General features: G+C 49.3%; 2 protein-coding genes across 2 annotated transcripts; both read left to right on the top strand.

Annotated features, from left to right (window-relative positions):
- The first annotated feature begins 51,170 nt into the window (after positions 1 to 51,170).
- Positions 51,171 to 124,998, top strand: LOC147737993 (uncharacterized). Its single transcript, XM_086935646.1, has 4 exons — positions 51,171 to 51,354; positions 85,861 to 85,925; positions 122,181 to 123,260; positions 124,014 to 124,998. Exons 3-4 carry the CDS (start codon positions 122,899 to 122,901, stop codon positions 124,996 to 124,998), a joined length of 1,347 nt encoding a protein of 448 aa, XP_086791772.1. The 5' UTR covers positions 51,171 to 51,354; positions 85,861 to 85,925; positions 122,181 to 122,898.
- A 333-nt stretch (positions 124,999 to 125,331) lies between these two features.
- Positions 125,332 to 127,091, top strand: LOC147737992 (uncharacterized). The gene has a single exon (XM_086935655.1). The coding sequence runs from the start codon at positions 126,508 to 126,510 to the stop codon at positions 126,886 to 126,888; it is 381 nt and encodes a 126-aa protein (XP_086791781.1). The 5' UTR covers positions 125,332 to 126,507; the 3' UTR covers positions 126,889 to 127,091.
- Positions 127,092 to 144,179: the final 17,088 nt, after the last annotated feature.

Genomic DNA, 144,179 nt, shown 5'->3' with positions numbered 1-144,179 from the left:
TCCTCCATTTCTACTTTTAGTGTAGGGGTTTAGTTCTTCTTTATTTCTCTTTGTTCTTCCTATATTTCGGGTTTCAGTTATTTGGGGCGACAGGCATGCTGCTAGGGGGGTAGGCCGTAGTCATCTGCAGAGGTGCAGAGTGGGGGGTTGGGGGAGGGGAATTTTTGTTTTGCCTTTATTGTTTCTATGGCCTTTTTTCTCTTTCGTATCCTTCCTTTTGCCTTTTCTTTTGCTTCTTCCTTTTTCGGGTCAGTGTAGTGGGTTCACTCTTCTGTCAATTATCGATTTTTCTTATCTGTGTCTATACTTTTCACGGTATTTCAGTATCATTGGGCGGGCGCTTAACTGGTGCGAACTGTGATTGTATGCTTGTTTATCCTGAATTGTATGCCTTAGCGCCACTGTCTTAAATGTGATCGATCTGCTGTGGAAATCCTACTATTTTGCCCGCCCCTTATGCGACTCTATGATATTGTATGGCACCTGATCCTTCTATTTTTATATTTTAAAATGGAGCCTTTAGAATCCTGTCATTCGCATGGTATGATTATTAGCCAGTTTTAATTGAATTTGTGGTGCATTCGCTTCCCGGGCTGCCGAGTCGTGTCCTAACTGACTTGCTGTGATGAAACTGATTAGCGGCCGGCCCTGGTGGTTGTAGGCCCATATTTGTAAATGGTTGAAGTACCAATAAAGGTTTTCCAAAAAAAAAAAAATAAATAAATAAAAGGGGCATGCATGGCCTATGTGATTAATCGTATGGCTTAAACACAAACTACATTTCTCCACTAGCAGCACTTTGCTGGAAGAATTACTTCTAAAACAATTTTATTGCCAGCTTATAACACACTCCACACCTGGGGCTGAAATATGCATGGTGCAATCACAACAGAAAGCCCCTCTTCAAGCAATGCTTACAAATTCCTGTAGTGTTACCATTGAATTCAGCTGGGAGACGTACGGATGCCACCAACTGGAAACGATAGCGCTCTAGCAAATCCCCTTGACATAAAAGAACAATTTACTGCTAAAACTGAAAACCGTGGGGAGGGTAATCAAAAGGGGGAAATAGACTTTTTTAACGTATTTGTGAAAGGCAATAGGGCTACTAACTAACAAAAAGTTACCAATCATTGGAGTCAAGTGGCATTTATCTCACTTGCTCGAGGTGTTTAAAATATGTGCTAATGTAGAGGTGCTGAATTGAAACAATAAAACCGTGTGCTTTAGAAAAACATGAACTATCCAGGGTTTAGCCTGGAAAAGCAACGGATTGTCTTTTAGGTCTCATTTTATGCACTTGACTATTGCGGTAATATTGGCCTCATTCATAACCACCAAGAAGAGTAATTTTAATAAAAGATTGTCAAACCTCGGTCCGAGAGTGCGGCAAGTTCGTATCAGAAAGGCTTGAATGCTGTTGTCACTCAGTCTAGGGACTTAAACGGCTGGTAATATGCAGCATGGAACAGCATCACCTCAAGAAAACCAGGAGGGGGCAGCAGAAGCGAGTGCGTGTCTGTGATGCTGGCGAAAGACAAGCGGAGTGTGAAAGCAGTTCTGGCTAAAAAATGCTTTCATTTGTCCATCCGCTCATTAAGTAGCAGATTATAAGGCTTTTTATTTTCTAAATGCCAGTCTTTTCCGAAAACGGAGAGGACCACTGGGGGGGGGGGGTGCTGATATGCTGCAAAGGTAATGCAGCTTTTCAAGAGTTATTGCTAAAAATGAACTATGGGAAGTATTTCCAGGACTGACTCACAGCCGAAAATTCGAAAAGTCATTTTAGGATGCACAGTGTTTGTCACGCAATAACAATCTGTACGATAATGCCCCCCACAAGGTAATAACTTAAAATGAACCCGCAGAGCCCTCGCTGGGGATGGTACCAGTGATGTTTCCGACTGAAACACAGGAGCATTACTTCAGGGCCACTCTCCCACGCCATGGCCGCTGCAACAGGGACAATACATTACGTCTCTCTCAGCAATAATTTAAATGGGCACGGCCCGGGGGTCAGAAACTTTTAACATCACTGCTGACAGCACACGGAGGCCTGGGCTGGTGTGAGCAGTGGGCAGCGCTGAAGCTCTCCTTTGCGGGCCGAACACCATGTTTGCAGCGCCACCGCAAACCATAGCCAGCCGCCTTAATCCTCCCACAACAACTTCAGCAGAACGTGACATCCCCCGCGGCGCCGATGTGTCTCACAAAACTGGACTGGTCCGTTCCGGATGTCTAGGTAGTAAAGCCATGATTGACAATCACTCAGTGTAATGTCAGGCTGCCTGATAAGACACACAGCGCCGTAGGAACCAACAAATGAAACATTGTGGCAGCGATCCTGCTCCCATCAGCATTAGCGCAGCCACGAGCCCCAAGCCTGCCGGAGCAGCGTGAGCATGCCACCAGCGCGGCGCTGCCAGCTACCACACTAGCCCATATCAGTTTTAGGCAGCAACAGCTGAGCCACTATACAGGTTATGCATGACAATGCATTTCAGTGCGGTGATGCGGAGCACCACACGGAAATGTGTTAGTATCACGCCTAATACGTGATACTTGGCAGGACTGCACATCGGAAGGCCAACAAATCTATCATGCATTTAATGCGAAAATAGCAAAGGCCAAGCAAACTAGCAAGTGACGATTGTTTTTGCAATGGACGAGAGCATCCACCCTAAAGCAAGTTGGAGTATATAATGCTAATGCTACACAATGTATTTTTATACACTTTTCTCCTAATACAAGTCAATGAAACATGAACACGTGATAGAAACAACACTAATCAGTAGGAGGCAGGATGTTCTCTCGAGAGGAATGTGAGGAGTCCGTGAGGTGCAGATAAAAGATACACAGACAAGCTGTAGAATCCAATATTCAGTTTCCTACAAGACGCAGGAAAGTGTGCAGATGGACATCACTAAATAAAATGTTTCTATGCCCTAACAGAATCATGTAACCTTGCAGCCATATTAAGGCGAACAAACACATCAAATTGATATAAGATCATTGTAATTTGGTTATGCAATATATCAGTGCATGTTATGGCATTCATTTGAAAAACAATTATCGGTATTAAGGCCGATGGTATATCCAGTTACGCAGTCTCAATTCCTTCTTCCTAGGTGCCACCACTGGGTAAGATTCATCTAATTCGAGGTTACTCATAGTTGTGCGCAATTGTTGAGCTCACTACATATGCTATGAAATTTAATGTAGCAATCTAAAAGATATCAATAATAACAATTCATGAATTTTGTTTTTCTACTAGTGCTTGAAATAGTTTTATTCACTCAGGTATCGCAATTCTCTAAAGATGTGAATTCTGATAAAAAAACTTTGTGATTTCATAAACTACAAAATTATGTGTTTTTTTTGTCTATCATAGATTGGCCGCCTTTTTTGTCTGCCTTCCCATTTCCCATCGTGTATGTGCCCTGATGAAGGTGCGGCCGTAGATTGGGCCCGGCACCGAAACGCGCGTTGGCGCGTTTACTCTGCGTCCTGATATTATTATCTTGGGTCTCCGGCGCACTGCTGAGAAGACACTACAGGACATCTTCATTGTATAACTTTGGGATTTTATTGATGATGTTGTACTATTTGTTATGAGCTGAATGTGTTGAATGGTTTGTAAGAGGATATGTTAGAGGAGTGACTCTGTTGTGCTTGAATGAAAGATTTTAGGGTGATGTGGGGCTGTTTTTTACGATTGAACTTTGGTCATGTGAAGTGTTATTTTATGATGCAACTGTGAAAAAGCAAAAAAGAATATTCTGAAAAAGAAAATAAACATGTGTATCTTCTTATCTCTTGTTTTGTTAATGTTGTGGTGCGGCATTGAAATGTAGTGAGTTCAAAACTGCGTAACTGAAATCCCAGGACTCCTTATGAGCCATTAACTGAAGTATATAGGGCGACCATTCGTTTGATTGCAATTGCCACCACTGCTGCTAGCCAGCTGCATTCAGCAGTGCCTCCCCTGACCTGGAATCCTGCATTTAATCAGTACCAAAGGTCGTCAATGCTTCTAGCCAGCTCTGGTCACTGGTGCCACTCACACCTCGACCCTCCTGGACCTGTTATTCTTTGAACCTGCTCCAGTCAGTAGTGGCCCCTACAACCTGTTATCATTCTAGCCAACTCTAGTCATTAGGGGTCCCTTGTGACTTGTTATCACGCTATCCAGCTTCAGTCAGTATTGGCCTCCGGGACCTATTATCCTGCTAGCCAACTCCAGACAATAGTGGCCCCTGTAACTTAAATCCTACTAAGATTAAAAACCAGAGGTCATCTCTGCTGCTTACTAACGATTTACAAAAAAGAAGCTGAGGCACAAAGACACCACACGTAGCACATGCAGATATAGTGCTGCTTGACTCGGGGAGACCAGCCGTCTTGATCTTTAACACCAGGAGAAACACTCCATCAACTTGAAAAAAATATGACTCCGCTCCCACGTGAGATCCATGTCCTTGTGAATACACGTGACACATACATAAAAACATATGGGAGGTGGTTTCATACACTGTGGTCAAAAGAGGGAAAACATTCGCCCAACTAGGGTGATGTCATCACCTTCTCGAGAGAAACACTGAGATCAACGCTAACATTTTTAGCGTGGTGTTTGGAGGTAAACTTAAAATATTGTAAGTGAGCCCAGGGGGAGGAATAATATCCTCCGTTCACATGGTGGAAAGCCAAAGACCCGGTACCCACATCATCTATTGGAGAACTTCACCAATGACCTACCCCTTCTCATGTGGCTCGGGAGTGAGGACTTGGAGGTGCTTTTTCGGTTTATAAATCCTCTATCCGGCCATAATTGGTGACAGGTGGTTCGTATGAAGTAGTGAATTGCTGATCACAGATCGGCAGTGATGGTGTGGGGATCGTGGGCGCCATCTTGTAGTGGGTTAGGAGCCCATGTATCACATGGATTGTTCATAGCAATTAAGGTGACTGGGTTGAAAATCGTTGGAGCGCTCCCATTGAATGTGGCTCTGATTGCTCCTATGAGTAATCCCATTGTGGAAAGGCAGGCGGCACGGCATGGTGAGTTGCTGATCAAAGGTCAGCAGTGATGGGATGGGTCTGAGAGGGTCACTGGGTCCTGGTGATTTACCCGATGCTATTTCTGAGGCGGCTGAGGTTAATTACTCTAGTGATATAGGAGTTTCTAGGGAGTGTCGCGCAACGGCGATTAGTGCCTTGGGTGATACATCTCGAAAGAAGTCCTCTATCTGAGATTCCGGTAGGACTTTATGTTTAGTGTAGAGTGCTTGATAGAATTCAGCAAAGGGTCTGGCAGCAAGCGTGGGATTGGTGATCAGCGCGCCCGTGTGTGATTTAATAATAGGTACTTGAACCGGTTTTAGAGAGTATTGGCACACTCTGTGTAAGAGTTTCCCTTGTTTATACCCCATTGATAAATCTTGCTTTTTGTAGCCTGCGATGTATGTTTGGCCTCATCTAACTGGATGCTTTGATGTCTTCTCTGTAGTGTTGCTAATTGTCGATGGGCATTACTAACATTTTGCTCCTGTGCTAACATCTCAGTTTTCGTGATCTGTATTAAGGTCTGCGTTTTCTGGTGTTTGGCCGCAGTGCGGTGACTAATGAAAAATCCCCGTATGGAAGGTTTGATGGCTTCCCACAAAGTAGTGGCGGAACCTGCCGTCTCCTCATTTAATGAAAAGTATTCTAGCAGGGCTTTATGTAGGTTAATTGTATAGCTCGGGTTGTGTAGGTGCCAGGGCGACAATCGCCAATGAAACAGTACCCGTCTGGGGCCTATCCCTAACTGCAGCTGTACGGGGGAGGGATCTGATAGGCCTCTGGGTGGCATATCCGACATGACCAACCGATGAGTGTGTTTCCTAGTGATAAAAATTTGATCCAGTCTAGAAAACGGCCCATGGATGGTAGAGAAATACATATAACCTCTAATTGTAACTCCTAACTGGTGAATGAAGAGTCCTACACATGTCGGACCATGCCAGAGCCTCCACCATTGGCCCCAAACGAGACTCTGTGTATGTTCTGTAGCATCTATCCTGATCAGGGTGAATGACATAATTCCAGTCTCCCCCTATCAATGCAAGGGCATCCGGTAATGATCCCCAGGTATCAATAATGCATTCAGTGAATTTGTGACTGAGAGAGGGGAGCTTACACCCTACCCTGCACTATAGACTCTCCACTGATCAAGCCCATGCACGAGTATGTGTAAATGATAGTCTGCGGTGGATCAAGATAGCCAAACCTCTGAAGCCCTTCATGAAGCCAGAGTGAAAGACGTGTATGAAGTCAAAGCCGACCAGGCATGGGCCTTGGTCCCCATCAAGTGTGTTTCCTGTAATAGCAAGACGTCCACCCCTAAGCTTTGCGCATGCCTAAGCACTGGTCGACAAGCAATATCCCAAAAGCAGCTCCCCTTTGCCCTTGCCAAGAAGGCCTTTAACATTCCAAGTGACCACCTTAATTTCCCCCATTGGATTTGAATTGTTTAGATGTATTGTTATGGTGTGCAGCAAGAAATATTACGAGGTGTGTGACAGGTACACCAAGAGAAGATAATACATTGCGGGCTCTTTCGAATCATCAAGTCCAAGTCCTACCCCAATACCTCAAAGAGCAATGAAGTATCTGTTCGCGGAGTGTAAACAGTTCCCACCCCAACCGGGGTAAAAGCTCAAACAGTCCAATGGTTACCTGAGGTGACCAGTTCAGGTGGGGTAGCCCATATTGGCGCCAGTGAGAGGACATATTGATTGAGATTACTCACCGGTGATGACCATGTGATCTGTGTTGCTGAAATGTTGAGGTTCATGAGTCAGTTGTCTAGTATCTCAGCTTGTTTGTTGCCTCGGGAGCGGGACGCAGGATGGTCTCGCCCAATGCCTTTGTTTATCTTTTTTATTATTATTCTGATGGAGGCGTGGGTAACCAGAGGAATAATCTGAGCCCCCAAATGGACAATAGGTATAGCCCAGCTATATCAAGAAAGAAAAAGACAAATTGTAACCAATACTCTTAGCAAAACAGTAACACATAAAATTATATAGTGGCAGAGTAGCACTAGCAGTACATAACATGTGTGGTATCCTCGATTCCTCGGCCCCCAAGATGTGGATGTGATTAGAGTTTCAGGCATCAGGGCCCAATATCAGCGGCTGGTGGCCCAGGAAGAAGAAGAGGGGGCGGCAGCCGCTGCAGCCTCTAATGCCCCAGGCCCCCGCCAGGCCCCAGTAGTGCCTTCGGTGGTCCGGAAGCCACCCGCTGCCATTCTTCAACCATTGCTGCTCACCCTGTACCTCGAGCCTTTCAGCGCTGCATGCTCCTGAGGTTTGCACGCCTGGAAAGCCAGATAGCGGAGTGTTTTGACCAGCTGGAGAGTAAGATCCGACTCCTAGCCCGCCGCTGGGCCTCAGTCTCTTGCCCCTTTTTTAAATTGTTTGTTTGGTGGATGGGACCTGTTGGGGAGAGGGTGGGAATGTAGGAGTTGGGGAAATTGGATTGGCGTTTTTGGAATCATTTTTTATGGACATTTGTTTGGATAATTTGGATTTTGGAGTTTCGTTGGACATTGGTTGGGGTTAGGGAGAGGGGTGAGTCAGGTATTGTAGGGTTTTCTTCTAGTTTATATTTGTTAGGGGAATGCATTTTTAGTTTTACATATGATGTCTATCTTTTTTGGGGGGTTACTCTTTTATTTTGCACTGTTTCCTTTGACGCAGGGCCACAGCCAGCTTTTTAAATCTGCCGATAGTGTAACACAGCAACAGATAGATGCGGCACCCTCACTTGTCCTCCTACTCTCTCCTCCTAGTCTATGCAGTCTGCAACTATATAAACCCCTTTGGACTCGGAAGGGGTGTGGGTGTGTGAATTTATTTCCATAGTTGATACTGATTATTGCATCTTCAATGAATCCCCCACAGTTCTTCTCTTACCTGTGATTAGACAAAGCGATGGCTGCATGGTAATGGTTTGGTTTCCAAAGGGGCCAGGGTGGTGATAGTAGACTGTAGAAGCAGCATGCTAGCGGACAGGTCGAATACTAGGTCGGATAGTCCGGGTCTGACGGAGAGGGGTAGGCTACACATAGAGGGCACGGGAGTACCAACCTTAGCTACAGAGGCTTGACTCACCGATGTCTATCCCGTCAGACACTGCTGCTACATTTAACCTGTGACCCTTAGGCATGGAACAATGTACATGCAGGTACTCTATTTTGTAAACATAAACATAAGCACTGATACATAGACAGATCAGCATAATTGTAGACAATGAGTACTTTTTATAGGTCCTGAAGAATCGCTGGCAAATAAGCACTTGCGAGAAACATGTCGACCATAACCCTCACCTATTAGCTTAGTCGGGAGTGAGGAATACATTACTTTCCATACCTCCCAGGCTAATTGTTTTTACTTAGCACATGGGACCACCTGAATAAAGTTCCTTCTGGTACCCCTGTGCTATTTTAACTTCACATACTGTCTACATCCCTTTCAGGACCCTCACCGCACTTCACCCAAAGGCAGTTGGATTAAAAGATCTCCGCCAAAGATCCCCTCTTTGAGGTGTTGCCCGTTGGGTATTGCACCGCCCACCCAACGAGGAGCATTGCCCATGATGAAGCATGACACCTGCAAGGGTGTGTGAGGCCATTATATCCAACAAAATGGATACCCAGAGGTTGGTTAACTATTAGCCATCCCACATATCCACTCCCCTTTGACCTGTATTTTATAACCAGGAACAGCCCAGTCCCCTCCTTGTTACCAGTTAACTAAGGGCCCACACTGCGGTCTGGACCTTCACTCTTATTTTTGAGTGGTAATTTGGCCCTCTGGCTCCACAAAGATCCCCCTTCCCCTTTTATTGTATACATTGATTTCCAAAGGTGCCAGGGTGGTGATAGTAGACAGTAGCAGCAGCATGCTAGCGGACAGGTCGAATACTAGTGAAGCAGTAAGCACCAGATCCTGCACCGATACTTCACTCCCTCCTAGCCGAACTCAAACTGTAGGATGAGGAATGAATATTCATTGCAGGGACTGATTAAATTGACATATTTAAAAATGACTTAATGCCGTTTTATATGCAAGTTTTGCACAAAAATAATGAGACAGCCACCTGCGGGAGACTAGAGTGCGACTAGTAGTACAGTACACGAGAAGAAGACTGCCAAACCAGAAACCACCATAAGCAATGCTAAAGTAACATAAATCAGAATGGTGGGCTAGTATAAGTTACAAACTGAAGTCGACTTGAGCTATGAAGTGGACAAGCGTAACCTTTAGTGCTGGAAGGAGGATGATGCTTTCAATTATTATGGATTAGGTTCCTCTGGAAAATCTTGAATATCGAATACTGGTGGGTGGGCAATCTAATATATATAATATTGCCAGTGTGGACTATATACTTAGAGCAGAAGTTCGTCCTCGTTCCGCCTTGAGTTGGTGTTGCTTTCACCACATCCGCCCCAGCAAGTGTGTGATTAATTAATGATGTAAATTTGATTTAGTCATACCTCAATAAATCACACAGCCGGGAGGAAGAGGGTTAGGTGTTCAATGAATGGATAGAAAGTGGGATTTGACAAAGACTAACATTACACATGGACAACCCATTCATCTTGCCAGCCGAGCATCATAAATCTGTTATGGGAGGAAAAGGAAATGCATGCATGATGATGAGTACTCGACTAGTACAGATATATCAAATTGTCTATCTTTTATGCAGTAAATAATGCAGTTAAGCTTACACAAAAGATCGCTTCCTAACAGGCAGATTGGGCTTGAGTCGCATACCACAAACTGATGTCTATCTCGGAAAGTCCCTTTTCTCACAGGGATCGGCTCAGTCAAAGGGTTTGTCATTTTCTTGTTTGCTACTCCTACAACTTGGATTGATTGTTCCAGGAGGGGTAGGTTGGGAACTACTGCAGATCTAATAGTAGAACGGGTAGCACCAGTGTCAACCAAAAAGGTGGTAGGATGCCCATCAATGTCAGCTTCTACAAACGGTCACCTCTGGTCTACCTCCAAGACCGCCCCAAGAGTGCAGTCTTCCTCCCCCCTCAGGCACCGTCATACCAACGAGTCAGGACTGTACTCGTCAAGCCCATCAAAGACATCTGCTGGTATGTCCGAGTCCCTTGCGGGATTCTCGGTGGCTGGGGAATCTGCGCTTGTGGAACCAATGTCCCCCCTTTCATCGATCTTGGATTAGTCACAGTATTAATCATTTCAGGCGCCTGCACTGTCTCTCCCTCCTGCTGCAACTGATTTGCTGGGTTCAATGGACACTCGCATTTCATTTTTAAAAAAAATATCTTTATTAGGTTTTTTCCCAAATTTACAATACAGGCATCTCTGAATATTTCGGAGAGGGCCGGATTGTTGCTTAGAGGAGAGTAAAGCGAGAGTCGTCCTATACCCAGTAATTTCCTCACAGCTTTCCATGCTTTAAATCCTCCCAATAAAGTTTTTAGGCGGACCTTTTTGTGGTAGCTATCGTAGAGAAATCGCCACATATAGCCTTTGCTCTTATTACCTAATACCAGCTGGTGAATCGATGGTTGGTCTTCCCCTGAGGCTATCTCATTATCATTTAATAGAAAGAAGAGTTCATGATTATATGAAAGCATACAAGCCCAATAACATAGCTTAAGGTTAGGAAGGGCTAAGCCTCCTTTTTCTTTAGGGAGAGTCAAGAGCTTGTAGGCTCTTCGAGGTTGTGAATAAGACCAAATAAAACTGGAGAAAGTACGCTCCATTAGTTTAAACCAATATTCAGAAATTTCCAGATTAATTGCTCTGAACATATAGAGCAATTTAGGGAAGTAAACCATTTTTAGTGCATTTACACGGCCAATCAGAGATAGATGCAGGTTATTCAAACAGTGAAGATCTTTCTGCATTTTATCTAGCAGGGGGCTGAAGTTTAATTTGACCACTGTATCGAGTTTAGAGGAGATACATACCCCTAAGTAGGTCGCTTTTGTTGTCACACGAGGATCCACCATAGTGCATTTGTCGTTTAGGATTACTTGGGTTTTGTTCTGGTTGAGGGCATAGCCGGCCATTTTGCCAAAGTTTTTTGCCTCAGTTTCAATTATAGGTAAGGCTAATGCCGGATCTGATGTCACTATGGCGATGTCATCGGCATAGGCAAGAGTTTTAGTCATATATCCTTGGGTCAGAATAGGGATAATCCCAGCATTAGATTCTAGACTGCGAATAAAGGGATCAATGTAGATAGCCTACGAGGTTACTTACCGTACCTCTTATATCGCAACTAGGAAAAACTACCTCTCAGAAATCAAACTGGCAAAGAAAAACTACTACATCAACGCCATAAAAAGCGCAGGCCAAAAACAAAAGGCGCTGTTTGCGATAGTCAAATCATTTACACAACCCAAGGCTCTTTTGCCTGAAATCCCACCCTCTCAGAAACTCTGTGATCAAATTTCTGACTTCTTCGAGGAAAAAATTGCCTCGATCCAAATCAACTTTCCCCCCCCCGCCACTCTCCCTGTGCCCCCCCCACTGGCCTCCCAAAGCTGTACGCTAGGTCGCTTCTCCCCTATCACTCTTGAGCAGTCGAAAAAAGCCATCCTGGCCTGTAAATCGGGCTCCCCGTCTGATCCTTGTCCTCCCAAGATACTTCACCAACTAATCGACGAGGTTAACCCGACCATCAACAACCTAATCAACTCCTCGCTTAGCTCAGGCACAGTTCCTAGCCGCTGGAAAAAAGGAATCGTCAAACCCCTTATGAAGAAGGCGAATAAACCCCCGACGGATCTTACCAACCTCCGCCCAATCTCGTTACTCCCGGCCTTGGGAAAGATCACGGAACATCTAGTCCACAATGAACTGAAACGCTATCTAGATGAAAACAACCTTCTCCATCCTCAACAATCCGGATTCCGCCCCATGCACTCGACAGAAACCGCCCTCATTGAATTGTCTGACACTCTAAAAACTCTGCAAGATCAGAGAAAAAACTCCATCCTCATCCTTCTCGACCTAACGGCGGCGTTTGACACTGTCTGCCACACTATCCTTATCAGCAGACTCAGGAACATCGGCCTCTCTGACTCTGCCCTTTCCTGGATCTCGTCTTTTCTCTCCGACCGTTCCCAAACCGTCTCTTTGGGCCCATTTCATTCCAAAGACAAACTTGTCCCCTCAGGTGTCCCGCAAGGCTCCATCCTGAGCCCTCTCCTCTTTAACGTTTACCTCATTCCCCTCCTTAATCTAATAGAATCTTTCGGCATACCTGTTACCTCCTATGCCGATGACACACAGCTCATTGTGCCATTAGACAAATTATCTACCAAAGCTGAACTCAACCTAAAACACTGCCTGACTGAAGTATTTCGATGGATGGACAATAACCACCTGAAATGCAATTCGAGCAAAACGGAGATCCTTCCGATCGGTACAAATATCTCCTTTTGTCCAGCACTTTGGTGGCCGGACAATTCTGTTGCCCCCCCCCAGACAGTTTCGTCGGCCAGGAACCTCGGCGTTACCTTTGACTCCGACCTCTCCTTTGATCAGCATGCCAGAACCGTCGCAGGCAAATGCTTTGGAATGATCAGATCCATGAGAAAGTTCTTTGACTTTCTTCCCATCGATGCCAGAAAGACGGTGACAGTAGCACTCATTATCTCGCGACTGGACTACTGCAACGGCTTGCTCGCAGGAGCCAAAAAGAACACCATCCAAAAACTGCATAGCGTATTACACACAGCCGCCCGTCTTGTCCTGGGCCTTCCCCGCAGATCCTCTATTTCTGCAGCACTTCGCTCACTTCACTGGCTCCCCCTTCACAAAAGGATTCTCTTCAAGATCCTGATTATAGCCTTTCGTGCCTACAACAAAACTGGCCCTAAATACCTCACCAAACGCTTCCCCCACTACCTGCCCAGCCGTCACCTTCGCTCAACCAACGACAACCTCATTCTTCTCCCCAAATACAATCTGAAAACGAAGGGTGAGAAGACCCTCAGCTTCCTTGCAACTAAAGCCTGGAACAAACTACCCAAATCCCTCAGACAACAAACCCAGGAAAAACCCTTTCGAAAACTGCTAAAGACCTGGATCTTTAATCTCCCGGACGATCACTCCAGAGCTTCCATCTAACCCCCTTGCACTGGCTCACTTAGGTTCCCTAGCGCCAAGATGCTCCCTCCGGAGCGAACGTCGCGCTCTATAAATACCCCACAAATATACAAATATACAAATAGCAAATAGCAATGGGGCGCATGGGCATCCCTGGCGAGTTCCCCTTGATATTTTAAATTCTTTAGAGAGATTGCCATTTACCATCACTACAGCTTTAGGGTCAGTATATAGTTTTTGTACAGCCTGAATGAATCGGTGTTTAAAGCCCAGATGACCCATTGCCAGCCACAGAAATGACCAGGAGACCCGATCAAATGCTTTTTCAGCGTCTAAAAGGATAAGCGCCATTGGGTCTCCCGTCACTTCTGTACTGTCAAACAGGGTAATCACTCTATGAATGTGGTCTGTAGTTCCTCTTCCTGGTACAAACCCGTGCTGGGAATTTGAGATAAGTTTATGTATTAATGGTGCTATTCGATTCGCTATTAATTTGGAATATATTTTTGAGTCCACGTTGATTAAAGTGATAGGGCGGTAGGAGCCCATCTGATCTGGTGGTTTATCTTTCTTCAAGAATATGACTATTTTGGCTTTTGACCAGGACTTTGGTGGTTGTCCCTTGTTAAATATATGAACACATAGATTTAAAAAAATCTCTTTGATTTGATCTAGGAAAGTAATATAAAACTCTAGAGGGATAGAGTCCAGGCCAGTTGCCTTTCCTCTAGGCAAAGCCTTCACTGCCTCTAAAATTTCTTCCATATCTGGTATCTCTTCTAGATCATCCTGATCTTCTTCGGTAAGTCTACTAGATGGTCCCTGATTTAGGTATTCTCTCATACTGTCTGTATCGGCCCCTGTTTCCTCTGAGTATAAAATACTATAAAAGTGCCAGAAAGCCTCTCTAATTTTATCACTTTCTGTGATTAAGCCTTCCACTGGGTCTGATATTTCCCGTATGAGATTCTGAGAGGTTTGTTGCCTCATACGTACGGCTAATTGATGGCCAACTGATTCACTTACTTCATAAGTTTTTTCACTATGAGCTGTGGCTTTTTTCACCGCTTTGGTGATAAATGTGTTCATGATAGCAGCCTTATCTATTGTCACTTGATATTGAATTTTGGTGAGTTCTTCTACCGTTAAAGAATCGCGTGTTGCCCTAATGAGTTCTTCTTCTGAGTCCTGTAATTTCCCTAATAGCGCTTTATATTGGTCCCTTGCAAATTTATTGACCCTTATTGAATATTGTGTAGTTTCTCCTCGGATTCCGGCTTTTAGTGCGTCCCATACTATCTCTATAGAGGTACTCCCTACATTATTTTCCAGAAAATTGGGAATCCATTCTCGCATGTGATTGCAATAGTCTTCTTCAAGGAGCAGGGATTTCTCGAAGGTCCAATTTCTTGGCTTCTGGCCCCATTGTCTCTGCTCTAGGGTGCATATTAGAGGATTGTGGTCAGAGAGTACTCGGGGCAGCTTTTCTATTTGTATAATATGGCTTAATGTTTGTGATAAAAGAAAATAGTCAAGCCTTGCATGAACCCGGTGTGGATTTGAAAAAAAGGTGTAGCCAGGATCCTCAGAGTTAGAGATCTGCCACCCATCCAGAAGTCCATGCATATGACATAAATGTTTTAGGGCCTTAAACACTTTAGGTTTCCTCCCATGATATACCCAATTATCATTCATTGACCAGTCGGAGGGTAAAGAAACCGCTGGGTGAACGTGCGCTTTACAAATACACATGTTATGTTAAATTAATATTGAGATCCCCACAGATGAGTACTGGTAGTGGCCAATGTGCAAGTTCAGTAGAAATCTCATTTATCAGGGTGGGATCATCACAATTGCTCCCATAGATTGAACATATAGTAATTAATTGTGATTGTTCAAGTTGACATTCCGTGATTGCCCACCTGCCGAATTTATCTGTTTTGCATCGGTTGAAACTTAGGCCCCCGCCTCTAGCTAAGATTGCCACCCCCCTAACACGAGCTCCCTGAGTAGTAGCGCAGATTAATTTGTATCCCAATGTTTTTAAAAGATGTAGCTGTGAACCTTCGATATGCGTCTCCTGAATACATACTATATTGGGACCCGAGGTTTGTAGGCCTACCGCTACAGCCTGTCTCTTCTTAATATCATTTAGGCCGCAGATATTAAGTGACATAATCTTTACTGCCCCCATTTATTTGTACTAAGTATTTTATAAAGATGTTTACCCATAAGTAATGTATTAACTATAATTATATACTTATCTTTTTCTCTGTGGTTTGTACAATTTCTGTCTGACCTTCCCCCTAGACCCCCCACCCTCATTCCCTCCCCCCACCCTCCACCACCTTTGAAGGTTACCTGACCCTTGCTGGACCAGGGGTGTGACATCCGTGAAAGCGGGCCCCGCGGGCTGGGCTAGTTTAATAATATGTATTATATACTCATCTAATCCCCACTTAACAGAAACCTAAATAATATGATAACATTTCACACTTAACTTTATAAACTAAATATATTTTCCAGCCTGCTTATTCATTCTATTTAATTCTTAACGCTTCAGTAGGGGATGGTTCCTAATTAATACATATTGGAATAGTTAATTCAGCTTATCTATTCCTTGTATAAGTCCCTTTATGTGGTTTTGCGTTATTTCCCTGAGTTTAGTGATCCAGTCCCTGAGATTTCTCGTAAATAGTCTTCTGCCTGTACTTCGCTATTAAAGTATCTTGTTGTGCCATTGAATATGATTTTCAGGCATGCCGGGTTTTGCAAAAATAATTTTGCTCCAATTTTTTCAAAAGGTCCAAATAGCTGGCGCATTTTCCATCTTCGCTCGACAGTAGAGTGGGCGAAGTCCGGTCTAACAAAAAATTTGAATCCCCTATGTTCTCTTTGAGTGGTAGGTCTGGATAGGTCATAGATTGCTTCTCGGAGAAGAAAGTTGCCAAAGTAGACCAGCATTGCCCTGGGATATTGATGATGTTTATTAGAATGTTTTGATGGCCTTAGAGGAAACCGATGAGCCCGCTGTATCTCCCTTTCCATATCCCAGGCTTCCAGCTCCGGAAATGAAGTTTTAAGAATGTTAATCATTGCTCCTCTGGCGTCGTCCCCTTCAAAGTTTTCTGGAATTCCAAGGAACCTTAAATTGTTCCTTCTAGATCTATTTTCATGATTTTCCACTTTCGCCATGAGATCCTTTATTATTCCATCTTGTTCTTTTTCGTTTTTTTGGAGCTTCACAATATCTGTCTCGAGATTCTCGGTGCGAGTTTCCACCATGACCATTCGCTCAGACATCTCAGAGCAAATGTTACCCACTTTTTTTACTGCGCCTTGTAATTTTTCAATAGCCATGCGATTCCTTTGGCTATCTTTCTTCACATCCTCATGAAATTTTTTTATTGAGCTTAGTACCTCGCTCAATGAAGGCTCAGTTGTTTTTTGAGGTGATATTTCTCCTGGTGTTTTTCGGGTAGAGTTAGGTCTGCTTATGGCATAGTCTGTGTTGTTACCGGGGTCTGTGGTCTCTTCGTTCATCATAATTTTTCCTCTTTTATGTTTTATCCTTTTTTTACCCCCGCTCTTTTTCTTTCTAGTGTTAGTTTCGCTGAGTAATCTTGAATCGTTGGAGCCAGAGATCTCCAAAGGTACAGAGTCAATTTTCGCACTGGGACCTGACTCACTTGTGTCACTTAGTTCACCTAATTCACTTGAGTCACTTGAAATAGACATCCCTGTTTCATATAATTCTGATTCGGAGTCTTCGTCTGAAGGTGAGTGATTAACTGAGTGCATTTCATTCCCAGCTAGATGCATTTGCATTTGCATGTTGAGAGAGTGATGTAGATACTCAGTTTCCTGATTCGTCTTTTTTTTATCAGATTGCTCTCTCTGATTAATTATCATTTCAGCAGCCTCTGTATCAGCTTCTACGGATGCTCTTATCTCATTGTCCCTCATATTGGGGTCAGCTTTCAGGGTTCCTTTGCCTATTCCTGTGGTATGATTCCCCTCAGGGTTGGCATCGGGGTTGGCATCAGTTAGGACCACACTCTGAGCATCTTTACAGTTTTCATTCAGCTCATTCAGCTCTCTAAAGTTCTTGCTTTGCAGTTGGCTCTGTACTTTTTCTTTTGTTGACGTGTCGCTCGGGCACTCCTTGGGTCGGGGGCTGAATATATTAGATATTCTTGGCTGGGATGTTGTCTGTAGTCCAGTATTCTTGGCAGCGGCTTTTAAATTTTTTATAGTCTGTAATCTCTGTGCTTTTTTGGCCATTAGCTCCAGCTTCATGTTTTCCTCTATTTCCTCTGTTTCTCCCCCTTTCTCTTTTTTCTTGTTAGCCTCTTTCTCCTTCTCTTTCTCTTTTTCTTTCTCTCTCTCCTTGCGTCTTGCCTTTTCTCTTTCTCTTTCTCTTTCCTTTTCCAGCTTTTCTGCATTTTTATCTTTAGTTTTCCTTTTCTCTTGGGATTCATTTCTTGTCAGGTCTTTTTCCTTTGCTCTAGCTCCCCTGGTTTCAGGGCCTTTATGTCGGTTAATTAGATGTGAGGTGTGTGCCTCTTCAAGTATTTCTTCAGTTTCGGCACCCTCATCATTTTGATTTCCTAGGCTTATCACGCCCTTTGAGTGTGCCGGGTTTTCTTGGATCAGTGTATCTCCTTGTAGGAGTGCGCCTTCATCCCTCTTCTCTCTGTCACGTCCCGTATTGCTTAATGTTAGCGTTGCTGTTTGTATTTTCTGGCTTTTTTGACTCTTTGCGATTTTTTGGTCGTTTTGCGCTGTGAGCTCCTCTTCTCCATCCTCTCTGCCCTCTCCAGTGACCCTCTCCATATCTGTATCCTGATATAGTGCTGCGATCAATCTCTGATTCTTCCCTGGTGTCTGTAGGTCCGTCTGTGAATCCTGCTGCGGTAGTCTTCCTTTGACTTCTTGGACTCCTTTCTTCCAATAAGAGCGTTTTTTTAGGAAGATTTCACTGCTTTTCTGGCCTTTTTTGTACTTAGTTTTCTTCAAGAGATTTACCACACTCCGTGAGGTATCGGTGACAGAGGGGCAAGTTTTACACAGTCTAAGCAGTTGAGATTTGGTTGCCCTAGTTATAGATAAAAAAACGATATTTATCGGTATATTTATCACTGTATCAGGTAGGGCAAATGAAGTGGTCACGGTTCCAAACCCAGTACTGCCTCCAAGACAGAGTCTCCCTCTCAGTAAATGTGTTCTGCCTATGAGCAGCATTCGCATTCACCCCCTCTGCTCCCCCTGCTCTTTCCTTCTCTCTCCTTCTTAAGCCAGCTCCCTGCGTTACCCTGGCAACGAGAAACGTGGAGTACGGTGCCTGCGTGAGATTTAAAACCCCTGCTCTTGTGTTAGCAGATGAAGTTTTGGAACCATGAAGACAAGACGAGGCAAGGTGAGGGAACGATTTTCGGTGTTTGTATGAATTGAGGAGGAGAGGGCATCAGAGAGGGCGTCAGCTGAGCAAGCAGGCGTTGTTGTTGGCGATATTTTGAAGTAAATCACTTGTAGATGACGAGGGGGAGTCAGAGGTGAGAGCGCAGGACGAAAGAATTGTGAAAGGCAAGAGAGGTAGTGAGAGAGAGTCCTTAGCAGTCCTTAGCCGGTTATAGTCATGTGAGCACAGGGAGCACAAGGGCTGGAGCCAAACAGTGATAGTATAAGTGATAGGATAACGGTAACGGTAACGGTGGTGACAGCATTTAGCATTTGGCTTTTTAACAATTTAGCTGATAGTTTTCGAGTATTTGAGTATTGAGAACAAAGTCAGAAGGTTTAGTTCACAATCAATCCTTACCGGTGCGCTGCTTCCATATTACAATATAAAAATGTGGCTCGATCTTTTCAGGCGGAGTTTCTCGGATCTAGTGTTGCGGTAATGCTGCAGACTGGAAAAAAAAGTGATGCAGCTCAGAATGGTTGATCAGATTGATGCAGGAAATCATAGTGATTGTGAGCACCCGAAATGTAAAGGCGTAGGGATGTAGAGAAAGTATTTTCTGTGATGTATGCTGCCCAGCGCTGCGGAGCACTGCTGCTGCGGCCGCTCACACAGACGCCATCTTCCTTCCCTTGGCTCTCATTTGGCCGGACACTCGCATTTCCAATGCCCGATTTGGTGACAAAGATGACATGCAGTGGTCTTCTTCAGTGTCGCCACATTCATTCCCGTTTTGGAGTGTACTTGTTTTTCCTTTCTCTGATCCTGACCATTCTGTGCTCCTCCCTGATTACTTCCCTGTTTTCTCCCTAATGTTACTCCACTTGGCTGCATCTGGAGTCCCTTATCAGCAGCTTGCATCTGGACTAACATCAACTTATCTTTAAGCTTCCTATGTTTCGAGTCCACCTCATCACTGCAATACCTGGCATATCGCAGTATCTCATCCACTGGCTTGTTCTGCAAACAGATCAAATGCTGCTGAATCATAAGTCTAATCTCTTGTCTCAGACCCAAACCAAACTTTGAAATGAACTGTCCCATGTCTTTAGGGTCTAACGTATCTAACCCACTGTACTGTTTGAAGACTTGCAAAAGTCTTTCATACTACTCATGTACCGTCTCCTTCGGTTCCTGAACCGTTCGATCTATCTTGATCCAATCAATGTCCTGTGGCGCTACCTTCGACTTCAGCCATGTGATCATCTGTTCAAACTTCTTCATGACAATAGGCAAAGGACCATTTGTAACAGAATCCCTAACAGGTTTATAAGTAGGCCAATCAATAGCAACTTTACAAGCTGCCCACAAATCGCTCGTAACTTCAATGTCATACAGCGTATTCATATCAAACCACAACACCTTTGAGATCTTAACAAAGCGATCAACCTGTTTGTACCATTCAACTGGTTTCTCCCTCAGCTTAGGGAAGTCATTTGCAAACGCTGCTAAGTCACCTCTACTCCAAGGCACATACCTTCTACTAGCTACCTCCCGCAAAGGGTAATTCTGTACCCCCAACACTCCCCCTCCCGGAGGTGGTGTCTCTCCTACGCTCTTTTTAGCACTCTTCTTTTTGGACCATCTTTCTTCCCATTTTTTGAGCATTTTCCATGCGCGTATCCCTATAATCAGTTCCCGAATGCCCTTAATCCAATGACCCTCTTCTTTTCCAGTTTCTGCTCACTGTATTGCAACATGTTACCCACTTGTAACATCTTTGATTTGGATAAATCCACCTTGTACCTCTTCACTAAGGCAGACATTGTATCATGTGCCCACCTTGCCTTTCGAGTCTCATTCTTTGCTACAAACAATAACTCATGTTATGTTATGTTATGTTATGTTAAAAATACTTTTATAGCGCACTTACACCCAACGGTTTCATGGCGCTGTGAGCACAGGGTAAACAAACATTCAGCAGTGTAGGTAATTAAGAAAGAAAGTGATTATCCCTGGGCTTGGCGGAACAATAAAGTTTTCAGGAGGGATCTAAAGCAAGGGTAAGAAGGAGTAAGTCTCAGCTCCAAGGGTAGTGCATTCCAACTGGAAGGGGAAAGAAAAGAAAATCTAAGACCACCATGTCTTTTGCGGTTGAAAGTAGGAATTGTAAGTAGGGCCAAGTAAGAAGAGCGAAGGTTGCGTGAAGGAAAATATCGGTGAAGAAGAGAAAAAAGGAAAACGGGGCCAAGGCCAACCAGGGCTTTAAAGATGATGCAGCCAAGTTTAAATTCGCTGCGTTTAGCCACTGGAAGCCAATGAAGGGCTTTAAGCAAGGGGCGAGCATGAAGGTGTCTGGGCTGATGGAAGATTAGTCTTGCGGCCTGATTCTGTACCAGCTGTAGGCGATTTAGCTGATACGCAGGGATGCCAACATAAAGTGAGTTGGCATAATCAATCCTAGAGACTACAAGGGCCAACAGAGCCAGGGTCAGGGCCTCCGTGGTTAGAAATCGGGAGATCTTTCGGATTTTCTGAAGATGGAAAAAGCAAGAGGAAACCACAGCGCTAATCTGGGGCTTCATGGAAAGGTCCTTGCTAATAAGGACTCCTAAGCTTTTTGCTGAGTTGACAGGGCGGGGAGGGGAGCCAAAGCCGGAAGGCCAGAAATTAGAATTCCAAGGGTTGGAGGCACCTCCGACCAAGACCAGCTCGGTCTTGTCGGGGTTAAGCTTTAAGTGATTGTCCTCCATCCAGTTACTAATAAGACACAGGGTAGACTGAAAATTATAAATTGATTGTTCGGAGGAGTCAATGTTGTAGGAAGGTGGATATCTGACTATGGTTACCCCCAACTTTTTGCCTAGTGTTTAGCTGGTTTGCGACCTAGTTGGCCTGGGGCCCTGCTATCCAGGACCCCAGACTAATTGCTCTCTCTGTAAAATGGACTCCATGTACCTTAGGTACATACCTAATTGGATGCTGGGTCACCTTATCAGCCCCTGTACAGTGTACCTTAGGTACCCAGGGCATAGGTGTACCCAGGGCCTACCAGGGGCTGCAGCATGTATTATGCCACCCCATGCTGGCCATCCAAAACTGACACAACTGGCTGCTAAGACAGCTGGGGCAAGGTGGTGTAATCACCCTTTGCTATAGATATAGTATACCTATATCTAACCCTAAAATGGACACATATATTCCTATCAGTCACTCCTATGGCAGGCCTTATCAATCCTGAAGGCAGAGTGCTTGGAATTATGTGATATGGTGCTGGCATGAGCTGAGCCCATCTGCAGCTTGCGGAACCAAGTCTTAATAGCTGTTCCATAATAACGCTATACCATATACTCTTAAGTGCATTATAATCCTTGCGGTTGAATGCTAACTTTGGTATAGCATTATCAAAACATTTCGAGTAAGGTGTCATACGAATTGGAATACTACCCCCTCGCCAATTCTGGCAACGGGGGTAGCATTCCACCCTTTTAGAGGGACATGACATGTATGTAACAGTGAACCCCGGTTAAAGTTAAACGAAGCCTCAGCATCACAAAATGGATGCTGCCACCACAGACACAAGTCTGACCTCCTGCTGCTGGGAGTCCTTCCAGCGAGGGAGGCCTGGACAAAGGGTTTCCTGCCTTGGGAGGTGCTAGCACCACCCCAGACAGGATTTTGTGTATTAGGTAGGACAGGCCTGAAAGGAATGAGACATGCCTGGAGCACACAAGGTGCCACGTGCATACACCGGTTCAAACCAGTTCCTGGGGCTCCCCAGCCCCAGCTCTGGCGCGAAACCGGACAAAGGATAGGGGGTGTAACCACCCCCCTTCCTGGTCCCACCCATTGGAGGGACATAGTCACAGTACAGCCCCCTTTAGGAGAATAAAGGTAGGAGCTGGTCCCATTCCAAATTAGATTATCCTGAACAACTCTACAAAGAAGAAACTCTGGACTTTGACGTTCTGCTCCCCAGAAGACTGAAGAATCTCCCTTGTGGGCAAGGAGTGTCCACCCTGCAACTGCAGGCACCATCAAGCGTCCTGGCGGTTAATTTTGTCGTCCTTCCTGCCGGAATCAGACTTCAGAGCCCGACGAGATCCGGACTTCCAGACTTCTCCGACCTCAACCTACATCTGCAGCACAGCTGAGATCCGTGGGTGCGACGAGACACGTGGGACCGGCCATCTTGAAGAAACTTCACTTTGCTTCCAGCACGACTTCAGAGGCATCCTAGAGAAAGTGCTTTGGGGATTGAGAAGCCCCAGTCCCGAGCAGCTCCTGCACCGAAGACCAGCCCTCCAGCATCCACAAGATCTGCGTGGGGCCCTTTTGCTTGGTTGCTGCTCGACGCGTTATCTGGTCACTTGCCGGCTGGCTAGTGGCCTCCTAGACGACGATCCTTGAAATCTACACTGCTGGTCTGGCTGCTCCAGACTGGCCCTTGCTTCTTTCCAAAAGAGAAGTACCCCGGACCCTCCTGGTCAGCAACAGACGGCGTTTCCACTCACCGCGTGGGTTGCCTTTGCCTAGGCCTGTTGACTCCAAATCCGGATCCGACACCGCCGACAGCGAGAGCCTGTGTGGGACAGCTCGTGCCTCCATCCTGGTCTTCGAAGACACCTCCTGGTCTACGTGGCTGCAGAGACAAGCGTCCACTCTTCACCTGATCGCGATGACAGCACCTCGTTCCTTCCTGGTTCCACACCGGTCACTGGCTAGTGACTTTGAACACTGTCCCCTCTTCTTCCTCGATCCACCCGTGGATCGCACTGGACATCTTCCACCTGGTCGCCTTCAGCAGCTTTCTTCAAGGCTCCATAGACTTCGATGCGGAAACCCGACACACTTTGACACCTATGCACCCGCAGCCAGTGGGTGAGGTAACAAGAGCATTTCGGTGCTCAAGGGTAGATTAACTCTCGTAGTGTCCAGATTTCCACTCGTTTTAGTCCTAGATAGTAAAGACTGTCCATACTCACCTTTTTCGTTAACTGTACTGTCCTTTGACTTTGTTTTGCATCTCGCGTGTGAGTTCACACTCTGCACACGCGTCCCCTGGGCCTCCTATTACTTACCTGAGGTAAGGATAGTGTAGCCCCAGCGATACTACAGACTCTGGACAGCTCCATTCCTTCTATCGATTTCCTTATACCATTTACTTAGTATATGGTTTGTCATGCCCCTAGGGCACCATTGTAATTTTGTGCAACTTATCATATTTTTCTTAGGAGATTGTCATGTGCTTACCCCTCTGATCTCATAAAGAGTTCAGAGGTGTTTGTTATTAATAAATATATTGTTTATTTTCATAACAACCTGTGTGGTGTCCTTTCATCTGGTATTCAAGGGGTTATATGTGGTAAAACAGCTGGTTTCACATGCCAAAAGAGTTTAGCCTAAGACTGCTTTGTCCATGCTACCATTAGGATAGCCGGTCTATAAGGTTGACTTACAACCGATCACCATAAGGGTTGTTTGGACTGATACAAGGTGATCACTAGAACTAGTGAACATCATATATCAGGCCAACTTCTCACATTGGTGTGCAGTGGTTGGGATTTGAGCTTGCTGTTGTTTTTACCAAATATAATCTTGAAATATTATTTAAAAGATCACATAAGGTACCATAGGTACATATAACAAGCTTAGAAATACTCTGAGTTCTACTGAACCAGCTGTTGTAGTAGAAAGGGCCCAGCACACCCTGACTACAACTCTTAGCACGGGATCAGTAGGAAAACCCATAGTGTAGGTAAGTGCATCACTTACACCTCACTAGAAGCATGTCTACCCATGGAGAGTCTTCTGAGACTCCCCTTGTGGTTGTTGACTGTTGGACAGGCCTCGTGAAGGAGCCGCTCCCTCCCCCGCATAATAAGGCCCGAGCACCGGCTCTCCCGGTGTCACCAGAAGAACCACCCCGGCAACCCACAGAAGCAACCCGCAACCCGTTCCCAACGGGACGCCTGCTCCCGAACACCCCGACATCGGCTGGCCCGGGCCGCCATCAGCAGCATTGCCCCGGCCCAGCCGCCATCTTGGACACTGCACCACGAGGCCGCGTGGCCGCAGCTCGACCCCAACCCTGGGCCTGGCCAGGCCCCGACATCGAGGCACCACCATCCACCCAGGAGGTGAAGAGACCACTTGGCAGGTCAATGGGAGAAAGGAGTGTCGATGGCTCTCCCCCGCCAGGTGCCGATCGCCCCCGGCCTCCCCGGGCGCTGGCTCCACCCCCCTGCTGGGTGTCTGGACTCCCTCATCCCGGACCTCCCGACCTCCAAGAGCGAGGGTCCGGACATCAAAGGAGGCCAGACCTATAACTGGGGCAGCTCCAGAGCAGGAAGGCAGTTGTATCCTGGAGTCGAGAGACACCTTGAAGAACTCATCCTTGACGGACTGCTGGCGCTGCCGCGGCCCTCTGCAACTTACACCTTCATCGGGACCTGCTGGCGCTGCCGCGGCCCATCCTTGTGAAACATCGTTCCTGCCTGCTGGCGCTGCCGCGGCCCTCTGCAACCTACATCTTCGTCGGGACCTGCTGGCGCTGCTGCGGCCCATCCTTGTGTGAACCATAGCCTTTGCCTGCTGGCGCTGCCGCAGCCCTTCTCAAGTGAGACTTATCATCCTAGCCTGCTGGCGCTGCCGCGGCCCGACCTTCCAGAACTCCGAGCTCGAGGATTGTGAGCTACCCATCTTGCCACCCGGTACCAGACCGGTACCAAGACTGTCCCGCTACCCTTTCCCCTTCAGAGACTAGAATTAAGAGGACCCTCGAGTCCTGACCTCACTGTATCGCTGATAACCTTGCTTCAAGAATCATATATAAAGAGTGTTGACCTCATCCTTGTGTGGTGTCCATCTGTGGGGGGGAAGTTACTCGTCTGTACGATCGCAGGAGACGGCCCTCACCGGAGGCCTCTCTCCCTGTCCTCGGCCGACCCTCCGGGTCTCTGTCTAACATTGGTGGCCAGCGGCGCGATCCGAACCAACGCGTAATCGTACAGAGAGTAACTCACCCCACGACTCAACCACAATGACAACAAAAGAGAGCGGAACCACAGAAAAATTCCAGATGGAGAAACTAGAAGAGTACAACCACAGAGAGCTAAAACAATTTTGCATAGAACTAGGCATTGCTACCACAGGACTGAGCACGAAAGAAGACTTCAAAAAGGCCCTAGAATCTTGGGCGGAGACGGGTACAACCGTACCCCAAAACCAAAATCTCGAGGCGCCAGAAACAAGCACCACTACGACAGAAGGAAGGAGATCGGGTCCCTCCCCGGAGGAGATCCGAGAACGAGAAAAAACCAGACTCCATGAATTAGAGCTGGCGCGACTTCGGTTGGACGGAGAACTGAAATTGGCGGAACAAAAGATAACATTGGAACACTTGCGGCTCCGAGAGGAGCGGGAAGAGAAGCAAAAACAGAGGGAGTTAGAAGAGAAAAAACTAGCCTACGAACATGAGCGCAATCTAGCAGAAATAGAGCTTCGGAAACAGAATAAAGATCTCGGAGTGCCCGAGCGCCCGAACACTCCTGGCACTACAGACCCTAAAGTCCACATCCCCAAGGATGTCGTCAGAGAATATTATCGGAACGACGATATCCAGCAGTGGTTCAAAGCCTACGAGATAGCCATGACCTCCCACCGGATTTCTCGAAGTGACTGGGGAGCCGGGTTATGGGGGAGGTTCGTCAACGAAGGGCGCGACGCCCTGCTGCAACTCCCGGACCATCAGATGACGTCCTATGACCACATGAAGGCCATCCTCCTCACTCTATACGGGCTCACGCCCGAGATGTACCGCCAGCGGTTCCGCGACTGCAAGTACGTGAACTTTTTCAGCAGAGCATTCGAGGGGTGGATCAAGGGCAGCCAGGTAACCACCTACGAACAACTCTTTAACCTCATTGTGTGGGAGCACCTCTCCAACAATTGCTTCGTCGAGCTCAGGCAGCACCTCCTCGACAGTAAACTGACTGAACCTCGGCAACTCGCCGCCGAAGCTGACCGATGGGAAAGCACTCGAGTTGCCCGAAACGGGCCCAGCGAGCCAAACAGAACCAACCAAGGTCCCCATCGCCCCCGAGGAGGAGGAGGCCAGGGTCAGGGCAGAGACGCCGTCCCGGCGGCTCCCGCCAGCAACACCCCGCCCCCGGCTGGCAGGGGAAACCCCCCGATGCGTCCGGGGTTCCGAGCCAACGTTACTTGCCACCGGTGCCAGCGGACCGGCCACTATGCCAACGACCCTAATTGCCCGAAGAACCAGAATCCTATACCCCGCCAGGTTGCTGCCGCCGCCCTGGGAGAAGAGCAAGCCCAAGAGGAGTATGAAGAATACGAACAGGAACAGCCCGAGTGGGAACCAGCCGCCATGTCCCTGGTCTGCCTAGGGGAGAGAGACATGGTTCCGCGGGCTCCCCTACCCGCCAATACGAGAAAATACAGCCAGTGGGTAAACATAAATGGGCGCCGGGCTGAAGCCCTACGCGACACCGGGGCCAGTGTGACGGCAGTCCGCTGTCACCTGGTAACCCCGGAGCAGATCTTGCCGAACGTACTTTGCCCCGTCAGGTCAGCCGACAACTCAGAAAGCCTGTGTCGGATGGCCTGCGTCCCCTTCGAGTGGGGAGGAGTGTCTGGAATGCTGAAGGTGACTGTCCGCGATGATGCCCCAGTGGACTGCCTCCTGGGAAACGACCTCGAAAGTTCCCCCTGGGCAGCCGTTGAGAGAAGAGAGCACCTGGGGATGTTGGGACTCCCTGAATGGGCCTGCATAACGACCCGGTCCATGCCGCCCGCGCTATCCCCAGTCCCGAAGAACCCGAATGGCCAGAACCTCCTCCCCCGATTGTCCCGGAGGGAGACGCCCTAAGTACAAATCCCCCAGAACAAAACGAAGAAGGGCCCGTTCAACTCCAGGACCTTCCCGAACTGGCCCAGTGGCGTCAAGAGGGTGGTCCCACCCAGGAACAATTTCGACAAGAACAGAAGACCTGTCCCTCCCTCGAGGGACTCCGGCAGCAAGCACTCGCCCAGAGCGCAGGGGACACCGCAGGGGCCCACTGGATTTATTGGTACAATGACCTGCTCTACAGCGAGCAAAGAATTGCTGAGCTGGGGGCCAGTCGGGTGCTGGTGGTGCCCCTCCGCTTCAGAGACTTCCTTTTGAACTTAGCGCACGATGTCCCCCTTGCTGGACACTTGGGACAAGACAAAACATACAACCGCCTGGTAACCCACTTTTACTGGCCCAAAATGCGAAATGATGTCTCCAACCACTGCCGGGCCTGCCCCACCTGCCAGGCCAGCGGGAAGAGCGGCCGAAAAATCAAAGCACCCTTGCAACCATTTCCCGTCATCACCACCCCGTTCGAACGGGTGGGAATAGACATTGTGGGGCCCCTAGACCCCCGAACGGCCCAGGGGCACCGGTTCATCCTAGTCCTGGTGGACCACGCCACCCGCTATCCCGAGGCCATTCCTCTTCAGACAGTGACAGCACCCGTGGTAGGCCGAGCCCTAATGGGGATCTTCTCTCGAGTGGGCTTCCCCCGGGAGGTCGTCAGCGACAGGGGCACGAACTTTATCTCAAAGTACCTGAGGTCTCTCTGGCAGCAGTGCGGGGTCACCTACCGGTTCACGACCCCCTATCACCCTCAAGGAAACAGACTGGTCGAACGGTTTAACCGCACCCTCAAGGGAATGATCATGGGCCTGGAAGAACCCCTACGTCGCCAATGGGACGTGCTGCTCCCGTGCCTCCTCTTCGCCTATCGAGAAGTGCCCCAGAAATCCCTCGGCTTCAGCCCCTTCGAGCTCCTGTACGGACACCCTGTCCAGGGCCCCCTCAGCCTGGTCAAGGAAGGATGGGAGATGGCCCCCCAGAAGACCCCTCCGGACGTATATAAGTATCTCCTGACCCTCTGCAACCAGACCCGGCGATTCAGGGAACTCGCCAAAGCCAACCTTGAGGCCAGTCAGGAGGACATGAAGAAATGGTACGATCAACATGCCTCCTCCATCGAGTTCGAACCAGGCCAGCAAGTATGGGTGATGTCTCCAGTCGAACCTTGTGCCCTGCAGGACAAATGGACAGGACCCTTCAAGGTGATAGAGCGCAAGGGCCCTGTCACCTACCTAATAGACATGGAGTCCCCCCGGAACCCCCTCCGTGTCCTCCACGCCAACAGACTCAAACCCCACTTCGTACGCTCGGAGCTCAGCCTACTAATGGCAACAGATAGTGGGACGGAAGAAGACTCCGAGCCCCTCCCTGACCTACTGAGGACCCGTGAAAAAGATGGCTCAGTGGAAGGGGTCAGACTCTCCGAGGCCTTGTCCCCAGAACAACGCCAAGACTGTCGGACTCTCCTGCTACAATTTGCGAACCTGTTCTCCCTCACCCCAGGGGTCACCCCCTGGTGCCTTCACGACGTGGACACTGGGGATAGTCCACCTATTCGACACAGGGCGTACCGAGTGCCAGATCGGGTGCGCACCTGCATCCAGGACGAAGTCTCTAAAATGCTGGCCCTAGGAGTGATCGAGCCATCCGACAGCCCCTGGGCCAGCCCAGTCGTACTGGTCCCCAAGGCTGCCGCCCCGGGTGTCGCCCCCGAGCTCCGGTTCTGTGTAGACTATCGGGGCCTGAACGCTGTTACCCGAACCGACGCTCACCCCATCCCCCGGGCGGATGAACTGGTTGACCGCATGGGGGCTGCCCGATATCTGACATCTTCGATCTAACAGCAGGCTACTGGCAGATCGGCGTTACCCCCAGGGCCCAAGAACGATCCGCCTTCTCTACCCCGAATGGCCACTACCACTTCAAAGTGATGCCATTCGGCCTGAAAAACGCTCCAGCTACCTTCCAACGACTCGTGAACCAGGTATTGGCGGGCCTCGAAGAATTCAGCGCCGCCTACCTGGACGATATCGCTGTGTACAGTCGTCACTGGGGGGACCACCTGCACCACCTCCGAGAAGTCCTGCACGCCCTCCAGCAGGCCAGTCTCACAATCAAGGCCAGCAAATGTCAGATTGGCCAGGGGTCCGTGACCTATCTCGGACACCAAGTGGGGAGCGGTCTGGTGGCCCCCCTTCAGCTCAAGATCGCTGCCATCCAGTCCTGGCAACCTCCTGTCACCCAAACCGAGGTCCGAGCCTTCCTAGGGCTCACTGGATACTACCGGCGGTTTGTAGAGGACTATGGCAGCATTGTGGGGCCCCTCACAGAACTCACATCCAAGAAAAACCCCAAAACCGTCAACTGGACTCCGGACTGTCAAGCGGCCTTCGAGAAGTTGAAGGCCGCCATGTGCACCGCCCCCGTGCTCCAGGCCCCCGACTACAGCCGGGAGTTCATCGTCCAGACGGACGCCTCAGATCATGGCATTGGGGCAGTACTCTCTCAACTCAACGCCGAGGGAGTCGATCTGCCAGTGGCCTTCATCAGCCGACGCCTGCTGGCTCGAGAGCAGCGCTGGAGCACCATCGAGCAGTAGGCCTTCGCAGTGGTATGGGCCCTCAAGAAACTCCGGCCCTACCTCTTCGGTACCCACTTCAGGGTACAGACAGACCACCGACCCCTGCAATGGCTGATGCAAATGCGGGGGGAGAACCCAAAACTGTTGCCATGGTCCATCTCCTTGCAGGGGATGGACTTCTCTGTGGAGCATCGCCCTGGCCAGGACCACGCCAACGCGGACGGCCTGTCATGCTTTTTCCGCCTCGACGAGGAGAGTACCCAAGAAGATGGGTGACTCTCCCTGCCTTCAGCTGGGGGGGACGCATGTTGGACAGGCCTCGTGAAGGAGCCGCTCCCTCCCCCGCATAATAAGGCCCGAGCACCGGCTCTCCCGGTGTCACCAGAAGAACCACCCCGGCAACCCACAGAAGCAACCCGCAACCCGTTCCCAACGGGACGCCTGCTCCCGAACACCCCGACATCGGCTGGCCCGGGCCGCCATCAGCAGCATTGCCCCGGCCCAGCCGCCATCTTGGACACTGCACCACGAGGCCGCGTGGCCGCAGCTCGACCCCAACCCTGGGCCGGGCCAGGCCCCGACATCGAGGCACCACCATCCACCCAGGAGGTGAAGAGACCACTTGGCAGGTCAATGGGAGAAAGGAGTGTCGATGGCTCTCCCTCGCCAGGTGCCGATCGCCCCCGGCCTCCCCGGGCGCTGGCTCCACCCCCCTGTTGGGTGTCTGGACTCCCTCATCCCGGACCTCCCGACCTCCAAGAGCGAGGGTCCGGACATCAAAGGAGGCCAGACCTATAACTGGGGCATCTCCAGAGCAGGAAGGCAGTTGTATCCTGGAGTCGAGAGACACCTTCAAGAACTCATCCTTGATGGACTGCTGGCGCTGCCGCAGCCCTGCCTTGTGAATCATCGTCCCTGCCTGCTGGCGCTGCCGCGGCCCTCTGCAACCTACACCTTTGTCGGGACCTGCTGGCGCTGCCGCGGCCCATCCTTGTGAACCATCGTTCCTGCCTGCTGGCGCTGCCGCGGCCCTCTGCAACCTACATCTTCGTCGGGACCTGCTGGCGCTGCCGCGGCCCATCCTTGTGTGAACCCTCGCCTTTGCCTGCTGGCGCTGCCGCGGCCCTTCTCAAGTGAGACTTATCATCCTAGCCTGCTGGCGCTGCCGCGGCCCGACCTTCCAGAACTCCGAGCTCGAGGATTGTGAGCTACCCATCTTGCCACCCCGTACCAGACCGGTACCAAGACTGTCCCGCTACCCTTTCCCCTTCAGAGACTAGAATTAAGAGGACCCTCTGTAAAACAAGAGCCCAGATTGCTATCGATGCCCAGGCCGCTGGCGCAAACCGCCTCTTAGTTCCCATGTTGAATAGTTACCAAATAAAGAGACGGGCGCTGGAAGCAGGAATCAAGAACAGAGTTTATTTCTCATGAGGAGAGCCTGTCATTTCGGACACGAAACACGGTGTCTTTCAGGAGGTGCTCTAACAAGTGAGCTGAGACTCAGCCTTTTATACCTTACAAAACACTTGGCATTACAGTCACAGCATTGTGAAACAAAGGAAAGATAACCCCATAATCCTCGTGTCAATCCTTCCCCACATGTGTTCACAATAGGGACCCTTGACCTGCTGATAAGAGAGGGGGCAATGACGCAGCTGAATGTTCCGCTGATTATTAGGATGTGTGCGCCTGATCGTAGCCCAGGGGGTGGGGGGACCAGGATCAATAGTGGGTCCTTTGAAGAGGAGTGACTTCATACAATAAAGTGCAGTAAATGGTATCCTCTGGCTTAGGCGATGGCCTCGGACATGTGTGGTCAGTCGGACTCGGGGGAAGGGGTCATCAAAGGAGTGGCATTCATGCCGCGTGGACAATTCGAGCGTGGAGGGAGTGCTTGTCAACAGAGGCGCATTCATGGAGGGAAAGGAGGTGTTGGTCAGGCGCGGCCGTGACTCCCAAGGACAGGGTCTTGCAGGAGAAGGTTTATGACTTGCCCGTGTGTGGGAGAAAGGGAAGGGGGAGCCAGGGCGTGCACAGGGACAGAGTCGCACAAAGAGAGAGAGATCCTATGACCCGTACATAAGAGAACAGGGGCAGTCAGATACAGCTGGGGGGCTATGTCAGCTGAGGCGAGGGATGCTTCTTTCAAGAAGGAAATGGGGGGGTTTGCGCGGGTCAAGCAGGAGGGTTGCCTTTCAGGGCAGGGTCGCGCAAAGGGAGAGGGTTTCATGGTTTATGCACGAGAGAGATTTCGAATACACGCAGAAGGGAAGCCGGTGATTCTAATGAGCAGGAAAAAGGCCAGGGTGCCTAAAATGGCTGTCATGTACATATGGGTACAGGCCTTTGCTGGCAGTGGGATGTAGTTAATGCTTTACGGTATTCAGGGTACGCGCAGGGAGAGGAGTGGGAAAAGGGAAATGAACGTTGCTTATGTACATCAATATTTCTACTTTTCTACAGTCGCCCCTTATTACATAGCAAAAGTTCATTTTCGTAATCGATGATGGTACATGTAAACAGGCGTAGTCATAGAATTAGCATTGTCAATATTGGCATATGGCAAATAATCATGGACAGTTGATGTGTTAGGCAGAATGCAGTACATAGGTGCAAACGCACTACATATCATAAATGCTCCTGACTTTCAAAAACGAATGCGACCAATTAACATTTTGACCAAGTAGTTGAGGGAGGAATTCAGTTCAATACGCAAGATCTCTTCGTCACAGTGTCTTTTTATCAGTGAGCCATCACTGGTAGGCTCTAGTCCGTGTCCTTTCGTTGGCGCTGTTGAGCACCGGCGGTGGAGCTATAGGTCCAGCTCGGTTCTATCCTTACGCGTTGCAGGGTGCGGTCAGTCCTCTGCTGTTAGACCACAGTCCTGTTCCCTAACCAGTCCTTTTAGTGGTGCCTTATGCTCGGCACCTATATTTCCGTGGCAACACCCTATTCCCATCTGAATGCAGTTTTTTCTTTTGGCAATAAGACACGTGGAAAAGAGGGTGTGCGGTTCAAAATAGTCGATAGGGGAGAGAGAGAGCGGAGTTGGGTAGTTCCTGGGACACACAAAAGGGACCAAGGGAGCAAAGGATAACAAGCAGGCAGGCCCATCAATCGGGCCCAAAGAAGGGGGACGGAGACTCCAGGCACACGTGGGTTAGCAGACGGAGGGCTTCAGGGCGGCCCGTCATTTCTCATTTTTCCACGTTGAAATTGCTGTCTCGTCCCGTATCTTGTTGCTCTGCAGCTCCACCTTAGGTCGAGGTCACACGTGTCCCAAGATCTGTAGCCAGGCTGTACGTCACATCCGACCCCTCTCCTTCCGGTGATCGTGAATCTTTGAATAGGTACAAAACAAGTTTTTAGAGAACTGGCAGAAGAAGGCATCTACGCATGTGAATTCCTCCCTCAATCCTACATACTTGGGAGGTACGCTCATCGGTCACAGTCAGAGGTCCATTACCAGGCAGTGCATATGCCGGCATTCCTACTGAATTCATGCCAAGTTTATTCATCGTCCCATTTATAACTCAAGTGATGATAAATAAGATTCCCATCAACCGTACATTTCATCATATTCAATATTTCGGAACATTTCCCTTTTAAGGCTGGCTAACCTTTTCAAAACAGGGCGGGGGCGCTATCATTGACAGTCAGGGTAAAAACAGGTTTTTCTCGAGGGACGACAGTTACTCATGGTCATCATGTTTATCCGGGACAGCAGCTGGGGCCTATCAAATGGGGCGGGGATGCTTCGGGCGCTCGCGCTTGGGTGCAAAGGGGTGGGGCAATCTGGGCATTGGGGGTCAATCTAGACGTTGGCGTTCGTCTCTGATGAACTGAAAAATAAGGTGCCATTGACATACAGTTCCCCTATAAAAGACCAAATTGGGGGACCTTAGTCGTCTTACCTGTCCTTTCCTTCTCAGCCAATTCGAGTTCATTCATTTTGCAGAAAGGAGAGGTAGTAATATGGCGAGATACGATCATTTTAGTTTCGGTCAATTTCGCTGAACACCTTCGCGTCCAGCAAGTATCCAATCAGACTGGTGCCAGTGAGGCACGGTTTTACCATAAAAGGAAGAGGAAAATAGGGAGACTCTCAGAAAGTGAGAGTCGTCCGCAATCTAAACGATCCATTTGGTACACGTATGACATGTAGAGAGATAGAGAGAGAGAGAGAGAGAGAGAGACGTGTACGAAAATAGGTCATTTAGTGCGCTCACAACACAGAACAGCAGGGGGTTAGGTAATGGAGAGACGCAAACAAAAGGGAGAACATAAACCCCTACAGTACACACACACGAACTCAGACAGAAGAAGACAGCACATGTATTACATATATAAGACATTCACGACAAAACAGAAAACAATAGTTGGCCAACAAAATCCATATTATATCCTACGTATCTTTACTATCCTATTTATTTACGTGCTTAGCTCTTTCTACCCTTCCCTCTTTTTCCCTTTTCGCTTGTTATCTCTGCAAGAGTTCCCAATTGCCAATACTTACGCCTCCGTTAGTCGATCAGAAATTAACCTGGTCGCGCTATTTACCCATGGTTGGATCTTAAACCATTTTTCAGTTTCTTCCTTTGGTGGGAAGTTCTCCAGGCTGGGGCAACGGTAAGTATTGATCGGGAGAACAGTCGGACAGCTTGGCTATATCTATAAGAGTATGAAAAAGGGGGCAGTGCATTTTGAACATCAGCAACATTTCTAACTCCCCAGACGGGTGGTGTCGTGGTAACCCTTACCTACACACTTTTCTCTGTCCTTTCCCTACCTAGTCAAACGTCTAGTTACGTTATCTAACGTGTCATTTCGAGTCAATTTTCGTCACACAGTACCCGTTAAATTTCTATGTCAGTCCATCCTCCCAGTCTCTATGTTCTAAGGAGGAACAGTCATGTTTTACGTCTACGTCTTTAGAAAAACTTATCGTCACAAGGACTATGCGCATATTCCTTCCTTCCTTTTTCGTCGGTGGTTCGATCATCGCTCTCCCATACTTCAGCCGACGTTCTGACGTGACCTGCAGAAGGGAGGAGAAAGAAGGGGTGGGGGAGGGTGCGGCATTCAAAACACATCAGCGCGCATAAATCCGAAAATGTTTTTACCTACCGCATACTCGACCTGTGTCCACGTACTGTATTTCTTCACCATCTCGGCGTTTAAGCCCAGAGGTGCCGGTAATGTCAGATATATAACCATTAATGATCTGCGTACTTACGTTAGTTACTTGGTCACAACCCCTCTAGTTGGGTGCAAGGGTAGCGGTCAGGTGGCATTTCTGTGGTGTCGATTTTAAGTGCGTCTAAAGCATTTTTCCAGCTGCCTGTGACACATAATACAGTTTGCTAAATATCTGGTCCTTTTTAACCTTCGACTTTCATCATACTTATTCTTCGCTCATCGTAGTAAAACATCCAAAACTCATTAATGCAACTGCTACAACCATGCTTTCTTTTTCAAAATACTTTTAATAAAGGGTGTTGATGTATAAATACAGGCCTACAACCCAGTGGACTGGCCGCGGAGCAGATTGGAACTGTACATAAGTAGAACGAAGTTGGTGGCAGTTCATTGCATAAAGTGCAGCAGTGCAAATAAAAATCGTATCAAACTTCCCTACAGAGCAAGCATGATGCATGTCAAGAATTCAGTTTTAATTAATCCATAAATTCATTATCCAATACTCATTCTTTATCTAAATTACACCAATTCATTTTCCAAATCATAATCAGTACCCACCCTAAGTCAGTTCATTGTCCAAACACATACTCAATATCCTTCATATCTACTTTCATTATCCAAAAACTGCATACATATCTCGGGACAAAAAGCTGCGCAATCAGGGTGCAACAAGGTTTATCTAAAAAAGTCTCATTTTGTGATGGCGCCATTTTGGGTGGGGTCAGGCTGGTTCCAGTACAATCAGAATGTTCTCCAAAGACTCGTGGTTGGACCAGAACCTTCCGTCGGCAGTTCAAAAAGTTTTGCACAATGTGGTAACAGTCCAACAACAGTCAAAGAGTGGGGAGGGCGGCAACAATTTTCCTACCGGGTCATTCTGGTGTTCCTCCGGAACTGAACAAGTCTGTGCCGTGGCTGCATTTTAGCCATTTCCACACTGAGGCTGGCGCCGGCAGGAGTGCGCCGATGTCGTGGTTCCTAGTGAGGGGGCGGGGGCGCCCATGCGGAGGGATCGGGGTGCCCCCCGGCTCTCATAGAATCTTCAAGGTTGAGGAGAGAAGGCATGGGGTGCGCGGCCGACCTGGGCAAAAGACCGCTTTTCGATGTGGACCCTCTTTAAGCAAAGAGCGTTGGGGTGTCGCTGGAAGCCTCCACCTGGAGGGAGGTGGGGGAGGCTCGTTCGCGTCACCTCCCCCTTCCAGCGACCCCGCGCCGTTCCTCGGCTCCGTCGCTTCGATATTGGCCGTGCTGGCTATGGAAGATGGGGGGGGTGGTCGGTGGCTGAGGCAAGACAGCCCCCCCCTCCTTGTTGACATGTGGCGGGACTACTTGCGCTTGTCCAGACGTCGGCATGTGGCGGGACTACCTGTAACTATCCAGGAATTTGACATGTGGCGGGACTACCTGTAAGCGCCGCCGTTCTCGCTTCGGCTTCGGCCTTCGTTGCGGGCCGGATCAGGCGAGAGAAAGAGGGGGGGGGTGGTCGGAGGCTGAGGCAAGACAGCCCCCCCCGTGGCCTGCAGGGCAGCAGAAGAGGAGAGAAGGAGAGGTCCTTATGATTCTTTGGGCCCTCTGCCCAACAGCATCTCCTACTGACCGCGGCCAGGCGAGCCCCGCATGCCTCGAGGCCTCGCCTTCCGGATGGGCGTAACCGCGGACCTGTTGCACTTCGGGAGCTTCCGGAATGGGGGTAGGTACCTATTGATTTGTAACAATTTCATGTGACTGTTATTTGGGCGTGGTGGGCGATGAGGCAGACATGTTGGGAGCAGGAATAGGCAGTGAAGCCTAGCTACCTCGTGGTTGTCTTTGCTGTCAAACTTTTCGCCATTTTATATTTCTTATTACGAACTATTTCTAATGTTTCTTATTTTTAGTGAAGTCAAAAGCTCATCAGGGGGTTACTGACTTAGCCTGATTTCTTTTTATTTTTCCTTCTCTTCCTTAGCGTGTTTCGAGCTAAAGCTTTCTGTTAGTAGGGAACGGTGATCACTTCATATTTTTATGTGTCCTTTTCACTAGGGGGTACTTCTGGACGGACCAGACGAGTTCCCTCCAATAAATGGTCCGGGGTGGAACGAGATTATCGATCAAAAGGGGAACATATATTCCTTCATTAGGGTATCATCCTGGACAGACCAAGCGATGTACTTCCACTTACTAGGGTAGCCTCCTGGACGGACCAGATGGTCTACTTCCACTAAATGGCCCATGAGCGGGGAGCATATGTCCTCCATAAGGGTAGTCTCCTGGGCGGACCATGCGAGCTACCCCCCAAATAACCAATCAGTGGGGAGTGGGTAGGACTGACAAATTCACAAAGGGGCATAACCTACCCTTTACTACTTGCAAAGACTAGACAGAATATTTCTATTCCACGTTGTTTGCAAACAGAAAATACCTCAAACGAAACAATTCCTGGGGCAACAATGTCCAGGCAACCAACCAATCAGTGGGGAGAAAAACAGGCATGACGGATTACAACGGGGACAAATGTCTGCATTATCTGCCCTTCGCTATCCAAAAAGGAAGACAGAATATTTCTACTCGTCTCAGTTTGTAGACAGGGAAGATCTCAAAGAGCAACAATCGATTATTAATCGACTTCAAAACAATCAGTGGGGAGAAAAGTAGGCATGACGGATTACAACGGGGACAAAAGTCTGCATTACCTACCCTTCTCTATCTGCAAAGAGGGACGACGTTCCTATTCGTCGCTGTTTGTAAACAGAGAATGTCTCGTTCTCAATAAGAGAACCAATATTTCAAGTAGCATCCAAAGCTAAATGAACCAATACCAACAATATCAGTATACAAATACCGATTCCAATACAATCAATCAATCAATCAGATGGATAAAACCATCCTACCAATCAGGCGTAAAAACACCCTACTTAATCTTACCCGGACCGGACCATACGGACAGTTCTTCGTCTTCCTCATCCAGCGCCCGATTGTTCTCTTACTCCATGCAGCATTCCTGTGGGATTCCAGTCAGGACAATAGGTCACTCGAGAGAGGTCCGTTCAGAATTGGTGAAGTTCTTTCGATCGGCAGCCGGGCGAGGGCCCTCTCAAGGCAGGTATACTCCGATCATTTAGATGTTCACTTCTTCGTCTGGATCTCTCTTACCGGACCTTATGTCACTGATGGGCCCCATGTTGGGCGCCAATTGTAAAACAAGAGCCCAGATTGCTATCGATGCCCAGGCCGCTGGCGCAAACCGCCTCTTAGTTCCCATGTTGAATAGTTACCAAATAAAGAGACGGGCGCTGGAAGCAGGAATCAAGAACAGAGTTTATTTCTCATGAGGAGAGCCTGTCATTTCGGACACGAAACACGGTGTCTTTCAGGAGGTGCTCTAACAAGTGAGCTGAGACTCAGCCTTTTATACCTTACAAAACACTTGGCATTACAGTCACAGCATTGTGAAACAAAGGAAAGATAACCCCATAATCCTCGTGTCAATCCTTCCCCACATGTGTTCACAATAGGGACCCGTGACCTGCTGATAAGAGAGGGGGCAATGACGCAGCTGAATGTTCCGCTGATTATTAGGATGTGTGCGCCTGATCGTAGCCCAGGGGGTGGGGAGACCAGGATCAATAGTGGGTCCTTTGAAGAGGAGTGACTTCATACAATAAAGTGCAGTAAATGGTATCCTCTGGCTTAGGCGATGGCCTCGGACATGTGTGGTCAGTCGGACTCGGGGGAAGGGGTCATCAAAGGAGTGGCATTCATGCCGCGTGGACAACGTGGAGGGAGTGCTTGTCAACAGAGGCGCATTCATGGAGGGAAAGGAGGTGTTGGTCAGGCGCGGCCGTGCCTCCCAAGGACAGGGTCTTGCAGGAGAAGGTTTATGACTTGCCCGTGTGTGGGAGAAAGGGAAGGGGGAGCCAGGGCGTGCACAGGGACAGAGTCGCACAGAGAGAGAGAGATCCTATGACCCGTACATAAGAGAACAGGGGCAGTCAGATACAGCTGGGGGGCTATGTCAGCTGAGGCGAGGGATGCTTCTTTCAAGAAGGAAATGGGGGGGTTTGCGCGGGTCAAGCAGGAGGGTTGCCTTTCAGGGCAGGGTCGCGCAAAGGGAGAGGGTTTCATGGTTTATGCACGAGAGAGATTTCGAATACACGCAGAAGGGAAGCCGGTGATTCTAATGAGCAGGAAAAAGGCCAGGGTGCCTAAAATGGCTGTCATGTACATATGGGTACAGGCCTTTGCTGGCAGTGGGATGTAGTTAATGCTTTACGGTATTCAGGGTACGCGCAGGGAGAGGAGTGGGAAAAGGGAAATGAACGTTGCTTATGTACATCAATATTTCTACTTTTCTACACCTCGAGTCCTGACCTCACTGTATCGCTGATAACCTTGCTTCAAGAATCATATATAAAGAGTGTTGACCTCATCCTTGTGTGGTGTCCATCTGTGGGGGGGAAGTTACTCGTCTGTACGATCGCAGGAGACAGCCCTCACCGGAGGCCTCTCTCCCTGTCCTCGGCCGACCCTCCGGGTCTCCGTCTAACATTGACCCTCCACAGGTCCTTTCCAGATATGCAGCACTCAGCTTCCAGGAGATAAGACAATTGTGTACCTCCAGGAAACTGAAACAGGGTTCTAACCCTACCACTCCTTTTCTGTTAGGTCTCTTAGAGACATATGATACTAGAAAGGCTTCTAACACAGGCCCCTCTAATCCAAATGGGAGCATGACCCCCTTAGAAGGTGATCCAGGGGATCCAGACTCTAACCTACCTGAAACAGAGAATGTAGATAGTAGGGAAGAAGGGGATGTATCTGAGGATGAGGCAGACAATGGCCAACCTTTAGTCAGCAGACTTACAAGGGCCAACTTAGACCTACATAGGGATGGAACTGGGGGACCCCCAGTGCCATCCACAAGCAGGCCTAACTTTGGGGTCAGAAGAGATAGATCTCATTCTAGGGACTCCAACAGATGTGTTCACTCCCATGCATCTGCTCAGAGGAGGATGACCTCCCCTCAGAGGAGAGAGCATGAGGCAAAGATGAAGGAAGCTAATCTAAGGATTCAAAGGGAAGAACCTGCCCTTGCCAAAGAGAAACTTGCCTTTGCCAGAGAGCAACAGTTGAGTGGGGTTGTACCCACTGGTGGCAGCAATATCCCTAGGGATAAAGACAGGGGGTTTGATACTAGAAACCTGAGTAAAATAGTGCCCTCCTATAAGTCAGGAGATGACATCCACACATGGATAACTGCTCTGGAGAGGGCCTGCAAAGTACAGCAGGTACCCCAGGGTCAGTGGGCAGCTATATTGTGATTCCTCTTTGAAGGTAAAGGCAGAGATAAGCTCCTTACTGTTAGAGATAAGGATGCTAATGACTAACAAGCCCTGAAAATGCACTGATTGATGGGGTTGACCTAACAACTGAACAGTACAGGTTGATGTTCAGAGACACCCAGAAAACTCAAGCTCAGGATTGGACTGACTTTGTAGATTGTGCTACTAAGGCTCTGGAGGGCTGGTTATTGGGTAGTAAAGTTACAGACTACACAGGATTGTATAATCTCATAATGAGAGAGCAAGTCTAAAATAACTGTCAAAACCAGCTTTTGCACCAGCACCTGGTAGACTCTGATCTGACCTCTCCACAAGAATTGGGTAAGAGGGCAGACAAATGGGTCAGAACCAGGATTAAGCCTAAGAATCAGGGTAGTGACCAAAAGAAAGAGACTACCAAGCCTCAAGAGAAAGGTGGGGATAAATCTACAGAGAAGACTTCCACAGGGCCCCAAAACTCTAAGAATGGGGGTGGGTCCCAAGACACTTCCTCTACCCAGAAGAAACCTTATTGCCATGCCTGCAAACAGGTAGGCCATTGGAAAACTGACAGCAGTTGCCCAAAGGCCAACAATAAGGAGAAGATACCCCCAAGTAATACTCCCAAGCCTCCTGTTACTACTAGTAGTAATCCCCCAGGTGGTGGGAGTGCCCCCAAGAATTTGGGTGGTTTTACTTTGGGAGTTCCTGGGGACTCTGGCCTAACCAGGTCCCCTGACTTAGATACTCTTGTCTGTGAAAACGGCATGGGGTTTGCCAACTTCACTGCTTGTCCCAACACTTTGGACAAGTACAGACAGGAGTCCCTCATCAATGGTCTAAAAGTTGAAGCCTATAGAGACACAGGGGCTAGCATCACTATGGTGACTGAGAGTCTAGTCCCCTCAAGGCAACTTATACCTGGTGCCACATACCAGGTGACAAACATTGATGGAGTGCAGAAAAATCATCTCATGGCAGTAGTAAATCTCAGCTGGGGAGGTGTCACTGGCCCAAAGAGAGTGGCAGTGTCAGCAAACTTGCCTGTGGATTGTCTACTGGGGAATGATTTGGAAATCTCAGCCTGGGCTGAGGTGGAACAAGAAACCCATTCTAAAATGGTAAATCTTCCTGAACAGGTTAGGAGGGCTGTGCCAGTCTCAGCCCAATCTCAAACAGATTCCTTCCCTGAAAAGGTTAGCAGGGCTGTGATGGTAACAGCCTATACCCAAACTGAGTCCCTTCCTGAAAAGGTTGGGGGGCTGTGATGGGCACAGCCCGAACTCAAAGTGATTCCTGTGTTGTGAAGCCTGAAACTATGGATCACTCCACACAATCAGAGAGCATTGAGGAGTAAGATAAATCTCCCTCCCACCAGACATTAGGAAAGGATCAGCCTCCTCAGGGAACTGATCTTACCCCTTGTGAAGAAACTGCCCCAGAGGTAGTCAGGCCTGGCCTGGCAGAACCCCTGATGTCAGTGGACCCTTCTCAGGTGGGACCCAGTCTGGAGCAGGTAACCTACCCCTCTCTACCCTGCCTCAGTCAGCCCAGGGCTGCAGAGGACAAGGAGGCTAGTGAGCCCCAAAGGGCCCCCTGTCCAATTAAACATCCCCATCAGCAGATTAGGGACACCAAAGCTAGCAGCCCTAGCAAGGTGAAAAAGTTAGAAACTCCTGAGGGATCCCCCTTAAACTTAGTTAGGGACCTCCCCCAGATGGACTCTGTTGGGCACAGCCAAACTTGGGACCTAAGGGCTCCAAACCTGACCTGTCCCTCCAGTAAGCCAAACAGAGGGACCCAGCCTCCAGCTTTAGGTAGCCAGAGGTTGACCCTGAGAGCCCAACACAACTCAGTCATGGAAAGAAAGGCACACATGGTGGATAGTGATTGGAGGAAGTTGAGCCCTGCATTAGTGGAGCCTCACTTCAGTACTCCATACCCACACCAGCCTTTTACTTTGCCAAAACACACCACAGGTAGAGATTCCCTAAGGTGGAGACCCTCAGATACCCTTAGGGTGAGGGATTGCTTAGTGGACCATGAGATAGGGGGTAACCATGCCAGTGCTGGTACTTCTTTATATGGCCACTTAGGCAATAGAGGCTTACCTGGACAAGGATAGCCTTATCTCCTTTTGTTTGTGGGGGGGGGGGGGGTTATGTAGGAAGGTGGATATCTGACTATGGTTACCCCCAACTTTTTGCCTAGTGTTTAGCTGGTTTTCGACCTAGTTGGCCGGGGGCCCTGCTATCCAGGACCCCAGACTGATTGCTCTCTCTGTAAAATGGACTCCATGTACCTTAGGTACATATCTAATTGGATGCTGGGTCACCTTATCAGCCCCTGTACAGTGTACCTTAGGTACCCAGGGCATAGGTGTATTCAGGGCCTACCAGGGGCTGCAGCATGTATTATGCCACCCCTGGCTGGCCATCCAAAACTGACACAACTGGCTGCTGAGACAGCTGGGGCAAGGTGGTGTAATCACCCTTTGCTATAGATATAGTATACCTGTATCTAACCCTAAAATGGACACATATATTCCTATCAGTCACTCCTATGGCAGGCCTTATCAATCCTGAAGGCAGAGTGCTTGGAAATATGTGAGATGGTGCTGGCATGAGCTGAGCCCATCTGCAGCTTGCGGAACAGAGTCCTAATAGCTGTTCCATGATAACGCTATACCATATACTCTTAAGTGCATTATAATCCTTGCGGTTGAATGCTAACTTTGGTATAGCATCATACGAATTGGAATACTACCCCCTGCCTGATTCTGGCGACGGGGGTAGCATTCCACCCTTTAATAGGGACACGACATGTATGTAACTGTGAACCCCCGGTTAAAGTTAAACGAAGCTTCAGCATCACAAAATGGATGCTGCCACCACAGACACAAGTCTAACCACCTGCTGCTGGGAGTCCTTCCAGCGAGGGAGGCCTGGAAAAAGGGTTTCCTGACTTGGGATGTGCTATCACCACCCCAGACAGGATTTTGTGTATTAGGTAGGACAGGCCTGAAAGGAATGAGACATGCCTGGGGCACACAAGGTGCCCTGTGCATACACCGGTTCAAACCAGTTGCTGGGGCACTCCAGCCCCAGCTCTGGCACGAAACCGGACAAAGGATAGGGGGTGTAACCACCCCCCTTCCTGGTCCCACCCATGGGAGGGACCTAAGGGAAACATCCTTTACAACACAACTTTTCCCACGCAGTGCCTTTACGATGCAACTTTTACAACGCAAACCATTACAACGCATTGCGCTGGGGGGCGCTCTAGGATAGGGAATAGGTTTAATTTACTGTCCAACACCTTCCCTACTATCCACGGGGACTGGAGTTGGAATAGTAAATTAAATTATTCACTATCCAGCGCCTCAGAGCACTATGCGTTGTAATGGTATGTGTTGTAAAAACCGCATTGTAAAAGCATGCGATGTAAAAGCATGCGTTGTAATGTCATACATCCGGACCTAGTCACAGTACAGCCCCCTTTAGGAGAATAAAGGTAGGAGCTGGTCCCATTCCAAATAAGATTACCCTGATCAACTCTACAAAGAAGAAACTCTGGACTTCGACGTTCTGCTCCCCAGAAGATTGAAGAATCTCCCTTGTGGGCAAGGAATGTCCATCCTGCAACTGCAGGCACCATCAAGCGTCCTAGCGGTTCACTTTGTCGTCCTTCCTGCTGGAATCAGACTTCAGAGCCCGACGAGATCTAGACTTCCAGTCCTCTCTGACCTCAACCTACATCTGCAGCACAGCTGAGATCCGTGGGTGCGACGAGACACGTGGGACCGGCCATTTTGAAGAAACTGCACTTTGCTTCCAGCACGACTTCAGAGGCATCCTCGAGAAAGTGCTTTGGGGATTGAGAAGCTCCAGTCCCGAGCAGCTCCTGCACCGAAGACCAGCCCTCCAGCATCCACAAGATCTGCATGGGGCCCTTTAGCTTGGTTGCTGCTCGACGCGTTGCATGGTCACTTGCCGGCTGGCTAGTGGCCTCCTAGACGACGATCCTTGAAATCTACACTGCTGGTCTGGCTGCTCCGGACTGGCCCTTGCTTCTTTCCCAAAAAAAAGTACCCCGGACCACTCACTGCGTGGGTTGCCTTTGCCAAGGCCTGTTGGCTCCAAAGTCGGATCCGACACCGCCGATAGTGAGAGCGTGCGTGGGACAGCTCGTGCCTCCATCCTGGTTGTTGAAGACACCTCCTGGTCCACATGGCTGCAGAGACAAGCGTCCACTCTTCACCTGATCGCGACGACAACATCTGATTCCACTCCTGGTTCCACTCCAGTCACTGGCTAGTGACTTTGAACACTGCCCCCTCTGCTTTCAGGTCCTCTTCTTCCTCGATCCACCCGTGGATCACACCGGACATCTTGCTCCTGGTCGCCTGCAGCAGCTTTCTTCAAGGCTCCATAGACTTCGACGCGGAAACACGACACACTTTGACACCTATGCACCCGCAGCCCGTGGGTGAGGTAACAAGACCATTTTGGTGCTCAAGGGTAGATTAACTCTCCTAGTGTACAGATTTCCAGTCGTTTTAGTCCTAGATAGTAAAGACTGTCCATACTCACCTTTTTCGTAAACTGCACTGTCCATTGACTTTGTTCCACATCTCGCGTGTGAGTTCACACTCTGCACACGCGTCCCGTGGGCCTCCTATTACTTACCTGAAGTTAGGATAGTGTAGTCCCAGTGAACCTACAGCCTCTGGACAGCTTCATTCCTTCTATTGATTTCCTTATACCATTTACTTAGTATATGGTTTGTCGTGCCCCTAGGGCACCATTGTATATTTGTGCAACTTATCGTATTTTTCTTAAGAGATTGTCATGTGCTTACCCCTCTGATCTCATAAAGAGTTCAGAGGTGTTTGTTATTAATAAATATATTGTTTATTTTCATAACAACCTGTGTGGTGTCCTTTCATCTGATATTCAAGGGGTTATATGTGGTAAAACAGCTGGCTTCACATGCCAAAAGAGTTTAGCCTAAGACTGCTTTGTCCATGCTACCATTAGGATAGCTTGTCTATAAGGTTGACTTACAACCAATCACCATAAAGGTTGTTTGGACTGATACAAGGTGATCACTAGAACTAGTGAACATCATATATCAGGCCAACTTCTCACAAATGTCAAAGACTAGCTGGATGTCATCAGCGTAGTTAAATGCAATGACATTGCTACTCCGTAAAGACCGGATGAGGGGAGTCAGATATAGGTTAAAAAGAAGGGGCGAGAGGGAAGAACCCTGGGGGACACCACATGTCAACGTAACTTTTTCCGCTGAGAAGTTAGAAAGGCGAACAGCCTGATGACGGTTGCTCAGGAAGGAGCAGATCCACCCAAAATATCATGGTCGACCGTGTCGAAGGCAGCCGACAAATCCAGGAGCACCAAGGCCTGGCTGATCCCAAGGTCCGCTCCTCTTCTCAGCTCCTCCATTACTGAAAGGATGACTGACTTGGTCGAATGGGCCGACCTAAAGCCATCCTGTTGCGGTCGAAGAACTGGGTGTGTTCGAAAACGAACTCAAAAAGTTAGTGACATGGGCCTCCAGCACTTTGCTAAGGTAGGGGAGCAGGGAAATAGGGCGAAAGTTGCTCATTAAGGAGGGGTCCGCATTAGGCTTTTTCAAGATGGGTATCACTTCGGCTGTCTTGAAGGAGTCAGGGACCAGGCAAAGCCAGAGGAAATTATGAAGGAGTGCCTGGGAGGGTTTGGGACAGGCAGTAAAAGCCTCCTGTAAAATATGGGGGGGGGGGGGCAGCAGTCTGTGGGAGAGCCAGAACCCACCTTTTTTAACAGGGAAGAGAATTCCTCCTCGGATATCGGGGGTATCTGGTCCACTGTGTGAGGGTTTCTGGTGGCAGATGTAGTGGCAGATGTGAGTGTGGCGAATGGTGTAAGAAGAGGAATACTATTTTTATTTTAGCAATTTTTTCCACAAAAAAGGAATTAAGAGAACTGCAAAGGGCTTGAGAGGTGGGGAGTTTAATAGTCACTCTATCGGGTGTGAAAGCTCTTCCACTATAGAAAAAATATATTTTGCCCTAGTGGCAGAGTCAGTAATCCTCTTAGAGAAGTACAAGGTTTTTCCCTTGAGAATGGATTGCTTATAATCTTTAAGCTGGGCCATGAACAACAATTTTTTCTCTGGGGCATAATTGCGCCTCCAGCTACGTTTGGCCTGCCTGAGGGTAAGTTTTTTAATTTTTAACTCATCTGAAAACCATCTCTGGGCATCGTGGGGGCGCTTTAATTTGAGACGTTTAAATGGCGCAACAATGTTGCTGGCTGATTCAAGCCAGTGCCTCATGCTAGTAGCCTGAGTGTTTAGGGAGTCATGTTCGGCGGGGGAGGAGGCGCTGAGTAAGGAACAAAATTAATTGAGATCAGCCCTGTTCCAATTCCTGGCCAGGAGGTTCCCCGTAAGTGTTTGGCTAGTGTGGGGGATAGAGGCCAGGGAAAACATAATGATAAAGTGGTCAGACCACGCACAAGGAGAAATAAGGGGTTGGGAAATATCCAGATTGGACGTACAGACCTGGTCTAGGACATGGCCTTTAATATGCGTTGCCGACTGGATATGTTGAATACAATTCATGCCCGCTAGGAGATCCGTAAAGGCAGAGGAGCAAGTGCTCTCCCTAGCATCTGAGGGCCAGTAATTAAAATCACCGATGATCAGTACTTACTGATCACCAGTTGGGAGAGCATATCGCGATGAGAAGCCAGGCATGTGTTGGGGGGGGACGATAAACAAGAACACAGATAAGAGGGGACAGGGAAGATTCAAGTCTTAGGATGAGGCAGTCGACTGATGGGATGCTAGCCACCTCTAGGGATGAGAACCTGATTGAGTGTCTAACAATGGCTGCGACCCCACCACCAGGCTTACCAGAAGATCTATTAGTCTGGAGGATATAGTAGCCCGGGGGCACCGCCGCCAGAATGTCAGGGGTTGACTCCTCCTTGAGCCAGGTTTCCGTCACTAGGAGTATGTCAGGTTTCTCTGAATCCACTAGTTGGAAGATCTCTAACTGGTGTTTAACCAGCGAGCGGGTGTTTAAATAGCTGTCTGTCAAGATAGAGCTGGTTACTTTTTTGGCTGGGGGTAGAGAATCACGAGGGCAAAACGGGGCAGGAGGGGACAGGGCAGCTGGTAAGGGAGATGTGAATTCCTGAAAATCGGACCTGGGGCTAAAGATACCCAGTGAGCCGGTTCATCTGGTTCATAATGCTCCACTCTCTCCAGAGGTAAGTTTCCTTCGATTATCTCATCTACCTCTGCTTTCAGTCTCACTACATCCAGCATCTTTGCCCTTATGTCCGCTTTCAGAGTCCCTCGACTAGATGCACCATTCAATTTTTTGCTTCCACTGCTCTGTTCTCTACACCTATTCCCTTTGGCTGCATCCATAAGGACTGGCTTGTTCCCTTCGCTTCCATGATCCCAACTTACTGTCATCCTGTCATTCCGATTTCTCACGGTGGCTCCCACATTCTTAGGTCTGATCTCGATTTGGCAAGGGATCTCGGCCTCGCCGTCCTTATCTCCATCTGTCCCCTTGATGAGTCTTCAGTGACTGGCAATGGTGTACTCAATTCCCTGGGTCTCGGCAATTGAGCTATCACGCTCACTGTGCCATTCCCTTTAGAGCTAGTTCTCTCTCCTATTACTGACTGTGATGAATTTCCATTTCTCGCCTGATCTGGATCATACACTGACACTATGGGACCAATGGTGGCATTTTGGAGTCCTAAAGTTAGGAGTCCTAACTTTAGGACTCTTAAATGCCTTCTGTTAATACTGAAAGTTTTAAAGTTAGGATTTTTCTCAGTTTAGGAGTCCTAAAGTTAGGACTCCTAACTTTAGGACTCCTAAATGACTTCTGTGTATACAAAATGAGTAAGTGCCTACTGTGAATACCAAAATGGTCGTAAGTTTAGGATTTTGTCTTAAGTTAGTTCTGTGAATCGGGCCCACTGTTCTTGGAAATGGGCCGCTAAACCTGCTCTAGTAAAAGTACTGGGCTGGTCCGTTAACTCTGGTATTTCAGGGTGATATACACACACACCGACAGACACACACACGCACACACAGACAGACACACACACGCACACAGAGACAGACACACACACGCATACAGACACACACACACGCACACACAGACAGACACACACAGACGCGCACACACAGACAGACACACATACGCACACAGACACACACACAGACATGCACACACACACACATGCACCCACAGACACACGCACACAGACACGCACACACAGACAGACACACACACAGACAGACAGACACACACACACACGCACACACAGACACACACACAGACACGCACACACACACACACACGCACACACAGACACGCACACACACACGCACACACAGACACGCACACACAGACACACACAGACACAGACAGACAGACACACACACACAGACAGACACACGCACACACAGACAGACACACGCACACACAGACAGACACACACAGACAGACAGACACACGCACACAGACACGCACACACACACGCGCACACACGCACACACACACAGACACGCACACACAGACACACACAGACAGACAGACACACACACAGACAGACAGACACACACACGCACACACAGACACACACACACACAGACAGACACACACATGCACACAGACACACACGCACACACAGATACGCACACACAGACACAAACAGACATGCACACACAGACAGACACACACGCACACACACACACACACACACAGACACGCACACACAGACAGACACACACACGCATACAGACACACACACGCACACACAGACATACACAGACACACACAGACATGCACACACAGACAGACATACACGCACACACACACACAGACACACACACACAGAAACACACACAGACACGCACACACAGCAGACACACACAGACACACACACAGGTGTGCAGCTCTGGTCCCTGCTTTGGCTCAGAGAAGCCAGTCTCATGCACAGACCTCGATGCACAAGAAACAAAACAGAAACAAAAACCAAGATTTGAAAGAGCTAAGGATGCGTGAGATTACACTGAATTAAATCCCCTCGAGTGACATTTCTCAAAAGTAGTCGAAGATGGAACCTGTTTGGTGTTTGCTTAAGATACCATTAAGTAGTAGTGTTCCGACTGTGAGTGTCTTAACACCCACGTCTGTGTCTTTGCAGGCGCCAATGCTTGTTTCTCATACTAGACCCTGTCATGGACTCAAACACCCATGTCTGTGTCTTTGCAGGCGCCAATGCTTGTTTCTTATAACACCCACGTCTGTGTGTTTACAGGCGCCAATGCTTGTTTCCCATAATACCCATGTCTGTGTGTTTACAGGAGCCAATGCTTGTTTCCCATAACACCCATGCTTGTGTCTTTGCAGGCGCCAATGCTTATTTCCCATAACACCCACGTCTGTGTGTTTACAGGAGCCAATGCTTGTTTCCGATAACACCCATGTCTGTGTCTTTACTGGCACCAATGCTTGTTTCCCATAACATCCATGTCTGTGTGTTTACGGGAGCCAATGCTTGTTTCCCATAACATCCATGTCTTTGTCTTTATAGGAGCCAATGCTTGTTTCCCATAACACCCATGTCTGGGTCTTTACAGGTGCCAATGCTTGTTTCCCATAACATCCATGTCTGTGTGTTTACAGGAGCCAATGCTTGTTTCCCATAACACCCATGTCTAGGTCTTTACAGGTGCCAATGCTTGTTTCCCGTAACATCCATGTTTGTGTCTTTACAGGAGCCAATGCTTGTTTCCCATAACACCCATGTCTGTGTGTTTACAGGAGCCAATGCTTGTTTCCCGTAACACCCATGTCTGTGTGTTTACAGGCGCCAATGCTTGTTTCCCATAACAACCCTGTGTGTGTCTTTACAGGAGCCAATGCTTGTTTCCCATAACACCCATGTCTGTGTATTTACAGTAGCCAATGCTTGTTTCCTATAACACCCATGTCTGTGTCTTTGCAGGAGCCAATGCTTGTTTCCCATAACACCCATGTCTGTGTGTTTACAGGCGGCAATGCTTGTTTCCCATAACACCCATGTCTATGTCTTTGCAGATGCCAATGCTTGTTTCCCATAACATCCATGTCTGTGTCTTTACAGGAGCCAATGCTTGTTTCCCATAACACCCATGTCTGTGTCTTTACAGGAGCCAATGCTTGTTTCCCATAACACCCATGTCTGTCTTTACAGGCGCCAATGCTTGTTTCCCGTAACACCCATGTCTGGGTCTTTACAGGAGCCAATGCTTGTTTCCCATAACACCCATCTCTGTGTCTTTGCAGGCGCCACTGCTTGTTTTCCATAACACCCATGTCTGGGTCTTTACAGGAGCCAATGCTTGTTTCCCATAACACTCATCTCTGTGTCTTTGCAGGCGCCAATGCTTGTTTCTCTGCTGGAGCCTGGCCTGCTGATGAATCTATTGAGCTGCACATCAGATGGAAGGGAGAAGGGTTTCCTCTTCCGGGTCAGCGGCGGCAGAGACAGCATCAGCAGCGGCGGTGACATCACTTCCGGGTTTTCCTTGTGTGTGCAGCCTGCTGCAGAGGAGGAAGGAGCCCTGTCTGTCTGTGCAGTCACCTTCATCTTCAGACCCTCAGAGATCCCCCCCCTCAGACCCCAGATCTGCCCCCTCATACCCCAGAACCCTTCCTCCCCCCAGCCCCTGGAGGAGGAGAGAGCCTGGACAGGTCTACAAAGGTCTCTGCTCAGGTAGGAGATTGTCCGCACCTTCTGCTGTGCTTGTAGAAATAGACTGAATAAACCTGGAGGGAATCTCTGCAGGAGCTGGGCTGTGCTGGGCTCTTCTATCCGGGGGCCCCTGGAGCTGAGCTAGGCTCTTCTATCCAGGGCTCCTGGGTCTGAGCTGGGCTCTCCTATCCGGAGCCCCTGGGGCTGAGCTGGGCTCTTCTATCCAGGGCCCCTGGGGTTGAGCTGGGCTCTTCTATCCAGGGCCCCAGGGGTTGAGCTGGGCTTTTCTATGCGGGGCCCCTGGGGCTGAGCTGGGCTCTTCTTTCCAGGGGCCCCTGGGGCTGAGCTGGGCTCCTCTATCCCGGGGCCCCTGGGGCTGAGATGGGCTCTTCTATCCGGGGGCCTTGGGGCTGAGCTGGGCTCTTCTATCCCGGGCCCCTGGGGCTGAGCGGGCTCTTTTATCCGGGGCCTCTGGGGATGAGCTGGGCTCTCTTATCCGGGGGCCCCTGGGGCTGATCTGGGCCCTTCCATCCAGAGGCCCCTGGGGCTGAGCTGGACTCTTCTATATGGGGGCCCTGGGGCTGAGCTGGGCTCTTCTATCCGGGGGGCCCCTGGGGCAGAGCTGGGCTCTTCTATCTGGGGGCCCTGGGGCTGAGCTCGGCTCTTCTATCTGGGGACCCCGGGGCTGAGCTGGGCTCTTCTATCGGGGGCCCCTGGGGCTGAGCTGGGCTTTTCTATCTGGGGGCCCTGGGGCTGAGCTGGGCTCTTCTATCCGGGGTCCCGGGGGTTGAGCTGTGCTTATCTATGTGGGGGGCTGTGCTGGGCTCCTCTATCCGGGGGCCCTGGAGGGCTGAGCTGGGCTCTTTTATCTGGGTGCCCTGGGGCTGAGCTGGGCTCTTCTATCCGGGGGTCCTGGGTCTGAGCTGGGCTGTTCAATCCGGGGGCCCCTGGGGCTGAGCTGGGCTCGTCTATCCGGAGACCTCTGGGGCTGAGCTGGGCTCTTCTATCCGGGGCCCTGGGGATGAGCTGGGCTCTTCTATCCGGGGGCCCCTGGGGCTGAGCTGGGCTCTTCTATCCAGGTCCCTGAGGTTGAGCTGGGCTCTTCTATCCGGGGCCCCTGGGATTGAACTGGGCTCTTCTATCCAGGGGCCCCTGGGGCTGAGCTTGGCTCTTCTATCCTGGGGCCCCTGGGGCTGAGCTGGGCTCTTCTATCCGGTGGCCTTGGGGCTGAACTGGGCTCTTCTATCCTGGGGCCCCTGGGGCTGAGCTGGGCTCTTCTATCCGGTGGCCTTGGGACTGAGTTGGGCTCTTCTATCCGGGGGCCCCTGAGGCTGAGCTGGGCTCTTTTATCTGGGGGCCCTGGGGCTCAGCTGGGCTCTTTTATCCGGGGCCCCTGGGGCTGAGCTGGGCCCTTCTATCCGGGGGCCCCTGAGGCTGAGCTGGGCTCTTTTATCTGGGGGCCCTGGGGCTGAGCTGGGCCCTTCTATCCGGGGGCCCCTGGGGCTGATCTGGACCCTTCTATCCGGAGGCCCCTGGGGCTGAGCTGGACTCTTCTATCTGGGGGCCCTGGGGCTGAGCTGAGCTGGGCTTTTCTATCCGGGGGCCCCTGGGGCTGATCTGGGCCCTTCTATTCGGAGGCCCCTGGGGCTGAGCTGGACTCTACTATCTGGGGGCCCTGGGGATGAGCTGGACTCTTCTATCCGGGGAGCCCCTGGGGCTGAGCTGAGCTTTTCTATCCGGAGGCCCCTCAGGCTGAGCTGGGCTCTTCTATCCGGAGGTCCTGGGGCTGAGCTGGGCTCTTCTATCCGGGGCCCCTGGGGCTGAGCTGGGCTCTACTATCCGGGGGCCCCTGGGGCTGAGCTGGGCTCTTCTATCCGGGGGCCTCTGGGGCTGAGCTGGGCTCTTCTATCCGGGGGTCCTGGTGCTGAGCTAGGCTCTTCTATCCGGGGGCCCCTGGAGCTGAGCTGGGCTCTTCTATCGGGCCCCTGTGACTGAGCTGGGCTCTTCTATCCGGAGGCCCCTCAGGCTGAGCTGGGCTCTTCTATCCGGGGGCCTCTGGGGCTGAGCTGGGCTCTTCTATCCGGGGGCCCCTGGAGCTGAGCTGGGCTCTTCTATCGGGCCCCTGTGACTGAGCTGGGCTCTTCTATCCGGAGGCCCCTCAGGCTGAGCTGGGCTCTTCTATCCGGGGCCCCTGGGGCTGAGCAGGGCTCTTCTATCCGGGGGCCCCTGGTGCTGAGCTAGGCTCTTCTATCCGGGGGCCCCTGGAGCTGAGCTGGGCTCTTCTATCGGGCCCCTGTGACTGAGCTGGGCTCTTCTATCCGGAGGCCCCTCAGGCTGAGCTGGGCTCTTCTATCCGGGGCCCCTGGGGCTGAGCAGGGCTCTTCTATCCGGGGGCCCCTGGTGCTGAGCTAGGCTCTTCTATCCGGGGGCCCCTGGAGCTGAGCTGGGCTCTTCTATCGGGCCCCTGTGACTGAGCTGGGCTCTTCTATCTGGGGACTTTGGGGCTGAGCTGGGCTCTTCTATCCGGGACCCCTGGGGCTGAGCTGGGCTCTTCTATCCGGGCTGTTCTTGCCTTAGTACATCGGGAAGTACTGCCCATGACGGCGTGCCATGGGTAGTAGGGTTGATACTTCATCTCATTCCTAGATCTAGGGCTGGTCCTTCCTTGTGCTCATTTGTACTTTCCTTAGTTCATCGGGTAGTACCGCCCATGACGGCGTGCCATGGGTAGTACGGTTGATACTTCATCTCATTCCTAGATCTCGGGAGGGTGCAGCCTTGTACTCATTTGTACTTTCCTTAGTACATCAGGTAGTACCACTAATGAGGGTGTGCCTTGCGTAGCAGTGTAGATACTTTCCCAGGTGTTGCACGCCTCTGAAGGTGGCTCCATTCCAAGGGGACGTCTCTTCTCCACAATGCTGCTCCTCTGGTTGGTGTTGCAGGCGATCCAGAAGGCAGTTTTGTTGTTTTTTACAGGCACTTTGCCCGTAGTGGCGCTTATATTCTTATTTTAATGTGTATCCCTTTAAGTAGTATGGTTATGGTCGCATGCCATTGCATGCAACATGTTTTTATTTAATGGTGTTCTATATTCCACATGTTGGTGGAACTGTGATGTTTGCTTTCTGAGAGTCAGTTACAGCTGGACTCTGATGCATGAAGATGGATTGCCGTGCTGCCAATAAAGAAACATCATATTTCTACTACATTTTCCTGATTATTTAACAGTGGCGCTTATAGTCTGTGGACAAATGTCTTGTATGGAACCCTGTGTCAGTGGTACAGGTCCGACTTGACCCGCTCTGCCTGCTTTGTTCTGCAATACATACTGTCCGAGCCACCTATACAGGATACTGTGTGTACCGAGCCAGGACAGTATCAGGTGACCCCACTTTAGGGAACCCTGTCTGTCATTCTGAGGTATGTGGGGGTTAAGGGACCAACAAACCAATCTTATGAACTGGACGGGTGAAAGGGCCCACCGGGTCGTGATATGCGTGGGGCTGAGTCGGAGCGGCTGCATCTTGGTAGGAGTGGAAAGCGTAGTACCGGCATCTATAGGACCAAAGGTCACCCATGAATAAAATATTTCAAAGGTATACACTGCATGCGCTTGTACAACAAATGTTACTGCCCCCCTGTGCTCAATGTTGCCTCTGTCTTCACAATGTTGTGTAACTTCTGCCCTGCAATTAACTCCGATCAAACCAGGAGCTTCATGTTTAAAGAACCATTTCAACTAACGAAAGATCCAATGTGCAAATACCACAGATTTGTTTGGATTAGTAGTTTTGTGCTGAAAAATTCCCCTAATTGTTTGCTCTGGAAAAAAAATCTACCTGAAATGTTTGTTGAGGAGTGGAGCGGAGGGGCCCAGTCCGCGGGCCGCACCAGAAAGACACAACACCGGAACGGCGCCGCAGGTAGGAGATGGCCCTGCCAGGTGCCCCCGGGCTGGACTTCACTGGGGGACAATATCCTACTAAGAGAGCAGCGGGCTGGGAGCCCTGCCGGTCCTTTGGTACACGGGACAGTCGAGTGAGGCCTACACAGGCGGCTGAGCCGGGGACCTCGATTTTCGCGTACCCCGCCCGACGCCCGAGCAGAAGCAGGGGGATCTGGCCTTCGGGAACATGGGCTGTGGTTAGTGCGGCTGACTCTCCTGCACCTGGGGGCCCCTTTGGAGTGTGTGGCGAGTGATGAGAGGGACGTCTCCTACGTACGGGTGCCCAGGGGGAGACACGTGGGCGAAACAGTGGTCAGCTTGCCCGGCTGGGGCTTGAGGCGCCATTGCGACTGGAGGCAGTGGTGTAGAGCCCTAAACAGGGGAGCAGCCACGGCAGGGTCAGCGGAGTCTGCGGGGGCGCCGCACTCATCATTCCGGCAGTCGGATCGGGCTGCAGTGGGCCCCCAGACTGGGAGTGCATACAACGCCCGGAGGATCTGCGTAGTGGGCTGGCCATCGACGCAGTTAGGCAGCCATGACACGCGGAGCAGGTGGTGGTGGGGGAGGCCCCAAGCAAGGCCCGATGGACAAGTTTGTCGTGCCGGGGGGCAACGCTGGAGCCTCCGGTGGATCCCAGGCGGAAGGACCAGACAACGCTGCGCTGATGGCGGCCATCACTCAGTCCCGGGATGTGCTTGATGCGAAGATCGGGGCGGTGGGGTCGGATGTTACGCTATTGCGCCAGGACCTGCGCAACGCGGTATCCCGTATCACGGAGGTCGAGACACGCATCTCGGGGGCAGAGGATGATATAGTGGCTAATCTCGAATCCATCCAGAAAGGATTGGCGCACCGGGTGGAGGATGCTGAAGGGCGCGTCCGGCGCAACAACCTCCGCTTTGTTGGACTGCCCGAGGGCTGTGAGAAGGGAGATATGGAGGGCTTCCTGACGCGGTGGCTGGAGAGTTGAATGTCGCCGGACACTCTTTCTCGCTGCTTCATAATTGAACGAGCGCACAGGGCCCTGATTCAAAGACCGCCGGAGGGAGCACGACCGCGGCCCGTAATAGCTAAGCTCCTAAATTATCACGACATTGACGTGATCCTAAAGCAGGCCAGAGCGAAAGAACCACTGCGGTACGAGAATCAGGGCACAAGTCCTAAAAAAAGAAGTGGGGGGACTCTCCAAGGTAGGCGTGGTCACAGGAAGTGACATCACGACAAGAAGTGACATCACGACAGGAAGTGACATCACGACAGGAAGTGACATCACGACAGGAAGTGACATCACACCAGGAAGTGACATCACAACAGGAAGTGCATCACATATAAGGCAGATCTATCATTTGCATTTAATGCAAGATTTAACAATTAAAGCTGCTTGGTACTTAAGCCTGTGACTCAAGGTCCCTGCCTGGAGGAATTAGCAGCCCAAATGTGGATGAAGTTTGACGAAGGTGACATGAACACATTTTCAAAATGCTACAGGAAAGTTTGACTGCAAGATTTTGTATACATTACAGGTTCCCAGAGAGGCTGCTTCCCACACTCGACAATGACTATTACATACATTAGGGCTCCATATTCACGTTATTCTATCGATGAGTGTTATATGTTATCTCCCCACCTATTGTAAACTAGCGACTCTGTATTAAATAGTTTTGTCTCAGCTGCCTCTCTCTAGCTGTGGCTAGATTTATTTATTTTATTAGAATTAGGGTGACCAACTGGCATTGGAGCAAATTCAGGATGGTGAATGTAAAAATTCAGGACAAAGGGTCAAAATTCAGGACACAAATTCTGGACAGGAGGTCAAAATTCAGGACAAAACTTCAGGACAATAGGTACGTTTTACAGACACATCAGAGGTCGCGCAATAGTATATAAGTAAGCCCAGACATTTCCAAAAGTATTCAACCATTTGCAAACCTATCCATCATGTATCCTTCCATCTATCATTTCACTCATCCATCCCCTCATCCATCCTTTCACTCATCCTCCATTATCCATCCATCCATCCACCCTATCCATCTGTACACTTATCCATCCACTCTTCATTCCCTCCATCCATTCACTCATCCATGCAGCTATTTACCCTTTCACCAATCCAGCCATCCTTTCACTTACTAATCCTTCCACCCATCCACTCTTTTAGTCATCCATCCATCCTCCCTTTCTCTCTCCATCGACACTTTCACTTAGCCTTCCTTCCATCCATCCATCCATCCATCCACCCACCCATCCATCTGCTCATCCACTCATGAATCCATCCATTGCCCCTATAACTCATCCATCTATCATTTCACTCTTTCACACATCTATTCATCCTTTTGTCCATCTACCCTCCCTTTCACTCACTCATCCATACTTGCACCAACCCTTTCACTCATATGTCCATTCATTCACCCTTGCACTTATCAATCCATCCATCATTTCACTCATCCACCTACCCCCCATCATCCACCCACCATCCACACACCCACTCATCCATCCTTTCACCCACCCACCATCCAATCCACTGATCCATCCTTTCACCCATCCACCATCCACCCACCCACTCATCCATCCATCCTTTCACCCACCCACTCATTATCCATCCTTTCACCCACCCACTCATCATCCATCCATCCATTCACCCACCCACTTATCCATCCATCCATCCATCCATCCCTTCACCCACTCTCCATCCATCCATCCTTTCACCCACCCATCCATCCATCCCTTCACCCACTCTCCATCCATCCATCCTTTCACCCACCCATCATCCATCCATCCATCTGTCCTTCCCCTCATCATCCATCCATCCATCCCCTCATCATCCATTTATCCTTCCACTCATCATCCATCCATCCTTTTCCCTCATCATCCATCCATCCTTTTCCCTCATCATCCATCATTCCCCTCATCATCCATCCATCCTTTCCCCTCATCATCCATCCATCCATCCTTTCCCCTCATCATCCATCCATCCATCCTTCCCCTCATCATCCATCCATCCTTCCCCTCATCATCCATCCATCCATCCTTTCACCCACCCCTCATCATCCATCCATTCCCTCATCATCCATCCATCCATCCCCTCATCATCCATCCATCCACCCTTCCCCTCATCATCCATCCTTTCACCCACCCCCTCATCATCCATCCATCCATCCATCCATCCTTCCCCTCATCATCCATCCTTCCTTTCATCCATCCTTCCCCTCACCCATCCATCCATCCCATCCATTTATCCTGCCCCTCATCCATCCATCCTTCCCCTCCATCCATCCTTCTTCTCATCTATCATCCTTCCCCTCACCCTTCTATCCATCCCATCCATTTATCCTGCCCCTCATCCATCCATCCTTCATCCTTCCCCTCATCCATCCTTCCTTTCATCTATCCTTCCCCTCACCCATCCCATCCATTTATCCTGCCCTTCATCCATCCATCCTTCCCCTCCATCCATCCATCCTTCCCCTCATCCATTTATCCTTCCCCTCATCCATCCTTCCCCTCCATCCCTCATCCTTCCCCTCATCCATCTTTCCCCTCATCAATCATCCAGCTACCCTTCCACCCATATATCCAGCTATTTACATTTTCTCTCCATCCTTCCCCTCACTCATCAATCCATCTATCCTCTCTCATTATCCATTTATTCAATCTTTCATTCATCCATTCACCCTTTCACTAATTCATCCAGCCATTCACACATCCCTTCACTTACTTACACGCCCACCTTTCCATATTCATTTTGAGCTGAGCCCTTTTAAGAAGAGGCCCATCAAGAACTTCACCCTCGCTGCAGGGGCCGTTCCAGGAATGGGACAGAAGCCACCCAAAGCGGAGACAGGATCCACCGCAGGGGGGGACAAGAGCCATCACAGGCGGGGGTGGACTGGAGCCACAACATGGGGGGACAGGAGCATCACTGTGGGGGGTGGACTGGAGCCACAACATGGGGGGACAGGAGCAGGAGTCATCACAGGAGAGGGAACGTGATCCACCAGGGTGGGCACAGGGGTGGGCATGCAGTATTCTAGTATCATGTTGGGCTTCTCGCCCCCTCCTGCAAAAGATAACGAGAAGACAGGCTCTCTGTCCAAAATGCCATCCTCCATTGTGATGTACAGTACTTACAGGAGATACTCCGAGAGAACTGATGGAACTGATTGTCCTCCATACTTTGTTAATCAGTGTGGGTGCGATTGTGCCATTTCTTTATTGTATTACATTATGCATGTTGGAAGAACCGAGGTTTGCTTACAAATTAGTGACAGTAATTAAGCTCGGTGAAGAGAAGCAGGTGCTGCCTCGGTGTAATCTGGGGTGTAATCTGGCCGAGTCTAGGATGTTTGGGGCCCTGGGTAGAAATGGAATGTGTGAGCCCCCCTCTAAATAGCAGATACAAGACGCATTCAGGGTTGTTTGCGTGTGAATGGATGCCTCCTGCTCCGAAGCTGCCGCCCCCCCTCTGTCACCTTGAAGCACCTCTTAACAGCTCATCAAGGGCTGGAGGTGTGAGGGTTGCCATCCCGCTGTGCCTCTACAGTGCTGCTGGGGGTCAGCTTTCATACAGCATCGGAGTCAAGTAGGGAGGTGGGGGCAAGCTGTGCCCGGTTAAAATTACGGACAAATGGCAGGGGCGTGGTGACCACCGGCGTGCTTGGTAACTTCAGGATTCAGCCAGCCACTCGCCCAACCGGAAATACTTTATTTACTTTGTGCGCGCCGCGCTCCCGTTTTTTAATGGTGGACGCGGTTTTGATTTAGCAGGGTGGACGGCGTCCACCCTGAAAAACCCTAGAAAATAAGTGGGGGGATGCCGTCCACCCGCGTGGTACCCCGACTCGTGCCCTGACGAGAATCACACTGTCATGGTCTTCCCGGACTACACTCGCATGGTACAACAGCAGCGCCAGTCATTTGCAGCAGCCAAGGCCCGGTTGCGGGACCTGAAACTACAGTATGCCCTGCTATATCCGACCCGGTTGAGAGTGGTGTTTCAATCCCGCACGCATTTCTTCGACTCTCCTGAAGAGGTGTTTCAGTGGACAGATGAAATCAGAACGGTGAAGGCTAACACCTCACAGCGGCGAGACACCGACTCCCAACGGGACGAGGCACAGACGGGACCCCCACGGGAGGGGCGGCGCAAGGGCAATTGGAGATCCAGATCAAGGCAGCGGTCGGCGTCAGATGTGGCCTCCGAGACTGTGTTGGGGGAGACCGAGAGGCAGAAGAAGGGCACGTGACTTGAGCTGAGAGACACTTCGTGGACTTACTCTTCCAGCCCTCTGCTTTATTGAGACCCCGTCGAGGGGTATACTGGGGGGCCTCATCAATCTGGGGACGAGTGGATAACTTTGATGCATTAATGAAGGTTCCGGGGTACGCCTGGGGGGTTACTGGGAATGGGGGGATTCTAGCGGTGGGGAGGGGTCCTTCTTGGTAGATGGGTGGGTGTAGGTTCTAGATTAGTTGTATAAGGGGATGGAGATCCATTGGTGGAGAGGGTCGTTGACTCCGCGTTTGGGGTGGAGGCCCTGCGTCACCGTGACAGGTACTTCATTGTTTCTTGAGGTATGGGGTTGGGGGGAGGGTTCCGGGGAAAAGTTTGTTGTTGTTTCAGGGGGGGTTGACACGATCTGGACAATGTTCTGGTGGGGGTTGAGAACACGCACTGCGGGCGGGAGCAGGACTCAATGGCTGCGAAGGGTACTGGATGTTGAGCCCGGATGAGGGGGCTGTAGAGCCCAGGGACACACTTCGTGTCCTTAGTCAGAATGTGAGGGGCGTGCTGGACAAGATCAAGCGGGGGGCGGTTTTGAAACAGGCCAAGAGAGTGGGGGCGGATATTGTACTGCTACAAGAAACACACCTCTTGGGGTCTAAAACACTGTGCCTTCAGAGGTTTGGCTATACACAGGTCTTCCACGCTGGATTTTCCAGAGGTTCCCGAGGGGTAGCCCTTCTGATACATCGAAGGGTCCCCTATGTCCACTCCACACACTGGCTTGACACACAGGGACGCTACATCTTTGTTCGGGGCGCACTAGGGGGGGAACAGGTGGTACTTGGTAGTGTATACGCTCTGTCTCCTCTGCAGTGGTCCCTAGTGGAAAAAATGTTGGCGGTTTGGGCAGAAATCCCGAATGGACTGGCGGTCATTGGTGGAGATTGGAACGATGTGTTAGAGGCGTCAGGACACACCAAATTGCATGATATGATTAGAAACCTTGGATGGTTGGATATGTGGAGACTGATGCATGGGGCGCGGCGGGAGTACACATTCCTCTCAGCGGTCCACAAATCGTTTTCCAGGCTAGACTATATATTTGTTCCCCAGGCAGCCCAGAATAGGGTGGAGGCAGCGGATATTTTGCCGTGTGGGCTGTCGGATCACTCCCCTACGTCTGTCACTATAGGCCTGAATCAACGGCGGCAGCCGTTTCGCTGGCATCTCTCGGTCTGGCATTTGCAGTTAGGGGACTATCAAGCACATATGAGAAGGGCAATCGTTCACTATCTAGCAGACAATGTAGGGACAGTGGCGACCAAGGGGACACTTTGGGAGGCTATGAAGCCCACGCTACTGGGCGTGGACATTGCCTGGTGCACGGCGGCTAAGAGAAGGCGTAGGGAGACACTGACTCAGGCTGAGTTAGATATCAGGGAACTGGAGCGACGTAGTGGACTTGGGGAGGATCGACAGGTGGAGCAGTTACTACTTGCGCAGCAGTCCTATGCCTCAATAGTAATGGATGAGGCACGACAGATGTGGCTAGCTACCCGCAGCAGAGTGTATCAAAGGGGAGATAAATAAGGGATGATGCTTCATCGACTATGTCAGGGACAGTTCCATGCTCAGACTCCCCCGAGGATTCTGGATGACACAGGCTCCTTGATGACAGATCCCAAGCTGATTGCGGAGGGATTTGCGGCATACTATGCAGATCTATACTCTCCACATGAAAGCATAGACGCGGACCTGGTCGCCAAATTTGTAGACGACTTGCCGCCAAAAGCGATCACCGATGAAACCCGCGAACGCCTAGACAGGCCAACTGATGAGTTGGGGACGGCTCTTGGGGAACTGAATACTGGGAAGGCTCCCGGCCCCAATGGCTTCCCCAGCGAATTCTTTAGGAAATTTCCTCTGCAACTGGGAGTGGTGGAGGAGGCTAGGGAACAGGGCAGTCTACCCCCGGACTGGAGACATGCCGAGGTGGTGGTGTTTCACAAACCGGGTCGACCCCCTGAGCAGTACACATCATACCGCCCGATTTCTCTACTGAATGTGGAGGCCAAGGTTTTGGCCAAAGCGCTGGCCAATAGATTGCTACCATATATTTCCGATCTTGCCCACCCTGATCAGGCGGGGTTCATGCCCCGGCGGGCGACTCGGCACAACATCAGGAGAGCCCATGTCGCGATTGCGGCGGTTCGGTCCTCTAGGACACAGGCGGCGTTATTCTTGGCTGATATGGACAGGGCGTTCGATTCCCTCAGTTGGACGTATCTGTTCTGGCTCTTGCCGCGCCTAAACCTAGGGCCGGTGTTTGTGTCTTATGTGAAGTTACTGTATACCGAACTAACGGCTTCAGTTAGAGTGGCGGGCCGTTGTCATCAAATTTTGCCATTCAGAGGGGTACCAGACAGGGCTGTCCCCTCTCTCCATACTTATTTGCCCTAGCCATGGAGCCCCTTGCGGCCTGGGTCCGGATCGATGCACAGTTGCGGGGGCTTGAGTGGTCGCGGGAAGTGTCGGACCGCATCGCATTGTACGCGGATGACGTCCTGTTTTTCTTGACGGATCTTAACAGATCAGGGCCCCGCATGTTGCGTATATTGCAAATCTTTGGCGAAACCTCGGGCCTCTACATGAATCCCCGCAAATCTACACTCTGGGTACTGGGGGGTGGCCCGACACTGGGAGGCTGGGTATCAGAATTGCAGAAAGCAACAGGAGGCCTTAAGTACCTGGGAGTGTTTTTGACAGAACTGCCGGCAGTCGCGTGGGAGCACAATGTAGCGCCGGTCTGGGAACGGACCCAAGCGGACATTAAAGTATGGTCCCGGATGCCGCTGAACATCTATGGCAGATCGGCCATTTTTAAAATGGTGGCCCTACCCAGACTGCTATATCAGCTACAAAATCACCAGTACCCGATCCAGCCATCTTGGTTTAAACAGGTGGACTCCGCCCCTGGGCAATTCCTCTGGGTGGGAGGATCGATTAGGGTGGCGTTGCGTAAGTGTTTTCGTTCAACATATTGTGGAGGGCTGGCGACCTCAGATGTGCTTTCCTACTACCAGGCGTCCCATTTATTAGTGTTGAATGATTGGTAGTATGGGGAGAGGAGGGACCCGGCATATACGCACTAGAGAGGCTACTGATGGCACCACGTACGCTCCACACATGGCTGTATGAGATGAGGGGGCGCAAGACCCTGCCGCCAGCGACACAAGTGGTCTTTGATGTCTGGAAACGGGCATTGCGGAGGATGGGGTGGTGGCAGACCCTAACTGAGGAAACCCCCCTATGGGGCAACGACCGCTTACCAGGTTTGGCGGCCCTCTCCGGCTTTTCAGGCTGGGACGCAAAAGGTATCTCCCGGTTGGGGGATGTTATGTCAGGAACAACGCTTAAGTCATTCCAGGAGCTCAGCACAGCATTTCACATGCCCCGCACGCAGTTCTTCAGATATTTACAGTTGCGCCATGCCCTAGCCCCAGATCTGGAGGGCTTGATGTCCCTTCCCGAGTTTAGCCCACTAGAGGCCCGAGTCTTTATGGGAAACATAGACACAAAGAGAATTTCACGCATTTACCAGTCGCTGATCATACACTGTTCCTCAGATCTGTAGAAGCTTAAGGAAACCTGGGAGGCTGAGGTGGGGCTGCTGGAGGAGGAGGACTGGAATGAGGCGATGGGGGGTCCCAGAGGGGTGGCCATATCGGTCCGTCTTCGTTTGATACAATTCAAATACTTTCACAGGGTGTACTATACCAGACAGAGGCTTTGGAGGGCGGGCCTGATTGGTTCCCCAGACTGTACTAGGTGTGGACACGAGGAGGGTAACTTCTTTCATACAACGTGGAGTTGCGAACGGTTGAGTAGATTCTGGAATGGCGTCTGGAATGGGTTGGACGAGGCGCTGGGTTGGGTGCTCCCGCATGTGCTAGAGGGGGTGGGAGGCAACATATACAAGAGACACCTGCTCTTGCTAGGCCTCACTGTGGCCAAGAGAGACATTGCAAGGGCCTGGAAAAACCCGCAGGCCCCATCGCTCGTAGCATGGAAGAGGGGCCTAGATTTCTGTATGGGGATGGAGAAACCCATATTCCTGGCTCGGGGCTGCCCTAGCAAGCATTTCAAGATTTGGAAAAGATGGGCAGACTATAGGGGTATTTGGTTGGAGCCACCAGCGGAACCAGACCCTGATCTTGAGGCTTGAGTCCACTCTGGTCTGGACTGTGTGTGTATATAGGACAGGACAGGTTGAGTACCGTGCAGGGGGGGGAGGGATCCTGGTGGGATGGAGTCTGGGATGGTGGGGGGGGGATGGGAGTTGGGAAGGGGAAAGTTGAGTTGTGTACATTGATCCCGATGCTTTGACTATGAACAAAATGATGGATTACGTTATGGTTTATGTATACTGGTGTCCTGCAGATACCTCTGGGGTACAGGGGTCTGCGACCTTTTTATGTGATCTATCAATAAAAATTTGTTTTAAAAAAAAACTTGAGGGTGCCCATACTAGAATATGATTCAGAGGACGAGTCTGGCTGAGGTGTTCTGGTTGATCTGGAGTTTGTGTAGCAGGGTTTTGTTGATTCCGGCATCGAGGGCGTTGCCGTAGTCCAGTCTGCTCATTATGAGTGCACGGGTGACTGTCTTTCTGCATTCTGTGAGGATCCACTTTAAGGTCTTGCAGAGGATGTGGAGGGAGTTGAAGCAGGTGGAGGCGACGGCGTTGATCTGGCGGCTCAAGGTTTACTGTCTATGACGATCCTGAGATTCTTGGCATGTGTGGTGAGGGTAGATGTTCGTCCTATCTTTAGTAGCCACCAGGTGGAGTCCCACCTGACGTGCTTTTCCCGAAGATCACGGTTTAAGTCCGTCAGTGTTTTAGACAGTTGATCTTCACCCAGTGAGCAATTCCAGTCACACAGGAATAAAACTTCATCCGGGCACTGGGCGTCTTGGCCATGAGAGACAGTTGTGTGTCAGTATAGGAGAAGACGTTGGTGTTATGAGAGTGGATGATACTAGCTAAAGGGATCATGTATGCGTTGACGAGGGTCGGGCTCCGGGAAGATCTGCGTGGAACTCAGCAGACAAGGTCACCGGCATGCAACGTGTACGGTGACAGGATGACTGACTTGGTTCTTCCAGCCAGGAAGAAGCAGATCCATCGGAGTACGTCTCATTGGATTCTGATCTGGAGGCGTTGGATAAGGATGGGTATACACCTGTTACAACGCAACTTTTACAACTACCTACTGTTACAACGCAACTTTTACAACGCATACCATTACAACGCATTGCGCTGGGGGGCGCTCTAGGATAGGGAATAAGTATAATTCACTATCCAACACCTTCCCTAGGGTCCACGGGGACTGGAGTTAGAATAGTAAATTATACTTACCATTATCCAGCACCTCAAAGCGCTATGCGTTGTAATGGTATGCGTTGTAATGGTCGCGTTGTAACAGTAGGTAGTTGTAATGGTATGCGTTGTAACATGGTACATCCATAAGGATGGGGTGGGAGACCGTCTCAAACTCTACAGAAAGGACCAGGAGAATGAGATCACCATGTCTCTTCTGTCCAGAGTCATGCAAATGTCATCCATGGCGGGGATGTGGACAGTTTCCAAGCTGTGATTGGGGCTCAACCAGACTGAGTGGTTTTGAGGAACTGGTGGTCCTTGAGGTATTCAACAAAGTGTCTGTTGACCATTTTCTCCAGGACGTAAACCGAGAATGGTAGCAGGGGGATCGGCCTGTGGTTGGTGAGCGTTTAAGGGTTTGAGGGGGTTTCTTCAGCAGTGGGAGGACAGTGGTGTCTTTCTCTCAATCAGTTCTTCCTCAGGGTCTGTAGTAAGATCGAGAGATCCACCCCCAGGCACCACCAACTCTGAATGCTGTATTAGCGCAGAGTATTGGAGTGGCCAGGCAAGGGAAAGGGGTTTAGGGGATAGGAACTGCGAGGAGCGAGATTTCAAAAAGAGAACACACATAATATTCAGATAGAACTTGAGTTTTGAGTTCCCCATAAAACTTCCCCCGCTTTTGAAGGATTAGGTTTTTTACCCTGTTTGGTGAACTTAGAAGAACTCTCGCTCTCTTTCTCCATTCTGCTTTTTTGAGGGTTTCTGCTTCTCTACCGGCTCTCTTAAACTTAGGCTGTAAGATAAAGGTGATAAGGTGAAGTCACTTGTTCAACGCTAACCTTTTAACACCTTAGCTACACCCAATTCTAGACACTGCTACAAGGATACATTCCGTAAAGAGCTTCATTAAACATTTCTCTCCCTCTCCTTCGATAGTTCAACGCCCCAGGTTAAGTCATCTGGCTGCGAAAGATAGTTATATGAACTGAACAATAATATTCATGAATCATATTCTTTACTCTTCAGTCAAACAGGTTTGTCTCTATGGAGCTGCCTTCCCTGGAATTGTGTGACTAATAATGGTATTTAGTGGTAGCACAAGAAATGATGTTATATTTAGTCTCTTACTTCGAGTAAGAACCAAAACTATGACGAGGCTTGAAACGCCAAGGAATCAGCTCTCTCTGCCTCTCTCAGCCCTCACTAGGGGGGCATCCTCTCTGTCCCAAGTGAAGGCTGGATCACTCACAGCGTGAGCGTACTCATCACCAAAGAGCTCAGCTGAAGAAACGTTGGCCAACAAACTCCGTCAACAAAACTGAGTAATCCAGTTTATCGCTGGAGCTCAGGAAAGAAGGGATTACTCCGATCATTTCCTGGAGTAGTAATTGTAAGTGAGAGCACTGTTCCAGTCCTTGTCAGTGAGATGTTCTTGTTTTTGCGGGCTGGTCTGGTGGGGGTGTGTGTGTTGGACCAGGATGCTGAACTTGATGCGGGCCTGGTCTGTCCAGGAGACTGGTGAGGGCTCCTCGAATCTGTTGTTGTTAAAGGTGGTGAAAATAGGATTCAGGAGGTGTCCAGCGACTTTGTTTGGTCCCTGTACTCTTTGGGTTAGACCCATGTTTGCAAAGTCTTATTTTTAGTTGGAGTTGTCGTAGCCTTCCAGATAGAACTTCTCGTCTCCGAGTTGGATGATATTGCTAGTGTCCAGGGCTAGTGGTGTGACGATGTCCGCTATGGAACCAGTGAAGTTTGTGTGCGGTCCTGGTGGTCTGCAGATGAAAATGCCGCTTAGGGTGAAGTTGGCTGTGATGTTGTGTCTGGAATGGAGTTCTTGTGGATGATGGTGATTCTGCCTCTGAGCTTGTGAAGTCTGTCTTGCCTGGTGATCTTACACCTGGGGGGGAGGTGGCTGTGGTGATGTCAAGTGCTGATGCAGGGTTCAGCCAGGTTTCCATGAGGAAAAGTAGGTCAGTTTTTTGTTGTGCAGTAGGTCCCAGATCTCTGTGGCTTGGTGAGTGAGTGAGTGGATGTTGATGAACTTGCATTTGAGTGCGGAGTGTTGTCTCACTAGTTGCGAGACTGTGTGTGCGAGAGAGTGGGGTGTTGGTTGCTGCTGGTGCGGATGCGGTGAGTGTTGGGTATGGGTAAGTGCATGAAAACTTGCAGGAAGCACAAGACAACGCTCCCTCGATGTTGTGTGGGGCAGTGAGGCACCAGCATGTGGAAGGGTGGCTGGGATTGAGGTTGAGGAGGGTCGCATTAGGTTGTAGCAGGAGTGGAGAGGACCAGGGTTCCTGTCACTGGGCATCGTCCATTCATGGATGGGCGCAGACTGGCTTGCCTTTGGCATGCCTTCAGGGCATATGGCCATGTCTGAACTTGGGTGGCGGAGTGAGCTAAAGAATGATGTTGGATTAAACCCAGATCAGTTGACTGGGGGTGAGTGCTTGCAATGTTCAACACTCCGTCCATCATCCCCTTTGGTATCGCTTTGTTGGCCCTAAGTTGGCAGGGTATGCCCAGACTTGGGTCCAGTGCACACTTTGCCACTGAATTCAAGCTAGCCTGGCTGATGACGACTGATTAACCAGAAACCGGTCCTAGGATGCTTGCTTTCGGTCCAGGGAAGACATGGCTTGGCAGTTCGGGCTGGACTGTTCCCATGAGGCACAGGGTCAGACTGATTTGCATATGGCCATGTCTGCACTGAGGTGGCGGAGTGAGCTAAAGAATGATGATGGACAATGGGCAGACTTATATTAAGGAAAGAAACCAGTTGCTGTCTGTGGCATCAGTTGCATGACAGCTACTGCAAGACAGTCCGGCTCAAGACCGTCTTTAGTGTTTTTAAAGCATGGAGTGCTTCACGGAGAGCATGTAGCATTGGTAGATTATCATTCCACACTCCCGTAAATAATAATTTTACTCTCCCAGAAGTATTTAGAGACACTTGAATGGGAAAATGCAAGAGAGTGGGAGTAAATAGAATTGTCTGTTCCTTTTCCCCCACTGGTCTTCGATCCTTTGAAGAACTGAAAGAAAATTTTACTTTGAATTGGTGGGATTTTTTAAAATTCTTCAAATTAGAGATCTTCTTGAACGGAAAGGAGGGGGACAGGCTAAATTTGGGAAAGTTTAAATTATTGAAAGGATAATCCAAAATAAAGTAAGCAGCCATCCCGGATGATATGGACAAACCTCTAAAAAAATGAAAGGTGAAGGTAGGAGTGTCCGATGAGACATTTTTTATGCTCATGAGTTATTGCATTCGGTTTTGATATCTGCTAGGTTACAGGCACAGTTTTATAAAACGTGTTTCTTTTTGTATGATACACCTGAAAAAATCTCGAAATGGGTTTGAGGGAAGGGAACATGTTGTCCTCGCTGTGCAGTCTGTAATGCAGAGAGTGTTCATATTTTTGCATCATGTCAGGATTTGCAGAAATTGTATAAAGATATCACAACGTTTTTATCAGAAGTGTTAAAAACTGAAATAACACATAGGGGCTGATTCTGATGCGGGTTGGAAAGCATTCCCACCCAGGGCCTGATTCTGATGCGGGTTGGAAAGCATTCCCACCCAGGGCCTGATTCTGATGCGGGTTGGAAAGCATTCCCACCCAGGGCCTGATTCTGATGCGGGTTGGAAAGCATTCCCACCCAGGGCCTGATTCTGATGCGGGTTGGAAAGCATTCCCACCCAGGGCCTGATTCTGATGCGGGTTGGAAAGCATTCCCGCCCAGGGCCTGATTCTGATGCGGGTTGGAAAGCATTCCCACCCAGGGCCTGATTCTGATGCGGGTTGGAAAGCATTCCCACCCAGGGCCTGATTCTGATGCGGGATGGAAAGCATTCCAACCGAGGGCCTGATTCAGATGCGGGTTGGAAAGCATTCCCACCCAGGGCCTGATTCTGATGCGGGTTGGAAAGCATTCCCACCCAGGGCCTGATTCTGATGCGGGTTGGAAAGCATTCCCGCCCAGGGCCTGATTCTGATGCAGGTTGGAAAGCATTCCCACCCAGGGCCTGATTCTGATGCAGGTTGGAAAGCATTCCCACCCAGGGCCTGATTCTGATGCGGGTTGGAAAGCATTCCCACCCAGGGCCTGATTCTGATGCAGGTTGGAAAGCATTCCCGCCTAGGGCCTGATTCTGATGCAGGTTGGAAAGCATTCCCACCCAGGGCCTGATTCTGATGCAGGTTGGAAAGCATTCCCGCCCAGGGCCTGATTCTGATGCGGGTTGGAAAGCATTCCCGCCCAGGGCCTGATTCTGATGCAGGTTGGAAAGCATTCCCGCCCAGGGCCTGATTCTGATGCAGGTTGGAAAGCATTCCCGCCTAGGGCCTGATTCTGATGCAGGTTGGAAAGCATTCCCACCCAGGGCCTGATTCTGATGCGGGTTGGAAAGCATTCCCACCCAGGGCCTGATTCTGATGCAGGTTGGAAAGCATTCCCGCCCAGGGCCTGATTCTGATGCGGGTTGGAAAGCATTCCCACCCAGGGCCTGATTCTGATGCAGGTTGGAAAGCATTCCCGCCTAGGGCCTGATTCTGATGCAGGTTGGAAAGCATTCCCACCCAGGGCCTGATTCTGATGCAGGTTGGAAAGCATTCCCTTCCAGGGCCTGATTCTGATGCGGGTTGGAAAGCATTCCCTTCCAGGGCCTGATTCTGATGCGGGTTGGAAAGCAATTCCACCCAGGGCCTGATTCTGATGCGGGTTGGAAAGCATTCCCACCCAGGGCCTGAACTGATGCGGGTTGGAAAGCATTCCCTTCCAGGGCCTGATTCTGATGCGGGTTGGAAAGCATTCCCGCCTAGGGCCTGATTCTGATGCAGGTTGGAAAGCATTCCTTCCCAGGGCCTGATTCTGATGCAGGTTGGAAAGCATTCCCGCCCAGGGCCTGATTCTGATGCGGGTTGGAAAGCATTCCCTTCCAGGGCCTGATTCTGATGCGGGTTGGAAAGCAATCCCACCCAGGGCCTGATTCTGATGCAGGTTGGAAAGCATTCCCGCCTAGGGCCTGATTCTGATGCAGGTTGGAAAGCATTCCCACCCAGGGCCTTATTCTGATGCAGGTTGGAAAGCATTCCCGCCTAGGGCCTGATTCTGATGCAGGTTGGAAAGCATTCCCACCCAGGGCCTGATTCTGATGCAGGTTGGAAAGCATTCCCGCCCAGGGCCTGATTCTGATGCAGGTTGGAAAGCATTCCCGCCTAGGGCCTGATTCTGATGCAGGTTGGAAAGCATTCCCACCCAGGGCCTGATTCTGATGCAGGTTGGAAAGCATTCCCGCCCAGGGCCTGATTCTGATGCGGGTTGGAAAGCATTCCCGCCCAGGGCCTGATTCTGATGCAGGTTGGAAAGCATTCCCGCCCAGGGCCTGATTCTGATGCAGGGTGGAAAGCATTCCCACCCAGGGCCTGATTCTGATGCAGGTTGGAAAGCATTCCCACCCAGGGCCTGGTTCTGATGCGGGTTGGAAAGCATTCCCGCCTAGGGCCTGGTTCTGATGCAGGTTGGAAAGCATTCCCACCCAGGGCCTGATTCTGATGCAGGTTGGAAAGCATTCCCGCCCAGGGCCTGATTCTGATGTGGGTTGGAAAGCATTACCTTCCAGGGCCTGATTCTGATGCGGGTTGGAAAGCATTCCCACCCAGGGCCTGATTCTGATGCAGGTTGGAAAGCATTCCCGCCCAGGGCCTGATTCTGATGCGGGTTGGAAAGCATTCCCTTCCAGGGCCTGATTCTGATGCGGTTTGGAAAGCAATCCCACCCAGGGCCTGATTCTGATGCAGGTTGGAAAGCATTCCTGCCTAGGGCCTGATTCTGATGCTGGTTGGAAAGCATTCCCACCCAGGGCCTGATTCTGATGCAGGTTGGAAAGCATTCCCGCCTAGGGCCTGATTCTGATGCAGGTTGGAAAGCATTCCCACCCAGGGCCTGATTCTGATGCAGGTTGGAAAGCATTCCCGCCCAGGGCCTGATTCTGATGCAGGTTGGAAAGCATTCCCGCCTAGGGCCTGATTCTGATGCAGGTTGGAAAGCATTCCCACCCAGGGCCTGATTCTGATGCAGGTTGGAAAGCATTCCCGCCCAGGGCCTGATTCTGATGCGGGTTGGAAAGCATTCCCGCCCAGGGCCTGATTCTGATGCAGGTTGGAAAGCATTCCCGCCCAGGGCCTGATTCTGATGCAGGTTGGAAAGCATTCCCGCCTAGGGCCTGATTCTGATGCAGGTTGGAAAGCATTCCCACCCAGGGCCTGATTCTGATGCGGGTTGGAAAGCATTCCCTCCCAGGGCCTGATTCTGATGCAGGTTGGAAAGCATTCCCGCCTAGGGCCTGATTCTGATGCAGGTTGGAAAGCAATCCCACCCAGGGCCTGATTCTGATGCGGGTTGGAAAGCATTCCCACCCAGGGCCTGATTCAGATGCGGGTTGGAAAGCATTCCCGCCCAGGGCCTGATTCTGATGCGGGTTGGAAAGCATTCCCTTCCAGGGCCTGATTCTGATGCGGGTTGGAAAGCAATCCCACCCAGGGCCTGATTCTGATGCAGGTTGGAAAGCATTCCCGCCCAGGGCCTGATTCTGATGCGGGTTGGAAAGCATTCCCTTCCAGGGCCTGATTCTGATGCGGGTTGGAAAGCAATCCCACCCAGGGCCTGATTCTGATGCGGGTTGGAAAGCATTCCCACCCAGGGCCTGATTCTGATGCGGGTTGGAAAGCATTCCCACCCAGGGCCTGATTCTGATGCGGGTTGGAAAGCATTCCCACCCAGGGCCTGATTCTGATGCAGGTTGGAAAGCATTCCCGCCCAGGGCCTGATTCTGATGCAGGTTGGAAAGCATTCCCACCCAGGGCCTGATTCTGATGCGGGTTGGAAAGCATTCCCGCCTAGGGCCTGATTCTGATGCAGGTTGGAAAGCATTCCCACCCAGGGCCTGATTCTGATGCAGGTTGGAAAGCATTCCCGCCCAGGGCCTGATTCTGATGCGGGTTGGAAAGCATTCCCGCCTAGGGCCTGATTCTGATGCAGGTTGGAAAGCATTCCCACCCAGGGCCTGATTCTGATGCAGGTTGGAAAGCATTCCCGCCCAGGGCCTGATTCTGATGCGGGTTGGAAAGCATTCCCTTCCAGGGCCTGATTCTGATGCGGGTTGGAAAGCAATCCCACCCAGGGCCTGATTCTGATGCAGGTTGGAAAGCATTCCCGCCTAGGGCCTGATTCTGATGCAGGTTGGAAAGCATTCCCACCCAGGGCCTGATTCTGATGCAGGTTGGAAAGCATTCCCGCCTAGGGCCTGATTCTGATGCAGGTTGGAAAGCATTCCCACCCAGGGCCTGATTCTGATGCAGGTTGGAAAGCATTCCCGCCCAGGGCCTGATTCTGATGCAGGTTGGAAAGCATTCCCGCCTAGGGCCTGATTCTGATGCAGGTTGGAAAGCATTCCCACCCAGGGCCTGATTCTGATGCAGGTTGGAAAGCATTCCCCCCCAGGGCCTGATTTTGATGCGGGTTGGAAAGCATTCCCGCCCAGGGCCTGATTCTGATGCAGGTTGGAAAGCATTCCCGCCCAGGGCCTGATTCTGATGCAGGTTGGAAAGCATTCCCGCCTAGGGCCTGATTCTGATGCAGGTTGGAAAGCATTCCCACCCAGGGCCTGGTTCTGATGCGGGTTGGAAAGCATTCCCGCCTAGGGCCTGGTTCTGATGCAGGTTGGAAAGCATTCCCACCCAGGGCCTGATTCTGATGCAGGTTGGAAAGCATTCCCGCCCAGGGCCTGATTCTGATGTGGGTTGGAAAGCATTACCTTCCAGGGCCTGATTCTGATGCGGGTTGGAAAGCATTCCCACCCAGGGCCTGATTCTGATGCAGGTTGGAAAGCATTCCCGCCCAGGGCCTGATTCTGATGCGGGTTGGAAAGCATTCCCGCCCAGGGCCTGATTCTGATGCAGGTTGGAAAGCATTCCCGCCCAGGGCCTGATTCTGATGCAGGTTGGAAAGCATTCCCGCCTAGGGCCTGATTCTGATGCAGGTTGGAAAGCATTCCCACCCAGGGCCTGATTCTGATGCAGGTTGGAAAGCATTCCCGCCCAGGGCCTGATTCTGATGCAGGTTGGAAAGCATTCCCGCCTAGGGCCTGATTCTGATGCAGGTTGGAAAGCATTCCCACCCAGGGCCTGATTCTGATGCAGGTTGGAAAGCATTCCCGCCAAGGGCCTGATTCTGATGCGGGTTGGAAAGCATTCCCGCCCAGGGCCTGATTCTGATGCAGGTTGGAAAGCATTCCCGCCCAGGGCCTGATTCTGATGCAGGTTGGAAAGCATTCCCTCCTAGGGCCTGGTTCTGATGCAGGTTGGAAAGCATTCCCGCCCAGGGCCTGATTCTGATGCGGGTTGGAAAGCATTCCCGCCTAGGGCCTGATTCTGATGCAGGTTGGAAAGCATTCCCACCCAGGGCCTGATTCTGATGCAGGTTGGAATGCATTCCCGCCTAGGGCCTGATTCTGATGCGGGTTGGAAAGCATTCCCGCCTAGGGCCTGATTCTGATGCGGGTTGGAAAGCATTCCCGCCTAGGGCCTGATTCTGATGCAGGTTGGAAAGCATTCCCACCCAGGGCCTGATTCTGATGCAGGTTGGAAAGCATTCCCGCCCAGGGCCTGATTCTGATGCGGGTTGGAAAGCATTCCCTTCCAGGGCCTGATTCTGATGCGGGTTGGAAAGCAATCCCACCCAGGGCCTGATTCTGATGCAGGTTGGAAAGCATTCCCGCCTAGGGCCTGATTCTGATGCAGGTTGGAAAGCATTCCCACCCAGGGCCTGATTCTGATGCGGGTTGGAAAGCATTCCCGCCTAGGGCCTGATTCTGATGCAGGTTGGAAAGCATTCCCACCCAGGGCCTGATTCTGATGCAGGTTGGAAAGCATTCCCGCCCAGGGCCTGATTCTGATGCGGGTTGGAAAGCATTCCCTTCCAGGGCCTGATTCTGATGCGGGTTGGAAAGCATTCCCACCCAGGGCCTGATTCTGATGCAGGTTGGAAAGCATTCCCGCCCAGGGCCTGATTCTGATGCGGGTTGGAAAGCATTCCCGCCCAGGGCCTGATTCTGATGCAGGTTGGAAAGCATTCCCGCCCAGGGCCTGATTCTGATGCAGGTTGGAAAGCATTCCCGCCTAGGGCCTGATTCTGATGCAGGTTGGAAAGCATTCCCACCCAGGGCCTGATTCTGATGCGGGTTGGAAAGCATTCCCACCCAGGGCCTGATTCTGATGCAGGTTGGAATGTATTCCCGCCTAGGGCCTGATTCTGATGCAGGTTGGAAAGCATTCCCACCCAGGGCCTGATTCTGATGCAGGTTGGAAAGCATTCCCGCCCAGGGCCTGATTCTGATGCGGGTTGGAAAGCATTCCCTTCCAGGGCCTGATTCTGATGCGGGTTGGAAAGCATTCCCACCCAGGGCCTGATTCTGATGCAGGTTGGAAAGCATTCCCGCCCAGGGCCTGATTCTGATGCAGGTTGGAAAGCATTCCCGCCTAGGGCCTGATTCTGATGCAGGTTGGAAAGCATTCCCACCCAGGGCCTGATTCTGATGCGGGTTGGAAAGCATTCCCTCCCAGGGCCTGATTCTGATGCAGGTTGGAAAGCATTCCCGCCTAGGGCCTGATTTTGATGCAGGTTGGAAAGCAATCCCACCCAGGGCCTGATTCTGATGCGGGTTGGAAAGCATTCCCACCCAGGGCCTGATTCAGATGCGGGTTGGAAAGCATTCCCGCCCAGGACCTGATTCTGATGCGGGTTGGAAAGCATTCCCTTCCAGGGCCTGATTCTGATGCGGGTTGGAAAGCAATCCCACCCAGGGCCTGATTCTGATGCAGGTTGGAAAGCATTCCCGCCCAGGGCCTGATTCTGATGCGGGTTGGAAAGCATTCCCTTCCAGGGCCTGATTCTGATGCGGTTTGGAAAGCAATCCCACCCAGGGCCTGATTCTGATGCGGGTTGGAAAGCATTCCCACCCAGGGCCTGATTCTGATGCGGGTTGGAAAGCATTCCCACCCAGGGCCTGATTCTGATGCGGGTTGGAAAGCATTCCCACCCAGGGCCTGATTCTGATGCGGGTTGGAAAGCATTCCCACCGAGGGGCTGATTCTGATGCGGTTAGGAAGGCCTCCTAATGGCATTTGCTCCTTCCAAAAAGTATCGGAGCGACCCAGTGCCCAATTATAATGCGGTTAGGAACATGTGCTCCCATTGAAATCAATGGGATTCCAAACAAATCGTATCTGGAGGCATCCGGATGCATGGTACGTGGTCAGTCGGACTCTACAGATCCGAGTGGGTCGGAAATCACCCGCATCAGAATCAGCCCCTGAGTGTGTAATCCTGCTCGGGACTTTTGAGACTAATCGGCGTAGGGCAGGGCATGAACTGATTTTTATTTCTATGGCGGTTTTACGAATGTGTATTGCGGCTGCCTGGGTGGATGCTAATGCACCGACATTTCAACAATGGCTTGGTAAGTAGTTAGCAATGTCTAGAAACAGCCATATATAGGCGAAAAGGGAGGAATCAGCATAAAAAAGGTATGAGAATCTGGGACCCTCTCCGTGTCTGGATTTAAACTCAAAGGGAAGATTGAGGATGGAGTAAGAATTTGCACTTTATTGAATCTGCACAAATCCTATTAGGATAAATCTTTTTTTCCGGGATTATTTTAGTCTTTTGTAGTAAATTCTATTGTCATTCGAAATTTGAGATGGAAGCAGTTTATTGCCTTACATGAAATAATGTAAGGAACTTTGGGAAGTATATGATGTATTAACTCTTACTCATGTCTGCGTGGGGAAGGGGTGGGGTGAAAAATGCAAAATGATTATAGATTATAGATTCACCTGGTCAAGTGACGCTATTCCATACATTAAAGGGGCTGAAAGATGGAAATGGATCAGGACATTCCCCTCATTCCCTCATTCTGAGGATGAATACGTGCCTCGTGTGTAGAGCCTCGTGTCTGGTGTGTGGTATTAAAGCGCCTCGGTCCGAGCCACAGTCCTGCCCCCGGGGGGGCGCCTCTGGGCAGGTCCAGGGGAGCAGTGTCTCTCTTCGGGGCCTGTGCATAGCGCCCCGAGGGTCAGGGCGGAGTCAAAGGCGCTGGATGGGGTGGAATGAACTCGGGGCTCCTCTGTCCTTAATGAGAATCCTTCACTGAGAGGCCTGTCCAGAGGAGGGGCAGAGGAGGTGAGGCCTGTCCAGAGGAGGGGCAGAGGAGGTGAGGCCTGTGCTTAGGAGCGGCAGAGGAGGTGAGGCCTGTCCAGAGGAGGTGAGGCCTGTCCAGGGGAGCAGTGTCTCTCTTCGGGGCCTGTGCATAGCGCCCCGAGGCTCAGGGCGAAGTCAGAGGTGCTGGATGGGGTGGAAGGAACTCTGGGCTCCTCTGTCCTTAATGAGAATCCTTCACCGAGAGGCCTGTCCGGAGGAGGGGCAGAGGAGGAGAGGCCTGTCCAGGGGTGCAGAGGAGGAGAGGCCTGTCCAGGGGAGGTGAGGCCTGTCCAGGGGAGGGGCAGAGGAGGAGAGGCCTGTCCAGGGGGCAGAGGAGGTGAGGCCTGTCCAGAGGAGGGGCAGAGGAGGTGAGGTCTGTCCAGAGGTGCAGAGGAGAGAGGTCTGTCCAGGGGAGCAGAGGAGGAGAGGCTTGTCCAGAGGAGGGGTAGAGGAGGAGAGGCCTGTCCAGGGGTGCAGAGGAAGAGATGCCTGTCCAGGGGTGCACAGGAGGAGAGGCCTGTCCAGGAGTGCAGTGGGGGTGAGGCCTGTCCAGGGGTGCAGAGGCGAGAGGCCTGTTCAGGGGAGCAGAGGAGGAGAGGCCTGTCCAGAGGAGGGGCAGAGGAGGAGAGGCCTGTCCAGGGGGGAGAGGAGGAGAGGCCTGTCCAGGGGGAGAGGAGGTGAGGCCTGTCCAGAGAAGGGACAGAGGAGGAGAGGCCTGTCCATGGGTGAAGAGGAGGTGAGGCCTGTCCGGGGTTGCAGAGGAGGAGAGGCCTGTCCAGGGCTGCAGAGGAGGAGAGTCCTGTCCAGGGGTGCAGAGGAGGTGAGTTCTGTCCAGGGGTGCAGAGGAGGTGAGGCCTGTCCAGGGGAGCAGTATCTCTCTTCGGGACTGTGCATAGCGCCCGAGGCCCAGGGCGGAGTCAGAGGCGCTGGATGGGGTGATATGAACTCTGAGCTCCTCTGTCCTTAATGAGAATTCGTCACTGAGAGGCCTGTCCAGAAGAGGGGCAGAGGAGGAGAGGCCTGTCCAGGGGTGCATAGGAGGTGAGACCTGTCCAGAGGAGGGGCAGAGGAGGAGAGGCCTGTCCAGAGGAGGGGCAGAGGAGGAGAGGCCTGTCCAGGGGTGCCGAAAGGGAAAGGCCTGCCCAGAGGTGGGGCAGAGGAGGAGAGGCCTGTCCAGGGGTTCAGAGAAGGGGAGCTCTGTCCAGGGGTGCAGAGGAGGTGAGGCCTGTCCAGGGGGTCAGAGGATGCGAGGCCTGTCCAGGGGAGCAGTGTCTCTCTTCGGGGCCTGTGCATACGCCCGAGGTCCAGTGCAGAGTCAGAGGCGCTGTATGGGGTGGAAAGAACTCTGGGCTCCTCTGTCCTTCATAAGAATCCTTCACCGAGAGGCCTGTCCAGAGGAGGGGGAGAGGAGGAAAGGCCTGTCCAGGGGTGCAGAGGAGGAGAGGCCTGTCCAGGGGTGCTGAGGTGGGAGGCCTGTTCAGAGGAGGAGAGGCCTGTCCAGGGGTGCAGAGGAGGTGAGGCCTGCTGAGAGGAGGGGCAGAGGAGGAAAGGCCTGTCCAGAGGAGGAGAGGAGGAAAGGCCTGTCCAGGGGTGCAGAGGAGATGAGGCCTGCCCAGAGGAGGTGCAGAGGAGGTGAGGCCTGTCTAGGGGGGCAGAGGAGGTGAGGCCTGTCCAGAGGAGGAGAGGACTGTCCAGGGGTGCAGAGGAGGTGAGTCCTGTCCAGGGGTGCAGAGGAGGATAGGCCTGTCCAGGAACAGAGGAGGTGAGGTCTGTCCAGGGGTGCAGAAGAGGAAAGGCCTGTCCAGAGGAGTAGAGGAGGAGAGGCCTGTCCAGGGGTGCAGCGGAGGTGAGGCCTGTCCAGGGGTGCAGAGGAGGTGAGGTTTGTCCAGGGGTGCAGAGGAGGTGAGGTTTGTCCAGGGGTGCAGAGGAGGTGAGGCCTGTCCAGGGTTGCAGAGGAGGTGACGCCTGTCCAGGGGTGCAGAGGAGATGAGGTTTGTCCAGGGGTGCATAGGAGGTGAGGTTTGTCCAGGGGTGCAGAGGAGGTGAGGCCTGTCCAGGGATGCAGAGGAGGTGATGCCTGTCCAGGGGTGCAGAGGAGGCGAGGCTTGTCCAGGGGTGCAGAGGAGGTTAGGCCTGTCCAGGGGTACAGAAGAGGTGAGGCCTGTCCGGGGGTCAGAGGAGGAGAGGCCTGTCTAGGGGTCAGAGGAGGAGAGGAGGTGAGGCCTGTCCAGGGGTGCAGAGGAGGTGAGGCCTGTCCAGGGGTGCAGAGGAGGCAAGGCCTGTACAGGGGTGCAGAGGAGGTGAGGCCTGTCCACTGGGCAGAGAAGGTGAGGACTGTCCAGGGGTGCAGAGGAGGAGAGGCCTGTCCAGAGGAGGAGAGGAGAAGAGGCCTTGCTTAGTCTCTGATCGAATATTTGTAATCACCTAAGTACTCATAAACAACACCAAATTTATAGCACAAATTTGGTTTAATATTGATAGTATTACACATATGTATCTATCTAATATGTGTCTTTTACACTATGGCGCGATACCATCTTTGTAGTACTATCCTAGAACTAATATCGTGAGCCTATAGGTTCATTTAGCCAGTATACATGACACCATTATGTGTGGAATCACCACGCGCCCGATGCGCCGCCTCGTCTGTGTAGTTTTAGATTCTGAACTAATAGCGCATGCGTGTTGCCCTATAAATATCTCCCCGTAGCATAGCAACGCGTCTGATATCACTACTCGCCAGTCACCACGTCACCATTCCATCAGATACTATGGTTCTGATAGTAAGGTGCGACATCATTTACGTAGTTCGTCTATAGAACTTACACTCTGTGCCCACCAGCTCATTTAATTATTATACACAATACCATCATCACCATGCACCCGATGCGCCGCCTCGTCCGTGTAGTTCTACATATTGAACTACCAGCGCATGCGTGTTGCCCCACGAATTCTCCCCGTACCACAGCAACGCGTCTGCTATCTCTACCCGGCTGCCACCACGCCCCCATCCCATTCGACACACCGGCTCATAATTGAAAGTTAAGGGTGAGAGACAGAGATATATATAGCGTTAAACAACTAGGCTTCAGTTCCTTTGGTTCGATCGACGACGCTTCGGTATGTAGCGGTTTTTAGCTTAGGAAGCGTATCACTATAAGCGCAATTTAAACTAGCTTTCAACGACACTGACACTCTTTTATCTTCTGGTGTTGTTGTACCAACCCGGGTTCCTTTTTGTTCAATTGGATTTGTGATTGCCAGTCAGTCAGTCAGTCAAATATTCTTTATTCGATAAAATTAATATCATAAAAGACATGGTACAATTAGACAAAAAGTTACAATCTGATTAACAAATTACAGTGCAATACATTTTTTCATCAGTGTTAAAAATACAATACATATTAAAAAGAGGAATTTCTAATATTAAAAGTTTTAAAAATATATACCATTTAAAAACTATCAGTACTACAGCCTTACTACACAAGTAGAATACATATTTACACGAAAGAAACATTACTCAAAACAGCTTTGGATCTGCGGTAGGCTGATGGTATTTTTCCTTATGCGAATGGCTGCCATCAGAAAACTGGCCACACAGAACATAGTATAAGGGTTACCCAATTGCATTAGGTATATTAGAGCGGACCTCACCTGAATAAAGCCCGCCTTCTTCAGGAGTGGTAGCAAATATTTCCGTCTACATGGTTCATAATGAGTGCAAAACATGACAAAATGGAGTGTATCTTGTAATGAAAAGCAATCACAAGTGCAGGGATCCGCCTTGTCAGGTGCGCACCAGGTACGGAAAACTCCTAAAGAGTAATGGATCAGGTTTAGGCGGAATCTTGTCAGAAGAAATCTGTGGTGTCGATTACTCACCACTATTAAATATGGTTCCGGTCTTGGGCAACTAACCAGCCCATAGTTTAGTCTAACAAGAGGCTTTCTCAGCTCCGTCTCCTCCCGATCTAATGTAAAAAGGTCCCTTAGGGCCTTTTTTGTTGGAAAAATATCAGATTTAGTTATCAATTCGGGAGAATGAAACATGTCTGAGTGACCTATTTTTTGCAGACCATTTTTAATATAATTCAGCCATACAATTTTATCAGCCCTCTCTAAATGCAGGCAGTCTTTAATAACGGCTGTTCTTCATCCACTCGGCTACTTCTTTCATCCCTTCGTGTAGGTTGGTTTTAGCGGTGTTAAGGTCTTTGGTGAGGGAGAGGATCAGCTGGGTGTCGTCTGCGTAGGAGATGATGTTGAGGTTGTGTTGGCGTGCTGTGGATGCGAGGGGACTCATGTATACATTGAAGAGGGTTGGACTGAGTGATTATCCTTGTGGTACGCCGCAGATGACTTCGATGGCCTCTGATCTAAAAGGGTTGAGGCGGACTCTCTGGGTTCTGCCGGCGAGGAACGAGATGATCCAGTCCAATGCTTTTCCTTGTATTCCGACGTTGTTGAGGCGTTGTATAAGGGTGCTATGACAGACTGTGTCGAAGGCTGCGGAGAGGTCAAGTAGGATGAGGCAAGCTGTTTCTCCGTTGTCCAGTAGAGTTTGAATGTCGTCTGTTGCTGCGATGAGGGCGGTCTCTGTGCTATGTTTGGCTCAGAAGCCGGACTGTAAAGGGTCGAGGGATTTGTTGGATTCGAGGAAGGTGGCGAGCTGACTGTTGACGGCTTTCTCAATGACTTTGGCAGGGAATGGGAGGAGCGAAATGGGGCGGTAGTTCTTAAGTTCAGTGGGGTCTGCTGTGGGTTTCTTCAGGAGGGCGCTGAGCTCGGCATGTTTCCAGCTTTCCGGGAAGGTAGCGGAGTTGAGGGAGCAGTTGATGATGTCTCGGAGATGGGGAGCGATAATGAAGTCTGCTTTGTTGAAAATGTGGTGGGGACATGGGTCGGTTGGCGATCCTGAGTGGATGGAGTTCATCAGGCGGATGGTGTCTTCAGTGGTGATTGGGCCCCAGGCGCAAAGGTTGTTGGAGGGGGGTTTTAGTTCGGAGGTGGGTGGGGTGGACTGATCTCCAAAGCTGTTATGTATGTCAGCGATTTTGTTGTGGAAGAACGAGGCTAGAGAGTCGCAGAGGTTTTGGGAGGGAGTGATGTCGTTGGTGCCGGCGGTGGGGTTGGTAAACTCTTTGACTATGTTCAATAGTTCCTTGCTGTTGTGGGCGTTGTTGTCGAGTCGATCCTTGAGTGCTGATGTCTTGGTGGATCGGATCAGTTGGTGGTGTTTGCGGGTGGCATTCTTGAAGTTGGTCAGGTTGTCAGTGCTTGGGTTTTTTCGCCAGGCTTTTTCGAGGGTGCGACAGATCTTCTTGGATTTCTTAAGGTCATCATTGAACCAGGGGCTTTTTTGCTACCTTGCTTGATTTGATGGTTTTTCAAGGGTGCTAATTCGTTAGCGCTGGGGTGATCCATTGTGTGAGGTTGGTGGCTGCTTGGTTTGGGTCCGATGATTTGGCAGGAGGGTTATGGTGAAGTGATGTGAAGAGCTGGTCGGTGGTAATTTTGATCCAGTTTCTGCGGGGAATTGGTTGAGGGTGGTTGTGGGTCGTGGTCTTAATGTAGTTGAAGTGAACGCAGCTGTGGTCCGTCCAGTGGGGAGCTGTGGTGTGATTGAAGGAGATGTGCTTGCTGGAGGTGAAGATTGGGTCGAGCGTGTGCCCGGCATAGTGGGTGGGGGAGTCAACGAGTTGTTTGAGTCCGAGATTGGCGAGGTTGTCCAGAAGGGTGGTGGTGTTGCTGTCTTTGTTCTTCTCCAGGTGGAAGTTGAGGTCACCTAGTAGAATGTAGTCCTCGGAGGGGAGGGCGTGTGGGCTGATGAAGTCAGTGATGTCTTCACTGAATTGTGTTCGGGGTCCTGGTGGCCTGTAGATGAGGGTGCCTCTGAGTGTGATCTTGGGGTCGGTGTGGACCTGGAAGTGAAGGTGTTCGGCAGATGCGAGGTTATCGTCGGAACTGGTCGTGATGCGGATGGTGTTCTTATGGACGATGGCGATGCCTCCTCCTATTTGGTTGATGCGGTCCTTTCGGATGATCTTGTAGCTGTCCGGGATGGCTATGGCGATGTCGGGTGCTGATGAGGCGTTCATCCAGGTTTCTGTAAGAAAGGCGACGTCCTGCGATGTGGTGTCGAGTAGGTTCCAGAGTTCAATGGCGTGTCTGTGGACCGAGCGGGTGTTGAGCAGGATGCACTTCAGGTGGTTAGTGTCGGAGCTTTGTGTGGAGTTTGTGGATTTGGTGTGGGTCCTGATGCAGTCGAGCTTGCAGGAGTGGCAGGTGAAGGGTCCATGGGTGTGTCCTGGGGCGGCTTGGTAGCAGTCTGGGAGGCAGCCGGGGTTAAGTGCTGAGAGGGTGGTGGCGTCGTACGTTATGCGGGTGGATTTGATTTTGCGGGGGCCAGGGCGTCTGGCGCTGGGCGCGGCCCAGGCACGGACGGGCGAAGACGGGCTAACCTTTGGCGCACCTTCGGCGCGCATAGGGTGCGCTCGCTGCGCGTGAACGCTGCACGTCAGCTGTTCTGACATAAGTGGATAGTGGGGGGGGCGGAGCTAGGGAGGGTCAGCTTGGAGGCGGGAGCGGGGTGGAGAGGTGGGCTGGGAGGCACAACAACAAGATGGCAGCAAAACGAAAGCAAACAGGACGAGATTGGGATGGGCAGAGGCGCAGGCACAATCAGGCACAGATTAAATGAGTAAACAATGCGAACCTGTAAAAGCGCTACGATGACCAATATGCACACAATCCAATATACGCGATGTGGGCTATGCAAAATAGCGTTACGCTATAATCAGGCAATGCGGCAAGTTTAAATAATCAAAACGGAGCGCAATCAGTAATGGGAGCAATAGCAAAGCAGAGCACCATAGCGTATGTAATGGGAGCAATTGCGGTGAAGCGCTACGATACCAGCTGGAGCCAGGGAGCGTGGGGAGCGACCGCTTCTGAAGGAGTCAGGACGGTCACAGCGCTGTGGTCTGCGAGACCGTCCTTAACTTTTCTGTGGGAGGGAGGGTCAGCTGAGAGGCGGGAGCGGGGTGGAGAGGCAGGCTGGGAGGCACAACAACAAGATGGCAGCAAAACGAAAGCAAACAGGACGAGACTGGGGTGGGCAGAGGCACAGGCACAATCAGGCACAGATTAAATGAGTAAACAATGCAAACCTGCAAAAGCACTACAATGACCAATATGCACACAATCCAATATACACGATGCGGGCTATGCAAAATAGCATTACGCTATAATCAGGCAATGCGGCAAGTTTAAATAATCAAAACGGAGCGCAATCAGTAATGGGAGCAATAGCAAAGCAGAGCACATTAGCGTATGTAATGGGAGCAATTGCGGTGAAGCGCTACAATACCAGCTGGAGCCAGGGAGCGTGGGGAGCGACCGCTTCTGAAGGAGTCAGGACGGTCAGAGCGCTGAGTTCTGCTAGACCGTTCTTAACTTTTCTGTGGGAGGGAGGGTCAGCTGGGAGGCGGGAGCGGGGTGGAGAGGCGGGCTGGGAGGCACAACAACAAGATGGCAGCAAAACTAAAGCAAACAGGACGAGATTGGGGTGGGCATAGGCGCAGGCACAATCAGGCACAGATTAAATGAGTAAACAATGCGAACCTGCAAAAGCGCTACGATGACCAATATGCACACAATCCAATATACGCGATGTCGGCTATGCAAAATAGCGTTACGCTATAATCAGGCAATGCGGCAAGTTTAAATAATCAAAATGGAGCGCAATCAGTAATGGGAGCAATAGCAAAGCAGAGCACAATAGCGTATGTAATGGGAGCAATTGCGGTGAAGCGCTAGGAGGTGAGGCCTGTCCAGACGAGCAGTGTCTCTCTACAGGGCCTGTGCATAGCGCCCCTGGGCTCGGGGCAGAGTCAGAGGTGCTCTATGGGGTAGAATGAACTCTGGGCTCCTCTGTCCTTAAAGAGAATCCTTCACCGAGAGGCCTGTCAAGAGGAGGGGCAAAGGAGGTAAGGCCTGTCCAGGGGTGCAGAGGGGGAGAGGCCTGTCCAGGGGTGCAGCAGAAGCGAGGCCTGTCCAGAGGTGCAGAGCAGGTGAGGCCTGTCTAGGAGTGCAGAGGAGGTGAGTCCTGTCCAAGGAGGTGCAGAGGAGATGAGTCCTGTCCAAAGGGGTGCATAGGAGGTGAGCCCTGTCCAGGGGGTGCAGAGGAGGTGAGGCCTGTTGTCAAGGGTTGTGTTTACTGACAGTGCCGACACTCCCAGGAGCAGAATGATGAGATTTTTCAAATTCCACCACTGGTTAGCCACCAACTGAAGAGTTAACTAGTGGCCGTCTGAGCCCAGCCGGGGGAAAGGGGAATGTTACAGAGAAGAGACTGTCTGACCTTCTGGCTCTTCCACTCTACTCTTCCTTTCTGCCTTACTCCATTTTATTCCTTTCTTACTCCCTCTCTATCTTCAAGTATGAGTGGAAATCGCTGTAAAAGAAAAGCACACCATTACTAATTTCTTTCAATTCCTTCTCCACTTTCTTACTCTCTCTCTCTCTCTATTTCCTCACCCAGAGTGCCTATGGCTTTTGCTCCTCATCTATTCTTCAATATAAGTATTTTATTCTTTGGTAACCTGCATTATAAACAACATTTTAGCACCCTTTAATTCTGTGAGTTCATTTATTCTTTTTCACTCATTCGTTCATTCACTCTCTGCCTTCTTCTTACTCCTCCCTTAGAAACCTTCTGGAGCCTCCGGCGTTAACCAAGCAACGAAGAAATCAGGAACTGAAGTATTCAATGGGTAAGTATTAATTCTTCTCTTTATATTTCTTTTTTCCTATTTACTTTAAATTAGTATTTCTCTCTAGTTCTAAATTACCGAACTAACTAACCGACGCACCGAAGAGCTCTAACCTGCGCCTAAGCCTGGCACAAAATTGCACTATTTCTATCTAACTAGACTACAAAAAGAAAGTAACTAATCTCTGAAAATCGTTGGTGAAGTGTCTTGGTTCCAAAATCAACTGGCGCACTTCACAGCAGGTCTAGACTTCACGCCCATGTCCAGGAACTCAGGACTAGACCTGCAACTTCCACCGTGGTCCTCCCTGTTGGTAGTACAGGGGAGAATGCCCGGTTCCGAGCTATAATGACCGCAACCTTTTGCGAGCGGGTGATCTTTGCAATGCCGGTTCAATGGCAGATACTGCGAGACAAAGAAGAGCTTTGATTCCTTTTTCCTGCACCCTGACACCTGTCCAGGGAGTGCAGAAGAGGTGAGGCCTGTACTGTGCTGAGGAGGTGAGACCTGTTCAGGGGGTGCAGAGGAGTTGAGGCCTGTCCTGGGCCGGGGGTGCAGTGGAGGTGCGGCCTATCCAGGAGGTCTATGCCGAGGAATTGAAGGGCAGTGTGTCGCTGGCGTCTATAAGTGATGCCGTCATATCAGTGCCCCCTAAGCCTGGAAGAAACCCTGTAAGTGTACATCTTATTGCCCTCTGCCACTGCGTAACAATGATAATAAATTCCTGCCTGAGGTGATGCGACTCGGCTATCCCTCCTACTAGAGAAAATAGTCTCCCCTGTACAGTTGGGATTTGTCCCACATAAATCCATAGCGGTTCATCTACGGACGGCATTCACAGTATTTGCAGTGCTGCATCAGGTAAACCCAATCATGAAGTCAGCTGATGCCGATAAGGCGTTTGACTCCCTGGAGTAGCCTTTTATGATCGAGATGGATGTGTAGGCTGCTTGGTATGTCAGGGAGATTGAGATCATGTATGAAGCTGCTGGACACACAGCCTATGGCCTGCGTTGACGTAAATGGGCTCAACTCAGACGCTATTCAGATCGCCTGGGGCACTGGGCTTAGTGTTATAATTTCAGATGTCTGCGTCTCAAACTGGAGGGTCGCTAATTTGAATCCTGGTTGGTGCACCAGGGAATAGTGACGTGTATATTTTTACAGTGCTGTGACGTCTGCCCGTGAGTATTCTGCATCATTCAGAAACTCTGTCCATCACCTTTTCCAAAATTGATTTTATCCACACTAAGTGTGGGAGGGTATGCTCAGACGTGAGTCCCTAGCTCATTGCACCATCAGGATTCAAGCAAGCCGGGCCGATGACGGCTGAAATGCCAGAAACCGGTCCCTGGTAGCTTGTCTCCTTTCTGGTGAAGAATTGGCTTGGTAGTTTGGTCTGCCCTGTTCCCATCATGCACTGGGACAGGAACAGACTAATTTGCATGTAGCCAGGTTCTGAGCTGGGATGGTGCAGTGAGCTAAAAAACGGTGATGGATCAAGCCCTGATCTCTTGACTGGGTAGGAGTATTCTGCATCATTCAGAAACTCTGTCCATCACCTTTTCCAAAATTGACGTCTGCCCATGAGAGACAGCACTTTGAATAGGAAAGCCAATAGTTTGAAGAAAGAATTCACCAAAATGTAAAATAGGCTACACAAATTATAGGATGGGCTGTTCAGAGTATAAGATCAGGCAAGCATAATTTTCAAAAAGTGAAAACGTGTAAATTCTTACTGTGCTATCAGGTGTTACATTTTTAGTAACCACAATCATACTGTAGCTAGTGTTAACCTTTTTTTAAGGTTTCCATGAAAATACTGCATTAAAGAAGTACTGATAACACCATCACAGTAATCTTAAAAAAGAATTATATCAGCATATGTAAGGATTGGCGTTGCTAGGATATGGAGTAATGAGGCAAAGTCACAAATGACAGGTGCAGGATTACTGGGGTTTTATTGTGTACAAAGAGGTATCAAAGTCTGTAAGTCTGCGTGTAGCTCCTTCTTTCCTAACAGGACTTCCAAGGTAGGTGTCACGTGGGAGGTCTTCACACTCGTAGGGGGGTTTCACGGAAATAGAAAGAGAGAAAGAATACGCCAAATTACTGGACTGAACTACATATCTGATATCCGTGCGGGGCGGGGAAAAGGACGTGAGGGGGATCACCAGGGACCATCACCGTTTGCCGTGCTTCCCTAAATGTAAGGCATTCTAGGCGCTCCCGTCCCGTGTCCACCCAGCCGCCCCCTACCCGTTTCCTCCCTCTGAATGAAAGAGCCCCCGTATGCGCGCCCGTACCTTGCGGTGCCACACTTCTCCAGGTGAAGTGTGGCTGGGCGGAGCGTGGTCCCGTTGGCCTCCCGGCTGTAGTGCTGGCGGTCTATCCTCGGGTCCTGCTCGGGTCTCCCACAGCAATTCGGCTCCGGTTTCCTTCCGTCCAGCGGCGAAGACGTCCGATGCTTCCTGCTCTGCTCCGGCGTTCGCGTCCTTCCGCTCGAGATCTCGCGCTATCAGCGCCGTCGAAAGCGAGGATTGGACATCTGGGGATGACGTCACTGTCAAAGGTCCCGCCTCCGGGAAAACCCAGGCGGCCGTAGAGGGGTTGCGGACATCCTGTGCGTGCCGAGGCGGAAAGGAAGAGGGACAAGCATCAGCGTCAGAGTCGTGGCAGGTAGGGACCCCCTGACACATCCCCACCTCAGGATTTCCCCGATCGGGGGGAAGAGGGAACCGGGACAGGAAGTCAGCGTTGCCCTGGTCAAGACCCTTACGATGACGGACCTCGATTTGGAAGGGTTGGAGAGCGAGGAACCACCTAAGGATGCGGTCGTTGTGGCCACGGTTTTGTTGCAGCCACGTCAGAGGAGCATGGTCCGTATACAGGACAAAAGGACGTCCCTCCAGATAATATCGGAGCTTGTCCACACTCCAGCGGACAGCCACACATTCCTTTTCAATCGTGGAGTAAGCCTGTTTTCTGGGGAATCATTTTCGGCTGATAAAAAGAATCGGTCTTTCCAACCCGTCTGAGTCCTCTTGGGAAAGAACTGCCCCAATACCCACCCCAGAGGCATCAGTCTGGAGCATGAAAGGTTTCTTATAGTTTGGTGAGACTAAGATGGGCGATGTGTTAAGGACAGTCTGCAGTGCTTGAAAAGCTTTGGTTTCTTTAGGACCTGGGGCTGGTAACCTAGGGGATGACTGAGATTTCTTTAACAAGTCTGTGAGGGGTCTGGCTATGTCTGCAAAATGTGGAATAAACCTCCTGTAGTACCCCACTAAGCCTAAGAAAGCCCTCAACTCTCTTTTGGTTTTGGGATAGGGAAGTTCTAGGATAGCCTTCACTTTCTCTGTCTGTGGTTCTATAAGGCCATTTCCTAAAACATAACCTAGGTATTTAACCTTTTTGAAGGCAACTCTGTTTTTCTTGGCATTAATGTGAAAGCCTGTGGTTCTTAGGCTAAAGAGGATCTTCTCAAGATGCTCTTTGTTGTCTTCCCACGTCTTACTAAAGACGACAATATCATCCAAGTAAGCGGAAGAGTATTGTTGGTGGGAAGATAAGACTGTGTCCATTGCCCTTTGGAATGTGGCCGGGGCCCATGTAAGCCAAAAGGAAGAACAGTGAATTGATAATGGCCTGAGGGGGTAGAGAAAGCTGTTTTCTCTTGGTCTGCTGGGTTTAGCGGAATCTGCCAATACCCCTTGGTGAGGTCAATAGTCGTGATATATTGGGCCTCACCAAGACGTTCCAGCAGTTCATCCACGCGAGGTAGTGGATAGGCATCCTGTTTTGAAACCCTATTGACAGCTCTAAAGTCGATGCAAAACTGGATACTACCGTCTGGTTTGGGAACAAGTACAACCGGAGAACACCAGTTACTGTATGAGGGTACAATCACTCCGGAACGTAAAATCTGGTTGATCTCCTCCTGAAAAGCGTGTCTTCTGGCCTCAGGGACCCTATAGGGTTTCTGTTTCACTACGGTTCCGGGTGGAGTGGGAATGGAATGAACCGCTATGTTGGTTCTTCCGGGTTGGTCAGAAAAAACATCCTTATAACAGAGAAGAAGAGACAAGATTTCTTCTCGTTGAGCCTCCGTTATGTCTGGGTTGATAGGAGTGTCATGAACAGTATGAGGTACAGGTGTAACAGTTTGTACCAGTTGTGGAGGTTTCCCCAGCCCCTTTTTTAGCAGGTTAATGTGGTACATTTGAGTCTTATTCCCTTTCACACGTAGGATGTAGGTGGTCTTTCCTATTTTTCGGAGAACCTCAAAAGGTCCTTGCCACTCTTTTCTGAGTTTGTGTGTAGAGGACGGCAATAACACTAAAGCCCAGTCTCCCACATCCAGTTCTCTCCATTTTTTCCCTTTATCATAGAACGTCTTTTGTTTCTTCTGGGCTATGGCGAGATGATCATGAGCCATTGTCCTCAGTTTGTGGAGCCTAGTCTGCAGTTGTCGTGTATAGTCCAAGAGGGCCTCCACCTCTTGGGCCCCCTCCTTTTCCCAACTGTCCTTTGTGATCTCCAGAAGTGTCCTTGGAGCACGACCAAACAGTAGTTCAAAAGGAGAGGTACCTAGACTAGCTTGTTTTTGGCTTCGGAGGACAAAAAGGGCCAGGGGTAACAACTGGTCCCAATTCTTGCCATCTCCAGACAAAAGCTTCTTCAGGGTGAGTTTTAGGCTACCATTATATCTTTCAACTAGGCCATCCGTCTGGGGATGATATACAGAGGTTTTAATGTGCCTGATTCTTAGTTGTTTACACACTTGGGCCATCAAACGGGAAACAAACGGCGTTCCTTGATCCGTAATGATTTCACGAGGAAAGCCCATTCTAGAAAAGACCTCCACTAACTTCTGAGCGAAGGCTGTAGAAGTAGCTGCGCGGAAGGGGAATGCTTCGGGATAACGAGTGGCATAGTCCACTAAGACCAGGGCATACAAATGTCCTCTTGTAGATTTCGGTAATGGACCTATAAGGTCCATTCCAATCCGATAAAACGGTTTCCCGATGATGGGTAGTGGATTCAGAGGAACTGGTGGGGGAACATAAGGATTTCTACGCTGACAAATTTGACACTCCTGACAATAACGTTGTATCTGTGCGTATACTCCGGGCCAGAAGAAGTGTTTTAAGATGGCCTGCCCTGTCTTTTCTGCCCCTGAGTGGCCTGCGAGTAAATGAGCGTGTGCAAAAAAGAGTATCTGATCTCTGAAGGCGACAGGTACTAAGAGTTGTGGTATGTCATTGGGCTTAGCTAATCTGTACAATAACCCGTTTTTCTCCAGAAAGGTGGGAAATGTCCTCTGCAGAGGATCCTGACCAGAACGGGCGATTTGCCAAGCATTGGTAAGCGTGGCGTCATTCAACTGTGCTGTTCTAAAGTGTGTGTCTCTAGCCCAGGGTTCAGGAACAAGTAATGCGTTGTGTGGATCAGTTTGTAAGGCATCCGTTAGTAGAGCAGAAAACCCTGGGTTATCTGTTCCTATGATCACGGGTTCCGGTAGAGAAGGCATGACTCCTACCACTACTTCAGTTATAGTGCCTGCAGCGGTACATAGACTAACGGTAGCTAGTGGGTACTCCCTAACGTCCCCATGAACACAGCGTATGTGCACTGTTTTCCCGGCCATTAGACACGAGGGGGGTACCAGTTCCTGTCGCACTACAGAATGTCTACACCCAGAGTCCAGTAAGGCCCTCACTACTTTCCCATGTATGGTCACACTCACATAAAAGACCGGTCCTGTTTCTTCTGCGAACAGAAGTGAATATGGAGCGTAACTGACGTCCATGGGCTCTTCATCTTTCTCTTTCGTTTTTTTTCTGCAAAACCTCGCTATGTGTCCCCATTCACCGCAGTCATAGCATTGAGGACCAGGATTGGGTTGTACCTCAGGTTTGGGAAAGCGTGACCGTGGGGGTTCAATTGGGGGTTTTGGAGACTTCTTTTCGATCTTTCCTGGTAATGGTTTCAGAGGTTTTTCTGGTTCTTTAATAGGAGGACGTCCTTGGGCGCGGGCATAAGAAATGGCCATTTCAATGGCGTGTTCCAGAGTCAGCCCTGCGTGTTGTTTCAACCAACGCTGCGTGCCATAGGGGAGTGCCTCGAGAAACTGCTCGAGGTATATTTTATTCATCACATCGTCTATGTTCCCGTCCTGTGGTTTTAGCCAAAGGTCAGCGGCTGCCTTCAATTTGTGGAACAGAGACTTAGGGAGATCCCCAGGTGTTCCACGTTCCTGCCGGAATTTGAGCCTGTGGGTCTCTTCATCCACACCCAATCGGTCCAAGATATATTTCTTTACAACGGCATAAACAGAGGTGCCGTCTCTGTTGATCATTTGATAAGCAGATTGGGCTTCACCTGTTAACAGAGGTGCAAGGTAAAATGGCCAGATCTTGGACATAAATGGGGAGGAGAGGCATAAATTTACTTAGTGATTCCTGAAGCTTACTATTTCACAAATTGTAGGTCAGGGTTAAACACAGAGTCTCCTGGTTGCACAGTTTCCTGTGGTGGAGATTGTGAGGGAGAGGCCGAGGGACTACAGTCCCAGAATAATGACCTGTATAGTGGCCCTGTCGAGAAATAACATTTGGTGTCTATTTCCAGCATCTTTAGGTATAGTGGTAAATCCGGGATTAGATGTTATGTTTCTCCTTGGCCCCTCCTAGGATGTTTGGTCTGTGTGTAAAGGCGCTTTCTTGATCTGGATTCATGTGAGGTGCAGAGCCCATTTCAGGTGTCTCCCTTGTATCTACGCAGCCTCTAAAGTGTGTGCTGTTCCATAATGTTAGTGATACTCTGCATTCTCTCCTCTCACTGCATGCCCCGCCGCTGCTATTTAGAGTCACCCCTCGTATTGAAATTCTTTGTAAAGCAGATGACCCTTGTAGGGAAGATTATATACTCTCTGACACCCCTTGGTACGTAATATCCCATACCTGGCCCAAAAAAAAAAATTACTCTGCATGATTTACTATATGGCAATACTTCCTTAAAATATTGCTCATTTTGCCCATGCTTCAGTCCATATGAAACTAGTCTTTGCCCTCCCACCCTCTTGTCAACACAGTACACTAGATACCTCCAGGTATTACATGCTCACCTGCATCAGATTCTCTGAGCGCCTGGCCTGTGTTCTTGCATTGTTTGCATCAAATTCTCCTAGTGTCTGGCCTGTGTTATTGCACTGTTTGCATCAGATTCTCATAGTGGTTGGCCATTGGTATTGCATTGTTTGCATCAGATTCTCTTGGTTCCTGGCCCATGTTATTGCATTGTTTGCATCAGATTCTCTTGGTGCCTGGCCTGTGTTATTGCATTGTTTTTGTCAGATTCTCCTAGTCCCAGACTCGTGTTATTGCATTGTTTATGTCTGATTCTTCTAGAGCCTGGCCTGTGTTACTGCATTGTTTGTTTCAGATTCTCCTAGCGCCTGGCCCGTGTTATTGCATTGTTTGCATCAGATTCTTCCAGTGCCTGGACTGTGTTATTGCATTGTTTTCATCAATCCTAGTGCCTGACCTGTGTTATTGCATTGTTGGTGCCAGATTCTCCTAGTGCCTTGCCTGTGTTATTGCATTATTTGCGTCAATCCAAGTGCCTGGCCCGTGTTATTGCATTGTTTGCATCAGATTCTCCTTGTGCCTGGCCTGTGGTATTGCATTGTTTGCATCAGATTCTCATAGTGCCTCGCCTGTGTTATTGCATTATTTGCGTCAATCCAAGTGACTGGTCCGTGTTATTGCATTGTTTGCATCAGATTCTCCTAGTACCTGGCCTGTGTTATTGCATTGTTTGAATCAGATTCTCTTTGAGTCTGGCCTGTGTTATCGCATTGTTTGCATCAGATTCTCATAGTGCCTTGCCCGTGTTATTGCATTATTTGCTTCAATCCAAGTGCCTGGCCCCTGTTATTGCATTGTTTGTGTCAGATTCTCCTACTGATTGGCCCGTGTTATTGCATTATTTGCTTCAACCCTAGTGCCTGGCCTGTGTTATTGCATTGTTTGTGTCAGATTCTCCTACTGCTTGGCCTGTGTTATTGCATTATTTGCGTCAATCCAAGTGCCTGGCCCGTGTTATTGCATTGTTTGCATCATATTCTTCTAGTGCTTGGCCCGTGTTATTGCATTGTTTGCATCAGATTCTCCTTGTGCCTGGCCTGTGTTATTGCATTGTTTGCATCATATTCTTCTAGTTCTTGGCCCGTGTTATTGCATTATTTTCATCAATCCTAGTGCCTGGCCTGTGTTATTGCATTATTTGCTTCAATCCAAGAGCCTGTTCCGTGCTATTGCATTGTTTGTGTCAGATTCTCCTAGTACCTGATCTGTGTTATTGCCTTGTTTGCATCAGATTCTCATTGTGCCTGGACTGTGTTATTGCATTGTTTGCATCAGATTCTTCTAGTGCCTGGCTCGTGTTATTGCATTGTTTGCATCAGATTCTCTTGGTGCCTGGCCTGTGTTATTGCATTATTTGCATCAGATTCTTCTGGTGCCTCGCAGGTGTTATTGCATTGTTTCCATCAGATTCTCTTGGTGCCTGGCCCGTGTTATTGCATTGTTTGCATCAGATTCTTCTAGTGCCTGGCCAGTGTTATTGCATTGTGTCCACCAGATTCTTCTAGTCCCTTTCCCATGTTATTGCATTGTTTGCGTCAGATTCTCCTAGTGCCTCACCCATGTTATTGCCTTATTTGCTTCAACCCTACTGCCTGGCCCATGTTATTGCATTGTTTGCATCAGATTCCCCTAGTACCTGGTCTGTTTTATTGCACTGTTTGTATCGGATTCTCATAGTGCCTGTTCTGTGTTATTGCATTGTTTGCATCAGATTCTCACAGTGATTGGCCAGGGTTATTGCATTGTTTGCTTAAGATTCTCCCAGTGCCTGGCCTGTGTTATTGCATTGTTTGCATCAGATTATCTTGGTGCCTGGCCCGTGTTATTTCATTGTTTGCATCAGATTCTTCTAGTGCCTGGCCTGTGTTATTGCATTGTTTGCATCAGATTTTTCTAGTACCTGCCCTGTGTTATTGCATTGCTCGCATCAGATTCTCAAGGTGGTTGGCCCGTGTTATTGCATTGTTTGCATCAGATTCTCTTGGTGCTGGCTCGTGTTATTGCATTGTTTGCATCAATCCTACTGCCTGGCCTGTGTTATTCCATTGTTTGCGTCTAGTGCCCGGCCTGTGTTATTGCATTGTTTGCATTAGATTCTTCTAGTGCCTGGTCTGTGTTATTGCATTTAGAAAAAACAACTATGCCCCTGCACTATTGTAGGAAGGGGGAGGCTCTAGTTGGCGCAGTGCAACACTAGCGACAAGCAGGGACTCTCTCTTCCTCGTCAGGGCTGAGGGTTACCTTCCAGACAACCTCTGCTTACCCTCTAGGTAGCGTGGCTTAAGCAGTCGTAGGCTAATCTTTGGGGCACATAGGGTTAAACACTTGCAACAGTACACCTTTACAACCAACCCACCACACAACGAGACCAGACTGTATTCTGTAAAAATATATATCTTTATATAGATTTTAAGCAGGCTTGTGAATACAGTCAATATGCTTTATGAAAACGGTTGCAGATTACTTAATTCGGGTTACCACAGTTGTTATGCAGTTCTCTTGAGGCCCGTAGGCCGGTGTTACTCAGAGTTCTTGTGGAGCCGGCGGCTTCCAGGGGATCTGTCCCATGTCGCGTTGCCTTCCCGGGGTCGCTGATCGTTGCGGCTCTTCAGCCGAGCAGGTCACTGGTCTTCCGGGGCAGCGGTGTTCTGTGGCGGCAGGGTCCTCTCCTCGTTGTCCGCTCCGACCCTGGAGGCGGCGGCTGTGCGGTGGTGACAAGTGGCAGTACGGTCCCCAAGTGCAGGACGTACCCAGCCAAATGTCGGTGCAGCTGTGGGCTCACAGCTGGGCTGTCGGGCAGACTACCGACTTTGCGGATTCTCGTAGGGCAACTGTCCGTCTTTGCAGGTGAGTGACTGCTCGCTAGGTAGTCACCTCGTGAGCTCGGACCGGACGGGTTCTCCTTCCCTTTGCTCTCGGGCTCCCGGTGCAGTTGCGGTTACGGTGTTCGGGCCAGCGGCGGCTGGTCCTTACTTTGCTCTCGCTGTTGCTTTGGGCCCCGGTCACGGTGGTCGGGATGACGTTGATGGCTTAGAGGAGATTCCTCTGTCGATACTGCGGCGATGGCCAGCACCCGCAGTCGCTTTCTTCCAAGGGGGTAGCGTCCACTGGTCCTGGGACGCTGGTCAGGGGGCAAGTTCAGTTGCAGGCCCTTGGAGATCTTTTTAGCAGAGTTTGGCACAAGTAGAGCAAAAGTCTGTTCGTAGTCTTTTCTTCTTCCTCTCCTTCAGCAGCAAGGCACCAGACACAGGCAAGAGTCAGCACCCTTCCTTGTCTCTCACGGTCCTTCTCGTAGGGCAGAGTCCTTCTGTGGCCCAAACCGGATCTAATTTTCAAGGAGCAGGGCTCCTTCTTTTATAGGCCAATTCTTTTGTTCTCGCAGGCCAGGGGGGCCTTTGCATAGCCACTCTCAGTTCTGGAGTACCCCGGCGGGTGTACTCCGGCTTCTGCTTTCAGTGTGAGGGGCAGGCGCATCAGACGCCCCACAGGAGGTGGAGCCAGCATTGTCCGGACAGGGGTGGCCAGAGTACCTTGTTGATGGGGGCTTCGCCCTTCCTGGGCCAGGTGCCGGCAGAGTCATCCGCCGCTCCCCAGGAGGGTGGAGCCAGCATTGTGGTGGCCGAGCACAGTGACAGTTCGAGTCAAGAGGCACTCCTACCTCCCACTAAGGTGTAATCTGCGCATCCACCACCTGTCATCCCCCCAGCCCTGTCACTCACACATCCCAGACAGTCAGATACACATACCAGCAGAGGCGGCTGAAATGGTTAAGCAAGCAAATGCTAACTTTCTAAAAGTAGCATTTGCAAACCCAGGATACTAAAATAAACTTGACTACAAGAAATATTTTATCATCCTGAGTTCAGGCATACTAAACATGACTCGCTACCATGCTCCTTGAGCCTGCGGGGATTATAGGGTGTAATAATCCTCGCAGCTCAGTCTGGCCTAATGGAGCAGGTAGCCTTCAATAGTGAAATACGGTCTTGGTTGTAAGTCACTACTAGGACAGGCCACGCATCTCAGGGCTTGTCCTACCTTGCACCTACAACGCACCCTGCCCGCAGGCCTACCATAGGGGTGACTAATATGTAGTCAAGGGAAGGGTCGGTGCTGGCAAGTGGGGACACTTGCCCAGCTAGCGTGACAGTACGAGACCGCACGCGGGTTCTGCGGTCGCAGTTCCCAGACACATCTTTACGGCTGCTTCGGTGGGTGGCGCAACCAGCGCTGCAGGCCCACCAGCAGTATTGGCATTTACAAGCCCCGGCACTCTCTCGTGCACTTTACTAGGGACTAACAGTAAATCCAAAGAACCAATCATGGATACCAATCGCATGTACAATTTACAGTAGGGAGCACTTGCACTGCGGCACGGATCAGCCGTGGCGCAGTGCCCTGAGTATCGGAAAACCAGCAAAACATCGGAGGCACATCAGCAAAAAGTGGAAGGGAGACTCACGCCAAGGTGCCAGGTCTAACATGTGTCCCCTCCAGCTGAAATGTGGGGGGAACTACCCTTCCCCAGGGAGTTCCACATCACTAAGGCGGAAAAATCTGGACAGACCGTCAGCGTTGGCGTGATCGGTGCCAGGGCGGTGTTCCACCGTAAAGTCCATACTCTGTAGAGAAATGGACCACCTCAACAGTTTCGGGTTCTCACCCCTCATCTGCATCAACCATCTGAGGGGCCTGTGGTCCGTCTGAACTCGGAAGTGAGACCCAAACAAGTAGGGTCTTAGCTTCTTCAGCGCCCAGACCACAGCAAATGCTTCTCGCTCTATTGCACTCCACCTACTTTCCCGTGGAAGTAACCTCCGACTTATGAAGGCTACGGGTTGGTCAAAGCCCTCCTCAGTCATCTGTGAAAGAACAGCCCCTACACCATGCTCTGAAGCGTCTGTTTGCACAATGAACTCCTTGGAGAAATCGGGGGCCAGGAGCACGGGCGCCGTGCACATGGCAGTCTTCAGGGTGTCGAAAGCCTTCTGACAGGTGTCAGTCCAAATCACATTCCTGGGCTTCTTTTTCGAAGTCAGCTCTGTCAAGGGGGTCACGATCGTGCCATAGCCCTTGACAAACCTCCTGTAATACCCAGTGAGCCCCAGGAAGGCTCTCACTGCAGTCTGGGTCTTGGGGGGTTCCCAAGCCAGGATGGTTTCGATCTTGGGCTGCAAGGGGGCTACCTTGCCACTCCCAACTTGGTGTCCCAAGTACACCACTGAACCCTGCCCAATCTGGCACTTGCTTGCCTTGATTGTGAGGCCTGCTCTGCGCAGGGCCATCAACACTTCCCAGAGGTGTCGCAGGTGTTCGGGCCAGGTGCCGCTGAACACCGCGATGTCATCCAGGTAGGCGGCACTGAACTCAGCCAGTCCAGCCAACACCTGGTTGACCAATCTCTGAAAGGTGGCAGGGGCATTCTTCATACCAAATGGCATAACCCGGAACTGGAAATGCCCATCTGGTGTAGAGAATGCCGACCTCTCCTTTGCCCCATCGGTCAAGGCGATCTGCCAGTACCCAGACGTTAAATCAAACGTGCTGAGAAACCGGGCAGCCCCTAGCCGATCAATGAGCTCGTCAGCTCTGGGGATGGGGTGCGCGTCAGTCTTCGTGACTGAATTGAGTCCTCTGTAGTCCACATAGAACCGGAGTTCGGGTGTGGCTCCCGGCGCAGCAGCCTTCGGCACCAAGACCACGGGGCTGGACCAAGGACTGCTGGAAGACTCAACCACCCCGAGGGCAGGCATCTTGGAGACCTCCTCCTTGATGCAGGCCCGTACCCTGTCAGTTACCCTGTAAGCCTTATGCTTCACCGGTAAGCTGTCTCCAGTGTCCACATCATGGACGCACCAATCTGTGACACTCGGAACCAGGGAGAACATGTCTGGAAACTGCCCCAGCAACTGGCGGCAGTCCTCCTGTTGTTCGGCGGTCAGGGAGGGTGAGAGGTTAACTCCATCCACTGATCCATCCTTCTCACAGGCCACCAAGAGGTCAGGAAGAGGCTCCGACTCCTCCTCCATTCCGTCATCGGTTGCCAACAACATGCCCACTTCGGACCTTCGCAAGTGGGGCTTGAGGCGGTTGACATGTAGGACCCGCAAAGGGTTCCTGGGCGTCTTCATGTCCACCAAGTATGTCACGGGGCTCTTGCGCTCCACAACCTCAAATGGTCCTGTCCACTTATCCTGAAGGGCACAGGGCTCCACTGGGGCCAAGACATACACCTCCTGTCCAGGCTGAAGCTCGACCAGAGTGGCATTCTGATCGTACCACCGCTTCATTTCCTCCTGGCTCGCTTCCAGATTTGCCTCGGCAAGTTGTCTGAAGCGCCTGGTTTGGTTTCTGAAGGCCAGCATGTAGCTATATACATTCTGGGGAGGTTTCCTGGGAGATTGCTCCCAGCCTTCCTTTACCAAACTCAGTGGTCCTCTCACGGGGTGGCCGTACAGCAGTTCAAAGGGGCTGAACCCTAGGGACTTCTGTGGTACCTCGCGATATGCAAAAAGCAGGCATGGCAAGAGGACGTCCCACTTACGCCTCATCGGACCTTCCAGGCCCATGATCATGCCTTTGAGGGTTCGGTTGAATCTTTCAACCAACCCGTTACCTTGGGGATGGTAGGGTGTGGTGAACTTGTACGTTACGCCACACTCCTGCCAAAGGGACTTCATATATTTCGATATGAAATTGGTCCCCCTGTCGCTCACCACCTCTAGAGGGAATCCTACTCGTGAGAAAATTCCCATCAGTGCACGCCCCACCACGGGAGCCGTCACTGTCCTCAGAGGGATGGCTTCAGGGTACCGGGTGGCATGGTCCACCAAGACCAGGATGAACCTGTTGCCCATGGCTGTCTTGGGGTCCAGAGGCCCAACGATGTCAATACCCACTCGCTGGAATGGCGTACCGACCACAGGGAAGGGTTGGAGGGGAGCCTTGTTCTTCCCTCCCGTCTTCCCACTTGCCTGGCAAGTCGGACAGGTTCTGCAATAAGCGTCTGAGCTTTTATGCATTTGGGGCCAGTAAAAGTGGGTGACAAGCCTGTCATAGGTCTTGTCCATCCCCAAATGTCCTGCTAAAGGCACATCATGAGCCAGACCCAGTAGGAAGGCTCTGAACTTCTGGGGTACCACCAGCACACGGGCTGACCCAGGTTCAGCAGCCTTAGGCTCCGAATACAGGAGGTCGTTCTCCCAGTATACGTAATGTGTTTTGGCCTGAACACCATTGGCCTGGTCTGCAGCCTGCTGCCGCATACCCATGAGAGAAGGGCATTCTTTCTGCTCCCTGCAGAATTCCTCCCTGGAGGGTCCTCCTTCTTGCTGCCAATGGGTCAGCTCAGGCAGGTCCCCCAGTTCGGCGATCTGTTCCCCTGTAGGCTCCAGGGCATCCCCCTCAAGGTCTGCCTCCTCCTGGACCGTAGGAACTTCAGGGGCCGGTTTCCCGCGCCCCCTGCGCCTTCTCCCTAAGGCCGGTTCCTGGGCCTCTCCATCAGGCCCCAGGACCTCTCGATCACCCCTACTGGCTGCCATCGACCGGGTGGTCACGCACGCCCAGTCAGGCAGACCCACCATCCGCAGGTGAGTCGTTTTCTCCACCTTTTCCCAAGGGGAGTGCTCCAAGTCGTTCCCTAGCAAACAGTCAACAGGCATGGTTTTTCTCACACAGACCTGCAGAGTACCAGAGACCCCCCCCCCACTCGAAGGGAACTTGAGCCATCGGACACTGACTCTCAGAGTTATCAGCGTTGATAACCCTACAGTAGGCATGGGGTACAACCTGCTCCTGAGACACCAGGTGCTGCCTCACTGCAGTCACACTGGCTCCTGTGTCTCTAAGAGCCTCGGCTTCCTTACCATTGATGATCACCACCTGCCCATATTTTTTAGTGTTAGAGGGCAGGTAGTTCGTTGGGATCATCTCGCTGTCTCCTAACGAGACCAGGGTCATGTGAACGGGATCTCCACCCCCCGGGACCATCATTTCTTCTCCCAGGTGAACGCTAGTCACTTGTCGGGGCAGAGCACCAGTGGGTGCGGGTTTTCCAAATAGGCGACACTTGGGGTCACTGGATATGTGCCCAGGCTCGCCACATTTGAAACAATTGAAGGGCCCCTTTGGAACAGGTTTACCTGTCGGGGCCCCATTCTGCTTCGGGGGTGGGGGAGGCTGAGAACCCTGCTGCGGATTCCCTTGGGAACTACTTTGGGGGCCTTTTTGGAACCCTTTCTGTTTTCCCCCCTTGTCCCCCCCACTCTTCTGCTGGGGACCCTGCCCACTCTTGGCGGAATCTCCCACGGGACCCTTGTGGACCCTGGTGCTGAGCCAGCGGTCCGCCTCCTCAGCAAGCTTCCTCGGGTTGGACAGCTTGCTATCGATCAGGTGTTGGCGTAACTCAGGAAAACAGTGATCAGACAAGTGCTCCCATGCAATTAAATCAAAGAGACCTTGAAAATCATTAACTTTGTTACCTTTCACCCAACCATCCAGTGCTCTGCAAAAGTAAGTCACATACTCCACATACGTATTCCCAGGCCGCTTAGTACATCCCCTAAACTTCTGTCTATACATTTCAGGGGTAAGCCTGTACCTGTTTAATAAAGCTTCTTTCATGTGGGCATAGGATCTCTGATTCTCAACGGGCAAATCTAGCAAGGTATCCCTCCCTTCGCTAAGGAACCTTCCCCACAACCCCGCTCCCCAATCCTTGTCAGGGACCCGGTGGGAGGACATGGCTACCTCGTATGCCCTAAACCACTGTCCTATGTAATCCCCCTTAAAGAACTCCTTAACTACGTCCTTCGGGATGTGCACGCTTGACTCTACCTGCACTGGCGATGCGCTGCCACCAGAGGGAGGACGATCCAAGTCTCTCTCCTTGAGACTTATCTCCCTCATTTTTATTTCGTAATCCATCTGGTGCTTTCGCTCTTCCAGCGCCATTCTTTTGGTTTCAAGCTCCAGCTGGATTTTCAATTCTGCCAACTTTCTTTCGTGATTCCGGGTTTCCTTCCTGTCCGCCAGCTCCTCTGGCGACAGGCCTTTACCAAAGCTGTGCTCGCTGTCTTGCCTCTCGAGATCGATCAGATCCCCAAGTGCATTCTGCTCCTCCGTCGCATTCTGTTCGGCGAGGACATCTTGCTCCTCCGGGGTTTTCCGGGACTCGATCCAGGCTTTCAGGGCCTTGGAGAGCTGGGTCTTGTTTTTGCAGCCAGCGTGCGGGACCTTGAGTTTCTTGCAAAAGAACTTCAGTTCGTCCCTGGAATATTTATCCACTTTAGTGGGGTCCCACTCTACCTCCAACACCTCGGAGGTCGTGGACTCCGCTCCATCCAGGCTCTTTGTGCCCGGCATGGTTTCTGCACTCGGAATCTTCTTTCGGCAAAATTCAAAAAGCAAAGTCTGTGGCTAAGTAACTGGACCGTAATCCTTGTGTAGTGGTCAGAAGCTCAGGTATAGATATCGCAAGTGTAAATTCGAAATCCTCACCGCTGCGTCCAATGTAGGAAGGGGGAGGCTCTAGTTGGCGCAGTGCAACACTAGCGACAAGCAGGGACTCTCTCTTCCTCGTCAGGGCTGAGGGTTACCTTCCAGACAACCTCTGCTTACCCTCTAGGTAGTGTGGCTTAAGCAGTCGTAGGCTAATCTTTGGGGCACATAGGGTTAAACACTTGCAACAGTACACCTTTACAACCAACCCACCACACAACGAGACCAGACTGTATTCTGTAAAAATATATATCTTTATATAGATTTTAAGCAGGCTTGTGAATACAGTCAATATGCTTTATGAAAACGGTTGCAGATTACTTAATTCGGGTTACCACAGTTGTTATGCAGTTCTCTTGAGGCCCGTAGGCCGGTGTTACTCAGAGTTCTTGTGGAGCCGGCGGCTTCCAGGGGATCTGTCCCACGTCGCGTTGCCTTCCCGGGGTCGCTGATCGTTGCGGCTCTTCAGCCGAGCAGGTCACTGGTCTTCCGGGGCAGCGGTGTTCTGTGGCGGCAGGGTCCTCTCCTCGTCGTCCGCTCCGACCCTGGAGGCGGCGGCTGTGCGGTGGTGACAAGTGGCAGTACGGTCCCCAAGTGCAGGACGTACCCAGCCAAATGTCGGTGCAGCTGTGGGCTCACAGCTGAGCTGTCGGGCAGACTACCGACTTTGCGGATTCTCGTAGGGCAACTGTCCGTCTTTGCAGGTGAGTGACTGCTCGCTAGGTAGTCACCTCGTGAGCTCGGACCGGACGGGTTCTCCTTCCCTTTGCTCTCGGGCTCCCGGTGCAGTTGCGGTTACGGTGTTCGGGCCAGCGGCGGCTGGTCCTTACTTTGCTCTCGCTGTTGCTTTGGGCCCCGGTCACGGTGGTCGGGATGACGTTGATGCCTTAGAGGAGATTCCTCTGTCGATACTGCGGCGATGGCCAGCACCCGCAGTCGCTTTCTTCCAAGGGGGTAGCGTCCACTGGTCCTGGGACGCTGGTCAGGGGGCAAGTTCAGTTGCAGGCCCTTGGAGATCTTTTTAGCAGAGTTTGGCACAAGTAGAGCAAAAGTCTGTTCGTAGTCTTTTCTTCTTCCTCTCCTTCAGCAGCAAGGCACCAGACACAGGCAAGAGTCAGCACCCTTCCTTGTCCCTCACGGTCCTTCTCGTAGGGCAGAGTCCTTCTGTGGCCCAAACCGGATCTAATTTTCAAGGAGCAGGGCTCCTTCTTTTATAGGCCAATTATTTTGTTCTCGCAGGCCAGGGGGGCCTTTGCATAGCCACTCTCAGTTCTGGAGTACCCCGGCGGGTGTACTCCGGCTTCTGCTCTCAGTGTGAGGGGCAGGCGCATCAGACGCCCCACAGGAGGTGGACCCAGCATTGTCCGGACAGGGGTGGCCAGAGTACCTTGTTGATGGGGGCTTCGCCCTTCCTGGGCCAGGTGCCGGCAGAGTCATCCGCCGCTCCCCTGGAGGGTGGAGCCAGCATTGTGGTGGCCGAGCACAGTGACAGTTCGAGTCAAGAGGCACTCCTACCTCCCACTAAGGTGTAATCTGCGCATCCACCACCTGTCATCCCCCCAGCCCTGTCACTCACACATCCCAGACAGTCAGATACACATACCAGCAGAGGCGGCTGAAATGGTTAAGCAAGCAAATGCTAACTTTCTAAAAGTAGCATTTGCAAACCCAGGATACTAAAATAAACTTGACTACAAGAAATATTTTATCATCCTGAGTTCAGGCATACTAAACATGACTCGCTACCATGCTCCTTGAGCCTGCGGGGATTATAGGGTGTAATAATCCTCGCAGCTCAGTCTGGCCTAATGGAGCAGGTAGCCTTCAATAGTGAAATACGGTCTTGGTTGTAAGTCACTACTAGGACAGGCCACGCATCTCAGGGCTTGTCCTACCTTGCACCTACAACGCACCCTGCCCGCAGGCCTACCATAGGGGTGACTAATATGCAGTCAAGGGAAGGGTCGGTGCTGGCAAGTGGGGACACTTGCCCAGCTAGCGTGACAGTACGAGACCGCACGCGGGTTCTGCGGTCGCAGTTCCCAGACACATCTTTACGGCTGCTTCGGTGGGTGGCGCAACCAGCGCTGCAGGCCCACCAGCAGTATTGGCATTTACAAGCCCCGGCACTCTCTCGTGCACTTTACTAGGGACTAACAGTAAATCCAAAGAACCAATCATGGATACCAATCGCATGTACAATTTACAGTAGGGAGCACTTGCACTGCGGCACGGATCAGCCGTGGCGCAGTGCCCTGAGTATCGGAAAACCAGCAAAACATCGGAGGCACATCAGCAAAAAGTGGAAGGGAGACTCACGCCAAGGTGCCAGGTCTAACAACTATAAACAATCAATGAGTAAATAGTAATGGTATAAGTTTGTTTTGGAATGCAATGAAGGTATTAGGACAAATCTAAACATTTAGTGACTCTCCGAGAATGAGTAAATATGAACGGAGATACATAGGTGGAGAAACAGTCTTTTCTTGGTGTAGTCACTTCTGTTTATTGTTCCATTTCAATAGCCAACACGTGTTTCATCGCAGGGAACAAACTGCGAATCTTCAGGGCTTAATTGAAACATCTATTGGACTAGATACATTCCACCCGGATGTCTAATCTTCAATCCTTTTATGATAATGAGTATAGGGGAGATGGCCGGTCAGTGTATAGACTCTGTTGATTGTCCTCGTAGGGAAAAGAAAGTTCGTATTTGCAAAAGCCCAGTCCGGGCATTACGTGGAAACCTGAATTCGGAATTCCAAATTTATGTTCTGGCTGTGCGAGATCTCGTTACTTTCCGAGTCAGGTGAAAACCGGGAGGAGAAACAGGTTCGTGGATGGGCGGGTGCGCCGTTTAGTCCACGTAGGAAGTTCACCATATCTGTGTAGATCTCCCTCTCTAATTTCCCGGCGCGGTGTATCGAGAACGGACCAATTGGCTATTGAAATGGTACCTTCTATCCCAATCAAGTTCACCTGACTGCAAGGACACTGCCCTCTTCCTGCAGTGTCGTGTGGCGTTTTAGGCTCCGAGTGAATTTTCCCGATTCATGCCCTTATATAGGTACGATTCACATTGCCATTAGATAGGCATAGAAATCAAGTCCTTATTTAGACATATCCCATGCAGACCAAATACAGGCATGGCTACTTCCACCCGTACCAAACATCACAACGATTTCTTGGAAAATCGGCTTAAGCTGTTAGGGAACTTCCCCTTGCTCGAATATTGATTTGTCCAAGAACTCATGTACTTTGCAAAGAACAACTATTCCCTAGGGGTTCTTTCCTGATGTTATTATGCCCGACTTTAGGTCAAACTATGACATTCCTAGACACCTTCAAGGTATAAATATACCTCCACTTGCTCTAGCAAGACACAGTGGTTGGGAGCAGTTTGACTATCTACTTGCCCGACCGAGCTTGCAACAGCAAGTGCCGACGAAGCCAACCCTCCAGCTGACGCACTGATCAGGAAGCTGTCTCTTCTCCTGCCGAGAATCCATCTCCAGTGTTTCCAAGCTCCCCTTGCGGGGGTTGGGAAATCAAGTCCCGAGACAGAAATACCAGGCCTCCTTCATTCTAACTAAGGTATGGAGCTGATTAGAACCTAGAGAAATCTTGGATAGATTCTTGGCAAAGAAATCTAAACCTAGTCTACACAATACTTACGTCTTCCCTTGTACTAGACTTAGGTTAGGTACATCGGGGTAGGCTTATTTTAGAAGCACCAGTTGAATATTTTAGCCTGTGTAGTTATGTATTTCTTTTTATATGGCTTAGAAACCATACAATGCTCTTACAGTATTATTTTATAATACTATTAAAAAAAAAAATATTATTTAAAATTTTATATAGCGCGCAGTTACCCTAGGGCATCCCAGCGCTGTACGCATTATACTTTGCAGTCTGCTTAACGATTGTAGCAGTTCACTTTTCTTGTATGAGAAAGAAGACTGTTCAATAAACCTTTTTATTGAAAACGCCTGTCTCTCTTTTTCTCCACAAACTCTGTTGAAACGAAGCATTCACGATTGACTGAGTGAAATACTAATCTATTGTTTCCGCGACTCTAAAGATATATTTCTTATTCTTGGGAAACAAAGTTGTCATGTTTATGCGGTTGTCACAAACTAATCCCTTCTTGTGAATTCGAGAAAGTTTATAGTAACCTCTGAGCTAGCTGGCACTCACTATTACGTTTAGTATATTCAATAGAGACTTAGTCGACCTTAGTCCTACGTCTAATCTATAGGATATATTATTCCAAAGCGCAGAGCCTATTGGGAATATAGGAACTACACTACATGGCACCCAACATTTGGTAAGGCACTCATTTAACGCTAGATACTAAAGTAACTCAGTTGTGCTTTTTTCAGAGACCCCTTTTTTCTGTAAAATACTCCAATAGACGTCTGGAGAGGGTAAAAGGCCAAAATATCCGCCACAACTGAGTAGTACGAAAAAATCCTATGTATTAGTTTTTGGTTTGTTCAACATTGAAGGATACAGTATTCCAAAATATTGTGCACTTTATCTTTGTTTCCTTGAAACTTGCTCTGCAAACTTTCAGTCAACAAAAATGTCAGTTAAGGGCGACAACACCGCAACTGGTGGAGCTGCAGTAAAGCCAGCCGCTTTTGACGTAACAGGCTTTAATGAAGCCGACGATGATGGTATAATCATCCCAGAAAATTTAAGGAAAGCCATCACTATAAAACTTATAACAAATGGCCTATCATCAAGAGGTGGTAGGTTCTTTTTTTGTAATTGAGGCACACGAATATCGTCAGACAGAGGTATTCTATTCATGGAATATCCTTCCTGAAGCAAATCCAGTATCACATGTGTTTCACTTCTACAAAGAAGAGGAACCTCCGACGGAATACGTTCCTTTCAAGGATATTGAAATTCAACTAACTTACCAAGAGCATGCACTCTGGTTTAAAGGGCCCTAAAACATATAAATCACATTACCAGGCTCGGTCCACTAGGTAGACCAGGAGCAATACGGCCGGTATTATCCAGCTATACACCACATTCTGCCATTGAGGAAATGTCAGGTGCACAACTATTAGTTCAACTAAAAGAACTAATCAAAAGCCATAGACAATTGGTTCAATGTGTCATGCGGACTCTAACAATCCAACCTCCTATAAGGATTCCACAACACACCCCTCACTAGGGTAACAAAAATAAAATTACACCACAGACTATACAACCAGTCATTGGTGAATTACCTGTAAAAAGGGAACACATTCCATTCTGGATAGCTCAAAAGATTACTCAAATAGAGGCAGTATTTCCTGGTAGTACACCTCATGAGAAACACAGAATTCTAACAATCTGTTTACCAATGGGGACCGCACCACACCTGGAGGACTGTGACACTTGGGGTACAGTCTTTGCTGCAATCTACACTGAAACACATGGTGTTCCGTCTATGGCGATAATACCAGACGTCCTGAAACAGAATCAAAATTAATACGGGGCAGAGCCTGCTTTAAATTTAGGTATGAAATTACCCAAAGATTTCAAACAGGTCTCAACAATAATATTAGCTAATATTAAAGCTGAAGCAGCATCCGTGGCGATCTGCCAAAAGTTATGGGAATTTGATGTAACAGAGCAACCACAAGAACTGGCCAGAATAATTGAAAAATCCTATGAAGAACTAGGTAGTGACAGTTTGGGTGGTAAACCAGTGAAACCTCAACTGACTGAAAGTCCTGAAAAGGCCCTTATTAAAAACACTCTTATTATTCCAAAAAAGAAGTGGGAGAACACTAAACAAACTCCTAAAGAGAAGCGTTCTCGATCCAGAGGTAGGTCTCCTCAAAAGGAGCCCTCTGAAAGGAGGTTCAACCTCAGGAATAGGGATAATTTGAGAAAACCTGATCGATATCAAGATACTGATACACTTTCCTCTCGTACCTTTCAGACTTCATCACAGAAATTCAAAAGAAGAGTTCTGTCAGAGCAAAAGGAAGAACACGTGAAGTCCAAAGACGATCAACATGTTCAGAAAAATAAGAAAACTCAATTCACCAAAAAGAAGGTAGCAGGTCTAAAAATCAGACATGCCGAGGATCTTGAGGACACAACTCAAGAACGAGGAATGGACTCAAACGATGTTGGACAGTGCGGCAGAAGTCACCATAGCTCGCAAGATCTTGAAGGATCATCTGGAGATAGTGGACTTGATTGAGTACATCCAAGTTGAAACTGCCGATACCAGGGCTAGTGTCCCACACAAGTTATATGAAGTAACACTCCGGATGGAGGGGGACATAACTAGAAAAGTAAGAGCACTCTTTTGGGAGAAGCTCTCTCAGGGTTATGACATTCTTCTAGCTGAACAAGACTGGCCACCTGAATTTGTCAGGGAGTGTCCACATGGCGAAGAAATAATTATGCCAGCCTTCTCCAACCATATTCCAATTCATAAAAAATATATATATGCCATAAAATGGGCAGTGGCCCAGGCTCCAGCATTATAGAAAAATAACGCAGGATGGGATGAGGATTCTCCTCACCATAAAATCCAATTGAAAAATCAACCAACTGCACAAAGGCAGTATCCAGTTAACCCCTTCTATGCTGGGCCGATTCTGCTCCCGTGCTGCAGATTTCAGCGCGGGTGCGGTCATGACGGCCCCCAGCCGTCATCAGCACACGAGCACTGTAGTACATGACGGCTGAGGGCCATCATCAGCATGGAAGGGGTTAAGCAAGAAGCTAAAAAACAGGTCAGGGAGATCTTAGATCAACTTGAATACCAAGGGGTGATTGAAACATGCACCTCGTCAATGAACAATCCTTTGCTTCCTGTCTCCAAACCAGTCAATACAATTCGTCTAGTTTTGGATTACAGGCATTTCAACTCTTGCTGTAAAACTTTTACAGTATAAAATGCACACAGTGGAGCACTAATGAATAACATTGTGCGTAAAAAATATAAAACCACATTAGATATTTTAAACAGTTTCTTCTGTCAAAACATTGCACCAGAAAGTAGGTACTTGACCGCTTTCTCAATTATGGGGACACAGCGTCACTTCTGTCATCTTCCACAGGGATTCAAGAATAGTCCAGGGTTATTTTCAGTCAGAGTAACAGATTTACTACAAACATATGATGACGAAGCTCTATCATATGTCAATGACATCTATCTTACAGACGAAGACTTGGACAGGCACTTGAACAGGGTGAACACCATAATATTGGGCTTCGCCTCTGAAGTGTACAAATTAACTTTCAAGACATCGAGAATTGCCCCCTTAAACATCCTTTTTCTAGGATATGCGTTATCAAGTGAAGGCAAAAGCCTGACAGAGAAATGTGTGCTGCCCCAACCTCCAAAAACGCTGAAAAACTTACAGTCGATTCTAGGTTTCCTAAATTTCGGAAGAACTTACATTCTAAATAACACAGAAAGGGTTAAACCTCTCTACGAATTAATCAAACCTGATTTTAAAACAATTAATTGGACTCAAAAACACACAGAAATGTTGCATTCAGTCCAAACGGACATGTTGGCAATAACACACGTACAAACTCGCGTAAACGCACGCAACTTTGAAGGAGAAAAAGTTCCAATAGCTTATAAATCACATCTGTTCTGACAGCGGTTCAAACTGCAGTAGCAAAAGAGAGAGCCCTCGCACAGGGTAAGCGCATAATGGTCGTTACTCCTGTACGTGTCTTAGAGGCAGTAACAAAGGCGAGCATTCCAAATGCTAAAGCCTTATATCCAAGATGGACACAATGGTTTAATTCTCTTGCTGCAACAGTCATTGAATAAGTTTTTGACCCCTATTTAAAAACACAAGAATTTCTACAATATGTACAAGAATGCCCTCTGCCTACTGATATTCTGCCTCTAGAACAGTATGAATGTATCATTTATACTGATGGATCAGCACAGCCCGTTATTGGGGGTAAACAAGCTCATAGTGCTGCATGCACAATCGTTAAAGGTCGCTGGCGAGATGGCAAATTCCGACCTATGGACACTAAAACTCAATCTCTTGGAGATTGTACAGCTCAGCGAGCTGACCTACAAGCATTCAACATGTTGCTTGAAAATACTGATCGCGAATTCCCCACACTCATAGTGTGTGATTTCTATTACTGCGTCCAATCTTACAATGAATACTTGCAGACTGGGTTCAAAACGGTTTCAAAGATGCAAAAGGTGGCACAATTAAGCATAAGTTGGTTTGGGAACAGGTAGTTCAGTTACCACAAGAACTACAAAAGACTCACGTGATACATGCACTGAGTCATCAACGTGATGGTGTTCACGTTGCAGGGAATTCATTAGCTGTTGAAGCTGCGAAGGCAGCTGTGCAAACGGCTTCCATAGCTGTAATCACTCGTTCAAAAACTAAAATAGACGCAAAATAATGCTAGCTGTCAATGCCACAAGCAAAGGCAACGGTGCATTGTTACCTCAAAACTATCCACTCAAATACTCATACATAATTGATGCAAACTCTGTTCCTTTTGCTTGAATTCCTGGAGTGGGGGATAAAGTAATTCCAAACAGGAAACGTAGAGTAGCTTTTATTTATTTATTTTATTTTTAAGGTTTTATATAGCGCGAACAAGACTCTTGCGAGTATCAGAGTGCTTTACATGACAAGTAGAAAGATATACAGCATATATTACGATATAGTGAACCACGAAATAAGTAAGTAATACATACATCTAGATCAAGAGAAGGCAGTGCAAGGCTAGTGCAAAACAGCAAAGATAAACAGGACGAATATAAGCGAAGAGAAGCAAGTAATATAGTATAGTGAATAGAACATAGAGTTCACATGGATTGAGCCATGAGGATAGCTTTCACTTCTCTTTTGAAGGAAGCAGAGGAAGGGTTCATTCTAGTTTCACTGGGCAGAGCGTTCCATATCCTTGAAGCCATACCGGATAAGGACCGGTTATACGTTTTTTTCTTGGCAAATTGTTGAGGTTGTACGAGAAGAGTCTTGGCACTCCTGGAAGCTCTGCTGCCCGCTGAAAGCACCAGTTTCTGAGCTATTGTGGGGCATTGTGTGTCATACAAGCGATTTTTAAATGAATTCTGGCTTCAAACGGTAGCCAGTTGAGAACTCTCAGGTCCGGGGATATGTGGGCGTTTCTCTCTGAACCTGTGATGAGTCTCGCAGCAGAGTTGATTGTGGCTCTTAGCGGGGCTGTCGATGACCTTGGGAGTCCTCATAAGGTTACTGCTCCGTATTCCAAGCGGGGGATAACTAAGGCTTGAACTCCTGTTTTGAAATCGAATGCGGGCAGATAGAGTTTTAGTTTTCACTGGGTGGAAGTTGGCTCCCTTTGTTGAGGCACTGATGTGTTTCAGCATCTTGAGGTTATTGACCAGCGTTACCCCTAGAGATTTTGCTGAGACGAATATGAGCGGTTGTCCATTGAGAGCTGTTAGGTGCTCCATCCAGTCTGTGATAGTTTGAGTTTTTTGAGGGGAGCGTTTACAAGGAATTACGTTTTGAGGGAGTTAAGTTTCAAGTGGTTTTCGGCCAGCCAGAATTGGGTTTTTTGTAGTGTGGAGTTGAGTGATTTGATGTCTTCCAGAGAGTGAATTTTGATGTAAATGTGGGTTTGTCAGCATACATGTGGAAGTGTATTTTGGAGAGGCTTGAGAAGATCAGTGAGGGGGTCCATGAAACGGTTGAATAGGGTGGGAAAGAGGGAGGAGCCTTGAGGAACTCCCAGAGTGGCAGATGAGGGGAAGGACAGGGATTGGTTGACCTTGAATCTTTGGGATCTGCTTTGGAGGAAAGAGGCAAACTAGTTAATACACTTCCAGACAAACCCATTCAAGAGATTCAGCAGGTTGTCGTGTTACACAAACCACATTTGGGAGAGGGTCTGATACATCAGGGGATCTTTGAATCTATACTAGACTTAAAAGAGACGTACTGGTGGCCAGGGATGAATGGTCACATTCACACGTTTGTAATTAACTGCCAAAACTGCAACAGAGATCGCAGCAGAGATCGCCGCCAGATACCAGACTACAGTGTAGACAGCTCAGTACAGACACCATTGTTAGCATTAGACCATCTACATGCAGACTTCCCAATGGACGAATGCGGTCCCACAACTATTAGGACAGATTCATTTGGATGTGGTCTCAGCGCTCGGCTGACGCTCAAACTGTTTTGAAAGATTTGCGAGTCTTTATCGGCACATACGCAGTCGGCACGCTACATTCTGACCAGGGTTCTGCGTTTAGCTCAAAAGCTTACAAGGAGGCCATGGCCAATCTGGGCGTTGCATTGCTGTATTCTAGTCCATTCCACCCTGAAGGAATTTCGGTATTGGAAAGAAAAAAACAGGACATAAAGCAATCTATAACAGCTAGGGTATTAGGCTCGGGTGACGGGTGGCTCAAACATCTAATAGGTGTCCAAAGTAGTCTTAACAATCTGTCAAGAAGTTCTCTAGGGGGAATCACTCCATATGAAATTATTTTTGGAACTAGAATGATTGTTGAGGACCTCGATTGTCACACTTCAGTGGTAGAACAAAAACCCTTTAATATCAAAGATCGTTTTGCGGTTTTGCAGGACTTCCATGAAATAAAGAAAAGCCAAAGCAACGTGTTACTGAAGCCAACGCCCACTGAAGAAAAACCACCCGTCCCAGCAAGGCCTGCCTGGATTCCAAAGATTGGGGATCTAGTCAGAGGAAAGATCACTGACAAGACGGAATTTGGGCCTTCTTACAGACAACCAGTACCTGTCCTAGCAGTCCACGGATCAAAAACAGTTTTACTAACGCCCCTTGCTGTTAAAAAGGAGAACAGGTTTGTGTCCATTGACCTGGTCAAACCACATCATGTGGCCGATCATAAGTAGTAGGCCAAGTGGACTCCAGATGCCCGAATCTGGCTTCTATCCAAGAGGTTCAAACTGAGAGACTCATCACCTTTGAGAAATTTGCAGAGCGAAAAAAAGGACTATGCAATAAAGCAATGGAACTTGTACCTCTTGAGACCCAAAAAGCAGTTCGTCAAGAAACACCTGTCTACAATGAAATAGCATCTGACTATACAAATATGACAAGTGATCAAGGGTTCCAGCGATTTCCACGAATCCTGATGCAATTCCTACAATTGACAGAACTGCCTCTGGCTATTTCATTAACTTTGATACGTTTTCCGAGGATCCCAGTGAACCTGAAACAACGCCAGTGAAGAGAAATTTTAAAGAACTAGCAACAGACCTTTTGCATCAATTGGAAAAGACTTATCTGTTTTCACCATGGATTGAACTTTGGATTGTGTTGGGTGTACTGTTTCTTCTACTTTGTTTGACTCTTGTATTTACCTTGGGAATAGTAATAACTGGAAGATATGTTAAAAAGGACACAGTAAGTAAGAACATCAACTTACTCCTCAAACCACACAAATCATCTCATCGTGAACAAAGAGACTTGTCATTAGTGAACATCACAGCCGTTCCTATACCATGTGGTATACCTGGGACAGAACTGATTATGACATCCTTGGTCCTGCAGAGCTGTTGAAGATTCCACACCAATTCAAGGTTTCCTTGAGTGACTGTGTTTCATCTAGTACCTTTTCTGATGATTGGGACTTTGAGACTGTTAATAATATGATGTCAGACTTTGAAATGTCTGCAAAATGTACGAATCATGAATACTTAGAAGGTTCATCGGATTACAAACAAATGTATTGTTATAATCACTCTGGTCATCATTTCTTGCATAAATCTGCAAATCCTAGAAATGTATTACTTATAACCAATGGGAACATTGTCCTAAGCCACCAAAGAGTAGCTCAAAGACATTTTATAACTAATTTCCGTACTTTTCAGGTTTTAATGTTTCAAATCCAGAAAAATGTTACTTTAAAAATGTTAATAAGACAGGAATGAAAAGTATGCTGACTAATACTCAGCAAATAAAGTGTTTGAATGACACTATTCAACAGACATCTTGTCTTGGGTTAGCCAAGATAAAAGATTTAAACAATCCGTCCATACCTACACCGACACCTGATAGTAAAAACACTACAGAAGTGGTGGTCGACGTACAAACTATTTTTCTTCAAAACAGAACAGATCCTACTTGGAAAAAAATGGTTAATCTGGCCCACAGACACAAACAACTATCAAGATAGATTCCTGAAAAAGACACAAGGGCTCACATTCACTAGGCCAGATCCAAGATATATCCAGAGATAACATCCAGGGATAGTAACATCATACAGTGTGGGGAAACTGCGCCTTGAGTGGCTACACAAATCTACCCTAAAGGAAGTAAAACAACACTTATCTTTACTTAAAGATGCATTGATATAAGGGAGTTCTTACAAGGACCTACTAAACCGCGTCATAAACATTTCATATACGCCGGTATCTATGCTGCCTATAATGAAGCATGGAAGATTACGCAAGCAGAGACTGCAGAACTTATACGAGAAATTGATCGTATTATCTCAGAGAAATCTCTCTCTGTAGTTGACAATGGGTTAATGACTCTGTCATCCAGTTTATATTCTTTGGACTGCATACTATCCTCTGCCATTGACATAATGGAACAGAACCTGGTCATGTTGCAACATGGTCAATCACAATTGCGTTCTATCATGCTATTGGGCTGCACATTGCATAACCTTCGTTCAGGCTATATGCCTTGGAGTCTAATCAACACCACGTCATTGTTTTCTGAATTTGACCTTACAGATAAACAAATCACACTGGCACAGGGGGGAACAGACTATACGGTGCTGGGCATTGAAAAACTGGAAAGATTGCCATTAACTGTTTCTGATAAACCAGCGACAGAATGGATAATACACGGTACAATCACTCTGCTTATGACGATTTTCCATTTTCAGTATTGCTTAAAACATATACCAGCAGGCCAATATGAAAGGTTGAGTAAAGAATACATCAAGACATCCTGGGATTTACCATACACACACAGATGTTGGAGTGGGGGGAAAGTAGTGTTTCTTAATGGTACAAATTGGGAAAACGCACTAAGCGGTTCACTCATGTGTCGGGATATTAATTTACACAGGGCCTGCGATGGTTCCACAAATAACTTATCCTGCCACCTGCAAGGTTCACCAGCTGCGGTGATTGATCCAATTTTTAAGCAACTTTCTAATGGAAGTTATATTGTGTTGAATGATCACAGCTGCTGCTGCATGTTGCCAGGAATAGCCTATCTCCTAACTGTGTCAGCCAGGGTCACTTGCTGTATGCAAATATTGTTTCCTAAAACAAAGACAGACGGGGAGTTGCCATTATGGCCTTCACTGGACATCTCTTCTATACGAATTGATACTTTAGGCAGACTGAAAGCCATTCTTTTACAAAAAAACTGTGCCACTGACCTCGGCCAAAGAGACATATAATCTGCAAGTTGCAAGGACTTCTGCAGAGATACATGCCCTTTTAACAACAAACTGCCCTAAACATTTCTCGGAAATGTTAGGTCATATCTTAAACATGTCTGATATGAGTGGTATTGTACATGTATTTAAGACAGTTTTTTCGGGACTGTTAGCACCTTTTCAAGCAGTCCTAGGCATATTTCCAAACTTCGTGCACTCAGTGTTTGGCAGACTGCCTCTCAATTTGGGGCTCGCAGCAGGGATACTATTTTTGCTCCTTCTGCTCCGATATCGCAAGCCAACTCACCAATGACGCCCAGATCACCTTGGAGAACACTCTTCTGGCGATGAGGTGTCGTGAGCGCATAATCCAAATTTTGAGATTAACTTGTTTAAGAGAATTGAATACCACATGGTTTCCAGCATTCAGACCAATATGGCAAGATTGCATCTTACCTGTTCTATGATGCCTGCTATGTGGAGAGAAATGCGTGCTAGACATCTGTTTGACACTCCCATCACTCATGCCAATGGAAGTTGATACTTTGCTTGGACCAGTAACGGCTCATGCACAGTGTTGTCTCCAGCGGCTACCAATCCTGATGACGGCATTCATTGAGATCTCACAGACGCAACATGCTAATGGTGAGGTACGAGGACCAACAGGCGCACAGGTACCATCTACTTCGAAAATTGCTAATGTGACTGACGCTGACGTTGATGGTTCACATCTATGTGCGGTTAATCTGCTTAACGAGGTAATCCAGATTTCACCTACAATGGTAGACAAATTCTTTACAGACTTAGAAGACTTGATGTTTTCTCCTAGCCCTAACACTGACTTTTGATTTGGCACGCAGTGTTCTGAGAGACTCTGAATTCGACCTTCATTTTGCAAAACAAAGTTCTAACTTTGGGACTTTATTTTTCCTATGATTAATTTTTGTTTTTCCAAATTCTTATTTTTTCATTTTTTGCCACCAAGTAATCTGCTTAAAGTAGAACTATTCATAGAGAACTAGATTTCTGTGATAGACTTCCAAGAGACAATAATTGACCTTGTCCTCATACAAACAGTTCATATAATCTGCTCGACTTCTTTTCTGTATTGAAAAGCCATTTCATAAATGTATTTTCATGATTCATTCGGATAGCATTTTCAAATGTCAAAAATATATGCTTTGAATGAAACATTGCTTTGAAATGCATACAGCACAAATGCTCTTTTTCATGTACAGTCAATGCGTTTTTGTGTATTTTGGGTGGGTTTTAAAGCATCATGTTTAGATATGTTTTTATGTGATTAGAACTTAGTAATGTCATACATAATAAAGTGGAGTGGGTGTTGTGTGGCGTTTTAGGCTCCATGTGAATTTTCCCGATTCATGCCCTTATATAGGTACAATTCACATTGCCCTTATATAGGCATAGAAATCAATCCCCCTATTTAGACATACCCCATGCAGACCAAATACAGGCATGGCTACTTCCACCCATACCAAACATCACAACGATTTCTTGGAAAATCGGTTTAAGCAGTTAGGGAACTTTCCCTTGCTCGAATATTGATTTGTTCAAGAACTCATGTACTTTGCAAAGAACAACTATTCCCTAGGGGTTCTTTCCTGACGTTATTATGCCCGACTTTATGTCAAACTATGGCATTCCTAGACACCTTCAAGGTGTAAATATACCGCCACTTGCTCTAGCGAGACACAGTGGTTCGGAGCAGTTCGACTATCTACTTGCCCGACGGAGCTTGCTACAGCAAGTGCCGACGGAGGCCGACCCTCCAGCTGACGCACTGATCAGGAAGCTATCTCTTCTCCTGCCGAGAATCCAGCTCCAGTGTTTCCAAGCTCCCCTTGCGGGGTGTAGGGAAATTGATTTCCGAGACAGAGATACCAGACCTCCTTCATTCTAACTAAGGTATGAAGCTGATTAGAACCTAGAGAAATCTTAGAATGATTCTTGGCAAAGAAAACGAAACCTATGCTACACAATACTTACTTCTTCCCTCGTACTAGACTTAGGTTAGGTACATCGAAGTAAGCGTATTTGAGAAGCATCAGTTGAGTATTTTAGCCTGTGTCTTTATGTATGTATTTTTAAATGGCTTAGAAACCATGCAATGCTCTTACAGTATTATTTTATAATACTATTCTCACTGTACGCATTATACTTTGCAGTCTGCTTAACAATTGTAGCAGTTCACTTCTCTTGTATGAGAAAGAAGACTGTTCAAAAAACCTTTTTATTGAAAATGCCCGTCTTTCTATTTCTCTACAAACTCTGTTGAAACGAAGCATGCACGATTGACTGAATGAAATATGTATCTATTGTTTCCGCCACTCTAGAGATATGTTTCTTATTCTTAGAAAACAAAGTTGTCATGTTTATGAGGTTGTCAGAAACTAATCCCTTCTTGTGAATTCGAGAAAGTTTCTAGTGACCTCTGAGCTAGCTGGCACTCAGTATTAAGTTTAGTATATTCGATAGAGGTTTAGTCAACCTCAGTCCTACGTCTATTCTATAGGATATATTATTCCAATGCACAGAGCCTATAGGGAATATAGAAACTACGCTACAGCAGTAGCAATCTACTTCCCATTTATGAAGCAACAGACAGCACAGCATGTCTGCCAGAGATGTCGTAGGGTCAGAAACAGTACATAAGTAAGTAGGTATGATGGAAAACTAACTGATGAGTAAGATTTTAAATGAAGAAGCTGCTGTGATAGACGGAAAAACATCCATGTCAAAACATCAGCAGTAGGACAATGGTTTATGGAATGATAATGGTAGATTTATATACACGTCTGTGCAGTGTGTGTCACTTAATGTTCTTTTCTCCCACTCTCATGAGATGGTTTTACAAGGCAACTCTGAGCTCACTGAGTGTGGAGCTTCCACGAATCCCAGAGACAGGCCGTTCCAAAGACGGTAACAGAGAAGGTTGAAAGATCTGAGTTTTGATCCTGGCAGATTGACTGGTGATCCCTGAGGGGGTGTAGTTGGTCTGTGTGTTGCCACGGCTTTCCAGTGGGTGTAAGAAAATGTCAGCAATTTGTGGAGGGCACTCTTTTGGGTGAGACCCACCCAGCTCCATGCACTATGGACTAGAGGGTTTGTGTCTGCGCAGGATATGTTACATTCTGATAGCAAAATGGAGGACCTTGTCCATAGCGGATAGATGTTACCAAGGATTAACATCTTCAGTTACGACAGATAGAGAAAGTCCATTTACCTCGAGGTGCTTGAAAAGCTTTCTGCACTCTGCTGGTGCAGGCAGGATGTTTATTCTCTAGTTGGAATTTGCCTGGGGATGTTCAGATAAAGTGGGTGAATCAAACCTTGGAGCAGCACTGGTAGCGTTGACTCTTGGAGTCTTGCAGTGTGTGCTGGATGCGGTAGAACTGTCTCAATGCTCTACGGAGCTCAGAAAATCCAGACTCTCCTTCATCTCAGAGATCGACCTCTGTGGCTTGACCAGTTGAACTGCAATAAAGAAGATGACCTGGACCAGTTCTACCTCTCCCGACCTTTGAACTGATAATTGAGGAACGAAGCCCTGCCTGGAAGGAAGATCTGCACAAGGCACAGCTGACAGAAGTACCACCTGGAAGGAAGATCTGCACAAGGCACAGCTGACAGAAGTACACCCTGGAAGGAAGATCTGCATATTGCACAGCTGTCAGAAGCCCTGCCTGGAAGGAAGATCTGCACAGGGTGCAGCTGACAGAAGCCCCCGTCTGAAAGGAAAATCTGCAAAAGGTGCAGCTGATAGAAGCCTCCGCCTGGAATGAAGATCTGCACAGGGCACAGCTGACGGAAGGTCTGCCTGGTGGTGACCTCAAAGCAGTGAGAGACCCACAAACCACAAGATCCTTGAGGCCCAGCTAGCCAGACTGGACGCAATGTACACCAGAGGCCTGATTTAGATTTCAGCGGATTGTTTATTCCATCACAAATGTGACAGGTATCCTGCCCGACCCATTAAAAATGTATTACATCCTGTGGCAATTATAATAAGGCAGGCAGGATATCTGTCACATTTGATAATGCCTTGGTCTAGTTTGCAGAGTTTTACTCAGCGGAACTCCACGAAGTGCCAGGGAAACTCCACCGCATTCTGCCGACTTCTGCTAGTGGCAGAGTTTGTTAAGTAGCGCTGCTCTCACTGATTTTTAGTGCCAGGAGTTTAACCTCCACTGTAAAATCAGCACAAACAGCACTACGAGTCGTTTCAGAGGGCGATGCTGCTTTCTGCCACTCTAATTGATATTCTAATCGAATGGCAGCTTCATCAACGAGAATGGCAGATTTTAACACTCGAGTGGTCGCGACCTGCCGTGACCTCCCGCAATGAGAAATCTCGCCAGGAGGAGGTCTATCCTGTTATATTTTCTCACAAGCGCTCGCCACCTTACCGGTGGCGAACCGCTTGAGAAAATAATTCTGTTCTGCATGGAGTTTTTTGGACCAACTCCGCACTCTTGGGCAAAACTTTGCGAGGTCTGCCAGCAGAGCTGAATTCTTCACCCACCCCTAGTCTTGAGGCAATAATCTGTTGGACAAACTCCTAACTAGGCCCTTTGTCTGCAATAAGTGCTGTAGAAGAAGTGAAATCCATGGCCTTGTGAGTATGAGGCAGTTCTCTGAATTCTGATGAACCCCACAGAGTGAGTGTGCAGCCAGAGAGCAGTAGGGGGGGCCAAAGGACAGGAAATTAGGTAAACTTGAATATGAGAAATATGGAAAGGTATAAATGCAGCATCACCTGTGGATAACTGACACCTCCTCCCACTCTTCAAAATGCCCATCCGGTCACAAATGGCATCCTGGGCCCCAAAAGGACAACATCATGCCAGATGCCATGTGCCATATCTGCGCCTATAATGTAAAGGACGGGCCTTACAGTGAACCCCTTGTTCTGTTTTACACAAAAGAAGGAGCTGCATCTTACAGAACTTTATCTAACTTAGGAAGAACTAAAGACTTGCTTTTTAAAGTTATCTTCCATGGCCAGAACGAGGCTCTGTAAGCTACACTAGTTTCAGGGAGACGGACAGATGATATGGCGATATGAAACACCCCTCAACTCACAATAATGTTCCAATCGTCCAGGTTAGTAGAAACCAGAAACGCTTGAACCAAGGGAGCTGTTGAAAGTGTCAAAGGTGACTTATGAACAGCGAGGTAAAGACAGGAGTTGGTATTTGAGATGATCTTAAGTAAATCGGAAAGAATGAGAAAAAGTGTGTAAATGGAGTTACTTTTGTTGTATACTTCGTAAAGAGTTACTGGAAATTTTACAGCCCAGCCTGACCCTTCTCTTTTTCTATACTCTACTGTTGTTTAAATGAAATCTTGACCATATGCGTCTATCTTAAGCTATACGTGAGTGCCCTTACTTTGCTCAGTTACTCTGTAAACATTGGTAAATCACCTCTTTTCCAGACATTAATAAAATGTCACCTGATCAACAGAACATTTAGTTAAATATCTGTGTATGATGAAATATTCCTTGCTAAGTTTCAAAAGCGATAAAGAAGAAAGGGGAGCTTTACTAAGATTTTGCACTGTGTTTGCGTCACAAAAGAGGCACAAAATGGCGCAAAATCTTTTTTCCTAATTTACTTTCCAGCGCTTAACTTGTTTAGCACTGTAAATAACGTTAAAGTAATGTAAGACTGAGCATAGCATTGTTTGGCATTGCTTTCTGCCATGGGGGCCTGCCAAGGTTGGTGCATGGGTGTTCTCGTGCAACAACAAAACTAGGTGCAAGGAAGGAGAAATGCTTTCATTTCTTCTTCCTTTTCTGACTTTGCATGTGTGCTGCACTGTGCAACACGTATGCAAAATGGGAAAAACTTTCCCTCGTGTCGAGGCATAGAAATTTGTACAGGAAGGGTGTCCTTCCTGTATAAAACCCATGCTGGACTCACAGACTCACGCACCCTAGTGCTCTGGTGCTAAGGTGTGTGCATGGCGCAGGCCCTCTGTAATCAGTGCCGGCGCAAGGGAAAGGAAAGGAGAGAGCCATATCTCTGAAAATATGATGCTCTCCTGTTCCCTTCCTGCAACGTAGCCTCGCGGGGTAGGGCTGCGCTGCATTGTGTGGAGTGTCTTTTACAACCAGTTAAACATTGAGAATTCTCATTCCATTATATTTCCATTTAGTAATTTTAAATATCTTTACATCAACAGAAAACAAGCCTTGAATGTGTGAAATGACCATCAATAATGAAGCGAAGGCTGTAACTCTTCAATAATAGCAGAAATAATGAGCTCCAGTATTCAGGAAAACATCAGTGCAGTCGGCGACAGAGGAACCTGCACTCAAACTGACAGATTCCGGGTGAAGGATCAAGGGCAGTTCAGAGATTGTAAGAAGCTGAGCTGTGCACCTCCACGCCACAAGACGAAGAAATGACCTTACTAAAATTAAGGCAACAACAATAACAAACCGCCTCCTGTATAAACAAGTGTCCAACACCTGCTTTGATCATCAGATCGGTATGATGTGATTACCGCAGTGCTCTGTTTTCTAAGATGATTATAAGCCATCATTCCGTGCTCTAGGTGAATTCTAAACTCTTTCTCGCCGAACCACTGTAACCAGAGAAGAGCATAACAGAGCGGAGCCAGACAACTGACGGGTAAAGGAAAGAGGAGTTCTTATATCTACAATACAACAGACTGTCCCGATTTGCACCGGCCAGAAGGAAGATACATCTTTACCCGCAAGCGTGCATTGCCATAATCCAATCTAAAGGCACAATTGCCTACAAAGACACCTTCTACATATTAGGAGTGTGGTAAATATTAGGTGGCTATCGCATTTTATTGTTAAAACAGAAATCAAACGTGGAAAATACTGCACACATATAAAGTGTGTGAGAAAAAGCCAAGTGCTTTATCAGACATGTCGGCCCATCAGGAAATGCAGTCATGGGATATAGACAAATATATACCCGACCCACAGACACTAACCAAGAAAGAGGAATCAAACACATACAAAAAGAGCTTTAGTTTGTCATCACTACGCAAGCTTCATCAGCAAACCTACACAGGAGAAAAAAAATTCAAGTGCAGTGAATGTGTAAAGAGCTTTGGTCAGTTATCAGTCCTACAGATACATCAGCTTACACACATGGGGGAAAAGCCATATCATTGCAGTGAATGTGCAAAGTGCTTTAGTCAGTTATCACAACTTCAAAGACATCAGCGAATGCACACAGGGGAAAAACCATTCAAGTGCAGTAAATGTGCAAAGTGCTTTAGTCAGTTATCATACCTTCAAAGACATCAGCGAACACACACGGGGGAAAAAACATTCAAGTGCAGTGAATGTGCAAAGTGCTTTAGTCAGTTATCACACCTTCAAACACATCAACGAACACACACGGGGGAAAAACCGTTCAAGTGCAGTGAATGTGCAAAGTGCTTTAGTCAGTTATCACACCTTCAAAAACATCAGCGAATACACACAGGGGAAAAACCATTCAAATGCAATGAATGTGGGAAGAGCTTTAGTCAGATGTCAGACCGAAAACGTCATCAGCGAACACACACGGGGGAAAAACCTGATCATTGTAGTGAATGTGACAGTAGTTTTCGCGACTCTTCAGCATTAAGGTATCATCAGCGAACACACACAGGGGAAAAACCATTCAAGTGCAGTGAATGTGCAAAGTGCTTAAGTCAATTATCAAACCTTCAAAAACATCAGCGAATACACACAGGGGTAAAACCATTCAAATGCAATGAATGTGGGAAGACCTTTAGTTATATATCAGAACGAAATTGTCATTATCGAACACACACAGGGGAAAAACCATTCAAGTGCAGTGAATGTGGGAAGAGCTTTAGTCGGATATCAGCCCGAAAAAGTCATCAGCAAACACACACGGGGGAAAAACCTTATCATTGTAGTGAATGTGACAGTAGTTTTCGCGACTCTTCAGCATTAAGGAAACATCAGCGAACACACACAGGGGAAAAACCATTCAAGTGCAGTAAATGTGCAAAGTGCTTTAGTCAGTTATCACAACTTCAAAGACATCAGCGAATGCACACAGGGGAAAAACCATTCAAGTGCAGTAAATGTGCAAAGTGCTTTAGTCAGTTATCATACCTTCAAAGACATCAGCGAACACACACAGGGGAAAAATCATTCAAGTGCAGTGAATGTCCAAAGTGCTTTAGTCTGTTATCACACCTTCAAACACATCAACGAACACACACGGGGGAAAAACCGTTCAAGTGCAGTGAATGTGCAAAGTGCTTTAGTCAGTTATCACACCTTCAAAAACATCAGCGAATACACACAGGGGAAAAACCATTCAAATGTAATGAATGTGGGAAGAGCTTTAGTCAGATGTCAGACCGAAAACGTCATCAGCGAACACACACGGGGGAAAAACCTTATCATTGTAGTGAATGTGACAGTAGTTTTCGCGACTCTTCAGCATTAAGGTATCATCAGCGAACACACACAGGGGAAAAACCATTCAAGTGCAGTGAATGTGCAAAGTGCTTTAGTCGATTATCAAACCTTCAAAAACATCAGCAAATACACACAGGGGTAAAACCATTCAAATGCAATGAATGTGGGAAGACCTTTAGTTATATATCAGAACGAAATTGTCATAATCGAACACACACGGGGGAAAAACCATTCAAGTGCAGTGAATGTGGGAAGAGCTTTAGTCGGATATCAGCCCGAAAAAGTCATCAGCGAACACACACGGGGGAAAAACCTTATCATTGTAGTGAATGTGACAGTAGTTTTCGCGACTCTTCAGCATTAAGGAAGCATCAGCGAACACACACAGGGGAAAAACCATTCAAGTGCAGTGAATGTGCAAAGTGCTTTAGTTACCTATCAAACCTTCAAAATCATCAGCGAATACACACAGGGGAAAAACCATTCAAGTGTAATGAATGCGGGAAGAGCTTCAGCTGGATATCAGACCGAAAACGTCATCAGCGAACACACACGGGGGAAAAACCTTATCATTAAAGTGAATGTGACAGTAGTTTTCACGACTCTTCAGCATTAAGGTATCATCAGGGAACACACACAGGGAAAAAAACATTCAAGTTCAGTGAATGTGCAAAGTGCTTTAATCACTTATCACACCTTCAAAGACATCAGCAAACACACACGGGGGAAAAACCATTCAAGTGCAGTGAATGTGCAAGGTGCTTTAGTCTGTTATCACACCTTCAACGTCATAATCGAACACACACGGGGGAAAAACTATTCAAGTGGAGTGAATGTGCAAAGTGCTTTAGTCAGTTATCACACCTTCAAAGACATCAGCGAACACACAGTTGGGCAGAAGGATAAATCTTTATTGAGAATTTGGTTGTGTGTATCAGTAAGGTTTGCAGTAGACAGATTGATCACCAGGTTATTAGTTAGGGTTTCGCCGTGTACAGTTCCTTCTTTCTTGTTCTGGTTTGAACTCCTATTGTACTTGGTTTTGGTGTCCCCAGGTTTGGAGGTCTGGTGTGATTGTCTTGGACATTACCTAGTCGATGTCGTTGAACTTGTTCCTGAAAATTTACTTGTGGACGAGTATTGCAAGTTGTTGGTAGTTCTTCTACTGAGCCAACTTCCGATGAAGTAGGGGTTTGATTTGTGGTGCTGGTATTACTGTTTGATGTTGAGGTGTTAATGTTGTCATATTTTTGTGCGAAGGTATAGACCCTTCCGTCGTCATTCAAGTATTTTTCCTTTGGATTATGTCCTCTTCATATTCATCCAAGATTTTGTCTAGGATATCATAGTTTTTCATTGTAATATCACCCCAATTTGCTTCCTCAAGTCGTTTGGATAACGTATCAACCTCTGATTTGTTTTTTTCAAATTTTTCTTGCGCTATATCTATTAGCTGTCTTAGCATGTTATTGGAGGCTGTGCGAAGATTTTCTTCCCAAAGTTGTAATTTTTCAGGAGCCGTGGTCTCTATTGGAGGAAAGATAAGAATTCGTAATCCACGAGGGATAAGATTGTGTTCTAGATATTTTTTGAGTGATGCTCCTTCCCACCATTTGGAGGTTTCTTTTTTGGCTACTTTCTCCAATGCTTGAAATATACTTTTAGCTGATAATAAATTAGTTGAGCTCGATGTTTTGCTAATGGCAGCGCCCGAGGGGTCAAATGCTTCTTCTAATCTATTGTTGTGTCTTTCGCGTCGATTTATATAGGTGGACATTTTGGATTAGGATCTTTTTATGCACCAAACAGTAACAATACATATTTCAATTTCATTTGAAAATTCTGTGTGTTTCTTCAGTTTTCGTTGTTGTGTATAATTAAAAAAAAGATGGTTTCCCAAACTTAATTATGTAGATAAAATAACTAATTGATTACTGGGAATGTTTAAAGAGCTTTAGTCAGTTTTCAACTCACGAATACCTCAACAAACACACACAGGGGGAAAGCCACTCAAGTGCAAAGTCATCACACCTACAAAATCATCAGTGAACACAGGGGAAAAAACCATTCAACTGCAGTGAATGTATGAAGAGCTTTAGTCGATTATCAAACCTCCAAACAACTCAGCGGACACACAGGGGGGATACACCCTATCATTGCGGTGAATGTAACAGCAGTTTTTGCTTCTCTTCAATATTAAGGTATCATCAGCGAACTCTCACTGGAGAAAAACCATTCAAGTGCAATGAATGTGGGAAGACCTTTAGTCAATTATCAGACCTACAAATACATCAGAGAATACACACAGGGAAAAAACTATATGATTGCTGTGAATGTTTGAAGAGCTTTAGTCAGTTTTCAATGCTACGAAAACATCAACAAACACACACAGGGGGAAAGCCACTCAAGTGCAATGAATGTGGGAAGAGCTTTTGTCGACGATTAGAGCTACAAAGTCATCAGTGAACACACAGGGGGGAAACATAGAAGGGCACTGAAAGTGAGAAGGGCTTTTGTCAATTTTCGATCCCACACAGCCCTCAGTGAATACACTCCTTCATTTAACTCACATGGAAATAATCCTAGAGATACAGAGATTACGGAAAGAACTTAGGAACATCAAAAATAATATTGACCCTTCTGAAGACATAGAAAAGAGTAAAACAGTGCAGTTATTGTGAGAGGAATGAATTATGAAAAAGATAAAATTCAAATTATGTAGGACATTGAAATACCAGATGATAAAAGACCTGAATAGCAGTAAAGAAGAAAATCAGATAACAGTATTTGCAGAATTATAAAAGTGTTTGTTTCCAGTGATTGTTCACTTTCGTACACATAGCAAAGTGACATTATGTACCAGAATACACAGTGGAAGACAAGCACAATGTGGATTAAAAGAAAAGAAACATTGTTGATTTTTATTTGGCGAAGAAGAGATACAAAGGAAAATATTCAATCGCCCCTGACCACACTACCTGTAAAAGCAACACTGAACAATACTGGGACTAACAGCGGTATTTTCAGCTAACTTGTCCGATTAGTGATAAAACCTATAAACCCAACACACTCAGAGTGGACATGTTGTCAGGGCTCTGGAGATGGAAGCTTCATTGGTAAAATGCATTTACTACTATTAACAAATGTTACTGCAGCATATGTAATTAAATAAAGCGAAGCACAGGTGTTCAAGAAAAAAACTATTTTTAGATATAAAAGAGCATATACCTTGTTTTTAAGTAACGTTTGCTGCATCTTTTACACACTGTTATCGGTTGATGGATCAGCTCATGCCTTGCGCCTGCTTACTAAGTGGGACCCTTGGCTCCTCTCCGACTTGGCTCTCCCTATTCATTTTGAGACTTGCCAAACTCTAATTTGTACCAGAATTGAGCCATTGTAAGCAGCAGACTCTGTTTGAAGAATGTGGTGAAATAGCGAAATCCCACATCAAAAGCATATATGTGCCAGGACAATCAGTTGCACTCCCAGCAACTCATCTTCCACACTTGATTGTCCCTTGTCCTCAAATGTTCTGAAGGATTTGTCGTATGAATGCCAGAAGTGGCAGTGACATTCATGAAGCTAAAGCTAACAGGAGTGTGTGGGAGATAGAGAGGGGGAGAGATAAAGAGAGTGAGAGTGACAAAGAAAGGGGGAGAAAAAGAACGAATTGGAAGGAGGGGTAACAGTACGTTATTTGTACTCATCTAAAAATAGAAGAAGCAGCTGAATACAAGCCAATGTGTGACATCACCAGAGAAATGGGCTGAACACCTATGAGTTTAATGTTTATTTTTAATACCTATAGACGAATGTCATGCCAATGAACAGGGCACAAGTAAGGAAAATAGTGAAGGAGCCCATTATCATATGGAAATCACAGTGACGTCACATGTAGTAACATCACAAGAAGTGATGTCAGGCCCTTATAATAATTTTCACGTGAAAGGTTGACGGCCTGTTTTAAAAACAAGTAACAAGAAACATAAAATAATGTAAAAATACGTTTTTGGTTTCAGTTTTTTACATCATGTGTTTTGCCCACTATTAGTTTGTAACTAAACTCGGAAATGACTGAAAGTGTAAATAAAATGTGCTTTTAATTTGCGCTTGTTTCCTGACATTATTCTTTATCCAGCCCCTAAACCCCAAAGTGTTTCACATTTACACTGTATTAAGCAATAGAAGGACTAATTTTGTCAAGTTTTCTGTTCCTCTCTTGCGCCACTCACACAAACAAACACTCAGAGGCCTTTGTCTGCAGTGCTGGGGCACAAAGTGTGAGAAGTTGGCCCGATATGCAACGTTCGCTATTCTAGCGACCGCTATGTATCGTTCCAACGACCCTTATGGTGTTTGGTTGTAAGTCAACCTATAGACCAGCTATCCTAGTAGCGTGGATACGAGCAGTCTAAGGCTAAAGACTCGAGAGGGCGCGTTAAGCCAGCTGTTTACCACACATGTACCCCTTGAACACCCAGTGAAAGGACACCACACAAGTGTTATGAAAATAAACAGGATATTTATTAAGATTCACAACAGCCCTGGACTCTTTATGAGGACAGGGTACTAAGCACAAACCAAATCTCTTAGGAAAATACTTCAAGTGCACAATTAAAAACAAGTGTCCGAGGACACGGAAAGTTTAAGGTCTCGGGCGGACCCGATAGGGCAAGTCGGAAGCGAGGGACTCGGGACCCTAGAGTAAAGAGGCTATGCAGGCACCGAAATGCCGAGTTACCTAGCCACGAGGGCTGCGGCTGCACAAGTCTTACAGGCGTCGGGGTCTTCGCTGACGAGCCAGGAGCCGGAAGAAAAGGAGTTGCTGGCCGGCGACCAGTGATGAATAGTTCGTAGAGATCCAAGCCTGGATCAGAGATTGTTGATACCTGAAAGCAGAGGGGACCAAGTTCGTACTACTAGCCAGTAGTCAGAGGGTACCAGGATGGCACCGGTTGGCCGTCACCTCGACCAGGTGAGTGGGCGACGCTAGGCTCTGCAGTCTCACGGACCAGGAGGCGTTGTCGGCGACCACGGTGGAGGTGCGAGCTGTCCCACGAAGGATGACGCTGTCGGCGTCGCTGGGCCCAGGATGGGGCAACAAGCCTTGGCAGATCTCAGGGCCACGTGGTGGGCCTAAGATGGCGTCTTGAGTGGACCAGGAGGGTCCGGGGTGCTTCTCGCAAAGATGGAAGCAAGGGCCAGTCTGGAGCAACCAGACCAGCAGTGTTGTTTGTCGGTCGTCGTCAAGGAAGGGCACAAGCCAGCGGCTAGTGACCAGACAACGTGCTGAGCAGCGAGTAGAAGGGCCCCACGCAGATCGTGGAGATGCTGGGAGACTGCACTTCGGTGCTGGAGCGGCTCAGGGTCGGGGCTTCTCGGACCCCAGAGCACTCACCAGAGAATTACTTTGATGGTCGTGCTGGTTAAGAAAGCGTGCAGGTTTTGATGATGGCCGGTCCCTCGAGGTCTCGTCGCACCCACAGATCACAGCTGAGCTGATGACGTGGGTAGAGGTCAGAGGTGCCAGGGAAGCCGGTTCTCGTCGAGCTGGGCCGTCGGATCCTTGAGGAAGGACTTGCAGCAAACCGCAGAGTTCTTAGATGGTGCCCGCTGATGCAGGGTGACTACTCCTTAGTCACAAGGGAGAAATCTTGAGAAGAGTCTTGAGTGTCCTTTCGTAGAAAGTAGTTCTTGATTCAAAGATGATCTAATTTGGAAGGGTCCCCGCTCCGGCCTTTATTCTAAAGAAAGGGGTGGGTACATGACTAGGTCCTGCCCTAAGGGTGGGACCAGGAAGGGGGGTAGTTACACCCCTCTCCCCTGCCGGACTTTCCCCAGGCCAGGGCTGGTGCCCCTGGAACTGGTTCTGACCGGCAGATGCGTAGTGAGCACCGGGGTGCCACTCCGCAGTCACCTTCTCGCAAAAGCCCTACCTACCCAGAATACACAAACCCTGTCTGGGACGGTGCGAACACCGCCCTCGACAGGAAACCCTTTGTCCAAGCGCTCCTCGCTGGAAGGACTCCCAGCAGCAGGAGGTCAGACTCGTGTCTGTGGTGGCAGCATCCATTTTGTGGAGCTGAGGCTTTAGTTAACTTTAACCGGGGTTCACAGTTACGTACATGTCGTGTCCCTCTAGAAGGGCGGAATGCTAACCTCGTCGCCAGAGTTGGTTAGAGGGCAGCATCCCGATTCGTATGACACCTTACTCGACATGTCTTGATAACGCGACACCGAAGTTACCGATGTGGTACGCGTTATCATGGAACAGCCATTGGGTCTTGATTCCGCAAGCTGCAACCGGGCTCGGCTCGGGCCAGAACCTAGTTCACACGAGCCCATGCACTCTGCCTTCAGGATTGTCAAGGCCTGCCATAGGAGTGACTGATAGGAACTTGAGTGTCCATTGTATGGTTAGATATAGGGTTACTATATCTAAAGCAAAGTGTGATTACACGACTTCGCCCCAGCTGTCATGCAGCCAGTTGTGCCAAATTTAGGAAGCCAGCCAGGGGTGGCATAATACATGCTGCAGCCCCTGACGGCCCTGGGTACACCTATGCCCTGAGTTACAGGGTCTGATAAGGTGGCCCAGTACCAATTGGTAAATGCACCTAGGGTACATATTGTAATTTAGAAAGAGAACAGCCAGGCTGTGGGTCTGATTAGCAGGCCCACAGCCAGAGAAAGTCGTAAACCAGTGAAACAAAAGCAAAAAATCTGGGTGATCATAGGATTGCAGACCCTACTCTCCTACATGACCCCCCCCAAACGTCGGAACAATAAGCTAAACTTGACCAGGTGAGTCTTCTTGTTCTAAGTGGAAGTATCTGGAGAGCCCATCGGCATTGCCATGATCAGTACCAGGTCTATGTTCCACTGTAAAGTCCATCCCCTGTAGGGAAATGGACCACCTTAGCAGTTTGGGGTTTTCACCCTTCATCTGATTTAGCCACAAGAGGGGCTTATGGTCGGTCTGAATCTTGAAGTGAGTGCCAAACAAGTATGGCCTCAGCTTCTTCAGGGCCCAAACCACAGCAAAGGCCTCCCTCTCAATAGCTGACCAATTCTTCTCTCTAGGGGTCAGCCTTCTGCTTATAAAAGCAATGGGCTGGTCTTGACCATCAAAATTCAGTTGAGAAAGAACAGCTCCCACACCCAACTCAGAAGCATCTGTTTGGACAATGAATGGTTTGGAGTAGTCCGGACTCTTGAGGATAGGCGCCGTGCACATGGCCTGCTTTAGGTCATCGAATGCTTTTTGACAGCTCGCTGTCCACTGAACCTTTTTTGGCATTTTCTTGCTTGTCAGTTCGTTTAATGGTGTCACGATGGAACCATAGTTCCTGACAAACTTCCGGTAGTATCCAGTCAGGCCCAAGAAAGCTCGAACCTGAGTCTGGGTGGTTGGAGGAGCCCAGTCCCTGATTGACTGTATCTTGCTCTCCAGTGGCTGAACCTGGCCTCCACCTACAAGGTGGCCCAGGTATACAACCTGTGTCTGCCCTATCTGGCACTTGGTGGCCTTGATAGTGAGGCCTGCTGCTTGCAGAGCCTCTAACGCTTTCCGCAGGTGGACCAGGTGATCCTCCCAGGTGGAGCTAAAGACAGCAATATCGTCAAGATATGCCGCACAGAAGTCATCCAGCCCAGTAAGGACTTGATTCACCAACCTTTGGAAGGTGGCAGGTGCATTTTTCAGACCAAAGGGCATCACCACGAACTGATAATGCCCACCAGGGGTTGAAAATGCGGTTTTAGGCTTGGCGTCCTCAGCTAGCCTGATTTGCCAATACCCAGCTGTCAGGTCAAACGTACTTAAGTAGTTGGCCGAGGCCAATCTATCGATAAGCTTGTCTGCCCTCGGTATTGGGTGGGCGTCAGTCTTAGTGACTGCATTGAGACCCCTGTAGTCTACGCAAAACCTCATCTCTCTCTTACCACCCTGGGTGTGAGGTTTCGGCACTAGAACTACGGGACTAGCCCAAGGGCTATCCGAGGGTTCAATGACTCCCAGCTCCAACATTTTCTGCACTTCACTCTTGATGCAGTCTCTAACGTGATCAGGCTGCCGGTAGATTTTACTCTTAACGGGCAAGCTGTCACCAGTGTCAACGTCATGGGTGCACCAACCGGTCTGGCTGGGTGTTAGAGAAAACATATGTCTGAACGACTGAAGAACCTGTTTACAGTCGCTCTGTTGATGTTCGGAGAGGCTGCCACAAAAGACAACACCATCTACCGATCCATCGTCAGGATTCTGAGTGAGCAGGTCGGGGAGAGGGTCACTCTCTTCTTCCTGTCCCTCATCTAGGGCCATGAGCAAACTCATGTCCTTCCTGTCGACATATGCTTTGAGCCTGTTGACATGAAGCACCCTGTGGGGGCTCCGGGGAGTTCCCAGGTCGACCAGGTAGGTGACCTCTCCCTTTTTCTCCAGGATGGTGTAGGGCCCGGACCATTTGTCCTTGAGTGCTGCTGGGGCCACTGGCTCCAACACCCACACCTTCTGTCCGGGCTGGTAAACAGTCAAGACAGCCTTTTGGTCATGCCAAGCTTTCTGGAGTTCTTGGCTGGCCTTAAGGTTTTCAGATGCCTTCTTCATGTATTCAGCCATCCGCGAGCGGAGGCCAAGCACATAGTCCACTATGTTGGCTGCAGGCTTTTTGAGAGGTCTCTCCCATCCTTCCTTCACCAAACACAGGGGTCCTCTTACAGGATGCCCGTACAAAAGTTCAAAAGGGCTGTAGCCAACCCCCTTCTGTGGGACTTCTCTGTAGGCGAACAAGAGGCAGGGGATCAGGACGTCCCATCTACGCCGAAGCTTTTCAGGTAGTCCATGAATCATCCCTTTAAGGGTCCTGTTGAATCTCTCAACAAGCCCATTGCATTGTGGATGATAGGGTGTAGTGAACTTGTAGTTGACACCACATTCCTTCCACATAGCAGTTAAGTAGCTCGACATAAAGTTTGCACCTCTGTCGGAGACGACCTCCTTAGGGAAGCCCACTCTGGAGAATACTCCAACTAGGGCTCTTGCCACAACAGGTGCTGTAGTGGTCCTAAGGGGAATAGCTTCAGGATACCTGGTGGCATGATCCACTACCACCAGTATAAACTTGTGCCCTGATGCTGTTGGTGGTTCCATGGGACCGACGATGTCGATCCCCACCCGTTCAAAGGGCACCCCCACCACAGGCATTGGTATAAGGGGGGCCTTTGTCGTGCCACCTGACTTACCACTGGCTTGGCAAGTGACACAGGAGCGGCAAAACTCCTTGGTATCTTCGTTCATATGAGGCCAGTGAAAGTGTGAGACAAGCCTGTCCCACGTTTTCGTCTGGCCTAAGTGTCCTGCTAAGGGAATCTCGTGGGCCAAGGTAAGTAGGAAACCACGCTGAGACAAGGGTACAACCAGCCTCCTGGTCATGCCAGGCTTGGGGTCTCTTGACTCAGTGTACAGGAGTCCATCTTACCAGTATACCTTGTGGGTACCTGTGGCGTTCCCAGCAGCCTCAGCAGCAGCCTGCTGTCTGAGGGGTTCAAGAGAAGGGCAGTCTAACTGGTCCTTCCCCAGGTCTTCCCTTGAGGGTCCCCCTGAACCCAAGAATTCAACTTGATCAAGTTCGAACTCCCTAGGCTCAGTTTCCCTCAATTCCTGTAGGTCAGCCTCCTCTGAGACTTGATCCACGACCTGGGGCAAGGGGGAAGGCGCAGCCTTAACCCTACTGCTCTTTTTCTTGGGAGGTGTCTGGTCCGTTGTTCCAGGATCCAGCACCTGTTCAGTGGGGCATTTCCTGACCTGTGACCTGGTCACAGCGAACACATGTGCTGGCAAACCTAACATTTCCATGTGAGTCCGGTGCTCCACTTCTGACCATTGTGATGACTCCAAATCATTGCCCAACAAACAATCCACTGGGAGGTCTGGACTAACTACAACCTTCTTTTGGCCAGTTACCCCTCCCCAGGAGAAAGCTACAATTGCCATACTGTGATTGGTAGTGACATTGCTTGCATTGGTCACCAGGAATTCTGTACCTGGCATGATCTGTCCAGGGTCCACAAAGTTAGGCGTCACCATGGTGACGCTGGCACAAGTGTCCCTATAGGCCTGAGCCATCTTTCCATTTATGAAAGGCGTCTGTCTGTATTTGCCCAAGGTATTGGGGCTTATGTCAGGGGACACGTCCGCGTCCCCTGTACTGACAAGGACAGCCTGAGTGAGTGTGCCAACCAAGTTGTCACGCCCCTCAGAACCCAGGGTTAACCCTACTAAACCCTTGGGAGGCGCACTACCACTGCTGACTGTACTAGGGGGCACAGGTGCCTTAGGGGCTGCAGTGGCAGGAGTCTGCCCTCCTCCTTTCTTGGTGCACTCACTAAACCAGTGAGATTTACTTTTACAGTACTGGCACCATCTTTTGGATTGGCCTTCTTTCTTCTTTTGGGGAGCCTGACCCCCACCCTCTTTGGGTTGTTGGGGACCTGTCGAAGACTTCTGGTCATTTTGTTCCCCCTTAGAATCTTTACCCTTCTGGTCTGCTTTCTTCTGACCACCTTGATTCTGGCCCTGGTTCTGTTTAACTCTCGTACGAACCCATCTGTCTGCCTTCTTTCCCAATTCTTGGGGAGAGGTCAGATCCGAGTCGACAAGATGCTGATGCAACAACTGGTTCTGACAATTGTTTAAAATTTGTTCTCTCATCATCAAATTATACAATCCTTTGTAATCAGTAACCTTACTGCCCAGCAACCAGCCCTCAAAAGCCTTAGTGGCACAATCGACAAAGTCAGACCAATCTTGAGACTGCGTTTTCTGGGTATCCCTGAACAGCACCCTGTACTGCTCAGTGGTTAGGCCGAACCCTTCAACGAGTGTATTTTTCAAGACTTGATAATCGTTCGCATCCTCCACCCTTGTGGTGAGGAGCTTGTCTCTTCCTTTACCTTCAAAGGAGAGCCACAAGATAGCTGCCCACTGACTCTGGGGAACACCTTGCACCGTGCAGGCCCTCTCCAAAGCAGTAATCCATTTGTGGATGTCGTCCCCTTGTTTAAAGGGGGGCACTATCTTACCAAGGTGTTTCGTATCGAAACTCTTTTCCCTATTGCTAGGTACATTGCTGCCACCAGTGGGGACTACCCCACCTAACTGTTGCTCTCTCGCAAAGGCAAGCCTTTCTTTGGCCAGGGCAAGTTCTTCCCTTTCGATCCTCAGATTAGCTGCCCTTTCCTTAGCTTCGTACACTCTCCGCTGAGGGGACGTCATCCCTCTTTGCGAAGAGTTGCGAGAGCCATTGGTTTGAAGGGATCTGCCAGAGTCTCTTGACAGAGATCGGGCTCGTCCATTCCCAATGTTAAGCGGACCTGACAGTAGCGCTGAGGGTCCCCCAGTACCACTATCATGTTTGCTTAAGTTGGACCTGCTTAGTCTAACGACTTCTACCTGTCCCTTATCTGCCTCATCCCCAGAGGGATCCTCATCCTCATCATCCTCCACATCTTCGTTCTCAGTTGCGAGGTGGATGAGGTCAGGATCGTCTCTGGTTCCCTCGAGGGGAGGCATGTCTCCTTCTGGATTAGAAGAGCTAAGACGGGTCTCAGCTTTTCTGGCATCATAAGTCTCCAAGAGACCAATCAGAAAGGACGTGGTGGGGTTAGACCCCTGCTTGATCTTCCGGGAGTGACACACCTGTCTTAACTCCTTGAAGCTCAGCACAGTATATCTTGAAGGGATGACCTGTGGAGGGTCAACTGACACAAGGGGAGACTCAGAGTTTCCTCCTTTGTCCGACATACTATTTCTAGTGTGGTGTAAGTGATGCACCTACCTACACTACGTGTTTACCTACTGTTCCCTTGCTAAGAGTTGCAGCCAAGGTGTGCTAAGCCTTGAGGAGCTGCAACAGCTGGTTCAGTAGAACTCAGAGTATTCTAAGCTTTAGTTATATGTACTACCAGTACTTATGCGATCTTTCAACAAGATATTCTTAGGATACGTGTGGTAAAACAACAGCAAGCTCAAATCCCACCGCTGCCACCAATGTGAGAAGTTGGCCCGATATGCAACGTTCGCTATTCTAGCGACCGCTATGTATCGTTCCAACGACCCTTATGGTGTTTGGTTGTAAGTCAACCTATAGACCAGCTATCCTAGTAGCGTGGATACGAGCAGTCTAAGGCTAAAGACTCGAGAGGGCGCGTTAAGCCAGCTGTTTACCACACATGTACCCCTTGAACACCCAGTGAAAGGACACCACACAAGTGTTATGAAAATAAACAGGATATTTATTAAGATTCACAACAGCCCTGGACTCTTTATGAGGACAGGGTACTAAGCACAAACCAAATCTCTTAGGAAAATACTTCAAGTGCACAATTAAAAACAAGTGTCCGAGGACACGGAAAGTTTAAGGTCTCGGGCGGACCCGATAGGGCAAGTCGGAAGCGAGGGACTCGGGACCCTAGAGTAAAGAGGCTATGCAGGTACCGAAATGCCGAGTTACCTAGCCACGAGGGCTGCGGCTGCACAAGTCTTACAGGCGTCGGGGTCTTCGCTGACGAGCCAGGAGCTGGAAGAAAAGGAGTTGCTGGCCGGCGACCAGTGATGAATAGTTCGTAGAGATCCAAGCCTGGATCAGAGATTGTTGATACCTGAAAGCAGAGGGGACCAAGTTCGTACTACTAGCCAGTAGTCAGAGGGTACCAGGATGGCACCGGTTGGCCGTCACCTCGACCAGGTGAGTGGGCGACGCTAGGCTCTGCAGTCTCACGGACCAGGAGGCGTTGTCGGCGACCACGGTGGAGGTGCGAGCTGTCCCACGAAGGATGACGCTGTCGGCGTCGCTGGGCCCAGGATGGGGCAACAAGCCTTGGCAGATCTCAGGGCCACGTGGTGGGCCTAAGATGGCGTCTTGAGTGGACCAGGAGGGTCCGGGGTGCTTCTCGCAAAGATGGAAGCAAGGGCCAGTCTGGAGCAACCAGACCAGCAGTGTTGTTTGTCGGTCGTCGTCAAGGAAGGGCACAAGCCAGTGGCTAGTGACCAGACAACGTGCTGAGCAGCGAGTAGAAGGGCCCCACGCAGATCGTGGAGATGCTGGGAGACTGCACTTCGGTGCTGGAGCGGCTCAGGGTTGGGGCTTCTCGGACCCCAGAGCACTCACCAGAGAATTACTTTGATGGTCGTGCTGGTTAAGAAAGCGTGCAGGTTTTGATGATGGCCGGTCCCTCGAGGTCTCGTCGCACCCACAGATCACAGCTGAGCTGATGACGTGGGTAGAGGTCAGAGGTGCCAGGGAAGCCGGTTCTCGTCGAGCTGGGCCGTCGGATCCTTGAGGAAGGACTTGCAGCAAACCGCAGAGTTCTTAGATGGTGCCCGCTGATGCAGGGTGACTACTCCTTAGTCACAAGGGAGAAATCTTGAGAAGAGTCTTGAGTGTCCTTTCGTAGAAAGTAGTTCTTGATTCAAAGATGGTCTAATTTGGAAGGGTCCCCGCTCCGGCCTTTATTCTAAAGAAAGGGGTGGGTACATGACTAGGTCCTGCCCTAAGGGTGGGACCAGGAAGGGGGGTAGTTACACCCCTCTCCCCTGCCGGACTTTCCCCAGGCCAGGGCTGGTGCCCCTGGAACTGGTTCTGACCGGCAGATGCGTAGTGAGCACCGGGGTGCCATCCCGCAGTCACCTTCTCGCAAAAGCCCTACCTACCCAGAATACACAAACCCTGTCTGGGACGGTGCGAACACCGCCCTCGACAGGAAACCCTTTGTCCAAGCGCTCCTCGCTGGAAGGACTCCCAGCAGCAGGAGGTCAGACTCGTGTCTGTGGTGGCAGCATCCATTTTGTGGAGCTGAGGCTTTAGTTAACTTTAACCGGGGTTCACAGTTACGTACATGTCGTGTCCCTCTAGACGGGCGGAATGCTAACCTCGTCGCCAGAGTTGGTGAGAGGGCAGCATCCCGATTCGTATGACACCTTACTCGACATGTCTTGATAACGCGACACCGAAGTTACCGATGTGGTACGCGTTATCATGGAACAGCCATTGGGTCTTGATTCCGCAAGCTGCAACCGGGCTCGGCTCGGGCCAGAACCTAGTTCACACGAGCCCATGCACTCTGCCTTCAGGATTGTCAAGGCCTGCCATAGGAGTGACTGATAGGAACTCGAGTGTCCATTGTATGGTTAGATATAGGGTTACTATATCTAAAGCAAAGTGTGATTACACAACTTCGCCCCAGCTGTCATGCAGCCAGTTGTGCCAAATTTAGGAGGCCAGCCAGGGGTGGCATAATACATGCTGCAGCCCCTGACGGCCCTGGGTACACCTATGCCCTGAGTTACAGGGTCTGATAAGGTGGCCCAGTACCAATTGGTAAATGCACCTAGGGTACATATTGTAATTTAGAAAGAGAACAGCCAGGCTGTGGGTCTGATTAGCAGGCCCACAGCCAGAGAAAGTCGTAAACCAGTGAAACAAAAGCAAAAAATCTGGGTGATCATAGGATTGCAGACCCTACTCTCCTACACAAAGTAACAATTATCAGTTGCAGGCTAAGGAGCTAGGTGGAACTGAGTCCCGTTTCTAGATGATAGTGGGGGGACCCCTTCAAACTGTGGCTACCTTCCGCCTTTTGCCCTGCTGATAAAGCAATAGTGAATTTGAATAATTTATGATGAATTGAAATGAGAGAAAGAGAAGAACAGAGCAAGGTGCAGGACATATTAAAGAAAATGAAAAAAAGAGACACAAGACTTTAACCTGTTCTGTGTTCTAGCACTTTACGTAAACAAGTTGTGCTGTGCATTGTGAGCAGGCTGTCACGCCCTTTGTATGTAAATGAGCTTCAGTGACCAGACACCCCAGGCTCCCATCTTTTCTAGCACGGATGATAATGTGAGCACTGTAAGGTAATCGCAAACTAGGACTAAATTGAGAAACAATTGGCTTCCAGGTCACACAGCTGTTGTTATGTAGTTCTTTATTAATTCTTTTTCATATACTTTAATTTGCAGCATTCCTCCACGCTACTTTTTCTCAGTATTACACTTCAGGTCGCTCATTTGTCGGCATGGGTTTTGTCCTCACACTAGTCTAGGACAGGCCTTCTCAAGGTAGAAGGCGCTGTAATAGGAATAATAAATCAGACATATATGAAATTGTATGTAAACAAATGTGTGCCTTTCAGTTATCAGGCACCACCAGACTCACATTTACACTTGTAATTGAGCACCAGACTAAAGTGACTCCTCCCTATATAAGTATGTGCCATCAGTAATTGGGCTGATGGTTCCGCTGATGGCACAGCAAATACAGTTTCTGGGATTGTGCGCATTGGCCTAAAATTTAATTGCTGAAGTTGCACGCAGTTTCGCTGATGCGCACAGTTAATAAGGCTTGTGGATATTGCGCACTGTAAGCAGATCACTGAAGTTCACCCTTAAGTAGTAACTAGGTCAAAACATAGTACGTGGGGCGTGGCCGGGTGCCAGCGAAGATGGCCGCCTGACTCGGGAGCTCCGTGGAGCCGAGCCTTTATCCCGCATAAATCCGCTCAATATCCGGAGAATCCTACACTCCATATGCGGCGCTGAATCGGTGCTAGGAAGGGGCACCGACTGATCCGTCTCCGGCCGCGCTGCCTGCAGCGGAAGCCGAGTTACGTCCCTGTGGTCTGGGGCCGGCTGCCGGCAGGAAGCACTGAAGCGGCGCGAGTGGCCTGAGGTCTCGGGCAAGGGCCCGGCCCGGCGGTCTAGTTGGGCAGTTACGGAGCTCGTCTCGGCCTGAGGGGAGCCATCTGGTCTGCATCGTGTGGCCCAAAAGTGTAGCGCCGCCAGTTTGGGACTACCGCACGCTGTCCTACATCGAGGCTGGCTGCAGGCACCAGTGGTTGGGAAGGTTTGGAGGCGGACCGGAGGACACCTCAGGAAAGCAACCGGGGCTGCGTGGGTCCCGGTTCAAAAACAGTAAGCTAGACGCGGAATCCGACTGTTGGTGAGGCAGTGGGCGGCTGGACGGGCCCAGCACAGCAGGGGCGCACATCAGCGTAGGGGCCCCTGGCAGAAGAGGAGACGGACTGCTGGAGAATCGAGAAGGCGGGACGGAGCAGCCGTGGCGGTGATTTGGCCCCCATGAGTGAACCCTCTCCTGGAAGGCAGGGGTGACCATCACATGCGTGGGGGCAGATAACGTGCGACAACCCACCCCCGGGCAGGACAGGAGGCAGGCTGCGGAGAAGGGACGCCTGCGGCCTGCATACACGAGACGGAGCTGCGGTCAGCGGGACAGGGCTGTGTGCGGCAGCGAAACGTGCCACCTGCTGGGGTGCAGAGAAGAGCATAGCGGAGGGAGCGCTTCACAGCCTTGGGCCTGGACCGGTGGAGTGGAGGCCTGCCTGGTGATTTGAAAGCCTGAGCTGCGGGAACCCTAGGGGTGTGCCGAATATCAACAGTGGCTGCAGATGCCATTCTTGGATGGACCGGGGCGTGTTGCGTGCCACAGACTGACCGCGTGGGATTATAGCCAACATGAGGCCCTAATACAATACAGTGACGTAATCAAACAAACTGGACAAATACACGGTCCAGATGGGGACGCCACAAGCGGAGAACACTGCAGGTGACCAATCAGGCGCGAAAGAACCATCGCTGGCCTCTATTATGGCAGCAACACAGTCACTTGACACCAACTTAGAGGCGAAAATAGACAAGGTCTGCATCGAAGTAAATCTCCTTCGGGTCGACCTTGGGAAAACATCGGAGAAGACGAAAGCCAACGAGGCCGACAACAAGGTGCTACAGAAGTCAACCAAGGCACTGGAACAACGTGTCAACGACCTAGTGCACCAACACTGCCAAGTGGCGTTGCGGCTGGAAGACCAAGAAGGGAGGGCCCGCAGAAGCAATATACGCGTCGTAAGCGCACCGGAGGATTTGGAGGGGCCCAGTGTGGAACTTTTCCTGAAAGACCTGATCCTCAATCACTTGAAGCCTTAACGCCTCTCCAACATATTCACCGTGGAAAGCGCGCACCGTGCACCTATCCCTAAACCCAAACCAGGGGCGCCGACCAGGACCATTATTGCAAAAATCCTGAACTATAGGGATAAAGACGCCATCTTGCAAGCAGCTAGACAGGCCGGGGACCTCCGCTACGACAACGCACAATTCGTTTTTTTCCGGACTTTACCCTTCAGGTACAACGAGAGAGGCGCTCCTTTGTAGACGTGAAGGCAGCGCTGAGAGAGAGAGGCATCAAATATATGATGTTTTTTCCTGCCAAGCTCAAGGTTCTTGCTGGAGGCAAATCTTTATTATTTACCTCGCCTGCAGACGTGCAGGACTGGATTGACCGGAAGTTGTCGACGGCTTGGGATCAGGCCAGAGGTGGGAGTTGGAGAGACGCACAGGCTGCGTTGCCAGAGTCTGTGGCCGGCAGGTCGGACGTTGATGGACAGAGTCAGAGCTCGTGGAGGTCGAGGTCTGCAAGTCCTCGTTGGGGGACGCTTCGAGAGGCGACTGAGCATTGAGGGCGACAGACCCGCAACTGTGGACCTCTGCTTACTGTAATGTACCAAGGGTTTGTGGTTTGGGTGTGGGTCATGATTTTTTGAAGGACTTCTGGTTGGGGAGAGGGAGAGACGATGTTGTATGATACGGGGAGGAGGGCCATGCTATTGTTGGCGGCTGTGCTGAAGATCCCCCCTCTCTTTTCCAACTCCGTGACCCAAGTGAGCCTGCGAGGGGCTGCCTTCTCGTCCAAAGGAGTGTAATGCAGACTGAAAATGAATGACTCTTTAGATACATGGAGTGTAGGTTTTTCATGGTACACTGTTACAGTTTACGGGGTGGGCATGGGTGGCGGCTGGAGCTGGAGCCGGCGCACACCCCACTTGCACAAGGTTCATCTGTTGGGAAAAGGGGGTTGTTTTTCTGTTTTATTATTCTCCCGATTCCAGGTTGGGTAACAGGCGAAAGGCGCTCTGCTAATTGGGGATGTGGGTAGTTCGAGACCTACGGAGCAGGGAAGCAGGGTTGGGGGGTTGCATTTGTTGGGGGGGAGGGACGAGAGTGAGAGGGGAGAGACAGGGACGGTTGCACATTGGATGGGGAGGGCCGAGGTTGTTAGCAGCACACCACGGCAGGGCACATATTCTGACACAGCAACATAGGACACACAGGAGAGCACTGGTTAGCTACAGGGTCTATGGCTATGAAGTGGGATAGGAGTCTTAAACTAATTAGCTGGAACGTCAATAGTATGGGGACAAACTCAAACGATGTATCGTGCTGCTCTTTGTGAAGAAACACTTGCCAGACGTAGTCTTAATGCGGGAGATGCACCTGAGGGCGAACACATGCCAGGCACTAAACAGATGGGGATACACACTAACGGCACATGCCGGTTTCACTTCGGGGTCTCGAGGGGTAGGTATTTTGGTGTGACGCACCTTTCCCATGGTGGTGGAGGTGGATCCCATGAGGCGCTTTGTGGCTATTTCTGGAAAATGGGAGGGCCGTAGACTCATCCTAGTGTCGGTCTATATCCCTCCAGGCCTCCATACACAATCCTATAGTGACCTGGGAGAGCTCATACTGTCCCTCCCGGAAGGCCTCCTGCTGCTGGGTGGTGACTTCAACGCGGTGGTCTGGGGCAGATAGACAGGCAACCGGGGAGAGATATCGGGTGGGGCAGCGGTGGCTCCCCAATCTCCTGGAGGCGTTCGGACTGGTCGATCTATGGCACCTCCTGCACCCGACACAAAAACAGTACACTTTCCTGTCAGGTCCACACCACACTTTTTCGCTCCTAGATTACCTCCTGGCACCAATGCACCAGGACATGGCGATACGTGAAGTCACCCACCTGGCAAGGGGCATCTCGGATCACTCCCCTCTCTGGGTCCATCTTACGCTAGGCGACCGGCAGGTTAGCTGTGTCGCTCCCATTGCCGCGTGGCATTTGAAGGGTGAAGCTATACAGAAGAACGTTACCCAGGTGATCGATCGTTACTTTGATGAAAACTCGGGGGTGGTCCTATGGGAGGCCTTCAAGATGGTGGTAAGGTGAGAAGCACTCTAGGCAATAGCGGGACGCCACAAGGAACATGAGACACAACTGCAGACTCTGGAGTCTGAGTTGCATACCATTGAGAACACTGCGCACTGCACTGGGAGCCTAGACACGATACACCGGCTCCAATTGAAGGCCACAGAGTACAGGGACCTTGCTACAGACGCAGCCAGGACATTGGCGAGGGACAGAAAAGGGAGGCTTTATGATCAGGAGATAAGGCGGGCAAACTTATAGCGTGGTTGGATAGGAAGCAACAGGCTCAGAAGGTGGTCGCTGAGTTGCAGATGGCTACGGGAACGGTTCTAACGGACCCGCAAGATATAGTCAGGGAGTTTGCGTCATACTATCAACAAGTTTACGCTCGGAGATCCGCAATGACGGAAAGTGATTTGGCGGCCTTCTTGGAGGACATTGTCCTCCCATCCCTCTCCAAGGACAAAAAAGAGACTCTAGAAGCACCCCTGGTGGTGGAAGAAAAAGTGAAGGCCATCAATGAACTTCGCCCTGGGAAGGCCCTAGGGCCCAATGGGCTACCTGTGGAGCTCTATAAGCTCAAACCAAACGGCCTGGGTGAGCACCTCAAGCGGATGTTTGAGGAAAGTAGGGAGCTTGGTAGTCTGCCCCATGACCAGCGGATAGCCACAATCCTGGCAATCCCCAAGGTGGGGAAGCCTA

This window comes from Lissotriton vulgaris, chromosome 1_1 (assembly GCF_964263255.1).
Source record: "Lissotriton vulgaris chromosome 1_1, aLisVul1.2, whole genome shotgun sequence".
Taxonomy (NCBI): Eukaryota; Metazoa; Chordata; class Amphibia; order Caudata; family Salamandridae; genus Lissotriton; species Lissotriton vulgaris.
The sequence above is the reverse complement of the archived record's forward strand: the minus strand, read 5'-3'. Positions and strand labels throughout refer to the sequence as shown.

Excerpts from the sequence above, each read along its gene's own strand:
- LOC147737993 (XM_086935646.1), top strand. The coding sequence starts at position 122,899 with ATGTCGGCCCATCAGGAAATGCAGTCATGGGATATAGACAAATATATA. Across the intron at positions 123,261-124,013 it reads TGTGCAAAGTGCTTTAGTCA|TCAGTTATCACAACTTCAAA; the intron begins GTTATCATACCT and ends AAAGTGCTTTAG.
- LOC147737992 (XM_086935655.1), top strand. The coding sequence starts at position 126,508 with ATGAAGAGCTTTAGTCGATTATCAAACCTCCAAACAACTCAGCGGACA.